Raw genomic sequence first — 144179 nt, 5'->3', positions numbered from 1 at the left:
TCTCACTTGCCTCCATCTTTTCCCTATTTTGGGAAATAGAGGAAAACTTTGGCGTGTTGATCAATTTACTGGCTTAGCAGAATTCACAGGATTTCAGTAAATTCTGTGAAATTTCCTGAATCTGATAGTTGCTGCACATCAGTTTTCCTTTCCTCCTTTTATTTAATTTCTGTTTGAGATTTTATAGTCAAGCTTAATTATTGTCTTGTATTTGTCGTCTGTCTCAGTTATTGGCCTATCATCTTACTGTACTGCGTGGATACAATGTTGATCAACCTCGCAATCTTGCCAAGAGTGTCACAACGCAATGAGCTAAACATTTTCAAAGTCTTCCGCATTCAACCTCTACCACTTGGTGACGACAATTTGATCTACTGGTACAGCTTTTGACTCCTACTACAGGTCGCATTGACCCACGATATAGCTATAATTCACTCTGTAACATCTAAATTCGTGTTTGTTTGGTAACATATTTAACGTAACAGTTCTGTTCTTATTAGTGGTTGGTATGTAGTCGAGCTAATCTTGTAGACTAAGAACTAGATTCATTTTTGATTGGTTACGATTGTTGTGACAATAGAGATGATAAATTGCAATTTTATGAGTGCATTTCAGGATGACTAATCTGTAATGTTGTTCAAAATCTGCAATGGACTACCAATGTGATGTTCAAAGTTCGCAATGTATTATAGTTAATGACCTTCCTTTCAAGTGCAGATCTTATACCTAAAGTCTAAATACAGTTAAGGCGTGGGCGGAATAGTGCATATGTTGGCTAATCGTGTGGCTTTGTCATTCAACTGAAGTTGCTTGCTCTCCAATTTGAGCTGAGGTAGTTACTTGACTTGAGGTCCCATTGTATGACCTAGTTAAATATAGCAATTTCCTTGCTTGTTTGGGTAACATATGATAAGAGGAATGAATTTTATCTGTTTGACACAAATTGACTCAGGAGTTCACTCACTAAACTAGTTTTATAGTTTGAAGTTGTTGAAGAGGGGAACTGGAGCAACGGTAAAAGTTATCCTCCTTCATGTGATCTATGTCACAGATTCGAACCATAGAATCAGCCACCGACTACAAGTAGAGTATCCTCCTTTCAGATGTGTCTAAACATTTGAAGGTTGAGTAGTTGCTGCATCACACACCTATCATTATATGATTGATCTCGAATCTTTCATAAAAATGATCTATGGTCCTAGCCCATCTTATCAAGATCCCAAATGGGGAGGGGGCGGGGCTGGTGGCAGGCCGATAGATCGAGGCTAAAGAAATAACAAGTATTAATAAAAATTTAAGAACAAGAAGATACAAGAAAAATACCAACTAGTATTCCAAAGATGGAAAAGAAATATGTCCGACTACCTACTAACCTTCAATCGTAATTCTCGACCTCTGCATCCTCTGTCAAGGGTCATATCCTCGGTGATATTGAAGTTATGTCATATTCTGCCTAATGAACTCATGCCAATACTTACTTGGCCTATCTCTACCCTCCTCAAGCCTACTACAACTAACCTTTCACACCTCATTGGAACATATGTTCATTTCCTATCAATATTGCTCGAATCATCTTAGTCTCACTTCCCGCGTCTTATCCTTTACGGGATCCACTCTTACCTTATTCCGAATATTGTCATTCCTAATCTTATCTCTCATGATATGCCCACACATCCATCTCGACATTCTCATGTCTTCCACGCTTCTTCTTGACATGAGAGCTCTCGAGTGACCAAGACTTTGTCCCATATAAATAGTCGATCTCACTAACACTTCGTAGAATTTGCCTTTTAAATATTGAAAGCAAATTCATGTTGCACAGAACACGAAATGTGAACCTCCATTTCATCTAACCCACCCCAATACGATGTAACATTCTCGTCAATCTCATTATCTTGGATTATTGACCTTAGGTACTCAATTATCCTTTGATTGATTCTCATCCCAACGCTTCACACCAATGAAGCATCACAAAAGAAAATTTATCTAGTGTACACAATACAATAACCACGTTGGAGCTAGCATATCACAAATGAATTTTTTTTAATCTTATTTTATCAAAAAATTATACCGTATATATAAGGTTAAAATTGTTATTTTTGTGTATATATATATATAATAAATATTGAATCTCTTTCATTTTCTACAATTACTTTTTTATATTTTAAATTTTATTAGTAAAAATTCTGATTGCATCACTTGTTACCACTATATACAGTCGATCCTAGTATTAACTCTAGGCATAACATAAGCAAGATAAGTTCAGATTTTTTAACTCCTCCTGTTACTACAGTTGGAAAACATCAAAAAAATAGTTAGCAGTCACATTTTCCTTACTTTGTCTCATTCGAAAAATGGGAAACTGAACTTTTCCATTTTCTTTGAATTTTTAAATTCTAGCATAAAAAAATCACATTGCCTCATAGAGTAAAAAGGAAATAGAATAAGAAGTAAGAACATTATTATAAAATGTGAGCAGAACGAAAAATATAAACAATACACAAAAAATGTAATATTGAGATATCTTATTCAAATATCTTCAAATCATATCTTTCAAAAGTAAAGAACATCCTAATTTATTGGACAAAAAATCACCTAAACATTAGTACAATGTTACAAAAGTTGAGCCGAATATTAATTAGGTACATGTTTGGCCAAATGCATTGAATTCATAACAAATATCTATATCTATGAACATGTATTTTTTTGCTTCAATTTATTTTATATCATGCTTAACACATAGTATATCGTTTTTACTATTATTATAATTGTTAATATCTATGCCATTTTAAAAAATTATATGAATCAACCTTAAATACAAGTGCAACAACCGAGTTCAAAAATCAATCTTATCACAATAAAAATAACAAAGAACCCAAAAGGGATAAAAACTTGACTAATAACTCACTTAACCATATAATAAATTGAGTGATTTGATATAAATATCTCGCGTTCTATTTGATTAAATTTCAGATATATTGGGAAAATTATTCCTTTCCTCCGACCAGACGTGAAAATACTGAAGATTACAAACTCCATAACTATTCTATTTTCGAGAACTCTGAGTAACTCAATCGATTAACTATCTGAACGGTTACTTTGTTGGCGAGATTTTAGAATCCCAATTATCAATGTTGACTTGTATGTACAAAAAACCAAAAGGAAAAGAGATAAACCAAAGACCTCTGACTTTCTTCTATCATTGCAGAAGAAGGCTTCTATTATCTGCAACTTCCACATCTTCATATTCTTCATCTCCACAATTGTACACAGATTCAATCACTAGAAGCAGTTGATCATCCAGATACCTCCGCAACAACATTGTCTCTTGACTTTCATCTATACTACCTTCCGCTCCCTCACACCGTCCCCGCCCATCGCCGCCTCCGCCGTCGAATCTCTCCTCCGATTTCCACGGCGATCGGCTGCGGCGGCGATAGCACAGACGGTAGCAGATTTCAGCAGCACAAATGATAGGGCAAGTAGCACAAAACAAAGGAAGAAGAAAAGGAGAGCAGAGAAAGAGACAGAAGTAGCGCCGGAAGCGGCGACGATTTAGCCAAGAGGTGAGAATCATCGTGGAACGGGAAATCGGAGATGGATTTTGAATTGTTGGGCGATTTTCATGTCGAATTGGGAGCAAATTGTGGGAATAAGGGCTGTTGTCTTTGTTGGAGTTGAAAGAGAAACAGTACCACCAGTCCCACATGACTTTTCGATTGTCGTATGCATAATCAACGTGTGAAGGAAGGGAAGATGATAGCGATGGAGAGAGAGAGAAAAAACAAGTGTGAAATGCTCGTTTTCTGACCTGCTTTGTCAAATTTCCAGTTTTTGTATGACATATTTTTGTGATTTTTTTTTTTTTTGGTTTTTCGTTCCATTCCTATCCGGTTTCCATCATAGGAGTCCTACTCTACTAACAATTTTTATATATTCAGAATTCGAACTCGAGATTTGATTAAAAAGAAAGTGTCTTATCTACTGCATCATATTTTTTATTTTTATTTTTCAAAAAAATATTTGAGTTTCAACTAATTAATTTAATTTTTTAATTAATATTAAAATAGTAATTTATGTTATCAATATCTTAAAAATGCTTAGAAAGTAATTTTTTTTTCCAATTCTCTAAAATAAAATAAATAATTTCTTTATTTTGATATTTAGGTGGAGACAGGGGAGCTGCACGATTGAGATTCAGTTTATTTTCCTCCAAATATTGAAATGCAGCTTAGCTTATTATGTGTTGGCAAATGAGTGTGAACATGTGATTGCTAGCTAGGCTACAAATATTTAACTAGTTGAATTAAATAAATTTAAGTGGGGGCCATAATTGTCATACTATACATGGCTTTTTTAGGAAATTTATATAGTAGCAAATATATTTAACTTTGTTTTATATCAATAAAATTATTTCATTAAGTTGAATGACTTTGCTGGTTATTAGTACTCAAGTTGAGCTTGGAAAGTGATGGAGCTGTATTTGCAACAATATTTTATGCATTGATAGTAAATGAAAAAGGTGTATCTTGTACTAGATGTAATAATAGGTGAAAACGTTAAAGAAAAAGGAGAAATGTGCACTAATAAATACTACCGACTAAAAATTTATTTATTAATTTGGTATAGGCACAGACAATTCATACAGTATACATGGTTTCCCATCTAGCTTTCCCTTTGTTCTTGTGTTTGGTACTTCCAATTCAAGAATCTGATGGCCCTATGCATCCCAATGCAATACATTCCATAACGTAGCAGAATTTATTACCAGACCTCAATAATGGGAGATGTTACTATCGGACTTCTAACAGAGTGGTTATCATTCTCTTCAACCCAAGTGATCGAACCAACGTTTCTACTCTGACCCTCATCACCTATATAGCGAATTGTCAAAGTATAGCTTTGCTTCTCATTTTTGTTCTTGAACACCAATGTTTGTGGTGACACTGAAATTGTAGAGTTCCTGGGAGCTTTTAGCTTGGCTTTATATGTAGCTGCACCTTTACCAACATTTGTAACTGTCCTCTTGAATTTCTGCTCCAACAAAGTGAAGTTTCCCTCAATGCTGTACAAGGCAATGAATGATGGGTAATTGAGATCAGCTGATGGATTTGAGCAGTTGTGGTTGGCTGATGATCTGGCAATTGTCTTGAATTGCTCTTCTGTGAAATTCAGAGAGCATAGGAGATTTACGTAGTCTGTTGGAGTAGCATCATATACTAGGCCGGGATCAAGAGCTCTGTTGGGATCAACATGCCCTGCTCCCATGTCTAGGGGTGTGGCGGCTTTATTATTGTCAGAGTCTTTAATAGGTTTTCGAGTGTTGTCTAAAGGATCAGCTGTTGTCATCATGGCAGAGCGAATAGCTGAAGGACTCCACTCAGGATGTGCGGCTTTTAGCATTGCTGCAATTCCAGCAGCATGTGGTGCAGCCATGGATGTGCCTGATTCAAGAATGTAATCAGTGGACAATTGTATGTTTGTCCCAATACTTGTAGCAAATATGTTTGGTGGATATGCTGCAAGAATCAGCACCCCTGGTGCCAATATGTCTGGCTTTGAAATTCCCAAGTAACTTCTGGAGGGGCCTCGTGCGGAGGATGCAGCAACAATTGGTGCTGGCTTTGCATCTAGATACGTCTCTTGGAATGTGATGCTGGCTGTGGGAGTGACGCTATTTTTCACATAATTGATGACTTGTTTCCCTTCCTTTTTGTTAATTACAACTCCAGGGTTGGGAAATGTAGCAGATCTGAACACTCCTGGATCCTCAGAAATAAAGATGGCTGCTCCAAGTCTTGCTCGAGTGACAATACGCATTTGATCAGAGAAATCCCCATTATCATCACATATAACGATGGTGCTTTCACGATTTTCAACTTGTGATAGCAATTCCTCCGAACTGCAATCAGATAGAGTCTTGTTGTATATCACCGGAGAATCCCTGACAAAGGCTCGTGCAGGAAACAAGCTCCACCCCCTAATTTTTAAGCCATTGCCCAAAGTCAAAGTTCCTGCAAATGTCCGGTCAGTGTGGCCTGATGCAACACACAAGATCCATGGAGATCCATTGTTTAAACTTCCAATCCCTGGACCTCGATTTCCAGCTGATGCTGAAACCAGAACTCCCTTCATCATAGCTCCAAAAGAAGCAATAGATATAGCATCTTCATACAAGGGAATGAAACGGTACCCATAAGAAATGGATATCATGTCAACACCATCCGCAACAGCTTGGTCCATAGCTGCAATTAAATCTGAAGTAAAGGTTCCTTCATTAAAGCTAAACTTGTATACAGCTAGCCTGGCTCGTGGAGCAACCCCTCTAGCTGTTCCTGGTGCATATCCAAAATGGGAAACACCTTTCGCAAAGTTCCCAGCAGCAATGGAAGCACAATGTGTGCCATGACCATCAGTATCCCTGGCAGAATTCATGGAAATGTTCACAGTGGGATCATTAGCCAAAATACCCTTATTGAAGTAATTAGCCCCAATGAGTTTTCTGTTGCACATTGAAGCGTTAAACTGCGTTCCTGGCTTGCAAATTCCTTTCCACCTTTTGGGGATTTCAGGCATACCATCATCTTGAAAACTCGCAGATTCTGGCCAGATGCCAGAATCAAGAACAGCAACAATCACATCTTGGCCTAAACCAGAAGCTGGCCATAGCCCAGATGAAGGATTGAGCTTGAGGAAATCAGATGTGTGAGTAGTATGAGGTTCCACAGTTCTATCCTTGTAAGCTGAAATGAAACCTGGTAACTTCTTCAAAGCTGCCAGTTCATCTTTGGACAAAACAGCACTAAATCCATGTAACACATTGTCATAAGAGTAAACAAGTTTTGGAGCAGAGTGGAATCTGTCTACTGATGAAGGAACAGAAGCTTTGATGGAATCAATAGTAGAAGAATGCCAATGATGGTGATCAGTAAAGACATTAGGCATTAAAGATTTGTCCAAATGGACAATGTAAGTGGATCTTTGTGCTATAGCTAAAAAGAGATGAGCAGAAAGGGCCCATGAAAAGAGTAGAAGATGAAGTAACTCCATTGTAGATCTTTCTGTTGAGTACACACTACAGATTCAAATAACTTTATAGGATAATGCAAGTAGCATTTGGTTGTTGCAATAATGAAGATAAGGTAAGTGAAGTGGGAAACAAAATGAGTTTAAAAGGATAGTAAAGATAGGCGGCTAGTATGTAAGTGAAATGAATCTGCTTGTATAAATAGCTGGTTCTTCTCACTATGTCTAATCTTGCAGGCTGCTAGGAAGGAATCTGATGATTTGCCTACCTAGTGTCTGCTATCCACATTAGAGCACGACTAAATTTGAATTTCATTCGAGAGGTTCCACCTTGGGTAAAGTGCTCCCTAATAAAGACGACTCCATACCTGGAGGGTTTGTACCCGAGACTGATTAAGAATCATGGAAGAGTACTTACTATTCCACCACAACCTTGGTCATTGGAGTCAATGTTATTAACTACACTATATTATTTCTTGTTTTCATAGGTATTAGTTTAATGATTTTTTGTGGCTAGAAATGAGAGAATTCTGATAAATTAATGAAATATAATCTCTTTGGAATGGAAGAAAAAGAGAATTCAATAATTGAAGGGTGTTGCTTTCACTCTTTCTCCATGTTACTGTATAAGAATTCCTTTAGCTTTTGGATAAAATAATCTAAACTTTCCCACTTGTTGATGAGTCAGCTACTGACATTTAAAGCATTTGTTTAGTAATTTGGAGAATTAATCAAAAGGGAGAAAAAGAAGATTAGAAAAGAGAAAATCAATTATAAAGACCTTTTTTTTGTGGTCCCTAGTTTGATGAATGACTCAAAATGAATGTTATTAAATTTTATATTGCCGACACTCAGCTTAATATATTGGGAAAATAATAACATGGATCTGGAATTTGTATTTAATTAGACCACTAATCACCAAATCAATGGCTGAACTTGTTTAAGGCTGATGGATCATCCTACTAAAGCTACAAGCCTAATTAAACCTTTCCATCTTTGGAATTGTAGTGTTGAACCTCATCTTCTCAATTCATCATTTCATCGTTCGTTATCTTTGTGCTTGTTCAGACTTTCATATCCTAGATTGATAGCTTTTAACTTTTTTTCATATCCTATATTAATAGCTTTTAATTTTTTTTAGAAATATCGAAAAAACTACCTTAATGAGTTGAAAGTTGTTTGCAAACTAATAAATGAAAAACGAAATTAAGGGCTTGAAATAAACTTTTCTTAAAAAAAGATATTGCTTATATACTGATAAGAAAATACATATTATTCATTTCATGATAGGACAAGTCAAATTGATATGTGCAGGACAGATACCCTATAGGCCATATTTGATATTTATTTATAAGAGAGTACTTATTATTTATAGTGAAAAGATGAAGACCTTTTGAAAGAGACAATAGGTACGAACATACTCAGTTTTATTGAAATTCAAGATAAAAGAAAGGGTCAAAAATATTTTTAAATTATGAGAAATTAAATAAAAACTTTCATTAATAATTTAACCTAAAACTGTCCCCTTTTTCATAGTTTGATTAGAAAATGTCCCTAACATTATCTCATGATTAGTAATTGTGAAAATAGCTTATATCTATGTTTAGTGGAAATAAATTTTGGTAATGGCCAATTAAATGAAAGGAAAAGGATAAAATATATCCCTCTAATTTAGTACTCCCTCCGTCTCATTTTATGTGGCAACATTTCCTTTTTGGTCAGTCCCAAAAAGAATGTCACATTTCCTTATATGGAAAGTATTTAAAGGTACAATTCCTTTTTTATCCTTGTTGGTCCCACTTAATCTTAAAATAATACTCCAATACATTTATGAGGAGAGAGAAATTGAGTCTACTTTTTAAAAGGGCAATTTGGTAAACATTTCAAAGTCTTCATTTATTTCTTAAACTCCGTGCCCGGTCAAATGTTGCCACATAAAATGGGACGGAGGGAGTAGTAATTTTGTTTATTAATTACTACTCCCTCCGTCCCATTTTATGTGGCAACATTTGACCGGGCACGGAGTTTAAGAAATAAATGAAGACTTTGAAATGTTTACCAAATTGCCCTTTAAAAAGTACACTCACTTTTCTCTCTCCTCATAAATGTATTGGAGTATTATTTTAAGATTAAGTGGGACCAACAAGGGTAAAAGAGAAATTGCACCTTTAAATACTTACCATATAAGGAGAGTGACATTCTTTTTGGGACTGACCAAAAAGAAAATGTTGCCACATAAAATGGGACGGAGGGAGTATCAAACTATTTATACTCTTATCGCTATTGAACTTAAAGATCCTTAATTTGGATGGATTTTCCCTAATCAACCAAAATTATTCGATTTCAATTTAAATTACCTATTTACACCAATTCCATTTTTAAATTTAAAACTAAATAACTCCTATCAAATTAAACCCAGAAAAAGTTGAAAAATCTGAAAATATGTTTGAGGAATCTACTGCTGGTTTCCAAACCATGTCGTTGATAGCCATTGAACTGGAGCTGAAAGTTTTATGTATCAGTTGTTGCCATTTTAGAAATATAAGAAAAAAACTTGCTCTGAGAAGTTGAAAGCCCGAATCAAGGATCTGTTCCGAATGAATACTGTTTCGATCGATTTTTGTTGCTGATTCCAGTCTGTGTCGTGGTTATCCATTGATTTTGGAGATGAACAATTTGAAGAAGAAGACAATTCGCCGTTAAAGCTTCATCAAAGCTCAAGTTCGAAAAAATGGCTTGACGCAAACAAGCTTCGTTTCGACTTAATATTATTGCAAAAGATTACAAATGTCTTGGAAGATCTCATATCTCAAATTTGGGATAGTTTGATGGAGGATTCGGTGTTTGTTTGGGAGAATTTCAGCTGCAAATTGGTTGAGTAAGAAGAACAATGCTGAATTTCAGAAACAGCCATAATTTTCAGATATAGTCCAAAAATCTGCCACATTATTCCAAAAGTAGCAACTTTTCCCGGTAATCCGTTTGAGTCTTACTTTAAATATTTCTCATTCTTTTAAGTGTTGGGGTAGATTCGATCAAACCCAATAATTTTAGTTTAAATCTTGTATTTTTAATAGAAGTTCATTGAATAGGTACACATTGTTTAGAATCCAACAACTTGGAAAAGATTAGAATTAAATACTCATAAGCTTCAAATTCTGGCTCCATCTTTGCTTGTAATGTAATACAAACATTACATCGGCCACAATTGCTCAAGTTTGGTCATATGGAGATTTCAATTTGGGGTTTACATCCTCAAAGTTAAGAGTCTTTAATGAACATTTAAGGCCATATTAAGATGTTTATCTACCTATTATGCCTAAATATTGTTTTTAGTCTAATGTCAATAATTTAATGTCCATTGATTACAGATTGACTTGTCAATTGTTAAAGCAAAAATGTATCAAATTGTAGAAAATGGGAACTCAACAAATGACCAAGGAAAGATTAACTCAAAATTACAAAACTAACAACTAGAAGTTTAAATTTAGGGAAGTTCCAACATTGATAAGCAAATACTTTCTTTGTTTGTCTAGTTTTGATTTGACACAGAGTTTAAGAAAGTAAGAAAGATTTTTGAATCTTGTGCTCTTAAACTAAAGATACATAGAAGGTACAAGAATGTCTTTTAATCTTATGGTTTTAAGCATACCATGTGAAAAGTTAAAATGAAAGAATTGCCTAGAAAAGGAAAGTGACATTCTTTTTTAAACAAACTAAACAACAAAACCAAACAAATTGAAATGGAGGGAGTATTTACTTTCCTAACTATGGTTGGAACATTGCTTTGGTTTATTAAATCTCAGTCATTATCTTTTTATCATGATACATGTCTCTCATCCAAGTTAGAATTTGAGAAAGGGAGAGATAGAAAATGGAGAGGAGCCTCATCCCAAAATTCATGCGCAATCCCAAACAGCATGTTGAGAGAAGTAGAAAGAACAAGTTACTTTTGCTCACTTTCCTTTCTTAAATGTTCTTCCATCCTCACACTGTGTCACACACAAACATATTTGACGACGTGTTTTCTGGAATTCTTTTGTGTGCATACATTATTTATTCCCATGTCGACAACATATGTACATAATTTACCTCTTGTCCTAGTCATCACTACCCCAAACATCAATAATCCTAGATATCACTATAGGACTCCTAACTGAGTGATTACCATTTTCTTCAACCCAAGTGATTGACCCGACGTTCCTACTCTGATCACTGCCTATATAGCGAATTGACAAAGTATAGCTTTGTTTATCATTCTTCTCCTTGAACACCAGAGTTCGCGGTGACACCGAAACTGTGGAATTTTTGGGAGTTTCTATCTTTACTTTATAAGTTGCTCCACCTTTACCAACATTTGTTAGAGTCCTCCTGAATTTCTGCTCCAACCAGGTGAAGTTCCCCTCGAGACTGAATGGGTACAAGGCAATGAATGATGGGTAATTGAGATCAGCTGATGGATTTGAGCAGTTATCGTAATTGGCTGATGATCTTGCAAATGTTTTGAACTGCTCTTCGGTGAAATTCATAGAGCATATAAGATTTATGTAATCTTGTGGAGTAGCATCATATACTAGGCCGGGATCAAGAGCTCTGTTCGGGTCAACATGCCCTGCTCCCATGTCTAGGGGCGTGGCTACAAAGTTATCATCCTCTCTAATAGGCTTTTGAGCACTATTCAAATGGTTTGCAGTAGTCATCATGGCAGAGCGAATAGCTGAAGGACTCCATTCAGGATGTGCGCCTTTTAGCATTGCTGCAATTCCAGCCGCATGAGGAGCAGCCATTGATGTGCCTGATTTAAGCTCGTAATCAGTGGCTAATGCTATGTTCTGAATACTTTGTGAAAAGAGATTGGGTGGAACCGCTGCAAGAATCAGTACCCCTGGTGCCATAATATCTGGCTTTGCAATTCCCAAGTAGCTTCTGGAGGGCCCTCGTGATGAGGATCCAGCAAGAATTGGGGCTGGCCTTTCTCCATCCACATACATTTCTTGGAATGTTATGGTGGCCGTGGGAGCAACACTGTTTTTAACGTAATTGATGACTTTTTTCCCTTCCTTTTTGTCAATCACAACTCCCGGGTGGGAAAACGAAGCATCTCTGAACACTCCTGGATCCTCAGAAATAAAGATGCCTGCTTTAAATCTTGCTTCTTCGACGTGAGAAATTTGACTACTGAAACCAAAACCATCTTCATCCGCATTATAATCACAGATGATAATGGTGCTTTCGGGATCAGGAACTTGCGATAGCAACTCATCTGACGTGCAAGTGGCTAGAGTCTTGTTGTAAATCACCAGAGAATCCCTGACAAAGGCTCTTGCAGGAAACAAGCTCCACCCCCTAATTTTTAATCCATTGCCCAAAGTCAAAGTTCCTGCAAATGTCCGGTCGGTGTAGCCTGATGCCACGCACAATATCCATGGAGATCCATTGCCTAAACTCCCCCAACTTGGACCTCGATTTCCAGCTGAAGCCGAAACCAATACCCCCTTCATCATAGCTCCAAAAGAAGCAATTGATATAGCATCTTCATACAAGGGAATGAACCGGAATCCAAATGAAATGGATATCATGTCAACACCGTCTGCAACAGCTTGGTCCATAGCAGCAATTAGATCCGATGTTAAGCTTCCTTCACGAAAGCTAAACTTGTATACAGCTATCCTAGCTCGCGGAGCAACCCCTCTTGCTGTTCCTTGTGCATAGCCAAAATGGGAAACACCTTTCGCAAAGTTCCCAGCAGCAATGGAAGCACAATGTGTGCCGTGACCATTAGTATCCCTAGCAGAATTCATGGAAATGTTCAGAGTGGGATCATCAGCCAAAAGTCCCTTGTTGAAGTAATTAGCCCCAATGAGTTTTCTGTTGCACATGGAAGTGTTAAACTGGGTACCTGGATTGCAAATTCCTTTCCATCTTTTGGGGATTTCAGGAATACCATCATCTCGAAAACTTGCAGATTCGGGCCAGATGCCACCGTCAAGAACACCAATGATCACATCTTGGCCTAAACCAGAAGCTGGCCATAGACCAGATGAAGGATTGAGCTTGAGGTAATCAGATGTGTAAGTAGTGTCAGGTTCCACAGTTCTATCTTTGTATGCTGAAATGAAACCTGGTGACTTCTTCAAAGCTTTCAGTTCATCTTTGGACAAAACAGCACTGAAGCCATGAAACACATGGTCATAAGAGTAAACAAGTTTTGGAGCAGAGTGGAATCTGTCGACTGATGAAGGAACAGAAGCTTTGATGGAATCAATAGTAGAAGAATGCCAATGATGGTGATTAGTAAAGACATTAGGCATGAAAGATTTGTCCAAATGGACAATATAAGTGGATCTTTGTGCTATAGCTAAGTAACAGAACAAATGAGCAGAAAGAAACCATGAAAGGAAGAGAAAATGAAGAGAATAAGGAAACCCCATTGTAGATCTCTGTGTTTACTGCACACTGCAGATTCAAGTGACTTTATAAGATAATAGAAGCATCATTTGGTTGTTGCAATAATAATAAAGATAAAGGTAAGTGAAGTGAAGAATGAAATGTGTTAAAAAGGGTAGTAAAGTAATAAAGATAGGCGGCTATTGTAAGTGAAATGAACCTATTAAGTACTGTTTCTAGTAAGGAATCTGTATGTCAATTTTCAAATACGACCCCACTTGTTATCCATTGAAATCAGTGATACTTTCAATACTATATTAATCATTTCTTGTTTTATTTAGTATTATTTGAATAAATTTGTGAGGCAAGATATGACAGAATCTTGTAAACTAAATCAAATATAATCTCTTTGGAAGAAAATGAGAAGTCAATAATGAAGGCAGTTGCTTTCACTCTTTCTCCATGTTACTGTATAAGATCTATTTTTGCTTCTGGATAATATAAAGAATCAAGTGATTGAGTTTTGCTCTTTTATTTTTTCTACATAATCTTTTTTGTTCTAAATTTCCTGATATTCTGTTCCCCATTTGGGAAAATATGGTGGGGGGGATACATTTATAATTGTTACACGGGGTAGAGCTAGAATACGGTTAAGTAACTTTGTTCTAAATTTTATATTTGTATTAAGAAATTTATTGAATATATACTAAATATTTATTTAGAACTTGATAATATATATGAATAGAAACTCCAACCTATAAACATCAAATTCATGCTCTGAATATTCACATTTAATTGAATGATTTTCCCTTCAAATGAGGTGATCTTTAATTTACCCTACGCATGGGTGATTTTCAATTTTTCCTCGTAGAAATTGAATTTATGTCTAGTGGGGCATATGTCCTTTAAAGGCACGAAGTATGACTTATGAAATATTATGATACGAAATTAAAGACTAGCACAAAATGAGGCAAAAGTGGGACGGAAGGAGTACTGTTATTTGTTTCTTTAAGATAGTACAGACAATTCATACAGCAAACACATTTACCATTTTGCTTTCCCTTAGTTCTTGTGTTTTGGTAGTTCCAGTTCAAGAATATGATGGTCATAAAGTGGCACGACTTATTACCAGAGATCAATTATGGGAGATATCACTATAGGGCTCCTAACAGTATGATTTCCGTTCTCTTCAACCCAAGTTATCGACCCATAGTTCCAATTGGGACCTATATAACGAATTGTTAAAGTATAACTTTGCTTCTCATTTTTATTCTTATACACCAAAGTTTGCGGTGACACTGAAACTTTTGAGTTCTTGGGAGCTTTTATCTTAGCTTTATAAGTAGCTGCACCTTGACCAACATTTGTGACTGTCCTCCTGAATTTCTGCTCCAACCAGGTGTAGTTTCCCTCATTGCTGTACAATGCAATGAATGATGGGTAATTGAGATCAGCTGATGGATCTGAGCAGTTGTGATTGGCTGATGATCTTGCAATTGTCTTGAATTGCTCTTCTGTGAAATTCATAGAGCATAAGAGATTTACGTAATCTTGTGGAGTAGCATCATATACTAGGCCGGGGTCAAGGGCTCTGTTGGGATTGACATGCCCTGATCCCATGGCTAGGGGTGTGGCTTCCCTGTTAATGTCAGAGTCTATGATTGGTTTTCCAGTGCTATCCAAAGGATCTGCCGTGGTCATCATGGCAGAGCGAATAGCTGAAGGACTCCACTCAGGATGCACGGCTTTTAGCATTGCTGCGATTCCAGCAGCATGTGGTGCAGCCATCGATGTGCCTGATTCAAGAATGTAATCAGAGGATAATTCTATGTTCGTCCCAATACTTGTAGCAAATACATTTGGTGGATATGCTGCAAGAATCAGCACCCCTGGTGCCAAAATATCTGGCTTTGCAATTCCCAAATAGCTTCTGGAGGGTCCTCGTGCGGAGGATGCAGCAACAACTGGTGCTGGCTTTGCATCTAGATAGGTCTCTTGGAATGTGATGCTGGCTGTGGGAGCGACGCTATTTTGTACATAACTGATCACTTGTTTCCCTTCAGTTTTGTTAATCACAACTCCAGGGTTGGGAAATGAAGCAGACCTGAACACTCCTGGATCCTCAGAAATAAAGATGGCTGCTTTAAGTCTTGCTCGACTGACAGTGAGCATTTGATCAGAAAATTCCCAGCTTTCATCACATATAATGATGGTGCGTTCGGGATCAGGAACTTGTGATAGCAGTTCCTCGGAATTGCAATTAGATAGAGTTTTGTTGTAAATCACTGTTGAATGCATAACAATGACTCTTGCAGGAAACAAGCTCCACCCCCTAATTTTTAAGCCACTTCCCAGTGTCAAAGTTCCTGCAAATGTCCGGTCAGTGTGGCCTGATGCCACACACAAGATCCATGGAGATCCGTTCTTTAAAGTTCCAGTATCCGGGCCTCGATTTCCAGCTGAAGCTGAAACAAGAACTCCCTTCATCATAGCTCCAAAAGAAGCAATTGATATAGCATCTTCATACATGGGAACAAAACGGGACCCAAATGAAATGGACATCATGTCAACACCATCCGCAACAGCTTGGTCCATAGCTGCAATTAAATCTGAAGTAAAGGTACCTTCTTTGAAACTAAACTTGTAAACAGCTAGCCTAGCTCGTGGTGCAACCCCTCTAGCTGTCCCTGGTGCATATCCAAAATGGGAAACACCTTTGGCAAAATTCCCAGCAGCTATTGAAGCTACATGTGTACCATGACCATCGGTATCCCTAGCAGAATTCATCGAAATGTTCACTGTGGGATCATTTGCCAAAATACCCTGATTGAAGTAATTAGCCCCAATGAGTTTCTTGTTGCACATTGAAGTGTTAAACTGAGTGCCTGGCTTGCAAATTCCCTTCCACCTTTTGGGGATTTCAGGCATACCATCATCTTGGAAACTTACAGATTCAGGCCAGATGCCAGAGTCAAAAACTCCAATAATCACATCTTGTCCTAATCCAGAAGCTTGCCATAGACCAGATGATGGATTGAGTTTGAGGAAATCAGATGTGTGGGTAGTATGAGGTTCCACAGTTCTATCTTTGTAAGCTGAAATGAAACCTGGTAAATTCTTCAAAGCTGCTAGTTCATCTTGGGACAAAACAGCACTGAAGCCATGAAGCACATTGTCATAGGAGTAAACAAGTTTTGGAGCAGAGTGGAATCTGTCTACTGATGAAGGAACAGAAGCTTTGATGGAATCAATAGTGGAAGAATGCCAATGATGGTGATCAGCAAAGACATTTGGCATTAAGGTTTTGTCCATATGGACAATGTAAGTGGACCTTTGTGCTATAGCCAACATATGAGCAGAAAGAAACCATGAAATGAAGAGAAGATGAATACAATAAGGTAACACCATTATAGATCTTTTTTGTGTTGACTACACACTACACCTGCTTAAGTCACCACAGATTCAAGTGACTTTATAGGATTATGCAGTTAGCATTTGGTTGTTGCAATAATCATATTGTATGTCAAGTGGAGAACAAACTGAGTTTAAAATGGTAGTAAAGTATAGTAAAATATAGGCGGCTATAGTGGTAGTGAATGAAGCAATTAGTATATCTGGTTCTTCTCACTATTTCTAATATTGCAATTTGCAAACATGACCCCACTTGTAATCTAATGAAGTCAAATATAATCTCTTTTAATTTAACAAAGAGAGAAGTCACTAATGATGGGTGTTGCTTCCACTCCATGTTACTTTTAGATTTAATAGTTGTAACAGGTGAGATGATCCTTTTGTCTTCTGGATAAAAATATAATGTGGATCACAAGAGCCAAACTTCCCCAACTTGCTGATGAGTCAGCTACTGACACTAAAAACATTTCTCTACTTTGGAAAATAAATCCAACGAGATTATAAAAGAGAACTTGACAGAACCACTTAGGTAGAGAATGATAAAATTTTCGCCTAATACATAAATATGTCCTTTAATTGGGCCTCAACTTACATTATTGCTCTCCATTTTTTATGTATACAAGTAAACACTTATACTTGTATAAAGTTGAACAAATATATACATGCATCCTACATGATAATTTGAGTCTTACATGGTATTCTATTATGCCCACGTAGGACTCATATGTCTATGTGTTTAACTTTATACAAATTTAAATGTCGGCATAAATGTGAATGAAGCAAAGTTAAAGGACACATTTATGTATTATGCCTAATTTTTTTTTTTAAAAAGGCATAATACATAAATGTGTCCTTTAACTTAACTTCATTTCACATTTGTGCCATTCAACTTTGAATTGCACGTACAAGTCTGCACTTTAATTTGTATAAAATTGAACAAGTAAACACATGAGTCTTATGTGACATAATACACGTAGGACACAAATTGTCATGTAGGATGACATACAAGATGTGTGTGTTTATTAATTTGTTCAACTTTATGTAAGTTTAAGTGTCTACTTGTGCACACTCAAAATTGGAAGGCATAAATATGTAATTTAAGACCAAATTAAAAGATATATTTATGGTTATGCTTTTCTTAAACTATGCAAGCAAAAGTGATGTCCACTATACTATTTTGGGATGTCCAACAATACTTGTCCACTTTATGAAATCAATGGATAATTTTGCACTTAGTTCCTAATTTATCCTTATCATTAATTATAGTATCCTATTATATTTTTCAAGACATTGTATTTATTATATTCAAGGGTGATATAGTAAAATTACCCTTCTATTGATAGTTTACTAAGAAGTGTGCAAAGTCAATATTGGACAACTATTGTTAGACAGAGGGAATATTAGTTGAGTGATCATCTACTCTGTTCGTCCCACAATAAGTGTCACTTTAGATTTTCAAGACAATTACTTGAGTATGTTTTTTTTAACAATACTCTTACATTCCATCTTCTTAATAATGTTCAATTTTCAAGAGACATTTATTAAATATGGATATACTCCTTCTGTCCAGCAATAGTTGTCCACTATTGACTTGACACAAGAATTAAGAAGTAATAAATGATAGGGGTAACCCATATTAAATATGGGAAGTGCTAAATGGCCAGAAAATAAAAAAAAAACTATAATATTTTTTTAATTTTAAAATAAACTAGTCTTTTTTTCATTTTTTAGTTAAAAGGTATTAAAGCTAAAAGGGTAAAAATGTTTAAAAGCGTAAAATAACATAGATAAAATATCATTCTGGCCAAAAAGATTTTTCCATTAAATATAGGTCATCTAAACATAGAAAAATGAATAATATTTAATAGTAAAGGTAAAATAAACATAAAATGATGGAGTACATTATTCACTGATTTCATAAACTGAACAAATATTGTTGGATATCTTAAAATAGTATAGTGGACAAGTAAATATGAAAAAAAGAGTAATAAACTATACATGATATTTATTAATTTCTTACTGAATCTAATTTTTATTAAGGTGATATTCATTTTCGGACGAATAATTGTTATTATGGTTGTATTCATTTTCGGATGAATGGAGTAGTAGTTTGATCAATAGAGGAAAATATATAAATTAAAAAGGCACTCTCCAACCCTTGTTCCAACAACAAATAATTATGAAAAACAAAAAGAACAATTGTGTAAAACTGTAAATTATACTAGTCAAGAGTAATTAGTTATAAATTCATTAAACCCAAAAATAAACTTGAAAAGTAAATAAAATCTAGCTAAAAGTAATTTCTACCGCCCTCTAGGAACAATGTAATATAAGAAACAAATATAAAAAATTAAAAGATTGTTCAAGTATTAAAAAAAATAACGAATTTCAATTTATTTGAGACTGAAGAGCGAATTGTTGTAGTCGAATTGTGCATGCATCTTCTTTCATTAGGCTTGGGAGTTGTTATCGAACTCATTTTTATTATTTGCTTCACAAATTTTGATTTTGCGTTTCTTGATGATACACTTGACGATAAAAAAAACCACAAAAACCAAGACAAAAGCAACACTTAGACCTTTAAGAAATGGAATGAGGAGACCATGCCATTTATTAGCACCCCAATCTTTCTGATTTTCACCTTCGTAAGTAATATTAGCACTATTATTTCCAGGATTCGACATATTGAATTAATTTGTACTAAGGGAAGAATTTTGTAAGAAGAGAAAAATTATGTTGGGAAGATGGGTGCGCGCATATGAGAGGGTTGAAGGTAAGTAGACCTTTATTTATACGTGTCATTTGTCTCTTATTTGAAGAAAAAATAAATAAAGGTAGGGGGAGTAGGGAGGATTTATTTAGTAAATTTACTTACTAATGAAACATTCTCCTTTTTTTGGTTATAAAAGAAAAAAAAAACGCAACTTTCCTTATTCATATGTTTGCCTTAAATTTATTGAAAATTTTAGGTTGAGAGAGCAAAAGGAAAGAGAGGAAAGGGAAATAAAAAGGAACCATATATAAAGTAGAAAGAAAAAACAATAATGCTACTAATTTGTAAATAGTGTAATTTTTTGGTAAGGTCAAACATTAGGGTACCAAATTCTTGGGCTAATTAACATAGCTATAGTTAAAAATATTTATAATTTGCACCTAAATTATCTATTTAATAGTTACTTTTTAATTTCAATGTGTATTTGCTTTCTGAAGAAATACGCTAGTTGGCAAATTTGTCAACTAGCATATTTCTTAGAAATTGTATCTATCAGTTTTTTCGGTTTTTTTTCTCTCTCTCCAAATTAGTATAACCCCAAATTCAACAATGTCGTGTTTTCTCTCTCTTGCTTCGACAAAGCTTCGTCATGAATGACTCATGATAGTTTATGAAATTTCATGGCAACTATGAGAGAAAGCTTTGGAGCTTAAGTATATTTGCCCAAATTATTCTTTTTGTATCAATGTCTTTTAGTGTATTTGCAACTAGCTATAAAATTGTATCAATGTACTCAAGTGTATTAATTTCTTGTTAAACATTTGTATCTTGCATTTGAGTATATATGTTCATTGTCGTACATTTGTATCAAATCATATGTTCATATTTGTATCAAAATTCCGTTGATTATGAAAGATTGCGATATCAGTTGACTGTGATTATGCAAATTTTTTTTTTAAAAAAAAAAACCTGTAGCGCAATTCACATATGTTATTAAGGGTTGTATTTGTATTCAGAGCCAATTTTTGCAAATAAATACATTTGATAGCAAGTTATAATATAGCTATAAATTGTAATTAACAAAAGAATAGTTAAGAAGGACTATAGTTAGTTATTTTTGAAAATTTTCTCAAACAAAAAATGTAGGCAAATTGCTATCAAGCAATGTTGAAATGACTCATTAACACAGACTTGAGAGAAGAGTCTTTCATCAGATTTACCTTTTCTTCTTCTTTTCAAATTATTTTACGTTTGTTTTTAGACGTTCAACCAAGTTTTTCCTTTATTGATAGCTTAACATCTCTTTCTATAAATTAAAAAATTGCACTAAATTGATATTTTTGATACCTAAGTTAGTGGTTTGATGGGAGGAAAATTGTTTAAAAATAATTAAGCAAATAAAATTATTTTCTTATTTCTAATTATTTATGATGATCACACACTTAAATATAATAATAAATGTGCACAACATGCACGTGAGGATCTTGTTAAAGAATAATTAAATCCATCACTAATATTTTTTTTTTAAAAAACAGAGAGAACATCCACATGTTTGACTCATAAAAAAAATCAATTCAACCCATACATGTGTGTTAAAGAATAATTAGGTAAGTAAATAAAGTGTTCTTCATCTTAAGAACTTAAATTTTTAATTAAGATGATCATACACTACCAATTTTAAAAAACATAAATAAATGAGTTAACTTGAAGTAAAAAAAATAAAACACCACTACCAATAATTTCTCTCACTCTTTTGACAAAATTTTGTCAATAACTACATACCAATGCTATATATCCGCGTAAAATTAACAAAACTATATAATTCGAAATACAGGTGCAACACACGTCGAGATACTAGTAATGTAATAAAAGAAACAAAAACATTGTCAAACTATTTTTTTTCTTCCCCCTTCTACACTTTAGACGTAGCCTCATCATCACTATCCTCTTTTGATTCATCATCACTATGATATGCCTCATTAATTTTGGAGGAATTTCTTCTTCTAAATCTGCAGATGATTTTACAAAGCAGGCATAACACAACGACCCATACAACACCCCAAAGGGCTTTGTTTGGAATTTGCCAACCATCATCATTGTTCAATTTTGTGTTATTTCCTGCAGGACTTATAGCACTTGTTTGAAAAGACATATTCGAAATTCAACTAGAAAAAAAAGACAAAATTTATTTTGTGTGAAGATGGTAGGGGTCTATTAATATTTTATAACCCAAAGTTTTCCGTATTCATAAAAAAACAACATATATACATGACTAGTTGTGATTCGAGGAAAAAAAATATAGAGAGAAAAGAGTAACTTTCCTTATTCATATGCATGCCTTGAGATTTATACATGGAAATTAGGTGCAAGGTGTCTTTAAAAGTGTAAAAGAACCATAAATAGAGTGGAAAAGATGAACAATATAATTTCTTTTTGGTTAAACGTTACTTTTCTATTTTTATTGGAGTGGTCAATGTTATTGTGCCGAGGTAAAAGAGGGAATCGGGTAATTTCAATTGAAATTGAGTAATTTTGGTTGATTTGGGGGAATCATTCAATTGAGGGGTATATTTGTTAAGTTTGGTGAAGACGGGTATATTTAGAGTCCTGTAATATAATGAAGGATAAACTTAACTGATAAATTTAAATAATAGAAGGGTAATTTTTACCTTTTCCCTTACAATAACTATGTTAACCTTGTGGAATTCAGTCACTCACTTGGTTGGCTACCTAAATTTACACCTTATTGGTGAGATTCGATTCTCTACGACATTGTAATTTCCTTCCCGTTTTCCCTTCCCCTACCCCGAATATTTTATTTAAAAAAAAAAACTATGTTAAGCTTAATCTTGAAACACAGACTGAGAACATGAAAATGGTGACGACATTTCTGGGATTTCACTGATCTCAAACATAATAGAGACATAGGGGAAAAATCCATCGGGATTATACTTACCGGTGTATGTGTGTGAAACTGTGAATGATACAATCAATATGAAATGTCAAACATAGAGACATACAGGGAAAAATCCATTAGAATAAAATAACTTGTTGAAGTGCGCGAATGATACAATCAATATGAAATGTCACTTGTAGAATCTGTTTTATATTTCTATTTAAAACAATTGTTTTTCTAAAAAAAATATTTTTCAAAAATTTTACTAATCAAAACATTTCAGAACACTCTTAATTAGTCTCATAGAACTACATTGGATAGAATAACATATTCAATTAGAGCACCAATAACACAGGGTAAAATATTATATTACTAATAGAGAAATACAAAATATATGTAAAAAAGAAAATCATAGGTGCATCGTCGTGTTTTTGTTTGCTTAGTACATCATTGTCCTTGCACTGCAATGTAAAAATAAGGAAAACTAACAATAATTCCACTTGGCTTTCACATCATTCAATTTTTTTAATCTAGCAATGCAAATATACTCTACTATATATACATGAAAAATAAATTACTCCATGTGAGTAGTAATACTATTCAACAGATTCGGAGGCACACGAAAGATAAATCCAAATGACGACCATTGCAAGAGGAAAAATGAGGAGGACGAAGAGAGAAGGTGGCTGAATCGAACCGATAAACAATGGCAGAAATAAAAGACAAATCACCACGACTAACATCATCAACATTGAGCCAACTCCCCATTGACATTGCTCCATTTCTTGTGCCATTTTTTTCTTATAATTCTTTTGTTACTTTCAGAAAATGTAAGATATATGAAGAATAATAGTATAATATATGAGTAATAGTCCCTTTATATAGGTAGTTTTCGATAGTCATGTTGTTTCACCAAAGGACGTGACAATTAGTTTTAAATTGTTACATGCGGCTTAATTTTTCAATTTCACACTTGGTGTTTGAATAAAGTGAAAAAAAGGAAAATTTTGTATAGCAAGTTTAGGAGAAATATTAACTTTTTTTCTTAAACAAGAGGACAATTTTAAAGCATATATTATTAATGTTTTATTATGTATACATATGGATAATTAATAAGGGCAATCATCTGATAAGGATAATGATTAAACAAAATACCATATATTAATAATAACTAACCTCTATTAAATAATATTTTAACTTTTTAATTTAGCAGTACTAGTGCCAAAGTGTATACAAATGAAATTCTGTTTATGTTTTACTCTTAAATATAGTTGATGTGATTATTAGCTTACCAATAGTTAAATAACATTTCACATTTAAATGAATTTTTGGCACTTTTTTCATTGTTCAAAATAATTGAATTGTTCAAAGTTTAAGATGGATATTTGATTATTTTTTTCCATATTTACCCTTTCCTTTAATGAATTTTAATATTTTCTAGGGGATAAATTGCAGTACTTACAAAATTATGTTTATGATTTCACAAAAGATAATAGTGGAAATTATGATTTGAATTCTATCGTTGAATGTTTTTCTTAATAAGTATACATTACCTCACAAATTCAGTTAATATGGAATAGATATATTCAAATAATTATTCAATCTTGGGCGTTTTAGGCGCCAAGTTGCTCCTATTTATTTCTAGCACAACTACTTTACATTTAGCATATATTAGTACTATATAATTGGGAAAATGCTCTGAAAAATACTCTAATTTTGGCCGAAATTGTTGTTACGTTATCAAACTTTATGGAGGATTTTTTGCCCCTGCACTATTTCATAGTGTATTTTAAAGGTATATATGTGTCAACATGGACACGTTACTATTTATAATGATGCAATATTTATGATGTCCACGTGGACACATATATACCTTTAAAATATAGTATTAAATAGTGCAGGGGTAAAATGTCCTTTACAAAGTTCGGTATTGTTACAACAATTTCTGTCAAAGTTCGAATATATTTCAGACATTTTTCCCTATATAATGTGTTTCTTAGTTCCCCCTTAGTCTTCGCTACCCCAGACCTCAATAATGGTAGATGTCACTATAGGACTCCGAACAGTGTGGTTGCCATTTTGTTCAATCCAAGTGATCGACCCAAAGTTTCTACTCTGATCACTATCACCTATATATCGAATTGTCAAATTATAACTTTGCTTATCATTTTTCTCCTTGAACACTAGAGTTCGTGGAGACACTGAAACTGTGGAATTCTTCGGAGTTTCTATCTTCACTTTATAAGTTGCTCCACCTTTACCAACATTTGTAAGGGTCCTCCTGAATTTCTGCTCCAACCAGGTGAAGTTCCCCTCCAGGCTGAATGGGTACAACGCGATGAATGATGGGTAATTGAGATCAGCCGATGGATTTGAGCAGTTGTTGTAATTGGCTGATGATCTTGCAAATGTTTTGAATTGCTCTTCTGTGAAATTCATAGAGCATATAAGATTTATGTAATCTTGTGGAGTGGCATCATATACTAGGCCGGGATCAAGAGCTCTGTTCGGGTCAACATGCCCTGCTCCCATGTCTAGTGGTGTGGCAATCATGTTATCATCCTCTCTAATAGGCTTTTGAGTACTATCCAAATGGTTTGCTGTAGTCATCATGGCGGAGCGAATAGCTGAAGGACTCCATTCAGGATGTGCACCTTTTAGCATTGCTGCAATTCCAGCTGCATGAGGAGCAGCCATGGATGTGCCTGATTTAAGTTCATAATCAGAGGATAATTCTATGTTCTGAATACTTTCTGAAAAGATATTAGGTGGAAATGCTGCAAGAATCAGTACCCCTGGTGCCATGATATCTGGCTTTGCGATTCCCAAGTAGCTGCTGGAGGGCCCTCGTGCTGAGAATCGAGCAAGAACTGGGGCTGGCCTTTCTCCATCCATGTACGTTTCTTGAAACGTTATGGTGGCCGTGGGAGCAGCACTGCTCTTAACATAATTGATGATTTGTTTCCCTTCCTTTTTGTTAATCACAACTCCGGGGTAGGAAAAAGAAGAAGAGGTAAACACTGCTGGATCCTCAGAAATAAAAATGCCTGCTTTAAGTCTTGCTCGATTGATGTTAAAAATTTGGCTAGGGAAACCAAAACCATCTTCATCTGCATTATAATCACAGATGACGATGGTGCGTTCAGGATCAGGAACTTGTGATAACAGTTCTTCTGATTTGCAATCGGCTAGAGTCTTGTTGTAAATCACCGGTGAATCCCTGACAAAGGCTCTTGCAGGAAACAAGCTCCACCCCCTAATTTTTAACCCATTGCCCAAAGTCAAAGTTCCTGCAAATCTCCTGTCAGTGTGGCCTGCTGCCACACACAAGATCCATGGAGATCCATTGTTTAAACTTCCAATCCCTGGACCTCGATTTCCCGCTGATGCTGAAACCAGAACTCCCTTCATCATAGCTCCAAAAGAAGCAATAGATATAGCATCTTCATACAAGGGAATGAAACGGTACCCATAAGAAATGGATATCATGTCAACACCATCTGCAACAGCTTGGTCCATAGCAGCAATTAAATCTGATGTAAAAGTTCCTTCGCTAAAGCTAAACTTGTACACAGCTATCCTAGCTCGTGGAGGAACCCCTTTTGCTGTCCCTGGTGCATATCCAAAATGGGAAGCACCTTTCGCAAAGTTCCCAGCAGCAATGGAAGCGCAATGTGAGCCGTGACCACTAGTATCCCTAGCAGAATTCATGGAAATTGTAACATCCGACAATTTAAAAATGAATATGAAGAAGCTTGAAATTTGGAAATAGTCATTTTTGGAAAAATTTAAAATCTGGAAAATTTGGCTAAGTGTGGAAATCAGTGAGTTTTTGGCCAACTTTGAGCAGTCATAACTCCTAGATCAGGATGATTTAGGAGTAGTTCCAGTTATGGTTTCGAATCTTGTGGAACGATCTTTCCAACGCCACTGAGTTTGCTCGATTCCGAGTTCGTATGAGCGAGTTATGATCTTTGAAAGTTGGGCAGTTGGCAGGGATTCCGTTCCGGAAATTTAAGGGCATTTTGGTCTTTTCACAAATAATTTCTTTTGAGCTTATATTGTTGTATTAGGCTGATATTTGGATCATTTTGTCCCATTTTTAAAGAGAAAGAGTTAGGGTTCAAGAGAAGAAGAAGAGAAGAAGGAGAAGAAGAAGAGAAGAAAGAGGAGATCAACAAGATTTGTCAAGATCATTGTGGATTTTCGTCGGGGGTGATCCCTATCAAGGTATGTGAGTCTTTAGTGTGGGTTTATCCTTTCCCCCCACATACCAAGCTCGTTTTTATGATTTGAGAAGAGATTGGATTTGTTGTTGAAGTTGTTGAAGTTGTTAGTTGTTGTTGATGTTGTTAGTTGTGTTGTTGAAGTTATTGTTGGTTGTGGGACAGGATTGGGCTGTGTATTTGAGTTGTGACCTATTGTATATTGAGGGATTTTATGATCCTTAGTGTTGGTTGGTTCATACCCCCACACACCAACTCGTTTTTAATTCCAAGAGAAGATTTATTGGTTGTTGAAGTTGTAGTGGTGTTGTGTTGAAGTTCTTGCTGATTTAGTACAGATTTCTGGCTGTGATTTTTGAGTTGAATCTATTGTATAATAAGGGTCTTTATGATTCTAAGTGTTGCTGCTGAAACCTTGAGGTTGAGAGGGTTTAGAATTGGAAAGAAACAAGGGGAAAAAGTCGGATTTTTGGGGAAAAAGGGGCTGGGCTGTTGCACCTCTCCTAGTGCCAAGGACACCAATCCTTCCCTTTCATTCACCATTTCTTTTTTTATACATGTTCCTAGGTATTATACCTATGTTTCCTAGTTGTTTCCAACACTCCAAGGTACTTCCAAAAGTCAAGTAAAACTACAAGTCAAGTGAAGTTAGTTTCCAAGTCAAGTGAAGTTAGTTTCCAAGTCAAGTGAAGTCAAGCTTAGAAGTAAGTAAGTCAAAGCAAGTCTTTAAGGTTTTCCAAGAGTCTTCATTGAGCGTTTTAACTTCATTCTAAGGCTCAAGTTCCAAGTTAAGTATTGAGTTTCAAGTCAAGTCAAAAGTTAAGAGTTTCATGTTAAGTTAAGAGTTTCACATCAAGCCAAGAGTTCAAGTAAAGTAAAGAGTTTAAAGTTGAGTTCTTTTCTCAAAGTTATTAGGGAACTATGTATTCCCAAAGAAGTTTTAAAGAAATGTTTTTACATTTAAACAAGGTTGGAAACTGAGATTTCCAAAAAGCCTTCGGGCTAGTTTTTGAGTAATTATCTCATATCAGCAGGAAGAAATATGTTTTAAAAACATAAGAGCCAGTACATTTTTGGGAGTAGTATCGAGCACCGAATTGGGGGAGCGTTCAAAGAACCCACAGCCCCCATAGAACCATGTTAGCCACCATGGGTAGAAAAGGATCATACTTTTTAGATGAATCCTTTTCAGATTAGACTAGTGGATCCATTAGGCAGTTCAGGTCTTATACCTTTGGCCGGGTATAAGATGCTCTGGCAGCGTGAGGTCGATCGCTGTATCATCACTATAGCTCTTATGTGATGGTTGTCGGTTAGAGAAACTCCCACAGCAGTTATTGTATTTTTCATACACAGAGATTATTGTATTTTTTTATATACATCAGTTCATTGTATTTTTATACACATTTCAGGCTTATTGTATCCTTGTATACACACAGAGTTCATAGCATGTTTTAAGCAATCTTTCTTTATATCGCACTTGTTTTAAATTGCCTTATATTGAAAGAAGTCAGTCAGGTTGAGTTAAGTTGAGCCAGGTAAGCTATTCAGTTTCTTCCAGTTTTCCTTCTAGCCTTTGTTGCTTAGTTTTCCAGCTTGCATACTCGTACATTCCATGTACTGATGCCAGTTGGCCTGCATCGTTTGATGATGCAGATTCAGGTACCCCGGATCAGCATCCTGCACGTCGTTGATCCAGCTGAGCACTCCAGAGTCAGTGGTGAGCCTCTTTGCATTCCGGAGGACTCAATTATTTTGTGTTCTTAGTTTTTGTTTTATTAGGATGTTGCGGGGTCTGTCCCAACATCCATCTCAGTATTTTAGAGGCTTCATAGACAGACAGTCAGTCAGTTAGTTTTGAGTCTCTCATCTATATATATATGTAAATATTCTATTTTGAGATTCGAGTTGCCTTTATGGCCATATTTTATAAGTTAAGTTGTTTTGTAATATTGCATTGCATTGAGTTATTCTGTTGAGGTTTCCGCTGAGTTAAGAAAGCCAGGCCAAGGGTTCGCTTGGGGCTAGAAATGGTCTCCGGGTGCCGGTCCCGCCCAGGGTGTAGGCTCGGGGCGTGACAGAAATGTTCACAGTGGGATCATCAGCCAAAATTCCCTTATTGAAGTAATTAACCCCAATGAGTTTTCTATTGCACATCGAAGTATTAAACTGAGTGCCGGGTCTGCAAATTCCCTTCCACCTTTTGGGGATTTCAGGCATACCATCATCTTGGAAACTCGCGGACTCAGGCCAGATTCCACCATCAAGAACTCCAACAATCACATCTTGGCCTAAACTAGAAGATGGCCATAGGCCAGATGAAGGATTGAGCTTGAGGAAATCAGATGTGTGGGTAGTATGAGGTTCCACAGTTCTATCTTTGTAAGCTGAAACAAAACCTGGTAACTTCTTCAACGCTGCCAGTTCATCTTTGGACAAAACAGCACTGAAGCCATGAAACACATGGTCATAAGAGTAAACAAGTTTTGGAGCAGAGTGGAATCTGTCTACTGATGAAGGAACAGAAGCTTTGATGGAATCAATAGTAGAAGAATGCCAATGATGGTGATCAGTAAAGACATTAGGCATCAAAGATTTGTCCAAATGGACAATATAAGTGGATCTTTGTGCTATAGCTATGAAACAGAACATATGAGTAGAAAGAAAGAGAAGTTGAAGAGAATAATGAAACCCCATTCTAGATTCCATAGCACTACACAAAACACTTCCTAAATCACTAAATTTTCAATCTATCTTATTAAGATTAGGCATAGAAAAGCATGAGGGTCCCTTGAGTTATCAGTAGAGTTAGGTGGAGATTAAAATAAGCTAAAGAGGTATTATTGTAGTAGTAAAGGTAGGCGGCTTGTATAAAAGTAAACTATACCAATTCTGTCAGCTTATGCTCCTTTTGCTTCTAAATAATATATTAGTATCTGTTAATGATTTTAATAAGCATTGTTGATTTGTAGAATCAGTCAAATGAGAATTGAAAGATTAGAAAAGACAAATGACTATTCAGCACAATTATCATTTTGGTCTTTATTAGAAGATAAAATCTTATATTTTTGAGTCCACAAACTTTGGATCCATTTTTTTGTGAGGTAAAAAACAATCTCATATGATCAGTATCGGTGGTTTGAATCACAAAAATGATTTTAACTTTGTCATAAGTCATCTCTTTTTTTCTAAGAACTTTTATCTTTTGCTTTCTTAATGACTCGAATGTGATAATGCCATATTACTTCTCCAATAATTGTGGGCTTTAATCAAAGGTTCCATGTGATAAGGCCATAGACCTTTCCTCGTGGTCCCAAATTTCATCAATCACTCAAAATCAATGATGTAATGGGATATAAGAAAGGAAGATAATATTTTTATCTTTAAAGAAAGAGAGAATTCAAAGTACTAGAGAGGAAAACTAAAGAAGCAATATTCCTAGCTTAGTATCACCAGAGGCACCATTGACCTTCGTCATTTTGCAAATGTTATCGAGTTATTGATTTACGAGGTTGATATTATGACTATGATCCTTTCAAACCTATAATCACCTTAGACCTATTTGTGTTCGTCTCACACCTATATTTCTATGATAATGATAATTGATAATCACATAAACGCTTTAATTTATAATTTCCATTATTAAACTAAGTCGGGCTTACTTAGTTATATCTCTATCTTAGATGCAAATCCTCTCCCCGATGGCCAAGGTTAAGATCCTACTCTACTTAATCCTCGTTCTATCTCAATTTCCCTCTCTTTCGAGTTCAATACAAGAATTTAGATGTATTATACTAAGTCTCGAATGAGTGAAATAGTAAATTCAAGATCAAATAAACAACGCATATGATAAATGCAGTTCAACTCAAGACGTAACATCCTGGATCATAATATATAGAATTAGCATGGTATTATTAACTCTGTAGACACACAAATTTTATTGAATTTAATTCATACAAAATTTGGATTAAATCCACATTTATTGGGTTGAATGATTAATTTGGCCTTTACAAATAAATAAGTCCATTTTTATTAAATTCAAGTCCAAAGTCTATTTCACCTTGAAGCCCAAACTCATGCCACGTGTCACAGTGACTAGGCATCGAAGACCAACAAGGTGATGCCACGTGTTCAAATGAGGTGGTAGTCCCAGTCAAATGCAAGAACCAATCACAACATGCCAAGTGTCAAAATGACATCCTTTGGCCAATCAAAAGTAACCTTGTCCACCCGCTACAACTATAAATAGGGGATGGACATGACATTCTAAAGGGGATCAAAGGAGACCATTCAAGAAGCATTCTACAATTGGAGAAAGCTACAACACCAACTGCATAGCTCTTCGAATGAGTGATCAACGGAGTTCTTCCCGGAGATCGACTTGCAACGACGAAGTGCTTTCCGATGTTCCTGAAGATTAAATACATCTCAAGGAGGTCTACATCATCCTACATTCGAGAAATATGCTACTGAAGGCCCTCGAATCACGGAGAAACTTAGGAGAAAAGAATCAAGAGAACAACAGAATTGTACTCACAAAGATTCATCAATAAAAATCACATTTTCTTTTATTTATTTCTTACGAAAATTTGTTGCGAACAAACTCAACATCATGTTTATTACAATGAAACTTCAACTACTGTAAACTTAGTATTCTCTGCACACATATTCATTAGCTTGCCCTCATTTGTTCAACTTTTCTGAAGCAAAAACTTTTAACTTGTACATTCACATAGAAAGAAATATACAAGTTTTTTTTTATTTTTGTACTACTTCATTTCCCTTTATACCTCTAAAACTCAAGAATCTGATGGCCCTAGTCATCACTCGCTACCCCAGACCTCAACAATGGGAGATGTCACAATAGGACTCCTAACAGAGTGGTTACCCTTCTCTTCAACCCAAGTGATCGACCCAAAGTTCGTACTCTGATCACTATCACCTATATATTGAATTGTCAAACTATAACTTTGCTTATCATTTTTCCCCTTGAACACCAGAGTTCGTGGAGACACTGAAATTGTGGAATTCGTAGGAGTTTCAATCTTCACATTATAAGTTGCTCCACCTTTACCAACATTTGTCAGGGTCCTCCTGAATTTCTGCTCCAACCAGGTGTAGTTGCGCTCGATGCTGAATGGGTACAAGGCAATGAATGATGGGTAATTGAGATCAGCTGAAGGATTTGAGCAGTTGTCGTAATTGGCTGATGATCTTGCAAATGTTTTGAACTGCTCTTCTGTGAAATTCAAAGAGCATATAAGATTTATGTAATCTTGTGGAGTGGCATCATATATGAGGCCGGGGTCAAGAGCTTTGTTCGGGTCAACATGTCCTGCTCCCATTTCTAGGGGTGTGGCTACCCTATTATTATCCCTTCTAATAGGCTTATGAGTATTATCCAAATGGTTTGCTGTGGTCATCATGGCCGAGCGAATAGCTGAAGGACTCCATTCGGGATGCACACTTTTTAGCATTCCTGCAATTCCAGCAGCATGAGGTGCAGCCATGGATGTGCCTGATTTAAGCTCGTAATCAGTGGTTAATTGTATGTTCTGAATACTGTCTGATACGAGATTAGGTGGAAATGCTGCAAGAATCAGTACCCCTGGCGCCATAATATCTGGCTTTGCAATTCCCAAATAGCTTTTGGAGGGCCCTCGTGCTGAGTTTCCTGCAACAACTGGGGCTGGGCTTCCATCCACATATGTTTCTTGGAATGTGATTGTAGCCGTTGGAGAAACACTGTTTTCAACGTAATTGATGATTTGTTTCCCTTCCTTTTTGTCAACCACAACTCCTGGGTAGGGAAATGAAGAAGACCTGAAAACTCCTGGATCCTCAGAAATAAAAATGCCTGCTTTAAGCCTTGCTCCGATGACGTGAGAAATTTGACTAGAGAAACCCCAACCCGCTTCATCTGCATTGTAATCACAGATAATGATGGTGCGTTCGGGATCAGGAACTTGTGATAACAATTCATCTGAATCGCAAGCGGCTAGAGTCTTGTTGTAAATCACTGGAGAATCCCTGACAAAGGCTCTTGCAGGAAATAAGCTCCACCCCTTAATTTTTAACCCATTGCCTAAGGTCAAAGTTCCTGCAAATCTCCTGTCAGTGTGGCCTGATGCGAGACACAAGATCCATGGAGATCCATTTTCTACAGATGAACCGCTACCTTCATTTCCAGCTGAAGCTGAGACCAATACTCCCTTCATCATAGCTCCGAAAGAAGCAATTGATATAGCATCTTCATACAAGGGAATGAAACGGTACCCAAAAGAAATGGATATCATGTCAACGCCGTCTGCAACAGCTTGGTCCATAGCAGCAATCAAATCTGATGATAGTGTTCCTTCATTACAGCTAAACTTGTACACCGCTATCCTAGCTCGTGGAGCAACCCCTCTTGCTGTCCCTGGTGCATATCCAAAATGGGAAGCACCTTTCGCAAAGTTCCCAGCGGCAATGGAAGCGCAATGTGTGCCGTGACCATCAATATCCCTGGCAGAATTCATGGAGATTTTCACAGTAGGATTATTCGCCAAAATTCCCTTATTGAAGTAATTAGCCCCAATGAGTTTTCTGTTGCACATTGAAGTATTAAACTGAGTGCCTGGCTTGCAAATACCTTTCCACCTTTTGGGTATTTCAGGCATACCATCATCTCTGAAACTCGCGGATTCTGGCCAGATTCCACCGTCAAGTACACCAATGATCACATCTTGTCCTAAACCAGAAGCTTGCCATAACCCCGACGAAGGAGTGAGCTTGAGGAAATCAGATGTGTGGGTAGTATGAGGTTCCACAGTTCTGTCTTTGTATGCTGAAATGAAACCTGGTGACTTCCTCAAAGCTGCCAGTTCATCTTTGGACAAAACAGCACTGAAGCCATGAAACACATTGTCATAGGAATAAACAAGTTTTGGAGCAGAGTGGAACCTGTCCACTGATGAAGGAACAACAGCTTTGATGGAATCAAGAGTGGAAGAATGCCAATGATGGTGATGAGCAAAGACATTAGGCATAAAAGACTTGTCAAGATGGACAATGTAAGTGGATCTTTGTGCTAAAGCTAAAAAGAGATGAGCAAAAAAAGCCCATGGAAGCAAGACTAGATGTAAAGAACAAGGAAACCAAATATTTCTTGATCCCATGTTCACTCACTACACTACACTTGTTAAGACACCAAATATTCATTTGACTTTATAGGATTAAACATAGAAGCATATGAGGTCCCTTTAGCAATCAATTCTGTTAGGTGGATACTGAAATGAACTAAGAGGTATTAATGCAGTAAATATAGGCGGCTTGTGTAAACCAATCAAAAACTTGAGAGGACCTTAGATGTCAATCTTGACTATTGTTATCCATTTAATTCAATGTTATTTCTTTATACTGTAATATAATTTTTTTATGAATTTCTTAAGGCAATAATCTTTCACCCTTTCTTCTTGATCATATACCCCTTTGTGGAAATAGTAGTGAACATTGGTGAAAAATTAAACAAGTAGATATGTGTCATTCTTTTAAAAATAAAATCGAACAAATAGACAGGTATTTCATTTTCCTTTTCAACTAGGGGAAAAACCGCCATAGAGTCCTTTACATTTTTTTGTGGTCCCATGTTTAATCAATGACTCAACATCAATAATGTAGTGGGACGTAATGGTGGGATGCGGCAAATCACTAAGCTTCTAATAAATGTTTTGATATAAACGTAAATAAGAACAGCCGCCTCAGTCTATCTTGGCAGAGTGTGGATAATTTTTATCACCATTTTATCCACAATCACATCATTACTAATCATCTTTGTCATAATCATCATTATCACTATGGTTAATTATATATAATTACGTCGCTAACCACCAACCGCCATCACTAACCACTTTTACCGCTACAGGCCATCACTACCGCAAGTCACCTCCACCTCCACCAAATTGTCCACCATAGGACCTTTCTTCTACCACTATTAATCACATTATCATCACTGCGGTCTATCTCTACTATCAACTATTTTCATCATCACAATTAGTACGGTTGCTAACTGACAACAACATATCATCAACTTAGTGGCAGACCTATATTGTGACTTATGGGTGCTTAAGCACCCACCGTCTTTTGTGACAACATTATTATTTATGTACAAAAGTTAGTAATTCATTGAAATATATTAACTGAGCACCCCTTATATGTAGCAATTTTCGAGCTAAAAATAGTTGAGAACCCATGATACAAAATTTCTGGATCCGCCAGTGCGTCAACTACCACACATTCTCTAGTTACCATCACGTTAGTCACTACAACATCAATCACCTTCTCCATCACAACTATCACCACTATTATTACTAACCACTAACATAAATCATTACTATTTACGTCTTAACTATTTAGTATCTAGATCTTAATGCAATATCTTAATATTCAGATGTGTATTTAGATTCAAACCTCTAAATCTTAATGCACATCTTAATATTCAGACGTGTAATTCGAATTCAAACATTTTAAGCTTTACGAAAACAAATAAGACCTAAATATTTTTGTATTTTCTTCTTAAAGACAACAATCAATTGTAAGTTGTAACAGAGCAGAGACAAAAAAGGGAAACCCTCCCCAAAATCCCAAATAGCATGCTGACAAGTTCTTTGCAGCGACTTCTCCTCACAATTGGGTAAAATCTTCTCACTTTTCTTTCTTAAACGTTCTTCATTATTCTTTCTTAACATGTTTTTTTTGTGTATCAACATTGTCGATTTGGATTGATCATACTTTAGGGATAAAAGAAATAGGCAATGCCCTTTTGATTGGAGAAAAACTTTTAATTCAGTATTTATCATATCATATCATATTATTATAAGTGGGAACATCACAAATAAAAAGTTGAAATACCAAAATGCCCTTGTAAAATTAAATGACTCTATTACCATTATTAAGGTAAAATAATAATAATCAGATTCTTCCACTTTTAGTTATCTTTTTTCACTATTTCTTTTCATTTTATTTAAATAAGAAGTCCAAAGTCTATGTAATGTGGGTAATTTAAGAACTTGTCTTCTTTTAATAAAAAACTTTTCATAAGACTTTTAGGTATTTACAAATATATATTCAGTTTTGATATGAAATTGCTGGAAAATATGGGTACAACAAACAGAGTTTAGAGGCTATTTGAAGGAATTGCTTTTCCGATTGTATGAAGGGATTGTTGTATACAAGTGCAAATAAGATTAGATTTGTTGTGCACATGAAATACTTTTTTTTATATCAAATTGAAGATTACATGAGGTAAAAAAATTTCATAGTCTGTAGTGAAATATTTATGAATATTTTATTTCTCCAAATAATTTTTTTTTGTGTAAAAAAATGTGATGAACATATCTTTTGATATATATATTTCTTGTTTAACAATGATGATTTAATTTTGACGTCGAGCAGGGTTGCTGTATACGGATACTGTGAAGTTCATGATTATTATGATCACATTCTTTCTTCTATTTTGAATCTCCAGGTAATTGTTATTTTAATTTTAAGATTGCCTTTCTCTCTCTCTCTTTTTTCATTTTTGTTTTTTTTTTGTTGGAAACTTTTTGAGTTCTTATACCACAAAACTTATTTTTTTTCATATTTGCCTTTTTCCATTTATCAGTTACGTTTCTTTTAAATTTCTCAACCCTTTAAATATAGGTAGTGTGAATACTCTTTGCAATAATAAATAAATATTATTTACAAAACAATAACATGCACTCTTTATTTATCGATATATAATTCATTCCCTTTTGAATCAAGTTACCATGAACTTTTAATTTTAATTTTAGGATTAGATTTTTCCCAATTCAAGAATCTCTTAATATATTTTCTAATTAGTAATTATATTTGGATAATTAATACTACAAAATAGTAATTATGTAGGAATAAAACGCTAGAGAATTTACATAATCTCAAAAGTATCCAATCTCTATATATATAAAGCTGGATATAAGATTGTTGATGTGGCACCTCTCAAAAGTTAGGATTCTTATTTATCTTTTCTCTTATTTTTTAAAGCTTTTTCATAGTTTTAATTCATGCAATATGTTTAAAATAATAAAACTTATCTCATTTATTAATAAGAAGATGAAACTGTCAATTTAAGTGAATTAAAACTAGCACGGTTAGTAATTATTAGCATTGCCCATTCCTATTCCCATCTCTAATGTTACTTTTTCTTCTCATGTCTTTTGATATTTCATATAAATTTGAACATAATTGGGTATGTTGTTATACACTTCCCATAATTGTTCATTTTTATTTTTTAAATACACTTTCTATAATTATCATCTATATTTATATATATTTTAAACCTAAACTTAGAAGACATGATGTGGTATGCTTCAAAAGCCAACAAATTTGTAATGCTATTTTATCTCTTTTTTGGTTATTTTTATTTCATTTTGTTTATTTATGGAAAAATTGTACATAATGGCAAACTATTAATTCAAATTAAATGATATAACCACACTTTAATTTAATTGTGCCCTATAGCAAATTGTTTGCCAGTCGCCTCTCTCCCTCAAACTCTCGCTCGCCACTCTCCCTCTCTCGCTCGCTCTCTTTGTCGCTTGCCTCTCTCGCTTTATACAATAGAAATGTATAAATGTGTTTCTGTTTGTATAAAGCGAGAGAAAATTGTATATACACATGCAAATACATATATATTCGTCTTATACACTTGTAATTATACAATAAAAATATTCCCCTGGCCAGTTCTCTTTTGCCTTTCTCTCTTTCTCGTTTTATACAAACACAAATTATACAAATATAATGTATAATTTATGTTTGTATAAAGCGAAATAGAGAGCGATTTTTTATATACAAATATTTTTGTCAACGATTTATACAAACGAGAGGCTAACAACAATTTATACAAATGGTCTGCCAACAAAATTATACAAATCTAAAGAGGAGCCAATGAATTATACAATTGCTTCTTTTTTTGTATATATGGATTTTGAAATAGACATAACTTTCAATTGTATATGTATAGCGAATTATACATATATATGTTTGCTATGTAGCGCAATTATGCAAACTTTGTTATAGCATACAAATATGATTTTTTTGTTTGCTATATCTGAAAGTTGCTCTTTATTTATTTATCCATTAAATTTCTGAGTATTAAAAACTTGACTCATTAAACTTAATTATCGCTTTATTATGCAACCTTTTGCATTCTCACTTTCAGTTTTAAGCTACACATTGAATGGGGCAATAACTAGAAAAGGATAAGCAAAACAAAATCGGCTATATAAGGCTTATGTGCAAAATGGTTGTGTATGAATGGTATGAGGCATACATGTTTAAAGAGAGATCAATTCTTTTGTTTTTCTTTTAATTTTTGGTCTTGCATAGTTCCAAAGAAAAAAATGTGTTTTAGTTTTAAGAAGCTTTAATTTGTTTCATTGTCTCCCCAAAATGTACAGATCAATTTTATGAACGTGGAAGAGATTGGTAAATAACTGCTAACTGATCTTGCAATATTTTTTTTCTTTTTATTGCTCTCTCTCCTTCTTGATTCTCCATATTTTTTTATAAATTTCTTACTTCGATTACTAAGCTTTCTGAACTTTTCGAATGAATCAGGTGTTCTTTTTTACAAAGGCACGCAACGACCAACATAAAAAGTAGCAAGATGATTTTGCATCATTGTAATTAAATTAGGTAGTTAGTGTCATGAATTAAGTTCCGCACTAATTTAAATATTCTTTTATCATATGGTGATAGAGAGACAGGTTGATAGAAGTTGCACAAACCGAGCATAGACTCTTAATTAAGTTTAGATTACTTTCCCGAAGATAAAATTTTGAATGTAAAAAATCGAACAAAAATTTTGAGAGGTTATTTAATTTAGGTTTCTTATATATTTATATAAATTTCGTTCTTTTGCACATGTATATTTTTCAAATGAAACAGGATATTACTTTATTAAGATTGTGATTAAGATGTCTTAGGATGTTTTAATAGATAACTCTAAGTTGCTTAATTTAATAAAATTTGGTAAGTGAGATGCGTATTTTAAACTTTTATTTGTTTGTGTTAAATTGTAATTTTCTATTATGAGAAAATTATAATCAGTAATTTCATTCAATTTTTTATGGCCGCGCGAAGTGCGGTTGAGTTCACTAGTTATGAAATATGTTGTAATTATAATATGATGCAGTTAGAGAACATTTTTACGATAATAAATACTACTACTAGATATCTTACATAAAAATGGCCTTACATATTCTCACGCTATATAAGTAAGATAAGTTACCATTATTGTCATCAAATTCTTTATGGTAGTAGTTTTTTCCCAAATTGACAATATTCATGAGTTATGCATTTTTTTTTTTTCACATGGGTGGTTTTAAAAGTGGGAAATTCTTACTTATAAAGTTGAACTGCATACTAAAAAATCACCAAAAAATTGAAAGATTTTTTAAATTTTAGTGAAACACTAATCTTACTACAATTGTTTATGCTAAAATATCAATATTAGTTCTAACAAAGATTTAAAAAGTTGAACTTAAAAGAAATACAAATATGAGAACCATTCATATTAACTTAATTAATTAAAGAAAGTTATAGTATATCTTTGGGATTAAATCTTACTATTATTTAAGAATTGACAATGAATTTGCATAGAGAAACCTTTACATTTGTAAAGTTAGCTCTCGAATGCTATATATGCATATACATTATAAGTAACAATTGTAATATGCGAAAAGAAATATAATTTATTTTATTTAAAATACTACTTTAAATGTATTTATTAGATCACTTTGTTGGATTACACTGAATATTTATTCAAACACTGTACCATAATAAAATCATCCACTTTATGGTACTATATAGATATATCGTTGTTGTTGTTGTGGTGGTTGTTGTTGTTGTATAAATTAAAACAATTTGAAATATCTATTCAAGGTCCTTCAATTTAATAAGCTTTATAATTTAACATTGTCGTTCTCTGTTGTCTTACAACTTTGCGACTGAACACCATGTTTGTGGATATAAAAAGTATAACAAACTTTTATTTTGTTTTACAACACTAATATGTTATCAATCGATGTAACTTTTTTTTTAAATCGTATGCTTATTGACATAGGGTTCACGCGCAAAGCGCGTGTTCAGGAACTAGTACATATATAATAGGGAAAAGGGTCAAAAATACCCCTCAACTTTGGTTTATTAGTTGACTATACCCCTACTGTTAAAATGAAGTTATTTTTACCCCTACCGTTAATAAACTTATCATATGTCCCCACTCTGTGGACGGAAATCCCCAAATCAACCAATATTGACCTGATTTCTTAAAAAATGACCCATTACCCATTTAAAACCCATGCCCGACCCACCCCTCTTAATTCAAGAATCTGGTCATCACTAGCTACCCCAGACCTCAACAGTGGTAGATGTAACTATAAGACTCCTAACTGCGTGGTTGCCACTTTCTTCAACCCATGGCTTGCCACGTCATTACAAATTTGAGTTGTTAACTCTTGAAGGTATTTGTGATCTCTTGAGATAACGGTGGAGCATTTTTTATCCCAAAATGTTACAGAGGGTATTACTTATAAGTGATTTATTTCGCATAGTTCAGGGGTAATTTTGACCCTTTTCCGTTTTTTTTTTTAGTTTCTTGTGCTGATTAACATAACATGGCTTTGCTTCCAACTCTATAAGTGAGTATATTTGAACTTTTCACCAGTCAAATCAATAACAGGGCTGAGTTTTGATGTGTTGAACAAGAAAAAAGACAATCCTAATAAAATTTCAGGTGCAAGTAACGTATGGATAATTAATGTTTTAGTAAGCTTATTTATATTTTAGATAGTATAACAGAGCAAATGATGATATAGCAACGAACATAGGAATGATACTAGGAAATATGGTCCAAACGAAAAATGCTAAATTCGAATGAACTAGTTGAAAAGCTGCTTCCGCCACTATCACCAAAGGCTGGTAGACCCTAATCTTCTTATTTTATCGTTGTTCGTTTATGCTAAACAAAAATATTTTAGTCTTTCCTGCTTCATACCCACTCAAACTTTCCTAACCTAGATTGTTAGCTTCTTGATTTCTTCGTGTGAATAATCAGATTGTCGATGAACCACCTTACTAAGTTGAAAATTGCTTGTCATTTTGTGGTAATTCATTAACCTAGGTTTAGTGCACTTGTAATGGCTTATCAGCTGTAAATCTCCCATGACCCCAATAGGTTGGCCTTCATTGAGATGACAAGGCAAATGCCTTTAAACGAGCAGCTATGCTCTTTTCGATAAGTCTTTTCTTTATTATACACCTACAAATTGAAGTGTTCATATTATAAAAGTTGCTTCAAAGATTTAGAAAGACAAGAAGTTTATATTTTAAAATACATCTCCTTTTAAATGCAAACTTGAGAAGCAGGAATACACATTTGACGATTTGGATTGATCACAGTTGTCAGGGGTAAAAAAAATCGGCAATGTTGGGAAGTTTTTTTGGCACAAAGTTGCTCCTACTACATACATTATTTATTCCCATGTCTTTTTGATAGGAAAAATACTTTTCATTCAGTATTTATACATAGTCCCCTCATAATTCCCCTTAGTCATGTATAGTGTACTTGCAGCTCAAGAATCTGATGGCCTTAGTCTTCGCTACCCCAGACCTCAATAATGGTAGATGTCACTATAGGACTCCGAACAGTGTGGTTGCCATTTTCTTCAATCCAAGTGATCGACCCAAAGTTTCTACTCTGATCACTATCACCTATATATCGAATTGTCAAATTATAACTTTGCTTATCATTTTTCTCCTTGAACACTAGAGTTCGTGGAGACACTGAAACTGTGGAATTTTTAGGAGTTTCTATCTTCACTTTATAAGTTGCTCCACCTTTACCAACATTTGTAAGGGTCCTCCTGAATTTCTGCTCCAACCAGGTGAAGTTCCCCTCCAGGCAGAACGGGTACAAGGCGATGAATGATGGGTAGTTGAGATCAGCTGATGGATTTGAGCAGTTGTCGTAATTGGCTGATGATCTTGCAAATGTTTTGAATTGCTCTTCTGTGAAATTCATAGAGCATATAAGATTTATGTAATCTTGTGGAGTAGCATCATATACTAGGCCGGGATCAAGAGCTCTGTTCGGGTCAATGTGCCCTGCTCCCATGTCTAGTGGAGTGGCAATCATGTTATCGTCCTCTCTAATAGGCTTTTGTGAACTATCCAAATGGTTTGCTGTGGTCATCATGGCGGAGCGAATTGCAGAAGGACTCCATTCAGGATGTGCACCTTTTAGCATTGCTGCAATTCCAGCTACATGAGGAGCAGCCATGGATGTGCCTGATTGAAGTTCGTAATCACTGGATAGTTCTAAGTTCGTCTGAATACTTTGTGAAAAGAGATTAGGTGGAAATGCTGCAAGAATCAGTACCCCTGGTGCCATAATATCTGGCTTTGCGATTCCCAAGTAGCTTCTGGAGGGACCTCGTGCTGAGAATCGAGCAAGAACTGGGGCTGGCCTTTCTCCATCCATGTACGTTTCTTGAAACGTTATGGTGGCCGTTGGAGAAACACTGTTTTTTACGTAATTGATGATTTGTTTCCCTTCCTTTTTGTCAACCACAACGCCTGGGTAGGGAAATGAAGAAGACCTGAAAACTCCTGGATCCTCAGAAATAAAGATGCCTGCTTTGAGTCTTGCTCCAATGACATGAGAAATTTGACTAGAGAAATCCCAACCCTCTTCATTTGCATTGTAATCACAGATGATGATGGTGCGTTCAGGATCAGAAACTTGTGATAACAATTCAACTGAATCACAAGCGGCCAGAGTCTTGTTGTAAATCACCAGAGAATCCCTGACAAAGGCTCTTGCAGGAAATAAGCTCCATCCCCTAATTCTTAACCCATTTCCCAAAGTCAAAGTTCCTGAAAATCTTCTGTCAGTGTGGCCTGATGCCACACACAAGATCCATGGAGATCCATTGCTTAAACTTCCCACACTTGGACCTCGATTTCCAGCTGATGTTGAAACTAGCACTCCCTTCATCATAGCTCCAAAAGAAGCAATTGATATAGCATCTTCATATAACGGAATGAAACGGTAACCAAAAGAAATGGATATCATGTCAACACCGTCTGCAACAGCTTGGTCCATAGCAGCAATTAAATCTGATGTAAAAGTTCCTTCATTGAAGCTAAACTTGTACACAGCTATCCTAGCTCGTGGAGCAACCCCTCTTGCTGTTCCTGGTGCATATCCAAAATGGGAAACACCTTTGGCAAAGTTCCCAGCAGCAATGGAAGCGCAATGTGTGCCGTGACCATCAGTATCCCTGGCAGAATTCATGGAAATGTTCACAGTGGGATCATTCGCCAAAATACCCTTATTGAAGTAATTAGCCCCAATGAGTTTTCTGTTGCACATGGAAGTGTTAAACTGGGTACCGGGCCTGCAAATTCCTTTCCACCTTTTGGGGATTTCTGGCAAACCATCATCTTGGAAACTCATGGATTCGGGCCATATTCCACCGTCAAGAACTGCCACGATCACATCTTGACCTAAACCAGAAGCTGGCCATAGCCCAGATGAAGGATTGAGCTTGAGGAAATCAGAAGTGTAAGTAGTGTGAGGTTCCACAGTTCTGTCTTTGTATGCTGAAATGAAACCTGGTGACTTTTTCAAAGCTTTCAGTTCATCTTTGGACAAAACAGCACTGAATCCATGAAACACATTGTCATAGGAATAAACAAGTTTTGGAGCAGAGTGGAATCTGTCTACTGATGAAGGAATTACAGAGGCTTTGATGGAATCAATAGTGGAAGAATGCCAATGATGGTGATCAGCAAATACATTAGGCATTAAGGACTTGTCAAGGTGGACAATGTAAGTGGATCTTTGTGCTATAGCTAAGAAGAGATGAGCAGAAAGGAACCATGAAAGCAAGATCAGATATGGAGAACATGGAAACCAAATATTTCTAGATCCCATGTTCATCACTTACTACACACTAGTGTTCTTAAGACACCAAATATTCATTCCACTTTATAGGATTAAGTATAGAAGCATATGAGGTCCCTTTAGCAATCAGTACAGCTAGATAATTTGACTCTTCTTATCCATTGAAATGAGCTGATTCAGTAAAGATAGGAGGCTTGTGTAAAAGCAAACTTTACCATCACGCCTGAAAGGGACCTATATGTCAGTCTCAAATATGACTACTCTTATCCACTTGATTCAATGCTATTTATCATATTTTTTTTCTCTGTAATATAAACTTTTACAAGGAAATAGTGTACATAATTCTGTGAGCTTTATGCTCTCTCTGCCTCTGAATAATTTATGATGACAATAATTTTGATTAGCATTGTTAATCTGGAGAATCATTAATGAGAACTCGAAGATTAGTAAAGAGAAATGACTATTCATAATATCATTAGTCCTTTTTCATGGTCTGTAGTATGATAAATGACTCCATCAATCATGTAAGAGTAGGTCGGGGCGTTGATGGGATGTGACAACTATTCAGCAACATTACACTCTCTTGTCTAAAGAGAAATGCAGGCTTCTAATTAGGAATGTCAAATGAACGGTTCCATTAAATTTGAGTTTGTTAAAAAGAGTTGGTTAATAAATGGATGAGTCATTAACCCGCTCATATGCAATGAGTTGTGTCAAAATGGGCTAAATACAACATTTACCATTAATGCATTTTGTCTACTACCTTTGAAGAGTATTTTCAGTTAGAAATTTTAACAATATAAGAAGGAATGAGCATCTGAGTTGGGAAAGGTTAACAGAAAACCTAGGAGAGCCATTTTTCACCTGCACATACATATATGAAAGACATTATTCATTTAATTTGATGGTAACTCAACTTTGTACTTTATTGCACTAGAGTAATTTAACTAATTTTTTAACCAAAACTTACTCAGAACTTTATTTTAGTATCACTAAAGTCACTCCACTACCTTTTTATTTCACAAATAATTCTAAGTGGACAGGTGGCTATAACCTTTTCCTGTGGTCCCGAATTTGATGAATCACTCAAAATCAATGATGTAAAGGGAAGATAATAATATCTTGTATTTAAAAAAGGAGGTTCAAAGTACTATAAACAGGGCAAGAACAACGATAACATACTCAGTGTAGTCCGAGATTTGTTGAGAATGGTATACACAGAACATCTAAAAGCTAGTATCACCAGAGGCACCACCTAGGGGACTGCTGATATGATAGTTATTGAGGTCAGAGGTTTTGATAAGGAGTGTAAAAATCCTCATCATGGAAAATTTTGTGACATGTATTCAGGATTTGTGAATATCGAACACGGAATGATTAAGCTAAAAGAACAGAAAGCTTATTGAACTCTCTCTTTGTATGTCGTCTTTAACTTTATCAGAGATATTTTTGAAGGGACAACTTTTTACTTGTAGCAAAGTCAAAATTCTTATCCCACATCTTGAATATTTAGTCCTTCCCCCAAAATATCTTTTGAGAAGTCTTTAGACTGTTTTAGGCTTTTGCTTGACAAATGAGAATTATCCTATCCACGTAAGGATCATAATATACAAACTCTAGAAAATGATTTATTTTACTATTGATCAATGAGTTCTTAGGGATAAAATGACTTAAAGTAGGTTATCGAATAAGACAACTTTTTCATTCAGCATACATAATCTGATGGTCCTAAATCCTAATCTTCTGAAGCCCAAACATCAACTGTGGAAGTTATCACCATTGGACTTCTTACTGAATGGTTTCCATTCTTTTCAACCCAAGTGATAGACCCATCTTGACCTCCTTTCTCGTCACCTCTATAGCGAATTGTCAAAGTATAGCTTTGCTTCTCATTTTTGTTCATGAATACCAATGTTTGTGGTGACACTGAAATTGTAGAGTTCCTAGGATTCTCTATTTTTACTCTGTAAGTTGCTCCAGATTTACCAACATTTGTAAGGGTCCTCTTGAATTTCTGCTCCAACCAGGGGTAGTTACCCTCCTGACTGAATGAATAAAAGACAATGAAGGATGGGTAATTGAGATCAGCTGATGCATTTGAGCAATTGTGGTAATTGGCTGATGATCTTGCAAATGTTTTGAACTGCTCTTCTGTGAAATTCAAAGAGCATATAAGATTTATGTAATCCTGTGGAGTGGCATCATATACAAGACCAGGATCAAGTGCTCTGTTTGGATCAACGTGCCCTGATCCGATGCCTAGAGGCGAGGCTACAAAGTTATGGTCCTCTCTAATAGGCTTTTGAGCACTATTCAAATGGTTTGCAGTAGTCATCATGGCAGAGCGAATAGCTGAAGGACTCCAATCAGGATGTGCGCCTTTTAGCATTGCTGCAATTCCAGCTGCATGTGGTGCAGCCATGGATGTGCCTGATTTAAGCTCGTAATCAGTGGTTAATTGTAGGTTCTCAATAGAAACCGAAGGGATATTAGGTGGAACTGCTGCAAGAATAAGTGCCCCTGGAGCCATAATATCTGGCTTTGCAATTCCTGCGTAGCTTCTGGAGGGCCCTCGTGATGAGTATCCAAGAAGAAATGGGCTTGGCCTTTCTCCATCCAAATATGTTTCTTGGAATGTTATGGTGGCAGTGGGAGCAACACTGTTTTTAGCGTAATTGATGACTTGTTTCCCTTCCTTTTGTCAATCACTACTCCCGGGTGGGTAAAAGAAGCATCCCTGAACACTGCTGGATCCTCAGAAATAAAGATACCTGCTTTAAATCTTGCTCGAGTGACAGAAAAAATTTGACTATCAAAACCAAAACCGTCTTCAAGTTTATTATAGTCACAAATGATGATGGTGTTTTGGGGATCAGGAACTTGTGATAACAAGTCATCTGACTTGCAATCAGATAGAGTCTTATTGTAAATCACCGGAGAATCCCTGACAAGGCTCTTGCAGGAAACAAGCTCCCCCCCCCCCCTAATTTTTAATCCATTGCCCAAAGTCAATGTTCCTGCAAACGTCCGGTCGGTGAAGCCTGCTGCCACGCACAAGATCCATGGAGATCCATTGCCTAAAGTTCCCCAACTTGGACCTCGATTTCCAGCTGAAGCTGAAACCAGCACTCCCTTCATCATAGCTCCAAAAGAAGCAATAGATATAGCATCTTCATATAAAGGAATGAAACGGTTACTAAAAGAAATGGATATCATATCAACACCGTCTGCAACAGCTTGGTCCATAGCAGCAATTAGATCCGATGTTAAGCTTCCTTCACGAAAGTTAAACTTGTATACAGCTATCCTAGCTCGCGGAGCAACCCCTCTTGCTGTTCCTTGTGCATATCCAAAATGGGAAACACCTTTCGCAAAGTAAGCGCAATGTGTGCCGTGACCATTAGTATCCCTAGCAGATTTCATGGAAATGTTCAGAGTGGGATCATTAGCCAAAAGTCCCTTGTTGAAGTAATTGGCCCCAATGAGTTTTCTGTTGCACATGGAAGTGTTAAACTGGGTGCCTGGATTGCAAATTCCTTTCCATCTTTTGGGGATTTCAGGAATACCATCATCTCAAAAACTTGCAGATTCGGGCCAGATGCCACCGTCAAGAACACCAATGATCACATCTTGGCCTAAACCAGAAGCTGGCCATAGACCAGATGAAGGATTGAGCTTGAGGTAATCAGATGTGTAAGTAGTGTCAGGTTCAACAGTTCTATCTTTGTATGCTGAAATGAAACCTGGTGACTTCTTCAAAGCTTTCAGCTCATCTTTGGACAAAACAGCACTGAAGCCATGAAACACATGGTCATAAGAGTAAACAAGTTTTGGAGCAGAGTGGAATCTGTCGACTGATGAAGGAACAGAAGCTTTGATGGAATCAATAGTAGAAGAATGCCAATGATGGTGATCAGTAAAGACATTAGGCATTAAAGATTTGTCCAAATGGACAATATAAGTGGATCTTTGTGCTATAGCTAAAAAGAGATGAGCAGAAAGTGCCCATGAAAACAAGACTAGATATGGAGAATAAAGCGACAACAGTATTCTAGTTTCCATATTTATTCACTACACACTACTCAAATATTCAATTGACTTTATATAAGAGCGCAAAGAAAGATGAGGTCCTTGTAACAATTAATACTGTTAGGTGGAGAAGAGTTGTATGAGCTTAAGTGATACTAATGTAGAAAAGACACAAGATTTGTGTAATAGTAAACTTACCCAATCAAGTTTTATGAATGACTCAAAATTACAGAGCAATTGCGCAGTGGAGCTGGGGAGGTGATAATCAACCATGGGGAAAAGGCCATAGATACATTTTCCGTGGTCCCGAGTTTGATGAATGACTCAAAATCAATCATGTAGTAGGAGGTAGTGGGCCGGGAGGGGGTTGGCACTTGGCAGATGGCGCTTTATCTCCCCAATTCTGGATTAATTGTGCCCATTGAATTTGGATAGTGATCTAATGTCTAAGCAAACTAGCCAGAATTTAAAAGGGAATTTCAGAAAGAAAAACAGATAATAATATCATTCTTTTTAAAAAGTGTTTGAATTTTTTGAAACTCTTGTGACCTTCATTTGAGTAGTTACTTTCATTTGTACTGTCCATCCCAACATACATGTTGAAAAGTCTTAGAATTTGCTTGAGTAAATGAGACTTAAAAGACTTCACCAGTCCACCTGCAGAGTAGGGACTGCTACAAGTGGCCAGCTAATTAAGCACATTCAGATAAGTAGATAGTGATGCCTCCCACCCTTCCCAACCCCAAGTGGATATATTCAGTTGGGTCCCCTTGAATTGTGTTATAAGGTATATATCATTATAGTGTAAGATATTTTGGTAAACATAGGGCGTCAAGAAAAAAAAAATTAAGATATTTTACTAGGAATTATAGCTCATGACCTTTTAAAAGCTACTAGTTGAGCGTAAATTTCTCAAATGGGCACTCAACTTATAACACGTTTCCTAAAAAATAACTCTGACCGAAAGTGAACTTTCTCCACCGACAAGATGACTTGGCCAGGCCCCGCAAGTTAAAAAAATATTGACCCAGTACCAAAACATTAAAAAATGGTTCAATTATTGTAAGGGTACATAGCTGATTCTGGAATAGGACAAGTCTTAGATTAGTTTGAAAATTGTTGTCCTATTGGTGTTCGAATAATCGACTCTGATACTAACGAACCAGCCACACCATTAAACATGGAGCAGGATTCATTCATCCAAATCAAGCTCTTGATCCAGGACAAATATATGATACTATTCCACATGACTACGTCAATCTTATATGCTCTATGAATTTCACAGAAGAGCAATTCAAAACATTTGCAAGATCATCAGCCAATTTCCACAACTGCTCAAATCCATCAGCTGATCTGAATTATCCATCATTCATTGCTCTATGGGAATCTGACCTTGAGCGGAAAAAATTCCCTCGGTTGGTCAAGAAATTCACAAGGATGGTTACAAATGTTGGTTCTAGTGCAGCTAAATATACAGCAAAAGTGGAAACTCCCAGAAATGCCAGAATATCAGTATCCCCACAAGTTTTAGCTTTTGGGAGAAAATATGAGAAAAGGAGCTATAGTTTGAGTATTCATTACAGAGGTGATCCGAAGTTTTGTGTTAATTATGGGTCGATCACATGGGTTGAAAAGAATGGAAATCACACTGTAAGAAGTACTATTAGTGTGTTTCCAATTATTCAAGTCTGGGGATCTTGAAGATCCTTTACAATTTACTTTAAACCAAATAAATTTACGTATTTACCTTCAGTGTTAGTATTTGGGTTTTCATCTTGGATTGGTCATTACGAACTCAATCCATTTTAACACGTTCTAAGTTTGATCCAACCCGCTAATCTAACACCCGTCATCACAAATAATTTGATATTCATGTTCATTTACACAATTTATCAAACATGTTCAAAGCTTAAGCATTCGTTAAAGACCCTCGCTAAGTAAGAGTGTTATAGTAACAAAGAACTTACCAATCCGATCGAGAATCATCTGCACATAGATTCTGATCATCATGGAACATTCAGAATTTGTAGTAGAACAGCAACAACATGAAGTGAAGTGAAGTTTGTTACTCGTGTCTCTATCTGCCTACGAAAATTCATCGATATTCTGGAAATTCATTCACAACTGATATGGATTTAATTATGCTCTAAGAATCACTGACTCTGCCGTTAGAGTTCCGGGGAATGAACCACTGGCTTTCATGTATTATGTATGGTATTATTTTGGGCACAAGGTAAACTCCACATCGTAATTACTAAGATTCTTCATACTTTCAAATATTACTTTCTGTATCATATTTCGTGCATATATAACATGCATGACTCTGAATTTGCGAGATACATGTATCTACCTAATTTTAAAATCAAGATACATATTTTATTTATTTAAATTAATTGATTGTAACGAATTTCCTTAATTAGATGAGTCATGGAGGATTTTCAAAATACTTAGAACCATTAATTCTGAAAATTAAAATTAATTAAGTCCTTTAATATAAGGTGAAAATCAAGGATTATATCTATTTTTAATTAATTTCATTTCATTATATTATTAATAAAAGACAAAAACATGTATATCTTGGTCATATAATTTGATTAGTTTCATTTGATTACTCTTAAAATAATAAATTCATTAATTTGATGTATCTATTATCAAATATATAATGTATCCAATCAACTAAACACTTAGATACATGAATATCATACAAGTATCTAGTATTAATTTGATGTATCTATTTATATGATCTAATATTAATTTTATTATCTATTTATATGATCTAATATTATTTCATGTATCATTTATATGTATAATTTGATGTATCAAGTATCAATTCGATACGTTATATCCAAAAGCATGTATCACAGATAAATATGAAAATAGTTAGATACATTGTAATAACACAACAAATATATATATATATATATGATAATATTAAGATACATGATAGAATACCATATACATATGACAAGACTCGAATACATGACAGAACAAATTGTGTCAAATACATGTCAATTTATTCATTAGATACATACACACTTAATAAGATACACTGATAAAAATGAGATACATATAATTGTATCTCAATAATGTATCAGATACATCAATAATGTGTCAAATACATACGTAAATCTCCGCTTATTGAAACTTTCTGATTACGTTTGTGGCTAGTTAGGGCATCTCACCGCGGCGGTGTTTGCTTCACCTTTTGATTCATCAGTGTTGCTCATTGTGCCTAGATCCGATGGGAGAAGTGACACAAAGTTTCTTGGTTGATCTATAGTATGCAACCAATACTATCGCCTATGTCGAATTTGATAAATTTACTGCGCTTGAAATCTCTGCTTACAACGATACTCATTGTCTCTGTGCCCGAGAGGTGTCTCCCTTTACGAAAAAAATGGTAGATTCGTGGGGAATTGGTTTGAGAGAGAAAATCAAAGGCTAAGAATTTGATGTGTGTGTTGACAAGTTGTAGAACATCTATGTTAATGGGGTGTTTCTTCTCAATAAATTTTGACTCTTCAACGGAAGAGGAAGAGAAAAAGTTAGAGTTTGAGTTTTACCCAAACTCATACTCTCTGAGAGAAAGATATTTGTTTTTAATTAAAACACTAATTTTAGAGTTTAAATGTAAAGATAATTAATCAATCCTAGTTTTAAGGGATATGGATATTGATTGTATCTTCAATAATATATGGTATAAAATAGTTTAAATGGTAATATATGTAATTACTTAAAGTAGAGGTAAAATTAGTATATATATGATAGTGATGTATGTCTAATAAAGTAATTTGCCCCTTACTTAGTACTATATTTGATAATAGGAATTTTGGGCCTATATAACTAATATATCCACCCTACATTGTATTAGATGATGTATAAATACATAGAATTTAATTTCATGAATTAATTTATGTAAAGATAAAAATATCCCTCAAATCATTTTAATTATTTTATTTATTTTTTTAATTTTATGTTTTATATTTATATTAGTAAATTTATTTAAATAATTTTGCTTAAAATTTTTACTATTTAGAGAAAATTGTTTGTTGCTAAATAAATCCAATACAAATCAATAAAACATTTGAAATGTGTGTTGCTTAACATTTACTAATTGAAAAGGTAAACATATCACACATGACATAGTTGATTTTAATTGAATGTATTATTTGTTAATATATATGGGGCTTCTAATTATTGTATTTTGAACAATTTATAAAATTGGATACATATTAAAACTACAACATGCAATTTTTATGTGTAAATGTAGATGGTTTATTCGATTTTACTATTGTTTACCGTCTTTTCGGTTTTTAAAATTAGATGGTCTATCTTTTTAAATTAAAAATTGACGTTTTGTAAGTGATTAATTTATTAAGATGACAATTATTTACCCTCAAATAATCCAAGTGAGAAAATAACAAATATGACAATAAAATTGTTCTTTTCCTAGCTAGTTAGAAGGTTATAAAAAATAATATTGTCCAACAATTATCTATCTTGATCCGATTACATGAAATAGAAAATCCATGATTATAATCGGAAAGAAAATTTTTATAGAGTTTTAATTCAAACACAAGATGAGGTGGAAAGTAATGAACCAAACACTTGATAAAAAAATAAATCATGCATTACTAATCCCTATGTTATTAATTTTTGTACCGAACTACCCCTAATGTATTCTTACCTTGTGAGCTAGTTAGCTTTTGTGTTGAGTTAGTGTACTATTCAAACAGAAGAAACTAAGCATGAAAATATAGAGTCTGGAACCTATCTAAGCCATTACAAGATAAAAATGACACAAATATGCCACAGTTTTAGAGTATAATTAAAATAGACTTAGTGTAATTTTTTCTTCCATTATATCAAAAAATAGAAATGGAGACGTTAGACTTACGTCTGTCATTTATATTTTTTTATATAATACAAGAAAAAACTATACTCATCCTAATTTAAGTATACTCTAAAATGGTGGCTATTTGTGTCACTTTTATCTTTTAATGGCTCAAATAGATTCCAAACTCGAAAATATATAATGTGAACAAGTAATTAACCATAATTTAAAAGTACATCAGGGATATGATGAAATAGTTGAGATTCCTCCCAACTTAATAAAAAAATTCAAGTTCAAACTTTAAAATAGAAAATGTGTTCTGCTTGACGTTTGATAACTAATTGAAAATGTCTTATACTTGACAAACAATAGATTTCGAATATTGTCCTGCCTCTCAGAAAGCCTCAACTCCAGTCGGTGCGTATGTAGAGGGGGTGCCGTGGTTCACGTGATTTTGTGAACCCATGCTCTCCTCTCTAGATCATATATAGTAATGTTATATTTTTTTTAAAAATATTTAAATATAGATGTGTGAATTCACATTCAAAATTTCATATAGTAATACAATGATGATTGTGTGCATCGCTCGTGAGGATAAAAATTTTAATATTTTATCTATCTTGTCTTTTGGAGTAACACCTCTGGTTATCGGTTACACTTTTGACGTTTCAACTAATTTTGCTTTAGTTTTTTTTTCTTTAATCTTTCAAAATTTTCAAGTGTGTCACATTGAAAATTCCTAAAATTTTAGCACTGTAAAATTTTTATATAATTAAATCAAATGTGTGTATTAAAATTTAAAACTAGTAGTATTATATATTTTGAACCTATAATTTTTAAAATTTAATGGTTCATATTAAAACCTAAAAATTAAATTGATCAAATTTATAAAATGCATTTTTTTCGTAATCATGCACCCATCTTGTCAAAATCTTGGATAAGCCTCTGACTCTACCGGCTCAAAATTGTCATCGACCCATCAACATCTTCAATTATAATGCCCATCCCCAAAATATCATTTGAAAAGTCTCTGGATTTTTCTGCTTGGATTTCCAACCACAAACGTTTATGTTTTAACTTTTTCAAGTTTCAACAATTGAAAAATATCTCCAATATGTTATTTTATATCTCAAGCTTCATTCTATGGTGTCTATATTCTTAAGCGAATTATCTATATGTAGTACATCGCAAGGAAAGCTTATTAAACTCTTTTTTTTTATATATAGAACAATGAGTTCTTAGCGATAAAAAGGCTTAAAGTTGCTTGTAACGCATACATAGTTTATCGAATAACAAAAACTTGTTCATTCAGCATACATAATGTCAGGATCATAAATCCTAATCTTCTGCCCCCCACAAATCAACTGTGGTAGTTAACACTATTGGACTTCTTACTGAATGGTTTCCATTCTTTTCAACCCAAGTGATAGACCCATCTTGACCTGAGTTGAAGTCGCCTCTATAGCGAATTGTCAAAGTATAGCTTTGCTTCTCATTTTTGTTCATGAATACCAATGTTTGTGGTGACACTGAAATTGTAGAGTTCGTAGGATTCTCTATTTTTACTCTATAAGTTGCTCCACCTTTACCAACATTTGTAAGGGTCCTCTTGAATTTCTGCTCCAACCATGGGTAGTTACCCTCCTGGCTGTATGAATAAAAGGCAATGAATGATGGATAATTGAGATCAGCTGATGGATTTGAGCAGTTATCGTAATTGGTTGATGATCTTGCAAATGTTTTGAATTGCTCTTCTGTGAAATTCAAAGAGCATATAAGATTTATGTAATCTTGTGGAGTAGCATCATATACTAGGCCGGGATCAAGTGCCCTGTTTGGATCAACATGCCCTGATCCGATGCCTAGAGGCGAGGCTACCATGTTATCGTCCTCTGTAATAGGCTTTTGTGCACTATTCAAATGGTTTGCGGTAGTCATCATGGCAGAGCGAATAGCTGAAGGACTCCAATCAGGATGTGCACCTTTTAGCATTGCTGCAATTCCAGCTGCATGAGGTGCAGCCATGGATGTGCCTGATTTAAGCTCGTAATCAGTGGTTAATTGTAGGTTCTCAATAGAAACCGAAGGGATATTAGGTGGAACTGCTGCAAGAATAAGTGCCCCTGGAGCCATAATATCTGGCTTTGCAATTCCTGCGTAGCTTCTGGAGGGCCCTCGTGATGAGTATCCAAGAAGAAATGGGCTTGGCCTTTCTCCATCCAAATATGTTTCTTGGAATGTTATGGTGGCAGTGGGAGCAACACTGTTTTTAGCGTAATTGATGACTTGTTTCCCTTCCTTTTTGTCAATCACTACTCCCGGGTGGGTAAAAGAAGCATCCCTGAACACTGCTGGATCCTCAGAAATAAAGATACCTGCTTTAAATCTTGCTCGAGTGACAGAAAAAATTTGACTATCAAAACCAAAACCGTCTTCAAGTTTATTATAGTCACAAATGATGATGGTGTTTTGGGGATCAGGAACTTGTGATAACAAGTCATCTGACTTGCAATCAGATAGAGTCTTATTGTAAATCACCGGAGAATCCCTGACAAAGGCTCTTGCAGGAAACAAGCTCCACCCCCTAATTTTTAATCCATTGCCCAAAGTCAATGTTCCTGCAAATGTCCGGTCGGTGAAGCCTGCTGCCACGCACAAGATCCATGGAGATCCATTGCCTAAAGTTCCCCAACTATGACCTCGATTTCCAGCTGAAGCTGAAACCAGCACTCCCTTCATCATAGCTCCAAAAGAAGCAATAGATATAGCATCTTCATATAAAGGAATGAAACGGTACCCAAAAGAAATAGATATCATGTCAACACCGTCTGCAACAGCTTGGTCCATAGCAGCAATTAGATCTGATGTTAAGCTTCCTTCACGAAAGCTAAACTTGTATACAGCTATCCTAGCTCGCGGGGCAACCCCTCTTGCTGTTCCTTGTGCATATCCAAAATGGGAAACACCTTTCGCAAAGTTCCCAGCAGCAATGGAAGCACAATGTGTGCCATGACCATTAGTATCCCTAGCAGAATTCATGGAAATGTTCAGAGTGGGATCATCAGCCAAAAGTCCCTTGTTGAAGTAATTAGCCCCAATGAGTTTTCTGTTGCACATGGAAGTGTTAAACTGGGTGCCTGGATTGCAAATTCCTTTCCATCTTTTAGGGATTTCAGGAATACCATCATCTCGAAAACTTGCAGATTCGGGCCAGATGCCACCATCAAGAACACCAATGATCACATCTTGGCCTAAACCAGAAGCTGACCATAGACCAGATGAAGGATTGAGCTTGAGGTAATCAGATGTGTAAGTAGTGTCAGGTTCCACAGTTCTATCTTTGTATGCTGAAATGAAACCCGGTGACTTCTTCAAAGCTTTCAGTTCATCTTTGGACAAAACAGCACTGAAGCCATGAAACACATGGTCATAAGAGTAAACAAGTTTTGGAGCAGAGTGGAATCTGTCTACTGATGAAGGAACAGAAGCTTTGATAGAATCAATAGTGGAAGAATGCCAATAATGGTGATCAGTAAAGACATTAGGCATTAAAGATTTGTCCAAATGGACAATATAAGTGGATCTTTGTGCGATAGCTAAAAAGAGATGAGCAGAAAGTGCCCATGAAAACAAGACTAGATATGGAGAATATGGAAACCAAATGTTTCTTGATCCCATTTTCACTCACTACACATTACTCAAATATTCATTGACTTTATAGGACACATAAAAAGATTAGGTCCTTGTAACAATTAATACTGTTAGGTGGAGAAGATTGGAATGAGCTTGAGTGACACTAATGTAGTAAAGACAGCATATTTGTGTAAAAGTGAACTCTTACCAATCAAGTTTTATGAATGACTCAAAACTACCGGCGCAATTGTGCTGTGGAGGTGAGAATCAATCCAGGGAGATGAGGGCATAGTGACATTTTTCATGGTCCCGAGTTTGATGAATGACTCAAAATCAATAATGTAGAAGGAGACAGTGGGCCTGGGGGGAGCTTAAAGTTATGTTTGGATAACTAGGAGTGAGATGACTAGATATCTCTTGTTCAAATCTTGAGAATGGACAATCTCTTGACAGATGGCGCTTTATCTCCCAAATCTGGACTAATTGTGCCCATTTGGATAGTGATGGAATGTCTAAGCAATCTAGCTAGAATTTAAAAGTGAAATTTTAGAAAGAAAATCAGATAATAATATCATTCTTTTTGAAAAGTCTTTGAAATTTTGGGAAGTTAACTTCATTTGCTAGTACTGTAATGACCATCCCAATATACATGTTGAAAAGTCTTAGAATTTAAGGACTTCACCAGTCCAGCTGCAGAGTAGGGACTGCTACAATTGGGCAGTTAATTAGATACTGATGGCTCCCGTCCTTCCCAACCCAAGTAGATATATTCAGTTGTCTGTCAACCATGGAATTGTCTTGTGAGTATATAGCATTATGATGTAATAAGATATTTTGGTAAATACTAGTGGTGGACATAAATATCGAAAATCAAACCAAACCAAAATAAATCAATTTTTCGGTTTGATTTTTGTTCTATTTTTTCTGAAACTTTGACATTCGGATCGCTGTGTAATTATAGGGCCCCAATTCTTCAGTTACTTCAAAGAAGTGTTTAAGCAAACTCCATTCACAATTTCATATTCCTTTTTGAGAGAGCTGAATCCATTTCTTCTCCAGTTGATAATATTCAACTATTGATGTGGATGAGAGAGCTGGATCATGGATGAAGCACGAGTTTAGATTGGGAGTCCTAAAGAGGACGTCCTTCATGCCCTTTATTTATAACAGTTTTTTCATGTCTTCTTTCAAACCTATTCAACCGGTTGGAGGGTAAGTCAATCCCGTAGTTCGACAACAAAGAACAGACCACCTCTGAGGGAAAAAAAACCACTAGACATGATATTTCAACTAGCAACAACAATGTAATGTGATCTACATTACTTCGAACCACAAATTATCTTTACATGCCATACTAAATGCCATCAAATCACTTATGGCATGGGAACCGCTTGATTAGTAGCCGCCTAGGGACCACGCTATGACATTTTATAATATCACATTTGTACTACCAAATCTATGACATGAAATAAATGGTGCTTATCTTCAAATTTGAAATATCTACAACTACATTGATCTATAAATTCTTATAGAAGTACTGTATACAATCATCACTCAAAATTCAAAATGGAGTGGCCTAATAACTACTCCTATCTTGTTTTCTTCTTTCTGTTTGCTCCTCTTCTCTGTTTAGCAGAGAGAAGCACATACATTGTCCATTTGGACAAGTCTTTAATGCCTAAGATATTTGCTACTCACCATCACTGGCATTCTTCTACAATTGAATCCATTAAGATTATAACTCCTGCTTCACTTAATAGCCACCATCCTGCTCCAAAGCTTCTATATTCTTATGACAACGTATTTCATGGCTTCAGCGCTGTTTTGTCCCAAAATGAACTAGAAGCCTTGAAAAAGTCTCCAGGATTTGTTTCGGCTCATAAAGATGTACCCATTGAACTCCACACTACACATACCCCTGAGTTCCTTAAGCTCAATCCTTCCTCTGGTCTTTGGCCAGCTTCTAATTTTGGCCAAGATGTCATTATTGGTCTCGTTGACACGGGGATATGGCCTGAATCGCCTAGCTTTAGGGATGATGGTATGCCTGAAATCCCGAAAAGATGGAAGGGAATTTGTCGAGCAGGCACTGATTTCAACTCTTCATTGTGCAATAGAAAAATTATTGGGGTTAATTACTTTTACAAGGGAGCTGTAGCTGAGAATACTCATGTGAATCTTACCACATTTTCTGCCCGGGATTCTTGGGGTCATGGTACACATATAGCCTCAATTGCTTCAGGAAATTATGTCCAAGGAGTTTCCTACTTCGGATATGGAAAGGGAACTGCAAAAGGTGTTGCTCCCCGTGCTAGGTTGGCTATTTACAAAGTATCATGGCGTGAACTTGGATCGACAACCAGTTCAGATATGATTGCTGGTATGGATCAGGCAGTTGCTGATGGAGTTGACATCATATCCATGTCTAGTGGATCAGCTCATGTTCCGCTATATAGAGACGATATAGCAATTGGGGCTTTTGGTGCTATGATGAAGGGCATTCTCGTGACTGGTTCAGCAGGTAATCGCGGTCCAGATTTTGGAACTCTAGTGAATGGAGCCCCGTGGATAATGACTGTTGGATCAGCTTCCACAGACCGAACCTTTGCAGGGACTCTGACTCTAGGCAATGGGCAAAAGATTAGGGGTTGGAGTTTGTTTCCCTTGAGAGCAATTATCAAGGATACAACCCTGGCGTATAACAAGACCGCCTCTTCTTGCAATTCAACTGAATTGTTATCCGATGCCTACTCACCCTTCATTCAAGTCATTGTTTGTGATGGTCCGGAGGATTTCTCCTCTGATCTTGCAATTGGATTTTCCTTTCAAATGAACAGCGTAACGGATACTAGATTTCTGGCAGCTATCTACATTTCTTCTGATCCAAGAGCACTCACCTCCAAATCATTTCACAGCCCTGGGGTTGTGATTGGCAGAAAGGAAGGTAAGCAAGTGAAAGATTACATCAGGAAAACCAAGCACCCTACTGTGACAATACATTTTCAAGAGACGTATGAAGATGTCATCACACCTACACCCAAACTCGCCTATTCATCCGGTAGAGGTCCTGCTCGAAGCTATGTTGGAATATCAAAACCGGATATAATAGCACCAGGGGTGTCAGTTGTAGGCGCCTGGCCACCGGAGGTAGATGCCATTCGTGTTGGTACTAGCATGTTTTTGGGAAGTGACTACAACATCGAATCAGGCTCATCCATGGCTAGTCCTCATGTATCTGGAATTGCTGCAATGCTAAAATCCGTACATCCTGATTGGAGTCCATCAGCTATTAAATCAGCAATAATGACCACTGCTAACCCTTTGGATAACACTCAAAAGCGAATCACTGTGGCTACTACCAACGAACCAACCACACCATACGGCATTGGACCAGGGCTCATTGATCCCAACAGAGCACTTGATCCCGGACTAATATACGATGCAACTCCACAAGACTATGTCAATCTTCTATGCTCCATGAATTTCACAGAAGACGAATTCAAAACTATCGCTAGATCAGCAACCAATCACCACAACTGCTCAAATGCATCAGATGATCTCAATTACCCATCATTCACTGCTCTATACGAGTTTGACCGTGATGGTAACAACTATCCGTTGTTAGTGAAGAAATTTACAAGGACGGTTACGAATGTTGGTTCAGGTGCAGCGATATATAAAGCATTAGTGGAAGTGCCAAAGAATACCAGCATTTCAGTATCACCACAAGTTCTAACATTTGGGAAAAAATATGAGAAGAAGAGCTACACTTTGACTATTCGCTATAGAGGTGAAGGTCATGAGAGCTATGTTTTTAATTATGGTTCAATCACTTGGGTTGAACAGAATGGAAAACACACTGTAAGAAGCCCTATTAGTGTCTCTCCCATTATACTTCCCTGGGGAGAGTTTTGAAAATCTTCTACCAATTCAAAGCCAATAAAAACTATTACGTGTATTCAGAGTTAATATCTCAAAAGATCACTCAACTTACTGAATTTATCTAGCAAAGTCATTAAACTTTATTTTGTTTCACTAAAATCACTCAACTTATGTTTTTGTATCAATAAAATCACTCAACTAAATTTATCATAGAATTATTTTTATTGATTTACATGCAATTAGACTCAAATTCATTCCCAATTCTATCCATTGACCCAATTAAAAAAACCCAACACTTCTTCATCTTCCTGCAATCTCCCTGTACATTTTGAGTCTAGTTTAAGCTATTACTGAAGAAGTCCCAATTCCAGAATTTTTTGCATAAATAAGCTGGCAATACAGACGAACCATTTCGAAGTGACACAGACAATAACGACAACATGTTGCATAACCCGTTACGAAAACAAATTGGCAGTTATCTATACTAATGAATCAAGAACCATTAATTTATATTTCAAGATTTTGAATTTTACTACTGAAAAGTTTACAATCTTTCATAAAATCAGAAGCTGAATAAAATGAGTGTGAATTTATTTGTAACAAAAGAGGGGAAATTTGTGTTGAAGTGAAAAAAAAAATCGTGTAAATAATATGGAAGAGGAAAAACGGGACACAAATTAGAATTTGGTTTTAGTTATTGCTGAAGAAGTGTGTGGTTTTTAATTAGGTTAATGGGTAGAATTATGAATGAATTTGAGTCTAATTGCATGTGGATAAAAATATATATTATATATTTATAAATGAACTAGTTTTACGGCACGTGCGTTGCACGTGTGTATTGTATTTATAGTATACGACGTTGTAAAGTAGAATTAATATTACAAAATTAAAGCTTTTTAGTAAATAATTATAATTGAAAGAACATAGGACAAGTGATTTTTAATGATTAATACAGATTGTGATATAGTTACTTGTATTTCAGAACAAAATGAAAAGATAGTATTGAAACATTTCTAAATAGATTGAAAGTTTAAATATGGGGAGAAAGTGGCATTTCTTCAGTAATAGTATTTTTTACTTCACTCAATTTTTTAAATAAATCTAACCAACGAAATAGAAAAAAAATGTCAATACAAAAAGTGCCTTTCCTCTTGAGTTTATGAACATAGATGATGAACACCATTTAAGTACATTTTTTCTCTTAAATATTCATATTTGAAATTTAGTATGTGGATGACACTAATAAGAATTAGAATAAATATTTTAATTTTTGTCTATATCTTTTACAAATTTTTATGTATCTAGCAAGGAGTGTATCTTGTGACATAACATTTTCTGAAATTAAAATGAACCAAAAATAACCGAAAATTCATACTTAAAAAGTTTCATACTCAATATAAATAGAAAAAAGAAAAAATATACCGAACAATACAACCAATGAAGAAGGAAGACAAAAATATATGTTCATGCTATATTCACCCTAATATTTCATTTGATTGAAATCTGCTCCAACCAACACTTTACTTTCTCCGTTCATTCTTACTTACATATCTACTAAAAAATAATTATTATCATGACTATATTATCATGTTATAAGTAATAGTGAAAATCTATTTTTGAAATAGTCAATTTAAAATCAAAAATAATAATTCAATGGACTACGTTGATGCCTGTTGTTTTAGGAAAATTAGGAAGAAACTCCTTCGTATGAGGGTAAAAGAATAAAAAATAAAAAAAACAAAGAAGAAATATCTTACTCAAATCATGTGCCTTTTTTCATATTTGTTTAATATTATTGTCTCTCCCACAACTATTTATCACTGTTAACTCATGAAAATCGAGTGTGAATTGATGCATGATCTGTTACAATTTGTTCACCAAATCTTTCTTATGTGGTACCTCAAATTTCATTGAATTTCAAACTTAATCAACTGTTGCAAATATCACATGGGATTTTTTAAGAAGAAGAGTAGAAAACTTTTAAAAATCATAGTTTTAAAGTAAGAGGAAACTCCTCTATTTATAGTTAACAAATAGTAGTAACAATAGGTGCTAATTGTGTCTTATCATAAAAGTCACAACCTTTTGAAAAAGTCACTGCTCAACGGAAAAGTCACAACCCTTTGTAAAAGTCTCAATTCAATGGAAAAAGGCACAACCCTTGAGAAAAGTCACAACCCTTTGAAAAAATCACAACCTTCAGAAAAGTTACAACCCTTTGAAAAGTCACAACTCATTGAAAAAGTCACAACCCTTTATGTGAAAAGGTATCTAATTTTAATATAATACAATTAACTAAGTTAATAAATAATATAAATTGAGTTTTTTTAATTGGGGTATAATAGTAATTCAACATTCAAGTTTGGAAGTTCATGCATTTAAGGTAGTACTAGTTCTGGAAACGTGCGTTGCACGTTTATCTTCTATTACGATCTAAAATTTATGTAAGTCTAATCTCATGTAGATATAAATATTTATCAAATTATATTTTTATAAATACGATAAAGCTTGTATTGATTAATATGTTTATGTATACGGAGTCGCCTTTGTTAGGGAGCGCTTTACCCCCCAATGTGGGACTTTCCGGCGCGAATCCAAATTTAGTCAGGCTCCAATGTGGGTACCGGACACCGGGTGGGAAACCAAAAAAAAAATATGTTTCTATATAAAGCTTACTTTTGCATCCAAAAATAAATGAAAAGAAGGATTTCAAATATAATCTTCTAGACTAAAATATCTAAATATATATATGTTTCTCTATACAAATACAAGGGTGACATCTAATTCTTTTCATTTAACTTTTAGTTATTTATTTGGAAAATAAAATATGTTGAATTATGTAAAACTAATTAAGACAATATAGCATCTGATGATATGTAACATATCAAGGAACTCTTGCTCTAAATTTAAGAAGTGCATGTAAACTTCACTAACGTGGATGCCTTTTTTGTACACTTTGAGACGGTACATAGTTGAATGCAATAAAAAATTAGGTAATCAACATAATACTTAGATGACCATCATTATTATCTACAATAATTTTCTTCCAAAGATTGTAGCTAGCTATGTATGATATGAAACAGGGAAAAACTAAGCTCTTATAAAATAAAGGGAATAAATTTAATGAAAGAAAGATAAATGTAGCACTTTTTCGATGATCAACTTAAATAACATAATTAAGTGAAATGACAAAGAAAGGAAGAAGGGAGTTTTCATCTCACTTACCCAAAATATGTAAATTAGTGAAAACGCGCGGAATTCCGTCAATAATTGCCTAAAAATTAAATATTAAAAGAGAAGATTTCAAAACATGAAAATGTATTAATTAGTTACTTACTATTCTTGTTAGAAGGCCAACTTTGTGAAAAGATGATTATCAACCTCCGCAAAGATTTTCAACATCCATTCCCATCACATTGTAAGCTCCGTATGAAGTTTTAGAATGTACATGTATATTTTTCTCCTGTAAAAAATAAAAGAATATAATAAAAGTGATTAGTGATCAACTAATGTATTTAGAGTGAAATGAAAAGTTTGTTTAACAATCATGCATTTTTGCTATATAACCATTGGGTGACCTCTTTGCTACACAAATATAATATTGACTCTTATAGTAAATTACCCCAACTCTTCATTCTCCTTATTCATAATTATTTTTGCTATAACTGAACATTTCTCTCATAATTAAATACCGTGCAACTCTTCATTCACCTTCTTTAATATAATTATTATAGCAATAAGTGAACATTTATAGGTTATGGGAGAGTAATTTAGATTAGGAAGAAAATCAAAAGCCAAAAACGGATAAAACAAACAAGCAAGTATATACTGATTAGCATTAATATAATAATATAATAATATGATACAATTATTATTTAAGATTTAATTTATTAATAGCTTATAACATTTTAATTTAATGTAGGGTTAAAACAATAATCTAACTTTTGTGTAACATTCTTCTAATTTATAGTAAGGGTAAAATCGTAATTCAACTTTTAACTTTTTTGTTCCCACTTATAATAATATATGATGATGATAGATAGATAATAAATTTAGTTGAGTGATTTTATTGATACAAAAGCATAAGTTGAGTGATTTTACTGATTTAAAACAAAGTTCAATGACTTTACTAAATAAATTCTCAAAGTTGAGTGACCTTTTGAGGTATTAACTCGTGTATTCAGTATTAATTGAGTTTCCAATGAAGATTTGATTTCTAGTTTAAATATCTTCACCAAATGTTGCTACACTCGTGTCGGATCGCTTAAAAATGCAAAGCTTTTGAAGGATACGACATACACCTAATGAAATTTTTGAAGAGTCCGAGCAACAAAGATATCACCTACTGCTCATCATCACAAATATCATGGGGTAAAACCACTTGGAGGAGCAGAAAGTTTTGCTTTTATGTATAGTCAGTGTCTTGTGGAAATAAAAAGATGGAAGTGGATCACACCTTTATTATGTTTGTTTTGGATCACAAATATGGATATCATATGACTCAATTTCCTGGCCATAATTTATACTCCTGCTTATCTTCTACAGTCAATATTTCGTCGTATATGTTTTAACTTCACATATACTACTTCAAATGAGAAAATTAAAAAGAAAAGAAACGTAGATGCCACTATGTGGCTCAATAAGCTAAGTATAAACATTGAAGTTAAAGGAAGTTTAAGAAAAAATTAACATTGGCTACTTGAAAAATGTTACTTGCATAAAGTTTTAGAAAAGTTGGATAAAAATGAACTCTTTAACTACATTTTATATAATATGATAAAAAGTTGCACTTTTGTGAGTAAAATATAGAGAAAATGGTACGGTATAATATATTGTATTGAATTGATAAAAGATAGCCACAAGTGAAAATTACACTTTATGGACCACTCCCTTAATCTGGTAACGTATGCCAAACATGTATAAGGGTTGTTATTAAATTTTGGATACGTCACACTACTAATCAGGACTAATTAATCATTAAAAAAAAAGTAATTAGATAAACATCCATATCATCTATTAAATTTCATTACATTTTAAAATAATTACATAATCACTCAGCATTTAATAACTTCTTATCAAACTTCTTTTTGTTTCTCTAGTTCGCATATCTCCTACCTATTTCTCTCTCTCCCCCTCTTTCTCTCTCTCCTCTTCCTGCTCATGGTGATGACACTTAGAGGTCATTGATAAATGTATTAGTGCATATTTGATATCAAATACATGTATCTTTGATACCAGATGCATGTATCTATACACATATACATTGTTTAAAATTGCTTTAGATACATCATATCCAATACAAAATACACCAAATATTTAATATTGAATACATTAGATGAAATTGATTTTGAATACACTAGTGAAATTGATATTGGATACATGCTTTCATATTCTACTAAATGCACTCGTGGAAATTAATACAAGACACACATGTATATACATGAAATTTTCTTTTTTTTTAAAAATATTGCTGCACAATTATTGCATTATATTAAATATGATCTTCATATTTAAAATCATTTTTGATGAAAAATATATTAAATATATCAAATCACAAATAATAATATAACTAGAGATTATAATTAGCTAAATATAACTAAAACACCCAATTTCAACCAAATATTAATTACTTTAAAAATATCCTCTTATTTAAAATTATGACTTCATAAGATTAAAAATGATAATAAATCAGATAAGAGAAAACATAGGGCCAAAATGATGCAAGATTTATTTAGGACTATTAAGTAGGGGTGTGCATTCGGTTTTTTGGTTTGGGTTTTCGGTTTTTGGTTTGAAGAAGTGTAATCCAATCCGAATCAAAATAAATTTGGTTTGGTTTGGTTTTTCTCATTTTGGTTTGGGTTTTTTCGGTTCGGTTAATCGGTTATGTCAATAATTAGTAACATAACAAAGTTATATTTGCAATTTGAAAAAAATAATATATATATATTGAATTTCTTAAATATACTTTTTAATATAAATCACAAGTAAAATGTAAAACACAATACTTCAAAGTATATCAATTATAGATGTCCAAACACAAAAAATAACTAAAAAGGGACAAAAGTGTTAACTCCAACTTAATTCCTATATATATATATATATATATATATATATATATATATATATATATATATATATATAATATAATTTGGTTTTTTCGATTTTTCGGATTTTATTTTTCTAAATTCGAAACCAAAAAATCAAACAAAGTAAATTATAAATCCAAAACCAAACCAAAAATCCAAAAAACCAATCCAAATTAGAATTTGGTTTGATTTGATGTGATTTTTCGGTTTAATCCAAATAGTGCACACCCCTCTATTAAGGAGTAATTTCCCTCGATAGTCACCCATGTTTGGGAAATTACCTAGGAATATCACTTATGTTTGTTTTAGGACTATAATATCACTCAATTTTGCCTATTTTCCTCAAAATGTACTTGACACAAAAAATATATTATCTCTCTCCTACTGGATGCCATGTCACATTTTTTAATTTATAAATAAAATTTTTTTAATTTATAAATAAAAAATTTTTAATTCTTTAAATGACAGCTTGTTTAATGTATCTATAAGAGAGCATTAATCCATTCTCTATGAAAATCTAGTTACTTCAATTTTATAGCGAAAATCTTTATCTTATGTTTCATTTACGAGTATTTGTCGTTATATCCATACAAAAATTTAGTCTTGCTATCGAAGAAAAAATTAAACTAGTTCCTTGAAGTTGATGAAGAAACAATAAATTTAGTTGGATATTTAGAGATAAACTAGATATTAGGAACATTGATTTTTACGCCAAACTAACATATGTTGCTTGTTCACGGTAAAAAATCAAAGGTTTCTTGTTCATGGTAAAAAAAAGATTTTTACACAAACTATAAACATTTGTTCAAAGCTTAGGCAGATTCAAACAATGTTAGAAATATCTAATTCAAAAACAAGCAAGCAAAAAAACCCTAAATTTTAAGAAAATTACTCCAATATCATGTTAAGTATTCAAATTATTTCACAATTTACACTTCAACAATAAAAGAATCAGAAGAAAACTTGAATTTTAACTTGTGGCGATTTCTTTGATCAACATCAAAGGTATACAACGGCTCAGGAGACAGTTCCTTATGCAAATTCGTTAATTTATTCCTTGAGAACCGGAGGAAGCCACATATTTTCTTGAAGAATCGGAGGAGCTCATATTACAGTTCCTTATGTATTTTTTTTTACTGGGTATAATATATGGGTTGTCTAAATTTTTTTTTAAAAATGTTAATAATACTCCCTCCGTCCCTATTTAGTTGTCCACTTTAGAAATGGTACACAGATTAAGACAACAATAATTAGCATAGTGAAGTTACAATTTTACCCTTATAGTACAATTTACAATTCCAAAATAAGTTAACTCAAGATAACTAATCAATGTTGGGAAGTTCACAAGTTTATTTCCTTTATTTATGACAACTTTATTTAAATAAGGGTATAATAGGAAAAAATTTATTGTCCTTTCTTGATTTGTCAAAATGGACAACTAAATAGGGACAACTAAAAGAGGAAATATGGACAACTAAATGTGGACGGAAGGAGTAATAAAAAGGAATAATGTGACATGACATCCTAGTAGGAGAGAGAATATATTCATTGTGTCAAGTATATTTTGAGAAAAATCGGAAAAACTGGGTGATTCTAGGGAAATTACTCACTATTAAGAGAAAGAATTATATTATATACTACTCATATAAAGTTTGCAGAGAGTTATTAATTATTTGTGTCAGAAAATTCTCCTAAGGTATTCTACTCCTTTTTTTAAAAAAAAAAAATCAGAATAGAGAAAGTGCAGAAAAAAGAAGCTAACTGTCAACTGTCATTACAGTCCACAACTTCCACCACCTCCAATGGCGGCCATCGCCACCGCCACGGCCACCTCCTACCTCTCTACCACCTCTCTCTGCCGCCACCAATCTTCAACTTTTTGTTTCTCATCCCTCACTTACCCAATCAATTTTTCAACTTTTTCACTTAATGCCCAATTTAACCCTCCTCGTACTTCCTTCCCCATATTCTCCACTCTCAGTAATCACCACGGAGGCGGAAACATCGACGGCGACGGAGGCGGAGGCGGAGGAGGAGGTGGAGGAGGGAAGGATGACGGGAATGCAGGGGAAAGGAACAAGAAAGAAGCAATAATGGCTTTGGCTGAAGCCGAAAGGACATTAGACAGCTTGCCTAAGGACTTGGCTTCCGCAATTGAAGCCGGGAAAATACCTCCGGCCGTCATTCACCGGTTTTTGGAGCTCGAAAAGTCACCGGTGCTCCGGTGGCTGCTCAGCTTTGGTGGATTTAGAGAACGGTTGCTGGCTGATGATCTTTTCTTAACTAAAGTTGCTATAGAGTGTGGCATTGGAATTTTTACTAAGGTTAATTTCTTTGTATTAACATTCTAGCTAGATTCTAGAAGTTAACTTATATGGGGGACTGCGTCTGGCTGCGGTATAAATTTATTCAACTTATCCCGCGTACCAAACGACATACATAGGAAGATTTACTCTTCAGCCTTGAAATGAATGGAATAATTAGGTTGTAACATTTCCATTCTCCAATGCTAATTAATTGACCTCTTCGAATTGGAGTTACTTGAAATGGAAAAGAAGTTCGAATTAGTAGATCATGTACTATGTCCTAAGGAGAGACTAATATTAGCTATTATCAGAAAAATATGAGATTAAGGGTGAATTTATCGAAAAAGGCAAAAAAGAACAGAGAGCTAGTAGTGTAAATGGTTTGCGTGAAAAGACGTAAAAGTAACTATTAAATCTACCATTTCTCATGCAGTTTGAGTTGTGCATTATATTTCAATTTAGCAGCTGTATATATTTATTTCTTGTATGTGTTTCTCCATTTCCATGAATGCTACTGACTTGAAGTGTAATGACTAGTCAGGTTGGGACATTTAACATTTGTAGCAAAACGACCTTTGTTTCGTTACATATAACAGTCATGTGGATAGCTGAATTACATGTTTATGTTTCAGAGTGCTGCAGAGCTGGAGAAGCGTAGAGAGAATTTCACAAAGGAGCTGGACTTTGTCTGTGCTGATGTGGTACAATTTCTTCCATAAATGGGGCTGAAACATATTTAATACAGTATTGAAGTTGCACCAGTTAAAGCTCTAATCAACATGGTAAAACAATAAAGGGGTGAACAAAATAAGCATTTTTATCTAGCTAGAGCTGCAGAACAAGTTTGTTTCACATTTACATATCAACGATGACTATTTTAACACGTCTTAAGCATATTATAAGGTAGTCTGTTGAAGAACAATCAGCTTGTGCTTGACTTCTAACTGAAAGCATTCTGATATGAAATCTAGTACAGTTGGTTGTGGGAACAATTTTGTCCTCAATTTTCTTGGCAATCATGGAAAGCCATAATTTCTTTTCCTGACACTGCTCTTTGGTGCTGGAGAAGTAAATATTTCCTTATAAATGCTAAACTTGACTTCGGCGTGACATGTATTTTACTCAGGTGATGGCCATTGTTGCTGATTTCATGCTAGTCTGGCTCCCAGCTCCTACTGTCGGTCTCCGTCCTTCTCTGGCAATTGGCTCTGGGCCTCTTACTAAACTTTTCTACAACTGTCCGGACAATGCATTTCAGGTTTATGATTAATGAAATTAAAACATCTTTATTTCATAATCTTTGCTCTTCCTTTGGCGGGGTAAGGGATGGCCTTTACTTACCCGATACAAGTAACTGACTGAACTTTGCATTTATCCTGTTCTCAGGTTGTGTTGTCTGGTACTTCCTATTCACTTTTACAGAGACTAGGCGCCATAGTGGTAATATATTTGATAAATTTATAATATGTTTATCATATTTTACTGCAAGTTATATGTATTTACGAAGCTTAATGTACTCATAACTTGTCCTGCAGAGAAATGGGGCCAAACTATTTGCAGTTGGTTCAGGTGCATCTCTGGTAAGTCTGTGAAGAGCTTTTCTTCTTTGTGGACAAGAAAATATTGTGGAACTCACAAGATGTACTCTAATTTTCACTCATTATGCTGTTATCATATTCGTTTTTTTTGGTTTGGTCAACTGTTAGGAATATTTATACCAAGAACTATTTGAGATCTGCTTCCTCTATACCCACTAGTTGAGAAAATGCCAACATTTAAGTGGACCGAAACAACAACAACAACAACATACCCAATGATATCCCACTAAGGTGAGTATGGGGAGGGTAGAGTGTACGCAGACCTTACCACTAACTCGTGGAGGTAGAGGGGCTGTTTCTGAAACTGGCTCTTTATTCATAAAGGCTGTCTTTCACCTGTAGTTAGGACCATAATTGAGATTTTTTTAAATCTTCTGTTCAAGTGTTTCATGTCATTTGACTAATTACACTGAGCCTATCTAGCATCTTAATCTTTGTTGAAGTGTTTATTTGATTTTAAGAGGCTTATTTCAGATTCCTGTTTCATAATTAGGAAAATGGCTACCACCAAGTCCTAATTCATGATATGGGAGAAGTGTAATTTCAAGTAACACTGTTACAGACTTACAGCAGATATTCTATATCTGTCTCTTTCAAGTAGTACATTAAACGATATCATGTGGAATGTCATTATCTATTCCTTTTTTATACTGTTTTTTAACATAAATGACAAGTCAATATTGTTTTTAGATATTTTATTTCCTCCGAAACTTGTATGTTTATAAATGCCTCTCTCTTTCTCTCCATCTATTTATCTGTATATATGTCTACAAACGTGCTCACCAGAGTTTGTCCGCGTAATCTTCTCTTTGGGATTATGTGCATGCATTCTTGCATTCTTCTGTTTGTGATCTACTGTACTTCTTCCCTCGTAAATAACTGAGTATTTAGCGCAGTGGTCATTTCTCAACTATTCTGTAGCTTGCTTAGTGTCAGCTAGAGTGCTGTACCTTTGATGTATTTTGTTAATTCATTTTTCCTCATTTCCAGGTTGGTACAGGTGTAACAAACACTTTAATCAACGCACGGAAGGCTATTGATAAAACCTTTGCTGGTGAAGCTGAGAATCTACCTGTTCTGTCTAGCAGTGCTGCCTATGGTGTTTACATGGCATTCTCAAGCAACCTTAGGTATTTCACATTTTCAAGAACTACTGTCATCCAAAATAATGATCAGCTTCTTCCATCTCTTAGTATGGAGAAGTACTAGGAGAATTTCACTGTTTTTACCCCATCAATACAGCTCAAGATTATTCATCTATAGTACGAAACAACAATTTCTTCTGTTGCTGCCAGTTCTCTTGCCCTAAAACAGCTACTTTTTCTAATTGAACATCTTTATCATCTTCTTTCATACATCTACTCTTCCGTTTCACTATCTTCTTATGAGATATCCCTGTTTGGTCATTTTACAGATGACCTTTCTTTGGATGGAGCTCCTAGATTCACCAGTACACTATATAAGGCTCATAAGCTTGCTGTGTAGTGTTTGCTATAAAGTTTATGTGGCTAAACCTAGTTTAAAAAACTTCTTGAGAAGAATTTGAGTCTGTTTACAATGTCAAGCATATACAAAGTGTTTTTAGATTTTACAATAATGAGGTTTTGTCATCTTACTGTGTTTTTAATAGCATTACAGCATATAAAAGTCTGGAATCTCGTATCCTTTTTATTATGGAGGACAGATTGTGAATGATCTATGCAAATTTTCTCCGTAATTCATTGAAATTCATCCATGACGTTTTAGTTTGATAACAACGTATAACCTATATGTACCTAGACTTTCCCCTTTCGAATTGTGATGTATTCATAAGTAGTTAGGTCATAGAAAACCACAGAAGGAAATGAATGCAATATAGAGTAATCTCTTGAAGCCAAGGAAGAAGCTAGTAACTGCAAAAACATAACCCCCCACCCCCTCGTGAGCTCTATATGTCAAAAAAAAAAAAATTGGAAGGCCCATGCCATTTCATTTATATATTTTATTCCTTTATCAGGTATCAAATCCTTGCTGGAGTTATTGAACAACGAATATTGGAGCCCTTGCTACACAAGAACAAGATCATGCTTGGTGCACTGTGCTTCGTTTTTCGAACTGGCAATACCTTTTTGGGATCATTGATGTACAAGTTCTTTCCGCTCTAAGGTTTTTCTTTGGAAGTTTATTCTATCTTCTAATTTTCTAAATTTGTATCCCTCTCTTACCAGGTGGGTGGATTTTGCACGTTGGATTGGAATCCAAAGATCACGAGAATAAGAAGAAACATAGATAATGGTTCCCAGTTTTATGGTACCAAGTATCGTTTGTACAATTATTTTTAAAATTCAACTATAACAGTGGTTAGATTTTTTGGCACACTCTTTATCGGTGCTTTATTTTGTTTAATTCAAAAGAAGTATGGCTTCAAAATCTCTTGATTGTGCAAAATTTATACTTGTTGAAAACTTGTTCTTTGTATGTACCTATATCTGATAGGAGCTACAATATGATTTATGCTGAAGGTTGATATTGAGGAAAATTTCCAAATGCACATAATACAGGAAGCAAATATAAATAGCAAAGCCCTTTGATATTGTTTAAGCATTTTAACTTTGTATATACATGTATCGTACCAAAAGGATTTCAAAGGTAGTCGGGAAAGGGTAGCAAGCTGATCCAGCTATAGTTTTGATTAATTTATATTGGTTTAGTTGAGTTATGATGAGAATTAGAAAACTATATGTTGTTCTGAGTTAAATGGTAGGCAACCTTTCCTTTGATAAGTTATGCTGTTCAAAACTACGATGATTCCCCGGTAGCTATTTAAAGCATCAGTCAGTTCTATTATATAAGCTGAAATGGAACCGGGACATATTTAGAGCTTGAGCTAATCTTTGGACAAAACAACACTGATCCCATCAAAGACATTTTCAAAAGAACAGTGGAGCTTTGGAGCTGGATTTCCAATTAGTGAAGTTGGGCTAAAATCTCGATGGGATAAATGGTGGAGGAATACTGATGATGGTGACTACCAAATATTTTAGACAAAGGGATCATCAAACTGGTAAGCAGTAGTCAGATGCTTTTGACTGCCTCTATAATTTTTTCTTGTTCAAAGAAGGAAGCTTTCAGATATTTATGTTCTTTATGCTTATCTATTGTTGATAGGGAAAATTAGTCATCTAATCTTTTTCTATTAGGCAGATTATTGATCACAAAATCTAAAATTTAGTCTATTTATCTAAATTGCTCTTTCCTTTTCTCCCCTAGAAATAGTTGATATATGGTGATTCCTGCTGAAAGTGTAGCTATTTCCAAAAGCTGAATGACTCCAGGTAACTTCTCAAATTACTCGTCTAAAGATTTCTTTGCACATAGATCAAAAGGTTTGCTTATGCGCTTATGCCTATACTACCAAGGACCAACTTCTTTGGTGAAGACTTCCATATGCATAACTTATATTCTTTGGTTAGGCTGAGGAAAAACTCTGATCAATATGTGCTAACGTTCATATTAGTCCATCTACCTAAGCCTTGGTGCGGACAGTTACCCAGTAACTATGCTATAGTGGGAGGTAGCCAGTGGAAGGACACCACCGTCATCATAAAAAGAAAAAACGCCCACATTACTCAGAGCCAAATTCCTGGTGAAAGACTTCCCCAGGCTGCATATATCCTATTTTTAGGAGGATTTGAGAACCACATTTGATACCTTGTTTCGGGTTCGAGACAATCCGTTCTTCCATAGCCACTGTCTAGGTTTTTTTTTACAACTAGTCAATTTAGAAGTTTCAGTTGTACTACTTATGAATACTTTAATACAGTCATCACTAAATGGTTCTCCCTAGTCCCGATGTCAACTAGTGGATGTACTAGTCTTTTTTATGATATCTGCATAACAATATCATAGAGTTAGGACACATTAGTGTGAACATCTCTATTCGAGTCCGGACTTCATTTCAATATGGAAACCTGATGTACAGTACTACAATTGAAATGGATGTGGCAGTTCTATTTTTTTTCCTTCAGCTGTTCCAATACACTCCATGCCTATAAGAAGCTTGATTATCATAAAGAATTCATCTTATTCATCAGCAGTCAAGTATTGAATTCCAGCAAACCAGTTTGTGAAGGAATTGCCCTATCTGTATTCTTGAAGCTGCTCTATTTAAAAAGACCTCTTTGGTGGTGGCACTTTTCTTTGGCTTAAAAAGAAACAACTAGTAACGAGTACTTACCAGCCCACAATACATTATCGGCACAAGTCATGCTTTAAAGTTTTAGCGAAATATTATATTTCAACAATAACTTCAAAGTACGCATGCTTTACCGGCAGGTATCCGGCTATTTCAGACAGAAACCTTTTCATGGAAATATTCACATCAGGATTACTAGCCAATAGCCCTTTATTGAAGTAATTATTGGCCCCAATGAGTTTCTTGTTACACAATGAAGTATTAAACTCCATGCCTGACCAACATATTCCCTTCCATTTTTTGGGTATCTCAGGCATCCCATCATCTCTGAAACTGGCGATTCGGGCCAGACGCCAGAGTCAAGAACACCAATGACCACATCTTGGCCAAAACCGGAAGCTGGACACAGACCAGAGGAAGGATTGAGCTTAAGAAACTCGGAGGTGTGTGTTGTGTGAGCTTCAACAGACCTATCTTGAGAGCTTCTAGCTCATCTTTAGACAAAACAGCACTGAAGCCATGAAATACATTGTATAAGAATAGAGAAGCTTTGGAACAGGATGGCAGCTATTAAGTAAAGCAGGAGTTGGAATCTTTATGGATTCAATTGTAGAAGAATGCCAGTGATGGTGAGTAGCGAACACCTTAGGCATTTAAGACTTGTCCAAATGGACAATATAAGTAGATCTCTCTGCTATGACTACTAAACAAAAGAAATGAGCAAAAAGAAGCCAAGATAACCACAGAAGAGGTAGGAAACTAGCCATTTCCATTGTTATCTATGTAATTTGTGTCTACCAAGTATAGATGAGGCTCCTTTTATAACACAGAAGCTCAAAGAAACCATTGGCCCATGGCCATTTTCTTCATGTAGATAATATACTTTGAGCACATGGTGCACTGGTCCTTTTCAATATAAATTCTGTCAAAAGAATAAAAATACCTTTGAAGTCTGAGCTATTGGCCAATGGGGTTTTATAGTATAAATTAGTGCAAATTGCATATATATAACAAGCACATTGGCCAACAACTTGGTACCTTTTGTTTTATTAAGCAGATTTTTTTTTTCTGATGACCGTGATGTCCGTGCCAACTTTCGCGAACGTTGACTATTAACACGTGATATCTGCCATCCCCCACCAACAACGGGTACCAAGTAACTCTATCCACCATGGCTAAGACATATGGGAAGAATCACCTAGTGTTTTTTGTCTCTGTTGGGAATAGGACCTGAGACCTCATGAATCTCAACTACTTTATTGACCACTAACCCACACCCTTGGGTGAAAAATATAATTTATTTATTAAGCAGAGATATTACATACTTTTATCCATCCTCCTTTAAATTTTAATTGTTGTTCTCTTACTGGCTTTACTTTATTCTAATTTTTCCCTATATTTGAATATGCATGGTTGTAATGAGTACTTTTCTAGTAATGAGTACTTTTACCACAAGTCATCTTATGTTTTAGCAAATTATTATATTTCAACAATAACTTCAAAGTACGCATGCTTTACCGGCAGGTATCCAGCTATTTCAGATGGAATCCTTTTCACAGTTACAAACTTAGAAATTGCAAAAGAGCTTCACTACCAGGTCTCTATCTCTGGAGATATTACAATAGGACTCCGTACTGTATGATTTCCATTCTCTTCCACCCATGTGATTGAACCAGATTGGACTTCTTGTTTTGCATCGTCTTTGTAGCGAATGGTCAAACTGTAGCTCAGCTTCTGATTTTTCTTCTTAAAAACCAATGTTTGCGGTGACACAGAAATCTTTGAATTCCTTGGTGCTTTCACCTTCACCCTATACTTAGCTGCAGCACTCCCAACATTTGTCACAGTCCTCCTGAATTTCTGCTCCAAAAAAGTGAAGTTTCCTTCTGGGCTAAAAAAAGTAATAAATGATGGGTAATTGATATCCGAGGATGGATTTGAGCAGTTGTGGTTAGCTGATGATCTTGCAATTGTTTTGAACTGCTCCTCTGTGAAATTCAAAGAACAAAGAAGATTAACATAATCTTGTGGAGTAGTATCATATATAAGGCCTGGATCAAGAGCCCGGTTAGGATCAACATGTCCAGCTCCCATATCTAGTGATGTAGCAGGTTTGTTATCCTCAGATTTTCTTATTGGTTTTTGAGTATTATCCAATGGGTTAGCGGTGGTCATCATGGCGGAACGAATAGCTGAAGGACTCCATTCAGGATGTGCACCTTTAACCAATGCAGCTATTCCAGCAATGTGAGGAGCAGCCATGGATGTGCCTGATTCAAGAAGGTAATCAGTTGCCAATTCTATATTGGTACCAATCGTCGCTGCCATAATATTAGATGGCCAGGCGGCTAGAATTAACACTCCTGGTGCTAATATGTCTGGCTTTGACACTCTCAAGTAGCTTCGAGAAGGGCCTCTAGCTGAGGATGCAGAAACAACTGGAGCAGGCTTTAAGTCCAAATGCGTTTCCAGGAAACTAATGCTGGCCTTGGGTTCAGGAGTAGTTGAAATATAACTGAGAACCTGTTTCCCTTCCTTGGGGGTTATAACAACTCCAGGATTTGGAAATTCAATGGACCTTAATACTGCTGGATCATTGGAAATAAAGATGGCTGCTCCAAGTCTAGCCTCTGCAACAGATCTCATTTGGCTAGAGACTTCTTCTGCATCTGCGCTCTTCCGACAAATGATGATGCTACGTCCAGCATCCGGTAGTTGAGCTAATACTTCAGCTGAATCACAAGCAGACACTGTCTTGTTGTAAATTACAGGCCAATCATCAATAATAGCTCTCGCTGGAAACAAGCTCCATCCCCTTATCTTTAGACCATTTCCCAGGGTCAGAGTCCCTGAAAACCAACGGTCAGTATGACCTGACGCCACTGTGAAGATCCACGGTACTCCGTTGTTTAAACTTCCCATACCAGGACCAAGGTTTCCTGCTGATGCAGAAACCAACACGCCCTTGGCCATGGCACCAAAAGCAGCTATTGCAATAGTATCTTCATATAAAGGAATAAAGCGCCAACCATAAGAAATGCATATCATGTCAACACCATCTGCAACCGCTTGGTCCATAGCTGCAATCAAATCAGAAGCAACATTCCCTTCATCAAAGCTGAATTTATACACAGCAAGCCTAGCTCGCGGTGCAACCCCTTTTGCTGTTCCCGGAGCATATCCGAAATATGATGCTCCTTTGACAAAATTACCAGCAGCAATGGAGGCAACATGGGTGCCATGACCTCCAGTGTCCCTTGCAGAATTCATGGAAATGTTCACATCAGGATTACTAGCCAATAGCCCTTTATTGAAGTAATTGGCCCCAATGAGTTTCTTGTTACACAATGAAGTATTAAACTCCATGCCTGGCCTACAAATTCCCTTCCATTTTTTGGGTATCTCAGTCATCCCATCATCTCTGAAACTGGCAGATTCCGGCCAGACACCAGAGTCAAGAACACCAATGACCACATCTTGGCCAAAACCAGAAGCTGGCCACAGACCAGAGGAAGGATTGAGCTTAAGATACTCGGAGGTGTGTGTTGTGTGCGCTTCAACAGATCTATCTTTATAAGCTGAAATGAAGCCTGTGGACTCCTTGAGAACTTCTAGCTCATCTTTAGACAAAACAGCACTGAAGCCATGAAATACATTGTCATAAGAATATAGAAGCTTTGGAACAGGATGGTGGCTATTAAGTAAAGCAGGATTCTCAATCTTGATTGATTCAATTGTAGCAGAATGCCAGTGATGGTGACTAGCAAACATGTTAGGCATTAAAGACTTGTCCAAATGGACAATATAAGTAGATCTCTCTGCTATGACTACTAACCAAAAGAAATGAGCAAAAAGAAACCATGATAACAAGAGAAGAGGTGGGAAACTAGACATTACCATTGCTATCTATGTAATTTGTGTCTACCAAGTATAGATGAGCCTCCTTTTTATAATACAGAATATCAAAGACAACATTGGCCTATGGCCATTTTCTTCAAGTAGATAATATAATTTGAGCACATGGTGCATTTGTCCTTTTCATTATAAAATTCTGTCAAAGGATAAAAATACCTTTGAAATTTGAGCTGTTGGCCTATGGCAGGTCTTTTTTAAGTATCAATTGTTGCAAATTGCAAATATATAACTAGCACATTGGCCAACAACTTGTACCTTTTGTTTTAGGGAAAACTTTCAGAAAAGGCTCATTTATGCCATCCGTTAAAAGTTTGGCTCATCTATGCCATTACCGTTTAAAAAAAGGCTCATTCATGCCATTATTTTTTAATGGTGGTTTTGCAAAATCATTTTTTACACGTGGCCAATTATAATTCGGCCACGTCATTATTATTTTTATAATAAAAAATCAAAATTCTGAACAAACATTTTTTGCAAAACCATTTTTTACACGTGGCCAATTATAATTCGGCCACGTCATTATTTTTTTATAATAAAAAATCAAAATTCTGAAAAAAATAATGACGTGGCCGAATTATAATTGGCCACGTGTAAAAAATGGTTTTGCAAAACCACCGTTAAAAAATAATGGCATGAATGAGCCTTTTCTTAAACGGTAATGTCATAGATGAGCCAAACTTTTAACGGATGGCATAAATGAGCCTTTTCTAAAAATTCGATGGCATATTTGAGCCTTTTCCCTTTGTTTTATTAAGCAGACATATTGCATACTTTTATCCATCCTTCTTTTTAAAAATGTTATATTATTGTTCTCTCTTTTTGCCAGGCTTTACTTTATTCTTATTTTTCCCTTTCTTTGAATATGCATGGTTGTAAAGGTTTTTGGTGCTACTATGAGGATGATTTAACAAATACTTTTCGTAAGGCCTCCTCATTATAAAAGTAATACTCCCTCCGTTTTACTTAATTTGATTTGTATATATGTTTCATTTTACTTGTTCATTTTAGCAAATTAATAGTTATCAAATTTAGAGTTCCAAAACATGATTAACAAGGTTAGTTTAGTAAAAAAATTTCTTAACGAATGTGTCAGATCAGGATCGAGTAATATAAAAGGAAGGGAGTAATAATAAGACCTTAGTGAATTTTGTAAGAAAAATAAGACCTTTGTGAAGACTCATGAGGTGGCTTATCTTGTAGTATATATTTGTCTATGAAGTATATAACTAAAGGAAAGTATTATTATTTTTTTACTCCTCAAAAATAGAACTAGACTATAGCAAGACCCTCAAATTGTTAATTTTATATTTAGAGACAAAGACCCTAGATTCGCGTCTGTTAAATCAATTCCCTTTTAACAATTATGGAAAAGCAACCACATTCTCAATAATACTTTTAATTGCATTATGCAAACACATTATCGGTGACAAATGGGCGGGTTGAGTCAAATTTGGATGGGTTGAAAATGGGTCAACATAAAATGGGTAATAATTCAACCCGCTCATATTTGGTATGGATAAAAATGGATTGGCTAACAAATGGATTGGGTAAAATACTAGTTTACCCATATAAAATGTTGAAAATGCTTTATTTAGTTTTATTGTGTCATAAAAGTCAAAAGAAAAAAATCCTAACTTTTCAATATAAAATAAATATATGTAATAACAAGGGGAAAATATTTTTAATTTAATTTCAAAGTAAATGAATAGTTGCATTTTAGGACTAAAACATGCTTAATGCACTTTAAGGCTTAAGCAATGTCAATACTAATACATGATTTGTTTATTTTACACTATTATTTATCATTCAATATAAAATTAAACAAATACAAAAATATAATTATAATTAACAAAAGAAATGTACATTTAAAATATATATTTTTGGAGGGCCAAAGACTTCACCTTTTCAATTATAGAGAAAAATAATTAGTTTTATAGAAGAACATAAAAAGGAAGAGAAGTTAGAAATTTTTTTAGTGATATCATGAATTTTGAGTGAATAAAGGTTAGAAGCTTAACCCATTTGGCTAATCCATATTTTACCCATAGTTTACCCATATTTTTATGGATTGAATATGGATATCAACCCATATTTTACGCATGTAAAAAGTCACTCACCCAACCCATTAAAATATGGACGGGTTGGGAGAGTTACCAAAATATGAGCTCATTTTGCCGGCACTAAAACACTATCAGTCATTTTTCTTTAAATTACATATAAAATATTCCTCAAATCATAGTTTTCTGCCTTTAAATTCTTTTGTTGAAGATAATTTAATCACAAGTGCATCGGATCCTTTTTTATTTTGGTACTTCTGTTTTTTTTGTTTTTATATTTTCAAGCGATTAATAACTTTCCAATTATCGGAGTAAGGTAAGGTAAGGGCAAATGAAAAGAGGGGTTGTGAAGGAGAAGTAGGAAAAAAGTCGAGTGTCCATGCTTATATTTCTCCAATAGATAACTATTTTTGATCGTACGAAAGAAAATATATAATGAAATTTGAATAATAACACCTATAATGTGGAAAGGGAGAGTACTCATCAATTGAGGTTGACCCTTAAATCTCTTCTTTAAAAGTTGGAAAGGGAAAGAGGATGATAGGCCTCCAATTACAAACTGGAAGGGAGAGAGCTCACCAACTGTGTGGCTCCAAATTGGGTTGATTATGTGATTGGGATATATTGTCTCATATGGACCAGAAAATAGTCTTGACTTTTTCTTTCTAAGTTTTGTTGCGGATTGATGATCTTTAATTTTTATCCTTAAATTAGTGATCTTTTAACTTTTGTCCATATCGCTTATTTAATGAAATATATGGATCAAAGTATCTTTAATTATGACCTAATTTTGGAGATTTTTTGTCTTATTCGACATATCTAATTCGTAAGGTATAAGCTTAGAAAACTTTTGTCTTGTAGGAATAAAGTATGTCTCTTAAGGCATAACTTTGTGGGTTTTAAGACTGAACTTATTCCTCTATTAACATAAATTCCATAGAAACTAAGTTATGTCTTGTAAGTCATAACTCATAAGTTATGAACTTCTTAAGATTTAAGATATAACATTTTGAAACTAAACTTATGTCTTTATGCGTAAAATTTTATAAGAACTAAGTTTATGTTTTATAAGGCCTTACTTATGAATTATGAATTGAACTTATGCTTCGTTCTTTAGGAATAAGAGACATAAATTGTTTTACGATACAAATATTTTATTTTATTTTATTTTTTCGATGTTTAGAGTATTTTCGACCACTTTTTGTTATTGTAAGTGAGGAAGGACAGAAATTATCCAAAAAAATTAAAGACCACCCCATTGGGACATGCGTATGACCCTTTTCTACAGTAGTAGTAAAGTAAAGAAAAATACTAGAACTGACAGGTTTATTCAGCCGCATCAGTTGTTGGCACAATCTCAAGATATGAACACAAATTAGAGAATCTTGCAGCATAGAAAACTTCTGAAATTTGAATTAGCTCCCTTTTTTAGCAAATCGAAGCATAATGTACATTAGCACCTAGTAAGAATTAAACTGAACATAAACATTGACAATATCAAACAAAATTATTCTTTTACCAACTGTGCCTACGAATGCTTCCACACTGATATTGACAATATGAAGTTTGGATCTCCTTTCAAACTCCACCTACTTTGTATCCTAACCCTCACAAAATGGAAGCTCAGATAAGGCGCCGAAGAAACTTAGGTAGATGATAGAAGATACAATATACATGTCTTGCTCAATTAAGCATTCGGAAGCTTGTACTCCAGCATCTCCCTTACATTTAACCGAATGGATGGCCCCATCGACGAGCATACATGTGCACTCTTCCAATACACTCCTTTGGCACCTGATGGCTTGTTTGCTTCCACTGATTTCTGTCATTCAAAGAAATGCAGTTGAATTAATTTTGAACGGCTTCTACCAGCCTCTCTACCTCCATGAGGTAGTTGTAAGGACTGTATACATTCTACCCTCCCCAGACCTCACTTTGGAATTTTACTGGGTATGTTGTTGTTGGTATATTCAAACTATTCTGGAACAAAGTGTAAGAAATAGAAGCTAACAATAAAACTTACCACTGCTGCAATGAAGTTTATGATAAGATCTTCTTCCGAGAAATTTGCTTTTCCAAATGGCAAGTGAACAATTCCAGTTTTATCTGCTCGGTATTCTACTTTACCCTTTTTGAATTCCTCAATAGCCTGGAAGAAGTACAAAAAGTTTACATACTTCAATACATTTTCGAGGAGCAGGAAATAGTCCTGTAAATAAATCATCACTGCCTACTTGTTAATTACATTGTTTCACATTTGCTAAACTCTGAATAACTTCCAAACTAGGATATGTATGGAGTGGTTTCCCATTCAATATAAAGATCTAGGGATTCCACCATTACACATAAGAGCATAAGAAAGAGAGTATTTTGATTAAACTTTTTCACAAGAAGAAAATATTTGACACTTTACCTGAGGTATATTTGTAGTGACAGTACCAGCTTTTGGGTTTGGCATGAGTCCTCTAGGACCAAGGACCCTACCTAAGCTAGCAACCTGCAGCAAATAGTAGAGAATGTATCAATATGAATTCACAAAAGAATGACGTAAAACCAGCCACAGATACTTGTTCAGGTGCTAATAAAACTAATTTCTAGACAAAAGTCACTTAAAGAGGTCCAATTTTTTAAAATCAGCTGTCAGTGAGCCTTAAAATGGAAAGAGGGGGAGGGGAGCCTCTGCGATTAATCACTCAGCTTAAGCTAGGCTTAATATTGCCATCAGTCCTGCAGCATTAGATTTATGATAAAGCAAGATGGACCAAATCCACAAATATACAATGCGGAAGATGTTCCAAGAAATGGCACATGAAGAATGGAAAACTCATGCACAATGTGACAACGGAATTTTATGATTTAACTTTTTCAGAAAGAAGGCTTGATTAGAAAATATGCAGATGCTGACTAGCCAGATTTTGAGGTCGAGGAAGTTTAAGAGCACCAACCTAGTAAAATGTATGAACATGTGTACATTGAATGACAGAGAAAGACTCTGATGTGAGTGATAGAATTTAACAAAATATGTTTCATTCAACCAAATCATTATTTTAGCTGTGAAGTATTTTCAGAAGAAAAGGAGAGGACAGCTAGAGCTTTTCCATGTGAGTTGGTTCAGAGCAAGCTACGCATTGTTAAGTTACATACTCAGGTTGACAAGGCCAAATGCATGCACAAAAACTTTAGGAGTGAGATATGCTGAATTATTTAAGACAGACAGTCACTCTTTGCCTATTGCAAACTTCAATATGAGATTCTTAAAACCAAGAGACAGAAGTTCATAGACTGGTTGTCGAAGAGAATATAAAAATGAAAAAGGAGATCAAATTGAACATCAAAGGCAAGTCAGACATTTTTATTAGCAAAGAACATAGAAACACCTTAGGCATCATATCTGGTGTTGCAATCAATTTGTCAAACTCCATAAATCCTCCCTTTATCTGTTCTATCAAATCCTCCCCACCCACTATATCAGCTCCTGCATTTTTCGCTTCATCGAACTTTTCACCTGTAGAATTTTAGCTGCAACACAATTAGCATACCAAAATAGTGACTAAAGTTCCAAAAAAAAAAAATTCAAGACCAAAACATTAAAAAATTTACCATTGTGACCACATCCCAAATACAAAAAGATCCTAGAATAGTGCATTCAATAGATAGTGTTACAAAAACTAGATAAACAATCACCCTAAAAAGGAAGATCCATATGAGGATCGTTTGTTTATAGAAAAAAGAGTAACTCCAAAAGTTACTCCTTTTTCTTTGGGGTGTGTTAAAAGAAGTAGGATGCAAGCTATAAGTTCACTAGACAATCTGATTAACCAAGCCTAATTTGGGATGACAACCATATATGATATTCTAATTTGCAGACCATTTCCACATTATACGCCCAGTTACTTGTATCACATGTACAATTTTGTTAAATGACATTTTATTAATACAAAATAAAAATGACTATTTTCTACAAGCAATGAAAGGAGTTTAACAGACCAATTATTAAGGAATCTACTTCCCTTGGTTATTTGGCATACAATCATGATCGATTCACACAAAATATATCTTAAGGAATACCTTGGGTAAGGACAGCCACTTTAACAGTTTGACCTGTTCCCTTGGGCAAGTTAACCTGAAATAGAGAAGTCACCACAATTAGAGATACTATCCAGTAAACACTCGATATAAACTTCGAAGTACATAATGAAGATTAATGAAATCTTTGAAAACTTACAGTTGCCCTAAGCTGCTGATCGTTGTATTTTGGGTCAATATTGAGCCGGAAATGAGCTTCAGCGGTTTCAACAAACTTTGAGCTAGCTGTTTGTTTGAGCAGTTCTATAGCCGTTTTCAAGTCATACTCTTTCTTGATTTCTCTTAATTTCTGAATCTCCAAGAACCTCTTAGACCGCGTCTAATTATCATGGAAAAAGAAGTAACCAACTTATGAGAAAATAGATGGAGCAACGGGTAAATGAGATAGAGAAAGAAACAGAGAAGTTTGATGATTGACGTAACAGCTACAGGAAAAGCATCTCAGAAATGTAGTTTGAAAATCAATAGAGATGATCTTCCAGAACTAGCATCTCCAAAGTGCAAAATTCTTCACCTTTACAGTGACATCCATTACTGGTCAAAGGAACAAGCACACGCAGAATTATGTGAAATGTTTAATCTCCGGACAGCATATTTCCTCAGATGTCTTATTATGAGGACAAGGATCACATGAGAGAGTTCAAATGGTCTAATTCAATCCCACTACACAAGGTCTAACATTTGCTGCATCAAAATTGATTGTTCACCGTTCCTGATTGATCTTTGCCACCGTGATTCCACTTTTAAAAAGACTCCACATTTTATTAGTATTACACCAAGTAACTTAAGATTCTGAATCCTCACATGTTTGGGTAGGAGGAAGGTAGTTTACATTAAACAGGAAGAAAAAAAACGTGTCCCCCCAATACAAACAGGAAAGTACAGGCAATGGAAATGCTTGCTTCATAACTTGCCAATAACTGCAAGCATATAAAAACTAGCTTCCTTTGAAATGACAGTGTAAGACTAGGTAATTGTGACGTGACTCGCCAACCACAATACAGATACAATCTTAGCTTAATATTATTTCTTTTCCCTTGCTTAGAAATTGTAATTAACGTATTATTAAATTCCATTTCATAATTCCCGGTATAATTATAATCTTTTTTATAAGGATGGTGTCCCAGCAAGCTCATGCAACAGGATTAATCCACCAACGACCTGCTACTTCCCACTCAGTCCAACAAGGCTTAGAGCTGCTAGAAATCACCTACTATTATAATGAACTACTGAATTATCTCATCATCATACAAAACAGACCTTCGGTGGTTAATCAGTAGTGACCAAATTTTACACAAGCAAACAAATTCAGACAAGTTCACCCATAAAAATGAACCAAGAAATTCCAAAACAGATCATACTGATAGTAATCTCACCACAAAGATTAATGAACTACTGAATTATCTCATCATCATACAAAACAGACCTTCGGTGGTTAATCAGTAGTGACCAAATTTTACACAAGCAAACAAATTCAGACAAGTTCACCCATAAAAATGAACCAAGAAATTCCAAAACAGATCATACTGATAGTAATCTCACCACAAAGATTAATAAATTAAGAACTTAAGCAAAACCCACATATCATACAAACCAACAAAGACCTATCTTTCATCTAACATTCACAAAATTAATAAGAAATGAAGAGTTTCTACATAACTATCCTCTTTAGGGGCAAAAAAGTTATGTACATGGTAATATCACCACAATATTAATCATCAACACCAACATACCCAGTGTAGTCCTTCAAAGTGGGCTCTGCCAAGTGTAGAGAGAGGTAGAGAGGCTGTTTCCGGGAGCTCAAGAAAAAAAAACACATAGTTGTTTCTACATATCATACAAACCAACAAAAACTCATCTTTCATCTAACATCCATAAAATTTAAAAAAAAAAATGGAGATTTTCCACATACTATATCCACTTTAGGGGCAAGAAAGCTATTTTCATGCTAATATCATCTCAAAACACAAAAATTAAGCAAACCCCACATATCACACAACGAAAAAAACCCCATCTTTCATATCTAAAAATCCACCAAATCAACAATAAAAAGATGGGTTCTTCAACATACTCTATCCCTCTTCAAGGGCAATGCAGCCTTGCCTTTCTTAGGCTTAGACGGTGGAATTAAAACAGCAACAGCCCCTTCTCCACCTTCTTCACCTTCCTGTTCTACATCCTCTTCAACCTCAGCTTCAGCAGCCATAGCAGCAACAACAAGAGGTCCATTCTTCCTCTCTTTGTACTGGAGGCTTAATGTGTGCAGAGAAAAAGATTTGTGGGTTGTGAAAAGAAGAGGCTTTGATTTGAAAATTAGAGAATTGGGGTTGAGTTCTTGTGAGAAAATAGAGGAAAGAGTGAGAGTAGAAGGCGTAGCTGTGGAAGCCATTGTTGAATGAGACTGAAGGGATTGTTGTGGTGAATAAACAAAATCATATATAATGCCTATCCATTTTGGTGTATGTTGATAACGAGATAAGAGAGTGTGTATTAAAAGTATGTTATTAGATTTATCATTTTGATCCAACAAGTTTGACAATATGTGGTTTTACCTGCTACATTTTGATTTATTGACATATATGCCCTCCCTTTATTGATGCAAGTTTCCTCGGGAGAGGATGAAAACACATCAATATCGTATCAATTTTATCGGATGTCTATGAAGGGACTGAAAACGTATAAGTAGCATGTGTTTATATATAATTAATTTTAAAAGTTAATAATTATAGTAAATATGTGTATCACTTCATAACGATTAAGTGTTAAAAAATGTATATATATTTATCGTTTCAATTTTATCGGATGTTTATGAAGAGATTGAAAACATATAAGTAACATGTTATTATATATAATTAATTTTAAAAGCTAATAATTAAAGTAAATATGTGTATCAAGTGTTAAAAAATGTATATACAAAATATATAAATTCATATTTATATATTAACTTGATAGAAACATCTTATAACTTTTTACATACATTCGAATTCACATAAGAAATAATTGAATAAAATATGTGTCTATTTGGTTTATGGAACAACAAATGTTCAAAAATAAGCTACAAAAACGAAATGATTTTAAAGATTATGTAATTTGATATGCTAGGTATTTAGTTTAGGGGAAATTACGCGGATAAGTAAACATATACTAGCTAATTAGCTAACATAGCTATAGTTTGAATTAATTACAACATTAGCTAATATAGATATAGTTTGAATTAATTATGGCATTAGCTAACATAGATAATTTGAATTAATTACGGCTCGTAGCTTAATTTTAGTTGTAATTACGTCGCCTCTCTCATCTCTTCCTCTCTCTCTCCTCTCTCCTCTTTTATACATATACAAATACAAACTATGCATGTACATATACAATTATATGACATATATACAAATACAATTAGCCTCTCTCCACTCTCTGCCCTCTCTGACTCGCCTCTCTCCTCTCTCTTCCAATCTCGCTCGCCGGATATACAAATACATATGTATACCAGTTACATATATACAATTATCTAACAGATATACATATACATTTTGCCTCTCTCCTCCCTCTCCCAATCTCGTTGGCCAGATGTACAAATACATATGTATACCAATTACATATATACAATTATTTGACAGATATACATATACATTTATCTCTCTTCACTCTATGTCCTCTCTCGCTCGCCTCTCTCCTCCCTCTAACATGTAGCTACAAATCGTAATTAGCAAACTATAGCTATGAAACATAATTAAGTTATTTTTGAGTGGCTATATGCGAGAATTCCTCGATTTATCTATCAAGCCTTTTATTGATACAAATTTTTAATAGATTCGTAAACATACATATTTAGGTAAGTTATTTATATTTGTACATATTATTTCACCAGTTTAACAAAAGATATAACCATCATTACTTATTATTTACATAACTCTCAAATTCTTCCGCTCCCCATTTTGAGAGTTGCATTGGTTTGGTAATCAATCTATTGTTGATTCAAGACTTGAATTTAAATTTTTAACTTGAACATTTGTTGTTTGTTACGAAATGAATATTCGAAATATTGTCTGTAGTACCTTTGGAAATTCATACTTAAATTTGATTGCATTTGGAGTTGATTTGATATATGCATTTGATCGAACTTTTAAGCTAAAAATTCAAGAACAAGCACTTGTGTCTGAACAACAATATATTATCATAGTACACAAGTCTGCATTAGTATACTTTTACCGAAATTTCAGTAAAATTATATTCACCAAAGGTGGAATAATCAAAACTGGGATGATCTCTTCTTTAAATTAATCACTTTCTAAAAAAAATTGCTACACATTTTTTGAACTACTCATAAATCAATAACCTTAACTTCAAGCCTCGAAGCTGGTCTTCAATAGTTGACTAATCAAAAATAAAATAAAATGAAGAATACTAAGTAATCTTTCAAAGGGCATAATAGGAAGAGAATTTCACTTTCACAAATAGCCACTTTTACAGACTAATTGAAATTTAGCAGTTCTATCATATATGAAAATATTTGAACAAAAATATTAGAAAAACGGCTTCTTCATCCAGTTCCGTTGCTGATTATCTTGATAGGGACACTAGAAAGAAAGCATATGTATTGATACACGAAGAGTAATATATAGAGTGAACAATTTCTGAATATGTATATATATAAACAAAGAGAATGGAGGACAAATTATTGAAGTTCGAACAGAGGGAATACCTCTATGGCTCTATGTTACTACTATAAACAAGGGCAGCACTACGAATTTATGCGTACAAAAAAATTATGCACTATTTAAGATTTTTCAAAAACAATAGCTGAGCGACCATGGTTCAGCTTTTAACAGTGCAAAATGATGATCAACTAGAAAATTGTATTTTTTTCTTATGGACAGTTCCTGGTACCACAAATATTACTGATTCTAGTCAGCAGCAACAGAGGTTAAGCCCATAATAGATCTCCAGCATTCTCCACCACTCCAAACTGCAATTTAGAACCAAAGGAAAGACATTTAGTGTGTGACTAATGTTATGACTACAAGCATATGGTATTGGTTAAAGTGGTAGAAAACCTTTGGATGGCTGCTCAATCCAGGGCCCATTCATTACTGTAAGAATGCTGCATGCTTCGCTGTATTCAAGATTTGGCAGCAACTTTGGGGTAAGCAAGAAGCACCTGTAAAGGATTTGGCAGAATCAGAAATAGGGCTGGATGTTTATGTAGACAAGGTCTAGTTTCACGATTTCATTAATTTCTCCAAAATATGCAGGGGAATCGGCATAACAGGCATGATCCCTAAACAAAATAAACCTACATGGATTCATGCTCCCTCTAGTAGAGAGCTGAGAGTTCGAGACTTCAAATATGTCTTCCACAAAAAGAACTATTTGACATTTCTCGCCATAGAAGGTTGAAAATAAATGGATCCCTTGTACTTATATCTGCGTGCTTTCTGCAGAAGCTTCGTTGTCAGTGGCGTTTATGCACTCTGATAACACTTGTAAGGGAATCTCTCACAAGGGACTAACCATATATATTACATTTACTAACTGCTTATTACTTTATCAGTTTCTGCCTAACTTTGTTAGATGCACATTGGATGACCGCTGTTACAAATCAGACACTAGAATCAAACTGAAAACAATGGAATTTAATGTCTAGTCATAACACAAAATAAAGAAGAAAATCTGATAGTGGATAATTCCAAGTTAACACGGCATCTGCATGGTGGGTAGCAGTGTACAACTATCAAAATACTGATTTCTCAAAGTATAAATGGAACATGTTTGATTACTTAGAGCAGAATTTCAAAGTAGATAGCAGGAATTGGAATGCAATATGCAAAACAAAATATTAATGAAAATTTTCCTTTACAAAATTAGTACCCTTTGTCCAGATATAAGCTACAATAATATCTAAGAGCCTCAACTTTGCAGATGATGTTAATACGTTGCCTTGCATGATTTCTTTGTGTGTTCTCAACGTTTAGGGATAATACCGCTTTTATTATTTGATAAATATCTCTTTCCGAACAGATTTCCCATAGCTTTTCTTAAGGCAAAAGATTGTTCTGTTCGGGACTAAAGTGAAAAAAAAGGGTTAGCCCTTGTTAACCAGGTACAACAAAATAATAGAAGAGAGTACTCATCTAATTGACCTCATTTCCAAGGTCATGGCTTTTGTCATCTGAACCAAGCAGTTCAAAAACAAACAATCTGGAGACCTTCAAAGAAACTTCTTCCCCTCTTGATCCTAACGAAGCAGATATATTGGCCATGCAAAATTATTGCAGATTAATATGTATACGAACTCCGTAATCGTCTTACATCAATGGTCATTCTTAAAACAGAATTCCATGTAGAGGCAGACATCTTCCCAGAATTCTCTAAGATGTTGGTTTTTCAACGATTTGAAAAAAGCATACACACCAAATTCTTTAATTACAAGGACATAAGCAAAGAATTTCAGCACATAAATTGCTGGTGTTTAGACATGATAATGGTAAAAAAAAATCATGAGAATAGAAGAGAGAAAAGAGTGATCTTACTGCGGTGTATTGGGTTGGCTGGCAGCTCTCACTAGTTGCTGAAACATTTTCCTCTCATTGATAGGATCCATTCCTTGAAGCACAAATGTACACAATGATTTCTTGCATCCAGTTAATTAAGAATAACAATATACGGTAAGTGTATAACTGACCTTGATTTATTTCATCCACCACTCTAAAGGGGCAATTTGTTAGGTCTTGGAGAGAAACTAGGTAAAGAATAGTTGAAACAGATCGTTCCTGAAAGGATATTGTATTAATAAGTTAAAAATCAATTGAACTCACAGATAGAAAAAGTGGTTTAAGCAACATACTCCTCCAGATTGGTGGTGGGCACTTAGAACTTGGAGTAGTCCCGTCTCCCTGGTAATAAAGATGCAAGAACAGCAAACTGTAAACAAGCCATGGAGAACCAAAAATAAATAAACAAATAAATAACCCATATTTGTTGGTGCCATGAAGCACTACCTAGGGGATAGATGCTAGGGAATCTTTTCTTTGTTTTGTTCATAAGTGAAGCCAATGATTTTTCTTCCCAAAAGATGATTTGAAAATAAGATAGGTACAATACAAAATAACTTTAGGTTCAGTACTATAATACTGAACTAATTTAAATGGCATCAAAAGAAACATCATAGTCCATTAATGAAGAACTATGAGATTTCTAGGCCAAAAGAAAAACAATATAAAATTCTAGAGCACTTTGTAAAATAAGTACTTCCCACCGGTAGAAATATAACACTCATCTTCTCAAAGGGCAAAAGAATAATATATAAAATATCTGTGTCTCCTCCAATAAAGGACAGTCACAAGAGCCAAAAATCTCAATCCACATACCTACTTCAAAATAAGGAAGAATCAGAACCGTAATTACCTGAACTTGACTTTAATTAGTATCCCATATTTGTCAAAGTCCATGTCATGCTCATCTGAAGAGAGACTTGATTAATACAGGTTGATAAAACTTCTCAAGGAGTAAGTTCTGCAAGGTTTGAGGTAAACATACCTAATGAAACTTCTCCTGCAACAGCCATTTCTTGGAAATTACGGCTAAAAGTCTGGTTGATTTGAGAAACAAGACTTCTTAATGTTGGCAGCCACCTTTCCTGCAAAGTCCTAAATTCAGAACAGGTTTTTTTGGAGACTACCATAATGTGTCCGCAGTAAAGATGAACACCTTGTTATTTTACAACCACAGCCAAGATAACGAAATAAAGGAGGAAAAAGACTTTCCTAAATCATCATACAATATCTGATACTTTCTTCCTATTTATCCCAATTACTAGAACCTACTGTCTTTTTCTTTCTCTAAGACAACGTATTTTTATCATTCTTTTTGTGTTTAAATAATTTGTCATAAGATATACTGGTACTAGGTAGCATAAAAGCAAACATTAAACTGTTACCATTCTGAATCATTTTTGTTTAAACAAGTACATAAATTGTTGCAAGCTTCAAAAAAAGAATAAAAGAAATCTTCTTAATTAAGCTTTTCAATGAGGCAATTCACACATAATAACTAGGTCAACCTTTTGAATGAAGTAACACAAGGGTGGGATATGAAGGAGAAAATCTTAACTGGCTGCTCTTTAACTGATATTGATGCAGGGCAGGAAGATATATGTGTGTCGAGTCTAACCTTCACCCATCAACAAATTATCTCCAAGTGCTTGGCCAAAATGAAAAAAATTAAGCTGCACATGAGGGGACATGTTGCAGACCAAACAAGCCTCTAACAGCTTCAGCTTTTAGATAAGGCAGTTCACCCATTCAGTAATATTAATGGATATGTAGCTTTTAGATGAGGCAATTCACTCATTTAGCAGTATCAATGGATACGTCTGAGACCTTGAAATAATAGATACCATTTGAAAGGAGAATCAACTGTGTATTACTATATGTGAAGTGAGCCACTGTGGGGTTCAATAAGCTACTGCTTTATATACAACAAGCTGGCTAGGAACATTACATTCACCAGGTAACTACCAAAAATGCTAGAGTACAATAAAATCTAACCTTTAAAGCATTGATTTCGTTAGTGAGGTTGCTTAATTTCTCTTCTTCCATCTCTTGACTCTTAGAAAGAGATTCTATCTGCAAAAGTACAAGACAAAATTAGATGCAATCATCATATAGTTTAAATGGTTAAAATGGAAATGCAAATAAAGGAAACAGAGAGTTACTTTTTTCTGACGTGCTTCATACTCTTCTAGAACATTATGGTTCAGGAAAAGAATGGAATTGGCTTGAGAAATGGTATCTTGAATAGCCGCATCCAACTCCTCAATTGTAGATGGCATCTGCAGGTAAAATTGACTAGGAATGAATTAATATGCAGGCAGCCTTGAGAATTGCGAACATTAAATATGCAATATGAAACGATCAGAACATATGAACCATACTGAATTGATTGATTAGAACACCAAAGAAACAAGTCTTACCCATTTGGTGTACAGGCAAAGAAAACAGACATCACATTAAAACCTATGTTGTTTGGACTCTTTAAAAATGGGGACGGGTGTGTGTTGGATCCTCCAAAAGTAGTGCATTTTGGAGGATCCGACACAGGTGCGGCATCAGTTTTGGAGAGTCTGTGCAGCATAGATTAAAGCTGCTACAGAAAGCTTAGTTACAAAGCCATATTAAATTATCTCAACCTACAACTTAAAACACACAGAAAACCTGGGAGACAAAAGCTCTTCTAACAATAACAAATAAAGGCGCAGACAGCTCCACAAAAGAGGGAAGTATGCATGTTCTTGGAAGATAAAAGAAAATTTCATTGACGACTACATTTATCAACAGTTTCAAGAGTAGGCCTGGTTCTTTGAAACTGAGGTGATACTATTTGCAAACAGCAATTGAAATCTTGCTACATCGCGGAAGTCTACATATGTATATTGAGTTTTAAATAAAATGGTTCCTCCTATTACGTAGGTAACCTAAATGGTCCAAAAAACCGTCAGAGATAATGGTGGTGGAGGGGAGAGCAGTTGTGGAGATCATTTTGGTCCAACCATGACTAGGATTAGTACATAATAAAGAAACGGTTACTATTCATGAGCTTGATATGAGGCAATCATACCATCCAAATATCCAAAAGAGAAACCAATGTGTCACACATTCAATAAAGAGCTTTATGTTTATATCCCTTGAGCAATCTTAGAAGACTTTTTTTTTGACAAAAGTACTGTTGTATTCCTCAGCATTAAGGGACACTGGTCACCTTCAAAAACTTTTTACAAGAAGAGAAAACAGAGTCTAGATTTACAAAGCTTTTAAGAAATCGACAAATTCATCCATTTCCTCTATACAGTTCTCCTTACACCAAAACATCTGTAAGACAATCCCCTTAGGTTCTTTTTTTTTTTTTATGACAAGGGAAACCCGCAGCCGCTACCCTTTGGGTTCACACAGGGTAAAACCCCCGCTCCTATGCAATAGCTCGCAAACCACATAGGAGAGGTAACCCGCACTAGGCAAGCCCAGTGCGACGAGCTTGACCCAAAAGGCAAACCCCTTGCTTTCGCTGGCAAGGGGTTTCAAACTTGAGACCTCCAACATGGAAGTCCCAAGCCCAAACCACTGGGCCACCCCGAAGGGTTCCCCTTAGGTTCTTCTATCATCACAAAGTAGAGCAGAAACACTATAAATATTGTTGAAGTATCTGGCCTCCTCATCAGGAAACTTGACTTAAGCTGTCAGACAGGAAATAATTTTATTTCTTTTAATTATATCTTTAACACGCCCTCTAACGCGCAAACTTGATTCTTATTAACGGCCAAGCGCATGAATATTCTTTTTAATAATAGGTGGGAATGAGACTTGAGCCAAGACATTTGCCACCTCTGCTATGTTAAAGAAATTGGACCTTGGATCTAAATCATCCCAAATGTTAGCTTGATATAGGTAGTATTCTATGCTCTTGAACAATCCTCTCCTCGGGGAGCTATTGAAGTTGAGTTAGGTCAAATATCCATTTTCTTAACATGATACCAAGCACATCCCAAAGGTAGGTTTACCCAATGCTGGCCCCCTTTGTATATATCATGCACACTCCAAATATCCAGCCTTCAGCGTGCAGACGGAATGTTTAGAGTCTCACATTGGTTGAAAATATTAGTATTAGTTGTAATTTCTATATGATTTTGGGCAATCCTCCCTACTTGAGCTAATTTTTGAGGTTAAATTAGATCCAAGGTCCATTTTCTAACAAAACCCTACGATGTAATATGTGGAAAGGTCAGAAACGGCAGCATCCAAGGAACTTCAGGATTGACAGCACACCAAAATATCCAGAACCAGCAAGGTTTGTGTATTTTATGATGCACTGTGTTTTTTGGCCGATCATATGAACGTTAAATTTAAAAACTTGAGTGAATAGGGAGAACAGCACAAAGAAAATAGATATTGCTCTATAGCAATATGCAAGAAGATTACTATGTCAAGTTAATGTCAAGGAGGTGCCTGCAAGGGAGGCTGTGCTGCCCTGAGAAGATGGTTGGACCTTATTCCACTCCATTGAAATTATGAAAGAGAAGAATTTTAGTCCGCACTCATTTAAAATCTTCAGATATGGTGATAATTGTAGAGCTATCAACTGAATAAACATGGTTGATTCAGGAGCATTTTGGTAAGATGACCATATACTTCTCTCCTTTTTTCACATGACATGAGCATATAGCCTAAATTCTTTGTGATGGAACCTAACTACACATAATGCATGGTTAAAATCGCCACTAACCCATTTACTTAAAGTACCACTCAATTTATCTATACAATAAAGGAACATATGAATTCATGTGAGAGTTTGTGTAAGGTTCAGTTTGTTAGAAAATACTGTGTTTTCTTTTACAAGATAAACATATAAAACACAAGGTAGCAAGCACGCTATGACATTGCAAGATTATCACAAGCACTATATTATCAGACAATTGGCAGCGCTCCAGTGGATTTTAGAATTTTCTTATATATCATTTCCGATTATATTTCACACCTATTCCTGCTCTCCAGCTTTCTAGTTAGGCTAGTGAACAAATTCTGATTGAAGAGAAGACAATGCACAACTTAAAAACTAACACACACACACCACACCACCGCACGCCTAGGCATGAAAATCAGAGAGTGGACAAGGTAATATGGGGACCCAACATCTGGTGAAATAAGAATTGGGTGAGCCTAACTCTGATACCATGATAAGAAAATGGATCTTGACCAAACCCAATCCCAAAAGCTAGCTTAAGAGGTGAGGTTTAACTAAGACCATATTAGGAGATAAATTGTCATCCCTCCCACCGATATGGGACTACTAACAAGACCAATGGAGCAGAATTAACCTTCATTGGATAATCAAGGGATCAAACACCTTACTATATTACCCTGACTGGAGCAGATTATGAGGACCATCTCTGGGGGGTTTAGTCCATTAATCAGTTGGATACCAAAGATGCCTTTCATCATGCGAACTCGCTGAGGAGGTCGACATAAAGCAACCTTCAAGGTTAGTTGCACAGGGAGAGACATTGTAAATTCATCAATTGGAGCCAATTTGTATGGTCTTCAAGCAATCACCAAGAGCATAAGTTTGGCTTTTTTAGCACTGTTGTCCAATAATTTGGCATATTTAAGAGTGAAGCTCATCACTGATCACTCTACATTTTATAAGCACTCCCACAATGTCAAGTGTATATTCTTTGTAGTTATGTTGATGACATTGTTATAGTTGGTGGTGATCTTAGAGGCATTACTCAACTTAAGCAGCATTTTATCAGTCATTTTAGATCAAAGATCTCGGCAAACTAAATACTTCCTAGGCATTAAGGTAGCACAATCTTTGGGATACTCATTTCACAAAGAAAGTTTGCTTCGGACATATCGGAAGAAACCAGTACTCTAAATTGCAATATATTGACCCAACTATTAAGCTTTCTTCCTGGATAGAGGAAGCATTTGAATCACCCGGTTGTTATAGAAGATTGATTAGCGAACTCAATTATCTTACACACAACCGGACATCTCATTTGATGTCAGTGTTGGTCTCCAAACTCCTAGAGATGGTCACTAAAATGCAATAATTCGCATCTCTAAGGTACATCATTAAAGGTTAACCTCAACATGCTAGATGCTACTCTATGCGGATAGGGGACATGATGCAGACTATGCAGAATCTCCTTCAAACAGATGATCCACTTCGGGTAATGTGTTCTACTATGAGAAATTTAATATCTTGGAAAAGAAAGAAATCAAGACACAGTAGTTAAAATCAAGTGTAAAGGTAAAATACCTAGCAATGGTTTTGGCTACGTGTGAGTTTACACGGTTAAAGCCTAAGTTGCTCAGACTCGGGTGCGGATGTGGATCAAGAGGTAGGATCCTTCATGATCTAAATTATAAGATGTGGGAGTATGGATCCAAGTATGAATACGGGTGCAGGGATTCAGCTAAAATAAATAAAATATCTTTAAAAAGAGTTGTAACTTGTAAGAATATGCATAAATTCTGGTTAGACTATTTGAAAGAAAATGAAAGCACGAATTATTGAGAGCAAGTTTGATTTGTAATTACTGTAAAGTACAAATGCATCTCCTTATTTTTACTTTTTGTGTGCGCAACATGACTATTGCAAACGATATAGAGGACATGATAGACTTCTTGAGTTCACTGCATATTCAACACTGTTGTTAAATGTCCACCTATAATATCTTTAAAGCATCTTCTGGTTGGGGACTTTTTAATACAAATGTCTTATAACAATAAAAAGCATCTGCATGAATTATGAGTGTACCCTAGCTTTTGATTTAATTACAGAAATTATTGTATCTGCCTGGAACTTCTCTAGCAATTTTGGACAAAGTACCCAAAATTGGTTGATCATATCTGGTATGCATCCCACACCCACATCCATGTTGTGTCAATATGGCTGCAGCATCGAAAAGTGAGGAGTCTACGCAATTTAGATTATTCTCGAAGAACTAAGGAGTGAAAAGATGCACCAACACAATTGAACAGTGACGACTAGACCGTAATACATATTGCTTCAAAGCACTGTTTCATGAAAGCATATCGAAGTAGATCATAAATTCATTCAACAAAAAATTGAGCCGCAGTGCATGATGACATGTTTCATTGACGCCAATGATTCGTTTGCAGATAATCTTACAAAATTCATTCATAGATCTAGAATTAAGTATACATGTGGCAAATTAGGAGCCTACCATATGTAGACTCCAATCTATGGGGATGTTAAGAAGAAGAAAGAAAATTATGGGAATAATAGGCAAGTATCCATTCCTTGGAAACATGGCAAAGATTTAAATCATTGTAATGGGTAATTATGAATAGGCATTAATTCAGGTTATAAATGTATGAAGCATGCCTTACCCAAGACAATCTTAGCAAAAGCAAAATTCAGGTTATAAATGAATGCTATATGTGCCATCAGACGATGTTTGAGAGTGCTAGGCATCTATTTTTGCACTGTAAAGTAGCAACTGGCATATGAAGTTATCAGTCTTTGGAATTGCCTGGGTCATGCCAAATACTATTAAAGAAGCCTATGAGAGCTGGTGTTCATGGAGAGTTGGGAAACCCATCAAAAAAACATGGTGTATGGTGCCTGCTGCAATCTTTTGGTGCATCTGGAATGAAAGGAATCATAGATGTTTTGATGGGACTTCAACTCCTAACTACATTCTTAAATCTAACTGTTTGGTCTTCTTATATAGCTGGTTCAACCAGGCCCCCTGTAACCACTGTTGAACTTTTTTTGGACTATGTCTGCTCTTTAGTTATTTAGTAAATTCTTGTACATGAGCAGACCCCCTCTTTTGCTGTCATTTTTTGCCTTGCATCTTGTTGATGCCTTCTAATGAAATCTCCTTACTTCATCAAAAGAAAAAAAAAGGAATAGGCATTAATTACCTACGAGAATAGAAATTACTTTACTTCCCTTTTTTGGATTACATCCAATACTATTTAAATCCCAACACGCATGAGAGAACAATCCAGGAATTCATTCCCAAATCTCCTCTTTCTTCTCTCATTACAAAATACAAATTGAGTCCCCGATTCAGGAAGCAGTTTTGATATATTTCTATTGTTTATATAAACGTAAAATTAGTCTCTCCAGCTAGAGAATATTCTTAAGGCTACTATTTATCTATGTTTAGTTTATTCAACTACTGCATTCCTTTCCTAACTATACATATCAACAAGCAGATACAATATAATGAATGTAATAACACATAAAGGACTTGATCAAATAACACATAAAGGACATGAAAGTTCTCAACAATCTGTCTGTTTAATTTATTCAATTAATGCATTCCTTCCCCAAAATGTTGGTTGGTTTTTGAAGCAATTTACAAACTGGTCGAAACCTCAAAGCTCAAAACATTAATCTCTCCATCCCAATTTATGCAACACTCTTTAATTTTTAGTCAATCCCAAAAGAATGACATCTTTCAATATTTAGTAACAATTTAACTTCAAACTTCTCATTTTATTCTTAATGAAATGATTTATAATCACATAAATCTATAGGGTTTATTATAGACCACGAGTGAGAAAAGTCTTCTTTTTTCTTTAAACTCAGTGTCCAATCAAACACCTTCACATAAATTGGGACAGAGGGAATACTATTTTTAGATAGAGGAATAACAAGCTTTTGTTAAATAGAAAGACCATGGATTCCTATCCATACAAAAAAAAAAACAAGAAGAGATGGTGATAACAAATAGCAACTCAAAACTTAGGGCATGTTTGGCCATGCGATATGAAATCATGATATGAAATTATAAGATGAAGTTGTAGTTTTGTTTGGACATGCAATTTGGACTTTTTTATATTGTATGTTTTCTATGTACATAAAAATCCATAAGTTGTAAAACTATTAAAATTGTCCCAATTCTTTATACAATCTTACCAAATAAACAAAAGTTTATAAAACACATAATATAATATCACAAATCTATTCTAAAAAAAGTACAACATTTATTGATCAAACTTTAATTCAATAAAAAATAAAATTGAACATAAGTTGTAGAGTCTTTAATATAATCCTCCCACATAGTACGGTCAATCTTCTCACGTTGAACTTGTAACTATTTCTTGATCATATGACCGAGAAGATGAACCAACATTATTACTTTAAGTCATTTGTTGGTCAATTTAGTTGGTAAATAAATTTGATCAAAAACAAAGAATTTGGTGAATATAAATGGTAAAGTAGGAAATGATTTAAAGTAATAATAAATTTTATGTTGGTGAGAATAATTGTTATATGAGTATAAATGGTTTAAAAAGTCAGGATATGAGTTATAATTTGTATTTACATATGAAATATATGGTTAGTAGATATAAATGTGGGGTTTTTTTATAAAATATATATTTGTGGGTCAATTTTTGTATTTAGAAAATCTCAAATCATCATTTTTGGAGAATTTGGGATTTCATCTAATGATATGAAATCATTAGATAAATCAACGTGAAATCGCATGTCCAAACGCTGATTTTATCTCATAATTTCATATCGCGATGTGAAATCGCATGTCCAAACACCTACTTAGTCTATCCACATATACACAAAAATATTTATTTCTTTTGAGATTGGAAAACAAACCTCACAAAAAGCTTGCTCAAGTTCTGGAGTTATAATAGCTACTGATTCTGCATTCCTCTTGGCAGCTTCCAATTGTTGCCGGTATTCCTCTGTCTCCTTTTTACCTAATTAAGAAAATAAAAAATTGTAAAGCTATATGGTGTAATAATTTCCCTCAAGGCCATAAGTTGTGGCACATGCAGAGTTCTGCACAAGGTAGACCTATTGTCACAGTTCAACTTGTATAAAGTCTAGGGGCTATGGGGTTTTAAGACTTAAGCTCCCTATCTCAAGTTGATGTTTACTTTGCATTATTTTTTAAGTGGTGTCTCCCTATTGTATATACATGCTAATTTTATCAGAATCTTATATATAATAAAAAAGATAATCGGTGAGGTGTCGCCCTATTGTATATACATGCTAATAATCAGAATCTTATATATAATAATAAAAAGAAATCAGTGAAGCATGTTGAATGACACACTTGGTCAAGTGGCAGAGGCCACTGGTGATAAGCCCCAAAAAAGAATCACGGAGACGAGATCCTGTCACATCATTCACCAAAGTATATGCACCCAGTGTTATCAAAGGCGAAAAGCGCAAAAAAGCTCTAAGGTCTGTGGGGGCTTTAAGCGCAAAGCGCAAATAAAGCGTGGGCTTTAATGAAAAAAGGCGCAACGGAGAAAAAATACAAATGTATATGTTTAGTCCAAGACTAAAAATTATAAACATAAATGACAAATATATGACCAAAGAAGATGAAAACAGATTATGATAAAATGAAATATCAATTGTTTAGTGTCACTTCTTCATAAGAGGCTCATTGGCCAGGAAAAGTTTGTCTTAAAACCTTGATGACGACACTGAAGCGCACATAAAGCGAGGCGAAGCACTCAACACGTTTTGAGCCTCGCTTCAGGGCTTAAAAGCACCTAAAGCGCGCGTTTGATAACACTGTATGCACCACCCTCTGATATCAATTAGGAAATAGCAATGTCCTTTAATTCTCCCACTCATACACATCAATAAACTATCAAATCGTGGAATTCATTTCTTTTTCCACAATGGTTTATTAAGCTCTATCATATTGATTTATATCTCAAGCCTACATCTACGAATCAAAAAGGATTTGCTTAAAAATTGATGAAAATTTTAAGGTTGTACACAATCTTTAGCCCCCACTGAATTACTACGTCAGTTAGAGAAAAGGAAAAATTGTTTGGGTGAATACTTTTTAATAAATAATTACTGATTTTAGCAATTCTTTTTTATTACCATTTATAGCAATACATAGCTACTATGATAAATATGCACTATGTATTAAAAGTGAATTATGCATACAATATAGATGTATTATAAGTGTTTTAAAATATAGAAAAAATTACGCAAATTCGCAAACATTACTAGTGCATTTATTTAATACAGTTTCATATAATTATGAATCGTGGCTACAATTTAATGAAATTTACTATGAAGAATCGCATGTATTTGTATAAACCCTATTTGTATATATTAATTTATTTGCATACATAATAATAATTTTGGTATGATACTATACATATATATATACGTATTTGGGTGTATATACAAACTTCTATTTCTGGTGTTATAGTTCTATATATTTTTTTATTTTTGGTTGTATATTTTTTTCCGGTATACCCACAATACTTTATACGAATCAATTGTATAATCTCAACAATTATATACAATTATTTAATTATCTATATGAATAGTTTCTATACAATACAAATAATTATATATAATATGTTACTTGTATAAACTCAATTTGTATAATTTATTAAAAGTTAAAACAAACGAAAATTAGCATAGCAAATGGAGCAATGATATGGAGCATAATTAGGCAAACTATAGCCAAGGAGGATTATTAAGTTTCATATGAAGATTTTTCTAAATTATATTATGCTTGTTTAGTAAGAAACTGACACAAAGAATTATAAGTGTATTTTAGTGTGTGATAAATGTATTATCTATCAATAAAACTTGTATTATATATGTTTTACAAATTTGTTCTCTATAATATATATTAAAATTGTATTATAAGTGATCAATGAAGAAAAAATGTTGTTGTTATAGATAGTAAATATTTTCCTTAATATAGCATATCTATGTAGGTTTCCCTAGAGAGAATTGCTCCAAAAAACCAACTACTCCCTCCGTCCCAATTTTATGTGATGTAGTTTGACTTGGACCGTAGTTTAAGAAAGAAAGACTTTTGAAACTTGTGGTCTTAAATATGTCTTTGTATGGCTACAAATCATTTCATCAAGGGTAAAAGAGGTATTTTAAAGTTAGATTGTTACTTGATATAGAAATGTGTCGTTCTAAAAAAGAAAGTAAGTCATATAAATTGGGATAGAGGACATAACATTTTAGGTTTTGGTAACTATTCTTTAAACTTTCTTTGGAGACAACATTTGCAATAACCTTATGAACATGCAGATGTTTCACCCTTATCCAAGAAAAGTTAGATGGAAATAATATATTTTTTTGATATGGAAGTTAGAAGGAAATAATCAATTGGACAATATATATATATATATATTGCCAAATTGATTGGAGGTGATGCATCTGCCTATGGACTAGAAGACCATTTAACTTTTCACCCCTTTTTGACTTTTTATCTTTGTTTTCAAATTTACTCCCTCCATTTCAAAATAAGTGAATTGTTCAAAGCTCAAGAGAGTTGTTGGGATTTTTTTTCCATTTTTGCCCCTCATTTATATCTTCTAGGTGATAATTTCAAGAGAGTTAATTGCTCATATTTATAATTTTACTTTGAATTATTTATATTTTCAAGAATAAATTGAGAATATCTAAAAAAGGCACAAGTGGAAAGTGGTGTTTATTTTATGTCCTAATTATAAACTTTTTTTCTTAATGGGTGTGCATTGCCTCAACATTAACATTTTTTGAAATGGAGGGGGTACCTAATCATTAAAAAACTAAAAGTCTCTAAATGCATTACCCATTTAGTGAGGAAACATGTACCTTTGGGAAATCAGCTAGAATTAAAACACATTCAAGTAAATGGAAGATGAAAAGACTAACCTTTCACTTTCCAAAACGCTTAATTTTTACTAGCATATAAAACTAAAAGATTGGAGTATTTGTAACCAACAGCAATGGATCATCTCCTTCTGAAATGCAATTTATTTTAAGAGAAGGGAAAGAGAGATTGCCTCATGTTCCTCCGGGAGGTTTTGTGTATAACGAGAAAGATTGCATAACAAATATTTCTATTCAAAGTAAAAGGCTTTTTGAGAAGGCATCGCACTATAATTCCTCATATGGGAGAAAACGAGAAAAACAACCCATTTGATTAAGAAATTTATAGAAAGAGTCATGAGAGTGGTCAAAAGCAAGAAGCATTATTTGGAGAAAGAACCATCAATATTAGAGATGATCATATCAAGATAGAAAGCATATGTATTTGGTCATGTCTTGTACGGACCTCCATATGAACTGGCCACTGGTGATTCATTATGTTCAGCAAAAGTGCTAAAAGGGGTCTCAACTCTTAAGTAACTCTTGGAAGTTGTCTTTTATATCACATCAAGAGAAATGATAGATAAAGAAAATAACATAAAAAAGATCGGAGTCTCAAAATTAGATCCTAATAGTAGTTGCTGCCTAAAGGTGCTTTAAGAAAGTCGGTCCACAGCAGTGGAAGTATGATTGATTCTGTTGATCGAACAAAATCAAATAGACCTAAATCACACTATTCTCCTGCAATCGATTCAAAAACTTGCAAGAACAACCACTACGAAGCAAATGATCCATATAGGCAATATTAACTAGTTGAGATAAAGTCCAGTTATTTTCAATAAATAAATCGTCTTTTACAAGTAGAGTTGGCGAATTATAAAGTATCATTTTCTGGATACTCGGAACTTTTGAAATAGGTCTTTTGGGACCCCTGTATTTGCTTATTTTCTGTTGTCAACCAAGGCGAGATGGTTCTTAAAAGGTACTATTTCAATGTGCAAGTGTAAAATAGTCAATAGTGAAAATGTTAACTACTGAAGAACTTACAGTACTCATAATGCAGAGATGCTTGTACTGCAAATTTTTCTTGGTGCTTCACATTAGCTTCCATCTCTTTAACCTGAAAATATGATAAGGAAGCACGATTCACACTCAGACTACGATTTTAGGTCTAGTGAAGTCAGTCTTAGCTTGTTAGACTACTTTCAACTGCGAATAATGCAAAAAGGTGTATACTCTTAGCTTGTTAGACTACTTTTAACAACTAAGTCCATATGTGTGGTATCAATCTATTTATTAAGAAGAAAAAGAAGACGAGATTTTATGTCCAATGAAGTCGGTCTTGGCGTGTGAGACTACGTTCAACTGCTAATAATGCTAAAAAGCCCAAATTCCTGCAATAAATCTGTTTATTTTAGAAAAAAAGAGACCAGATGCAACACTTCAGACCAACAAGATTACATTTGATTTGCATTGAGAGACAATATGCGATAAACAAAATGAAAAATAATTCACATAGTTTTTTAGAAGTGCATTGCATATACTTGCATTAACATTAGCCTAGTAAGGTAGTACCTTCTAATCAACAACATTAGATAACATAGTAGTAATTAAAAAGAGCTGTTTGTTCATAGTCATGTTTGGTTATGCAAGTACAATTACATAATTAAATACTTTTTAAAATGAAAGTTCACTATCAAAAATTAAATAAACTTTTGGATCAACATGCAATTATGTTTAATTGTGTGACAAACATATATATATATGTAAGAAATATTAAATATATTTGATTCTTAAGTATTTAAAAAACAAATAACTACTTTGAGACAATTAGAATAAACAAGCATTTGAGAAATTCTTTTGGAGCACAACTTAAGTGGATATATTTAGTTCCATATCTCTAGCTCCCACCTGATCAAAAATTTACATCGCCAGTTTATCTTTAAAAATTTATACTATCATACTATACGAGATATAAAAACATTATTTTATCGATCTATCTGCAACATAATTTACATAAAAATTATCATTATAAAGTTTATAACATCGTATATTATTATTTTCAAACTATCAATCATTAACAAATATTTGTTAGATAGAATATTCATTCCAACAAAAATAGAAAGGGAAAGAAATTAGTATTGAAATATAGAAACTCATACAAAAGGTAATAGTACAAACAAGAAAAATGTAAGTTGCAAATCAAATATACAAGTAAAATGAAATATAATTGAAATAACAAATAAATTTTTTTGAAAAGTTACCATGTAATTACCTGCAATTCTCACCTCCCCTCGAGAACTGAAGAGTGTCCCCCTTCAGTTACACCCAATTCCATGCTAACCAAATAATTACTTGGTCAACAAACATGTTAAATTGTGTAATTACACCCCGTTAAACCCAAATCCAATTAGAGTAGCTTTCCATACAGGCCCTAATAGTCCTTCCACTCGCACCAACTTAGCCTAACACAAATCACTGATTTTCTTGCAATGCTCTGACTATTGTAGCTATTTTACTTCAATTTTTTTATTGTTTATTTTATTTCAAATTCTGTAGTTCATCTTTACTTTGATTTACACAAAATAGCACAATAAACAAGTACCTTCAGCGCAAGTTCAAGGGATGCCATGTTTTGTTCAGCATAACTTCTTCTGTGAGCCACAGCATCAATAAGTAAATTCTGGCAGAAAAGAGAAACTCAGCAAAGGTACATACATTTGAGATACAAAACTTACTCACTTAGGATCTAATCATAGCTTAAGGGGCACCAGCAAACAGAAACATTAAAAAGAATAATTGACCTTAATTTCCATTGCAAGTTGGAATCGCTGAATCTTCATAGCTTTGATCTGGTCAATAAGCTTTGCAGCTACACTATCCAGATCATCCTCTCTTTCCAAAGATTTCAAGTTTATCATGCGTTGCTCTGAAGTTGGAGAAAATTACATGTTGAAGGAACACTACGTAATCAATACTGTACCTGTACCTTGTATTACACATACTTCAAGTAAAAGATTAGAAGAGATACTTACTGACACGGTTTTCCATCTCACGCCTTCTTTTCTTCTCATGTAGTGACTCATTTATAATCTCTTCCTAAAATAGATCAACAAAAATATGCTAATTATGCTTGAAGTAATAAAATATTAATTTTAGGTCAAAAGAACAGATAGCATTTGATTGTTATCAACAACTAGAGTATGCACAAAGCCATTGATATTACATTCACAAGAAAACATAGGGAAAGAATCCATAAGAGTAGAATTTTTTCTGATTGATTAATTCAGACAATGGAGGAAAAGGAAATGCACTACAAAGCAAATTCTTATAAGCTAGGGATAAATATTCAACATAAAATACAGTTCCACAAGTAATATCATTTTACAGAATCATCGATCCCTATTCTTCACTGTTGATACACAGTTCCACAGCTATATATGTTTTCCAGCCCACACACTTTGACAATAGAGTTTCAGGAAGCCTACTATCCAAGCTATTTCAGGTTCTAGTCTCTTGTGTAACCTTTCGCTTAATACTAGAATCGAGAATCGAAACATAGCATCTGAGGTTGCATTAATCGAGGATACACACAAAAGGAATTGTTCTATTACCAAACTTGTACAGCACTGGTATATAAAACCTTCAACTTAATTTAAAGAAGCAGCTTCGGCCATATACTAAACCCCTTTTCTTCAAAAAAAAAAAAAAAAAGAAATCCCTCTTGTTCTCACCCACTCCCTGCTTACAGTCAAAATTACCCTAACATACCATCCAATCCAAACCAACTTTGCAATTTATTCCTGCCACCGAATGGTTTATGAGAGCCAGCAACTAGCGATAGTGAGTTATATAGGTTGATGGCGAGGTCACAAGGGGTTTGGAAAGGGTCACAGATCTTTGTCAAAGGGAATTGGGTTGCAGAGACGAAGGGAGGCTCTTGTGGAGACTCGGAAGGGTAACCAAGGGGCAGGAGTTCCACGACAGTCAGTCTGCAAAATTTCTTCTCAATTTTGTTGGCCAAAAGATGCACAATGACTAAATTTTGTTTATGCAGAGGGAAGGTTAATTGCACCAAGCTCCATACTTATCAGAACCAAGCAGAGAAGCTATAACTCAGGAAGAACAGGCACCTTTTCTCCAGGATCAAAAAAGAAAAGGAAAAAGCATACCATAAAGATACTCAAGTGTGAATTTGCACATCCTTGCATGTAAAACAACTTCCAGAAACCAAAAGAAATACACACACACATATATATGCATGGAATGCATGTATATATCACCTACACGTTGTTTTTCAAGTTTGGCACCTTCATCTTCTATGTTCCTCAACTCACTCTTAACTGCCCTGAGATTATCTTCTAATGTAGAGATTGCTTCATCCAGCTGAAGTTTCTGGGACTTGAGCCTCTCAACTTCCCCAGCATCCACATCTGAAGAAAATACTTGGGAGTAAACTAAGATATTTATGGACAAGGCATCAATATATTAAAAACAAAGGGCTAGTGAGATACTGCATAGCAAAAAGCGAGAGCGGTCCACTGATTCAACACTGCCAGAAACATGACCACCATATCTGGATTTAGTCCATCTGTAATGATTTTCAGGGGTCCATAAATCAAAGATACCCAATTGCAACACCTCATCTGCTCTCTTGTCAGTTTCACGTGAGCCTATGTACTGCACAAAAACATTGGATTACATTAATGTTGATTTACTAGAATAAGTTCCAGAAGAAAAGTATCACGAGGTTTTGAAAAGGTAAGCCTACAGAATGGTCCAGCCGAAATTGACCGATTAGAGCTTCTTTGACTGCATCGGGAGCATCAAAAACTTGGTCAAGCCTTGAATCGATACCTAGCATACGCATCTGTGGAAGATAGTTGTAAGAAACCAAGTGATCATATAGATCAGCATCAAAATAAGAGTTCTCAAAGAAGCTTATACATGCCTCCTCAGTAATTTGAAAGGGAACACGGCTCTGACTTTTATCTGCTACATTTATAATAGGAACATCAAATGATCGCATATTTCTAAATAACAAGTCACGGTCAGCAGCATCTTGTGTTATAAAGGCCTGCATATGTTAATAAATAAGATAACTGATGAGATGAGAAACAAATTTCAACAACACCAAATCAGATTAGCAGTCTTGATTCTAAAATGCTTTGGTGTCCCTTTTGTATAATCTACAGAAATTTCATTTCTATAAACATACAATATGCCCATGCAAACAACAAAACCATCTTAAGTGAAGTCACAACTTAAATGAGTAAGCAATTGGGGAATATCACTTAACAGTTAAAATAAGATTTTGGTAAAAATACAACGCCAATCAATGTTCTGCAACCACAAATCTCATAGCAAAGCACAAATTAAAAAAAGAGTACTTCAATTCATACCCAAAGTATAAACTTTAAAGAAGTGCTTACAAGAATATCTCTGTGAGTACCATGTTCAGATATAGATTAAGTCCAAGAAGGTATCATAAGATATGTGTGAGTGTGTGTGTGTGTGTGTGTTGGGGGGGGAGGGGAAGAGGAGGGTTGCAAGAGAGAAATATCTGCGTCGGCCACATATACTAGAATTAAAGACAGAGATGAAGAAAAATTCTTGTTAATTACCTTCCATATGTATCCTGGTACATCACCCTCTAGGTAATCTGCATGAATCCGATTGGAAACATTGACCTGAGCTTCCATGTCACCAAAGTAGTTAATAACCTTTTAGGTCTATAAGTAGTAGCATAAGCATATTTGTATACCTCAAGAAGAACTGGACCATAGACAGGTTTATTAAATTCATGTTGATGCTCCTGAACCCAATTGTAAGCTTCAAATATCTTTTCAGCACCAGAACTCTGTAAAGCACGTAACCTTTTGTTGTTTGTGTTCTCCATCTCCTTCAATCTGCAGAGGAACGAAAGGATGTGCAAGAATTTACAGTAATTATCTAATGCACAAAACACAGCAACATAATCCTGATATTTACTTATCAGAGCACTGTCTGAATGTTGTCCTATTCCGATCAAGGGTTCTTTCTATTTCTGATTTCTGAGACCTTAGCTCCCGTGCACCATCTTGCAGCTCCAAAATTTTAGAACCCAAACTATCCTGTAGATTTCAACCAGTTCAGCAACAAAAATTTGCATTAGCCAGAGATCAGTTTGCGGTATCTTACATAAAATAAAGCTACAAGACAATAGCTAAAGTAAGGTTTCCTTGAAATTCTATAATTAATGGTCAAATTAGGCATCCTTCGGTACGTAACCTCATGCCTATGGTTGTACTTTAAGCAAGTATGGTACAAGAAGCTACAGTAAAGAAAAAAAGAAGCCTACAATTTTATCTCTGGGAGGTTCATAAGGAGGAAGATTTGCAAGTTCCAATTCGGCAGCACTAAGATCTTCTTGAGCTTTTGAAATTCGACGTTGACGAGATTCTTCTTGCTTCCTCAAGTCTTCCATTTCTTTATATTTTCCATTCACTTGAACATCCTTTTATCATAGAAAAAAGTAAAAGTTGGATAGTGTAGAGGAAAAAGAAATAATCAAAATGATTATCTTATTGAGGCTCTGATAGAATACCAAACGGCTATCCTGATCCAGAAGTTTCATACGCTTGTTGGCATTTTCACCCAACAGGCCATTTACTTTTTTGCATTTAGCATCTCGTTCGGCTTTCTCTTGCTTTTTTTCCCTGAGACCAAATTGTTAAATTTAAGGAAAGTCAAAACAAGACATTTAAAAGAAAGAAAAGACGAAAACTCAACTTGAAATGTACTTTTTGATTAGTATCCATTTGAAATATATTGAAAAAGCAGGGCCCTTAAAAAACAGAATTTTTTAATGTCAAGCAATTGCAAAAATTCACGCAATAAAAAAATGACCTGGATATTGAAATAAAGATACAAAATCTCTAACTCAATCAACAATTTACACGATAAGCTAGCATACTCTATAGGTTCCATGAGTTCATTCAAATTCTCAGCAGCTTCATCCAGCTTCTTTTTGGCATCTTGCTCTTGCCTTTTAGCTTCCAGAAACTCGGCCTTCTTAGCATCGTACTTCAGCCATGGCAATTTCTTTTTCATCGTTTCAGCCTATAAACATATTAATAACAGAAATTTTTATTTTTATTTTACTTTTTTGGGGAGATCAGTAGCATATCCTACAAACCATATTAATAGTTGATTAAAGCTCCCACCAAAGTTTAGGAAGAAGCTCCAAACTCACCTGTCCCAGGAGTTGCTCTCTCTGACGAAGACGCTCCACATCTCGTTCAAGTTGAGAATTGACTTCCTTCAGCTGATCCAATGTCTCTCTGCCGCTCTTCACAGTCTAAAATCGATAATGAAATATTTTCATACAGTTTGAATTGTCAAAAAATAAGGCAAGACGTCTTCCTTGTTCACTAATAAATGCTTTGCAGTAAATTTATGAAAGCTCCCACAGATTGGCAAGTAGGAACTAACTCGTTCAGACTTCTTCAGCTCCTCACTTTTGCTTATAAGATCAACATGCTGGACTGGTAGCCGAGGATCACCCACAGCCTTTTCAGTCTCTTCAAGTAGTTGAACAGGAGTTAACTTTGCAAACTCACAAACCCTGTCTTGAGGTAGAAACTGAGGTCCTCCCCATAGAATAAGCATAAATCAGCAACTAGATTATAAAGACAAGGAAGGAAATCTTACAAGAGGGAAGTAAACTCTTTATTTAGTTTAAGGTCTCAAACTTTTTAAGGAAAATATATATGACTAGTTGAAAAGGAAGAGTACCCCACGGTCCCATTTTAAGTTGACATTGTTTCCTTTGGTTTTTCTAAACAGAATGGCATATTTCTTTATTTGTAAACAACTTAACTATAAAATTCCATTTACCCTTAATGACACACTTTCAGGCCACATAAATTCATGGCATGTTTTCAGAAATTTCAAAAATATTTCTTAAACTTAGAGGGTGTTTGGATTGGCTTAAAAGTTGGTCACAGTTTTTGCCTTTTGGAAGTGTTTGACAAATATAAAAATAACTTAAAATAAGTTAGGAAATGTTTGGCAAGGTTAAAAATAACTTAAAATAAGTTTTAAAAAAAAGTAGGCAGGCCCCTACTTTTTATTTTTTGACTTAAAAGTCATTTAAGTTTGACTTATTATTTTTTATTCAAAAGCTACTTTTTTTAAGTCGATCCAAATGGGTTCTTAGTGCTCATGAAACAATGTCACATAAAATGAAATGGAGGGAGTAATTAAAACAATTAAAAAGATGTCAGGCAGAATAGATCATAACCTTGTCAAATATATTCGGAGCACACCTAAACTTCGCATTGACCTAATTACCCTCCTCAACTTGGTAATTTGATGTTATAACCCCTTGGACACTAACAACCCATGGATGTGTGACACACGCATTACCACATGGATTTTTTTGTCCATGTGCTTTTTTTAGAATAAAATATATATTTGTACCTTTCTAAGTTCACTAATTATTTAGATCATCTTTACAGGGCCAATTCTACAAAAAAAAAATGGAACAATGATATTTTGACTATAATATTTTTTATTTGGCTAAAGATAATGATATTCTAATCAAGGCCAGGAAAAGAAGAAGCACACAACTAGAACGAATAATCATTGCATCTAAAGAAGAAATAAAATAAAATTTCAACCAAATATATTACATATTTGACCTGAGAAAAGAACGAGTGCACAATTGAAATAAATAGTCTTTGCATGAAAAAAAATACACATTTCTTTCCTTTATGTAGAAAATACTTGTTTGAACTTCATTAATTTGACTATTATAAATAAAGTTCCAACTAAATTTTGTAAATTTGGATCCAGAAAAAGAAAAGAAATATATAGTTGAAACAAATAATCAGTGCATAAGAAAAAGAATAAAAAACATATTAAGACTTAAATATGCAATATATTAAGAAAATATATAGAGAAATAAAAAAAAATTGAATAGTAACTTTGTATATTCCTCGAAAGTCAAAAGTTAGATTCCAATCCATGATCAATGAAGAGGATAATATTGCATTGCAAGGCCAATTTGAAGAACAGGAAATCAAAAACAGTGTGTTCTCATGTGCAGGGGATAAAGCACCAGGCCCTGATGGTTTCTCAATGGCCTTTTACATACAGTGCTGGGAAGTGATTAAGGAGGAAGTGGTAGCTGCCATCCAGAATTTCCATGATCAGGGCTATTTTGAGAAAAGTTTTAATGCCACTTTTATAGCCCTGATTCCTAAGAAAGTGGGAGCATCTGAATTGAAAGATTTTAGGCCAATTAGCCTAATTGGGAGCTTCTACAAAATCATCTCAAAGATCCTAACAGAAAGACTCAAGAGGGTTATGCCAAAGTTAGTAGATGAACAACAAATGGCCTTCATAAAGGGTAGGCAAATTATGGATGCCATTCTGGTGGCCAATGAATGTGTAGATGTGAGAACCATATCCAAAGTCCCAGGAATTCTGTGCAAGCTAGACATAGAGAAAGCTTATGATCACTTGAACTGGGAATTTTTGTGGAGCACACTCAGGAGGATGGGGTTTGGCAACACCTGGATAAAATGGATGAGATTTTGTATGACCACAGTGAAGTTCTCTGTTTTGATCAATGGCTCACCATCTGGCTTCTTTTCCTCTGAGAGAGGATTGAGACAAGGAGACCCCCTTTCTCCTTTTCTTTTCATCCTAGCTATGGGAGGTCTAAGTGATATGCTGAAGTTTGCTCAGGTTAATAACAAAATTAGGGGCTTCAAAGTGAGTCAGGGGGATTCACTGGGAGTGTCTATCTCCCATCTACAATATGCTGATGACACATTAGTATTTTGTGATGCAGAAAGTGAACAACTGAAACACTTAAGGGCTATTTTCATTATGTTTGAAGCAATATCTGGACTCCATATCAATTGGGGAAAGAGCTTTATTTATCCTGTGAATGAAGTACCACAGATCAGCCTCCTGGCAAACATTTTAGGTGGCAAGATAGGGGAACTTCCCACCACCTATCTTGGCATGCCTTTGGGAGCAAAGAGTAAATCTTTGAGCATCTGGAACTCTGTGGTAGAAAAATGTGAAAGGAAGTTGGTTAACTGGAAAAGTCAATACTTATCCTCGGGTGGTAGAGTCACACTTATCAACAGTGTTCTTGATGCCATGTTAACCTATATGATGTCCCTTTTTCCTATGCCTGGGAAGATCATTCAGAGGCTGGACACAATCAGAAGAAATTTTCTTTGGCAAGGTAATGGGGAAGGGGTCAAGAAATTTCACTTGGTCAAGTGGGATGCTATTATTTCCAACAAAAAAGAGGGAGGTCTGGGAATTAAGAATTTGAAAGCCCACAATAAGAGCCTTCTGCTAAAATGGCTCTGGAGACTAGCAACAGATGATCAGAGCTTATGGAAGGACACTATCTTTGCCAGATATGGAAAGGAAGGATCATGGACTACTAAGGAGGTCAATACTCCTTATGGTGTGGGTCTATGGAGAACTATTAGAAATCAGTGGCCAAGAATTTGGAACAACTCTGTGATTAATGTGGGAAATGGGAGGAAAACTTTGTTCTGGAATGATACATGGATGGGACAAACACCTTTGAGACAGCAGTTCCCAGACATTTATATCCTCAATCAGCAGAAAATGGCTACAATTGTAGAAGTCAGAAATGAACAGGGATGGAACCTGATTTTTAGAAGGTTCCTCAATGACTGGGAAGTGGAGAGAATGACTCAGTTCTATAATACCTTGGAACAAGCCAAGAACCTCACTTGTGAGGAAGACAAATTGACATGGAAGCTGGAGAAAGACGGCAAGTTCAAGGTGAAATCAGCCTACAAATTACTACACTTCAACTGAAACAAAGGAGTTGTGGCCTTGGAAGATGATCTGGAAAGGGAAAATACCACATAAGGTGGCTTACTTCACATGGCTTGTTGCAAGACAATCTGTTCTGACTCAGGATAACTTAATGAAAAGAGGAAAGGACTTATGCTCCAGATGTTTTTTGTGTGAATCTGAGACAGAGACAATAAACCATCTCTTTTTGCATTGTAAAGTGACTGAGAAGCTATGGAAGTATTTCATTAACCGAAGAGGTATCACATGGACCATGCCTAGAAATACTGCAGAAGTCCTAGCATGCTGGAATAGAGATGGAAGTCAGTCAGGACACAAAGAGAGATGGAAGATTGTCCCTGCCTACATCTGGTGGACAATATGGAGTGAGAGAAATCAGAGATGTTTTGAGAACAAGAGCATCCCTTTCCAAAGCATTAAAATGAATTGTTTAGTGACCTTTTACTTTTGGTGTATCCATTCTATTCCCAAGGATCCGGGGGACATCACCCTATTCTTAGATAGTTTATGAGGGAGATAGGTGCTTAGTTTCTTTTTGGTAAACCCTCTATACTTTTGATGTAATTACTACAGGAGTTCACTATTGGTGTACTTCTATGTTTATAATACCAGTTAACTTTTTCAAAAAAAAAAAACTAAAACTGTACTGGTCAATATTTACAACATGTACTTCAAATCCTACTATATTTTACTAAATTGAGTCTAGTACATCAATTATGGAGAAATACAATTGAAAATAACCACTTGGAAGCTGATTATTTCGATTTTTCTTCCCTCCCATGTGCCTAATAGAGAGTGCATTCGCGCTTTGTGCCACATCAGGTCTAGGGAGGTCAAGGCTAAATCAAATTACCAAGTTCACGGGGCTAATTAGGCCAAAACAAAGTTTAGGTGCGCACAAAATAGAACTCGACAAGTTTAGGGGGTCCTGATCTATTCTGCCAGATGTTATAAAAATTGTTTGAAGAGCTAGAGATAAACAAGAAAAAGAGGCAAGCAGATAAAAAGTAAATCTTCTACAACAAAGTCAACATAGATCAGTAGGTGAAAAATGTAAAAATAGAAGGATAGTGAAGAATTTTATGAATATATCGATGGTCTTCCATCATACATACTTCTGATCATGGCACAAAATGGTGACCAAATAAGTCATCAAAATAAGAGACTTTGTGTAGAGCAAATTGGAAGAACTCTAAGCACTCAGTACAACATCCACTTAAGGCCCAAGAGCAAAGTGCATGATGTGGTTGGATAAAGAAGGTGCTTCCTAGACCTAAACCTTGAGATTCCCCCAAGTCATGAGAGCAAAAACAGTGCAACTGGACCACATTTGCATGTAGCATAAGTATATAATTCACATAAAAATTGTCACGTGCATGAAACTTCCAGAGCTAACTCTGGTTCAGAACAACCGTGATCTGCCAACCCAAAATGGTTTGAGAATATAATAGAAGCCAGTAGCAAAACCAAGTGTGTTTTTGTTAACTTTCTTTTTCGTGTAAAGCCAAACATATAGATGATGAGGTTAAGCTCGTAAATCCAATTACTACCATACAAGACTATAAGAATTCCAGGTCCACAAAATGTAAATAGTCCACACTAGGACTTGAGGGAGCCTAGTTGTTTTAGTCCTCTACTTTATACATGCACAGGCTCCATCTTATTGCTGGATATCAGTAAACCATTTACTGTTTACTTAATAAAAAATAAAGCAACTATGATATGCCATACCATTCTATTTAAATATTCTTACATGTGCATTTGCATGGAGCGTGTTTAAGATTTCATTTCCCAGAATTGTGATTTCACATTTGCATAGCATGTGTTATTAAGAAAGTCAGAATACTTTAGAAAAAGAATTCACTAAGTAGATTATAGCATATTAAGTAAAAATCCAGCAGACCTCAGTATCAAGTGCTGGATTCTTACTGGATATGGAGCGAAAGGACATGGGGGTCTTACAGAAGTTAAGCAATCCATCAGCATCAGTCATGAGACATACAATTCAGGAGGTGCACTGTAGGGGAGCTGTGAACTAGTTTATCCAGGAAATTAATTGATTTTAATCTCTATCCTTAGTATGCTTAGTTGAATGTTATTGATATGTTGAGATAAGAGAGTTGAAGACTAAGGTTTGGGGACTGTCCAGTCTTGAGTATCTTGTGATGTACATATTCTCTTAGGTAATAAAATGTTTATTATACCAAAAGAAAATATATATAGTAAAAGTCATTCTACGAGAAAAAGAATTTCTGAAGAGTTAATACTGAACTAATAATCCAACTGGATTACTATAGAACTTCACATTTTGTAAAAATAAATAAATTGACAAATTGAAACATTATCCAATTATTTGGAAAACATCTAGTTTTGCTATACTTATCAACAAAAGTGTTGGTGACATACAACCAAAGGAACTAGCTAAGTGGTCACTATATATCAAGAATGTAACATTAAGACAATAAAAGATCATCAGAAAGATAATATCCACATGCTACATCATCAAAATCTTTTCTTCTAAATAAGTAGCAAAATTATCTTTCAATGGGAATTCTCAAAAAATAACTGGAGATCAGTATTTAAATTAGGGGAAATTCCTTAAAACTCCCATTTCACAAACATTCCCATCATGCAAGAAGGGAAGAATTTTCAAAAATGGGAGTTGAGCAAACATGGTTTTGTTAATGTGTCCAGAATTCAGATTTTAGAGGTCCTACTGGTGTGTTTTACTTTTTTTCATTTTTGGGGAGAAAGGGATAGATTAGGGTGCGGATACATAGGTTCCACTGATGTTTTAGCAACATGGCATATTCATCATCTATGCAGACATAGAACTCACTTGAGTCAAATTGTTGACTTGGATATTGAACCTTTGAATTATATCAGTTACGTTCTTCTTTGGCACAGCTTTTCCTGAAACAGAAAAACAAAACATGTAATGACTGCTAAAAGTATCCTACATTAATTTACATTTTCTTTCAACTATTTTAACAATGTCCTGCTGACTCCAAAAAGGTTGAGCTGCCCGAGCCCCGAAGAGAGCCATGATTTTACAAAAAAAAAAAAGCAAGAACCTACTTATATTCAAAGAACTTCAACCAAACATATGTAGGAAGTTCCAGTTGAGGAACAGAAAATGCTTTAAGATGATGAGAAAAAAAATTCAACAGGGAACAGAAACAGATTAATTGGAGTGGAAGGTGCAGAAGCTGGTCATCAAACATCCTCCGGTATATATAACAGGTAATAGGAAAAAAAATAAGTGTGTCCCATAGCCGGCTTCTGAGGACTAGATTACACCAAATAGAGTTAAAAATAGAAAATAATCAATTAAATCTGCTTCCCTGTTGAGCTCAAAAAGCACTATTGGAAAATTTGATTAAAGCAATATAGACAAATGCAAGCCAACAACATCAAAGTGACAACTTGTGGTCTTCCTCCTAAAGTACCACTAGGACCAAAGTAACAACCTTCCAGTCTCCTTCCTGAAAAAATACTGCCAAAGCTTTGAACTAATTACAAATCATTCATACCATTACCAGAAGCAAGAAAAATTCCAATTTCATAAACATGAAACATAACATTTCAATGAAAGAGGGCCAAAATCGCAAACAAGATTCACCATGTGTTCCATACAAGATGCAACAATTTGAACCTAATTACAGAAGAATATCCATATTTAACATAACTTAAACTGAGAAGAATTCTGGTGTGAATCTTAGCCTTCTAAGCAAATATCACAATGGAAAGAGGAGATCGGGATAGAATAATAAGAGTTGAAAAAGGATAGCAAAGTGAACATGCACAAGCTCCTAAATTTGAAATTTGACAATCAAAAGATGAAGAATTTTCAGACCTGGAAGATGGATAATTCATCTTGGAAAAATTGAGAAAATTCCAAGTAATAGAAGTCTTGATTCACTCGTATTGATAACGCAAGAAGTCATCCACTTGAAACATTAATCTATAACATATTATGTCGTGAAAAGAGTAAAACAGTTCTGAAGGACTTGTATCATTCAAGTCCTCACAAAAAAAGAGTTAAACAGTTAATAAATTGAAGCATTTGTTATAGATAACGATTTTTTACCATTAAAAATCCACTCAGACTTGTTCCGCGTATCTATTTTTCGCACAATAGTTAACTGGTCCTCTTTGGTTTCCCCTCTCAAGGAAATCTTGATGTAACCTGATTCTTCCCCGCGTTTCACAAATGCTCCAATACTAGAAGCCCTCCCCAAAAGCTGCAGTTTTACACAATTTGCATCTCAATTAGTATAAGTTCATCCCTGAAATTCACAGGTAATAATTTTTTGATTCCTTCAACTTCTTCTGACCTGAGGCTCACCACCAAGACCGAGTGCTATTGCACAAACTAGAGAACTCTTTCCAGAGCCATTTGGTCCAATTACAAGATTTAATCGGGAGCCTGGTTTGCATGTCAACTTGCTGAATGTCATGAAGTTATGAAGCTCAATCTCAGTTATGTTTCCTGGCATATAATCATCTTCGCCCCTACACATTATAACACAAATATGCAAAATAAGCATCCTAAACAATGAAACCAGTATTCCAATTGAACTCACTAAAAAAATCAAAGCCACAAAGAGTTAGGATCCTTTTGAAACTTAGCAAAACGAACCTCCTCGGTCTATGGCCTACCAGTTTCATCTTGTTGGTGGAAATCATCAGTTCAACAAGTAAACAAGAACTATAACCAGATATATCAGTAAAACGCTTTTTGGAATTGGTTTTACAGATATTCAAGTGAAATTATACAACAAAAGGACGAATAAACCCTAATATTATAACACGCCTGATTTTTTTGCAGAAAAATACCTTAAAAAAGGAAAAGAAGTTATCGATCACAAGAAAAGAGAGAAAGGTCAAAACTTGTATGCAGTGTAAGTGAAACGTTTGTAGTACCTGGTGATTTTGGGGCGTTTGGCCCGACGTTCCGACATTGAAGTAAACGGTAAGGAATGAAGGAAGGAAATCAGAGAAATTACTCGGCGCGAATTCCACGATAGAAAGCTCTCCTAGGGTTTTCTTTGCCGGAGAAAAACTCGCCGGCGACTAACGAAAGATGATTTTGGCGCCAAAAGAGACTTGGGGAAACGTGTGACCAATGCTTCTAGATGCGGCTCTGTCTACTCTTCTGGGGCCCAAATATTCCTGCGTGTCAAAGGATTATTGGTGGTTTTTTTATAAAGAAAATGTTTTGTAAAGATGTTGTAAAAAAGTAGGAGTAAAAAAAAAGTTTTTTTTAAGTTAATAAATATTTGAAAATAAATTTTTAATTGGTGTTTTTTATAAAGAAACTTTTTTGCAAAGATGTTGAAAAAAGGTAGTACCAGAAAAAGTTTTTTAAGTTAATCAATATTTGAAAATAAATTTTTAAATTTAAAAAAAAAATTGTTAAATTTTATAGGTTAATAAATATTTGAAATATAATATATTCCAAAATTTATCATCAAATGTTAGCGAAATTTAAATTTTACTTTTTCGAAATTAAAAAATTATTTGTCAAAATGTATAAACCTAATAAAAATGTTATAGAAAACTTAAACAGCTTTATAATTCAAACTTTATTTTTCCAAAATTGTTAGTAGTAGTACATTTAAAATGATTATAATTTACTAATTTATTTTGATAGATATTTAAAACGTCCATAACAAAAAAAAAATTACTTTAAAATTGTGTTAAAGGCGGTGAGCTCTTTAGGTGAGTTAACACAACATGATCTTTTTACTTATTTTAGAAGAAGCTTTGAGAAAAATTTAAATGATACATTAGGCCTGTTATGATAAGTATTAGGTAGGACATTTTCATGCATAAATTACAATATAACCTTGACTGAATTAAGTCATAGTAAACGTTTCGTTTTTATTTTTGTTATAGTTTTTTTTTTTAAATAACAAAGATTAATAACAATAAAAAAAAACATCTTGTGTGGAAAGTAAATTTCTCTAATATTCTAATTTCTTATTATCTCACGCATTATGTTTTATATGTTTTTAAAGAATCATCTTACACTCCCATAAGCTCAACTTTATACCTTTTATTTTGCAAGCTAACCTATTTAAAGCTCACATGATAATCACAACTTTGTGAAGTTTTTAAGTACCAACTCTTCTTAATGCCCGAAATTGATTTCACTATCAATAATGAATCACACAATTTAGTTATACCATACGAGATAATACACATCACATTTATTTCATCATAACATTTATAAATTTTGTTAATCTTTTAATATCAAAAGTCTAACGTAAAATGATTATTATGAAAGGAATCAATTCATAAATCTATTCCTAAGATTACTACTAATTTGTTTCCTTTTCCGCTTTAATAATTAACCATAAGTTTCTTCACATTGCGTCGAGCCTGTGGACAACTTTCTGTGGCACGTGTTTTTTAGTTAAATGAAAAACGACATGATTTTATAACAAGAAGCGTTTGTAGTCCAACGGTTAGGATAATTGCCTTCCAAGCAATAGACCCGGGTTCGACTCCCGGCAGACGCAACGCTCTTTTTATCTTTCGATTATTATGTTCTTTTATTCAATCTATGGAAAATGTTAGTTGCTGGTATATTCACTTTTAGTGAACACTGTTGAGCTATATGAGACAGAAGCATTCGGTTCTCCGAAAATCTGGAGCAATAATCCAAGGTTTTCAGAATATTTTTTTTTAATGCTAGCTTCAAAAGTTTGATAACTTGGCTATACATGTATCACAAGTATGGTACATGACAACATTCATTCTGACTTGTGCAGAGCATGAAGAATATACAAGGAAGCAGAGGACAGGAAAATACACACGGAGTAGCTCAATAGATCAGCACCAGTGGCTATAGGGACCATCTTGCTCCTCTCGAACATCTTGACTAGAAGGATCATAACAATTACATGTCCAACTTTGGTTTTAAGTTCATCAAGCGAACTGATCTTCATCCATTTTGGCCTCTCCTGCATAGCACCATCAACTGAATATTCAAACCAGAGAACTAAACAGATAACTCTATACCTACAGGCTACAATTGCACATACGTTTCGTGTTTGATGCATGCTAGATGCACTCACAACTCATAACAGTAATTACAAAAGAAGTAACGTTGCTTCCTGAAACTTATACTTCTTATGATTACAACAATCTTCAGCCAAACATAATGCATTGTAGTTCTGAGAGTACCACAATCTTTAGCAGACTACTAGCAAGTTTAAACAATTCTTAAGTAACCAGCATCATTTATGTCATCTCTAATTTTCCTTCTCAAGTAATCAAACAGGAATGAACACACTGAAGTTTATGAGGAAGGCAACAATATGTAGTGGAAGTATAAGAACCATTAAGATTTGCGCAAAAACAGTTTTGGGAAAGCAATAGTGTACATAAGAAGATCCAGAGTGCACTATACCTTCAGAGCAAACATCCCAAACAAGGAAGAATGCTTGAGGGCACGGTCGGCAGTTGGACTCCCATCAGCAGAGAAATCAGTGATAAACAATCCATACAAGCCCATCCCGAATATGAACATCACGGTCCCAGCAAGATAAACATCTGCATTAAGAGGAAAATAAACTCAGGATCACTAAAGGAATACTAAAAGTTCAGATGAAAACAATGAAGTACTCTATCACCCTGCTTGACATTCTAATACAGTTCTAAAGTGCTGATAAGCTTTTATCTCAAAATCAAAATATCAGTGCAATCATTGAATGTCTCCCCTCACTGAGGTACCTCTTCTACGATTTTTCTGATTACAAACATGATGATCTTTATGTTAGGACCGAAATAAGCAGGTGTAATGTGGAAGCTAGCAAAGCAAACCTCGAAAGACCACGAGTAAGAAGACAAACGAGAAACACACCAAAAGAGACAGATTTAACGTGGTTCGGTCAATCGACTTACGTCCACAAAGGAGATGAGCAATCCACTATAAATATGAAAGTACAAAATATAGAGAGAAACAACTTCAACCAATTCACTCAGAATACATGGGAGGTTCACACAAGTGATAATGTATCAAGCTTGTGACCCATAAATTTTCCCCCTAACCAAAACTCTCAAAGCCCTTGAAACTACATTGTGAATGCTAATTATGTTAGAAGGAACAAACTTATGTTTATAGAGTTCTAAAACCTTTCCTACAAGAAAAGGACTACTCAAAATATTAAAACTTTTTCCTAAAAGGAAAACTTATTTATGGTAAGAAATCAGGGCAAATAAACCCCAACAAATCTCCCCCTTGGCCTGAATTTCTGACAAAATAAATTTGTCCACCTTCTTCACATAATTTTTAGGATCTTGCATCTCTTCTCCATAATCTCCTCCATCAAACCTACGTCTCGACACAGAGAATCTCTCTGAAACAATTTCTCCAACAAAGATCTTAATTACTGTCAAAAAGGTTGCGGCTAAAACTACACCCACCAAGATGAACACTCATCTGTAACCTGGTTCCATCATTGAACCATGGCTCTAATACCACTTGTTAGGACCGAACTAAGCAGGTGTAATGCGGAAGCTAGCAAAGCAAACCTCGAAAGACCACGTAAGAAGACAAGCGAGAAACACATCAAAAGAGACAGATTTAACGTGGTTCGGTCAATCGACCTACGTCCACAAAGGAGACGAGCAATCTACTATAAATATGAAAGTACAAAATATAGAGAGAAACAACCTCAACCAATTCACTCGGAATACATGGGAGGTTCACACAAGTCATAACGTATCAAGCTTGTGACCCATAAATTTTCCCACTAACCAAAACTCTCAAAGCCCTTGAAACTACATTGTGAATGCTAATTAAGTTAGAAGGAATAAGCATATATTTATAGAGTCCTAAAACCTTTCCTACAAGAAAAGGACTAGTCAAAATATTAAAACCTTTTCTTAAAAGGAAAACTTATTTATGGTAAGAAATCAGGGCAAATAACCCCAACACTTTAAGAAATCAAAGATCATTTCAGAAACTCACCTATAGCTTCAACCAACCGCAGAACCATCTGTCCTGTGTGAATTCCTTTGACACAGCTCGTCCAATAAACCTTGTAAGCGTCAAAAATGTAGATACAACCCTACAAAAGGGAATTTAACTGTAAAAACAATGGATAGAACCCGTAAAGTTACATTACCTCTTATTTGATAATGATCTGTATTAATTATAAGGAAGAATAATGCACAGATTAGTCAATGATTAAGCGTATGAAGCAAAACCAATGCATGTTCAATGCCTTAAAATACTAGAGAAAGGCTTACAAAAACATAAATGTACCTAAATAAATAATTAGCTTAGGATAACTGTATTTAGTAAACTATAGACAGAAAATCAATGTTTTACACCTAAGTTACAAATGGATTACTGTTAGTCTGATTTTCAACATGCAATTTTCATCGTATAAAAAAGAGCTCGTAAAGTTTCACTCAAAAGCATCTAAAAATCATATAAGATCAATGAACCAACATCTTATCGATCTAAATCTTTAGATTATATTTGGTCAAACAACAACAAGTAAGAGGCAGAGTCGGAATTTGAAACTTATGAGTTTGAGATTTTTATTCTTTTAATTTACTCTGTTCTAAAATAATACTTAATTTCTAAAAATTCAATGAACTTCTTAAGACAAATACACAAGGGTTTAGATTAAAGCTACTCGTTAAAAACAAACTAAGCAATGAGGAATTACATTGAGGAAGCAGAGCAGTGAACCAGCCAATGAACCTCCAATAGCAAAGAACGCCAGAAAGCGGAAGTCAAATATGGCCTGTTCAAATTCAGATATCAATTTATGTTCATATTAACAACGAGTAGTAATAAATACATCAAATTTTTGTACCATTTCGACAGTTGACTCAGTGTTCTGAACAAATCTAACAAGTCTATTTTGAGGGGTCTTAGAGGGCTCAACAAAGGGCACTACTGGTGATGTTAGTACAGTACTTTCACTTGATGATTCATGAGAAGGAATAGCTGATGCTGATGCGGATGATGCGCGTATAATAGGCAATTGTCTGTAATTTGTTCGAGTTTGAAGGTTAGATATACGAAATGATAGTGAAACGGAGGTTAATGCAGCCATTGAAGCTTATCAGAAAGAGAATAAAATTTGAAATAGTTTTGTGAAGAAGATTGCTACTAGCAAATACTAGTCATATAAGAGCAAGAGGTACCACATGGTTTGTTTGGGCCCAGCTGTCTTTCTCAATAAGGCTCTATTTTGGCGCCTTTATCTGTCAAACAAACAAAAAAATAATAGGACAATTCTTCTAACATTTTTTTCACATTTCTTTGGTATGTACTCCCACTATACTCTTTACCAATCGAATAAATTATAGGGTTGAATATGATGTATTACGAATATTATCATTAATAATATTGATATTAGTTATATTGGTATCAGAGGCGTATCTAAGGGGGTCACCGAGTTCACGTGAATTCATGGTTCCCTCTCGAGATTATATATACTAGTGTTATATTTTTTAAAAATATTGAAATATAGATGTGGGAATCCACACTTGAAGTATCACATAATGCGATTATAACTGGGTGCACCTCCCTCCTCGAGGTTAAAAATTTGAATTTTATATTTATCTTGTTTTAATTTTCTTTCTAAAATTAGATAACACTTCTCTAAGTGGTAATTGCTATATATATATATTAAGAATTAATTTTAGACCTATAATTTTAAAATTTTAACGATTTTTAATAGTAAAAACCTAAACGTCGAATCGATCAAATTTATATTATAGATCAACCTTTTTATAACAGTGCACCCATCATCTCAAAATACTGGATACGCCTCTGGATTGGTATATGTTCTGCTGAAATTGAACAAAATAATTTTTTCTTGAAATTGATAAGGTTTATTTATTGCATATTTAAACCTTACGATAGCCTAATTGTTATTTTGAATTTGACAATTTGATAGTTTCGACTAACTTAGGTGTTGATGTGGGAAAGAACGTAAATGTACTATTCCCTCCGTTTCATTTAAGAGTTTAAGTTTTGTGCACCGTCGGTGTATGAAATTTCTACACCATCAGGTACTTTTAATGAAATTTAACCATAGTAACTTATTTTAATAAAATAACAATAATTATAAAAAAGAAAAAAAAATAGAATATCAACAGTTGAGTCCTACTTGGATTCTAATCATATTTATTTCCATAACTAAATTATTTTCTTTCCAAACTTAAATACAATATTGAGTTTTACCGTAGGTTTTCCCAGGATCATGCTTATGTAGTTCTTCAAAGCATCAAAATTTGTGAATTTGCTAAGAAATAATTTTTAGAGCATCAGGCGATTTTGAAACTTGACAAGCTTCTTCTACTTAGTGGTTCGTTCTTATACAATAAGAACAAATTTCACATTTTTTTTCTCGTTTGCCAGCATAAAAAAGCCTCTTTTGAACAATATCTTCATGAGCAAATGAATTTCAATGTACTAAAAATAAGTGAATATAGTCTCATGAGAGGTGAATATTGTATCTTAAAGTGTTTTTATATTGTCCCCAATACGTTTGCTCTGCTCTTTAGAATGTTGGGAAGGAGTTTATTGATTGAACTTTCATTAATATTGAATATGTTTTATAATTGAAGTGTTGAAAAATATATGAGCAGATTCATTATTGTAAGCTATCTAACTTTCTTAATTGTATTTTGCAGGATTAATGGAAAAATCAAATGTAGATGTGCAAAATATAGGAGTTGAAGTTCTATTAGAAGAAAGTGACATGGAGGGAACTGGACAAACTGCTTCCGATATAGGTGTGGAAAATTCAAAAGCTCCCTACATTAGTAAGGAGTTTCAGTCTCTTGATGATTCATTTAAGTTTTACCTTGATTATGCTCATCGTAATGGTTTTAGTGTGCGCCGTGGTCGTATGACTAAATCAAGGAAAGATAAATCAATAATTGGTCAAGAATTTGTTTGTTCGAAGCAAGGATTTCGTTCAAAGAAAAATTTAGAAAGCAATAAACCACAAGATGAAACTAGATAAGGATGCAAAGCATTGTTATATATGTCGAAGAAAGGAGAAGATAAATGGGTTGTTTGTAGGGTTGTTGCTGAGCACAATCATGAACTTGCATCTCCAAATAGTCAAAAGTTTTTGCGGTCAAAATGGAAAAATGGATACCAGCATATGTGCGTAGCACTTTTTGTGCAGGCATGTCGACAAGTCAAAGAAGTGAGAGTATGAACAAATTTTTTAAAGATTATTTGAATTCTAGTACTCCAATGAGTGTATTTGTGGTGCAATATGATAAGGCTATTGACGCTAGATATGATAAAGTAAGGGAGAAGGATTACAAGACAAAACATTCAAGACCTATCTTGAAAACTTTGTATCCTATGGAAGATGAAGCAGCGAAGGAATATACAAGAAAAATGTTTCAGATTTTTCAAGAAGAACTAATTCAGTCTCAAAAATTTATCGCCGAAAAGATTGAGGTCAAGGATGGAGCAAACATCTATAAAGTACATCAGCTTCAAAGACAAAGGCCAGCATATATCGTTAGTCTAGATCTTGCATTGAAAAGAGCTGTTTGTTCATGTCACAAGTTCGAGTTCATGGGAATTCTATGTAGACATGTACTAATGGTATTTATAAAAAAACAGATTCACTCACTTCCAATGGATTATTTATTAGATCGATGGACAAGAAACGCAACCAAAGAAAAAGCTAATGACCCCTCAAACGTAACACAAACTTTGAAACCTTCTACTTTGTGGTTTAATAACATTATGATGCATTCTATTGGGTTATCTGAACGAGCTACAAAGTCTGAAAAACATTATCAATTTGCGCATCAAAGATTATTGCAATTGTGTGGAGAACTTGATGAGCTTTCTTATGAATCTGAGGAAGATTGTGTATCAGGTGGTCAAGTTAGTGAGAAAGATCAGGAAATAAACTCATGTGAACAAAGTCAAGATGTTACTTTGCATGACCCTCCGGTAGCAACAACTAAAGGGCGCCCGAGATCTTTGAGGATGAGAGGTTTTCTAGAAGTTACTCAGAAGACCAAAAAAGTTTCGTCTCCAAAAATTAAAAGAAGATCTTCTCAAAAGCAAAAAAGGCAAACAAAAAGTGTGAAACTTAAGAGAAAGGAAACAAGGTAATTTCACTTAGCATGATGCATATTATTTCTATTGGGATTACTTTTGTAATAACTTCTAAAATTACATTTGTAGTTCAAACATTAATGCTTATTCAGAATTTTATCAAGAATATGTTGAGAACGCTGGTTGTGCTTATGCCACCTCATTTACAGTAAGAATTGCTCTTTCTTTAATCATGTCGTGTATATATTGTTTACATGATAAGATGCGTGTTGATGAATTATTATTCTCTTATCAGGATTTGATGAAAGCGGCTTCAACTCCATTCCAACAATATCGTCCTAGTTAGTGAGTAAAAAGATAGAAGATTTGGAGCTTTGAGAATAAGAAGGAAAGAGGAATAAATAGTTCTTTAGATTTAGATTTATTAGTTTTTCTCTGTTTTTTAATTCTAAATAGTCCTTTCATAGTTTATTTTGATGTGTTTATTGTGTAAAGACAGTATTAGTATTTGGACATAATCAACAGATAAGCATGTTGATCAATGAACTGAGTTTGCTAGTGTATATGATTTTATTACATGGTTGATTTTTTTCTAGTTACTGGATCATCTCTTGTTTGGACAAAATAGATTCCTTGTCTAGCAGGTTCTCTTGAATATGAGATCGTCTCTTATCTTTTGTTTATTTTTACTGTGTGGTTGCTCCTCATCAAACAAAAAATATTTTTACTACATACTTTAGGTTTCTGATTACATCTGGTACTGATATGCCGCAAGTGTTATGCTCGGTTGCATCCTCGTGCTGTCAACTGCCACAAGAAGAAGTGTGGACACAACAACCAGTTGAGGCCTAATAAGAAGATTAAGTACATACTGAATTCTAATTGCTGCTAACTTGTAGTCGCTTGGATTTTCTTATTAAAAAATAGAGTACTTGAATTTATTTTTTGCTTTCCTGTTCATTTTACCCTTTAGAGATTGATAGACTTGTATTTGGGAGGTATATGAAGATTTTTTTCTACTTAAAATAAGACTCATTAATTTCGAGGCGTGTTTTGATAAATAGTTAGGAAACACATGATAGTTAATGTAGGATACTCGCAAGAAAATGATACTACTTCGGTGTGCAGGCCCCTGTGATACACCAGATGTTGTTGAGCTTTTTCTCTCTTCCTCCTCTCTCACCAGCTGCTAATAGTATCATCAGTCTATGAATTTTCTCTTCATTTCCAAAATGGCACCAGAACAAGTACAAAGATCTGGACGTAATACATTACATAAATTTTAATTTCAGTCTTTCATATTTTGTATAAAATTTCATTTCATTTCATACAATTGTACAAATTCTGAATACATTTATATTTGAAATCATAAAACGTCTCTTTTTTGCTCTTCAAATCATCTTCCATTTCTTTTACACCATGTAATATACATGTTGTTTGAATGGATAAGAGGAGCTTTATATGCATCGTTGTTGACTACTGTGAAGATAGAAATATGACATAAATCATAAGGTAGTCTAGAAATTTTTTCCAAAGAAACAAGATGGCTACAACTTTATCGTCCTTCACATTCCAATGGGTCGTGTCCAAGCAAACAACATTGATGACCTAGCTCGTTTGGCTGATGAGTATGGTTCAAGAGAGCTCCGATTGACTGTGGAACAGAACATTATTAGTACTACTAGTATCCAGTTTTATGGACAAGACAAAAGTAGTTCGTTGAATATAACTGAAGAAGTTCAAAAGCAAGCATCTCTTATGAGGCTAGCACGGAAGCACTAGATAGGTTGCCAAATTGGTGTGCACAAGTTTTGAAAAAACTAGCAGAATGACATTATTTAATGGAAGATCCAAGATACCACTATATACTTTAAAATGTGAAATTTGTTCTAATTGTATAGCGACATACCACTAGGTAGAAGAAGCTTGTCAAGTTTCAAAATCGCCTGATGCCTTTAAAAATTATTACTTAGCAAATTCACAAGTTTTGAAGCTTTGAAGAACTACATAAGCATGATTCTGGGAAAACATACGGTAAAACTCAATATTGTATTTAAGTATGGAAAGAAAATAATTTAGCTATAGAAATAAATATGATTAGAATCCAAGTAGGACTCAACTGTTGATATTCTTTTTTTTTTCCTTTTTATAATTATTTATTAAATAAATTACTATGGTTAAATTTCATTAAAAGTACCTGATGGTGTAGAAATTTCATACACCGACGATGCACAAAACTTAAACTCTTCATTTAATATGTCACAGTTTTACTTTGCACTTGCATTAAGAAATAATGTAATTTTACCCTTCTACCCTTATTTAATCTTTTTGGAACTCAAGTTTTCAATTAATGAATATGAATTAATTTATTTTGATTAATTAATTTAATCAATGAATATGAATCATTTACTTAGCTTTTCTAAGTTGGTCAAATGTATATTTTCAAGGCTAATAACTCACAAGGGTAAAAAGAGAACAATATAGTAATTTATGCATTGATTTTATAAAATGACTAGTATTATGGACCAAATATTTATAAAAAATGATGACATATAAAAAGGGACGGGGAGTATTTTTTAGGTGCATGGGATGAAAGAGAAATTCAAAACTTAATTTTCAAGTATGGTATTTTTTTCAACTATTAGTTGTCCACACAATTAATATAATAATTTATTTCTTTTAATTGTGTTACTCTTTTGTTTTTAATATATATTATATATTTTATTCCTATTTTTTTATTAGAGAAAATGATTATTTATTTCAATTATATATATATATTTTTTGGATTTGAAATTACATAAATTACTTAACGCCCTTTTTGTTTTATCCAAATAAAAACGAAGATTTAAGCAAAGTAATGAAGTTCAAATAGTACAACTTAGGGTGTGTTTGGTATGAAGGAAAATGTTTTCCTGAAAAATAAGTAGTTTTTTTTTACTTATTTTCTCATGTTTGATTGGTGAATAGAAAATATTTTCTAGAATTTTTTTTTTAGTGTTTGATTTATGAATGAAAAATGTTTTTGAGAAAATATATTTTATTTTTACTAGAAATTAGAAAATATTTTTTAAAAATAAACTTAAATTTTTTTTTGGGGGGTGGGGGGGCTGGTAAGGGGCTAGCGGGGGGGGGGGGTGTTCTAGGGTAGGGGTGAAAAAATAAAAATTTGAAGTTGAATTTTTTTTTTTTTTTAAATTAAACTTATTTTTTGGGGGTGGCGTGGGGGGGTGGGGGGGTCGAGGGTAGGGGTGAAAAAATAGCATTTTGAAGTTGAAAATATTTTTTAAAAACAAACTTAAATTTTTTTAGGGGGGGGGGGGGGTCGAGGGTTGAAATAGAAAATATTTTTTAAAAACAAATTAAATTTTTTTTTTGGAGGCGGATGGGGGCTGATGGGGGAGGGGGGTTGAGGGTAGGGGGTGGGGTAAAAAAATAAAAAATTGAAATTGAAAATATCTTTTTTAAAAAAATTAATATTTTTTTGGGGTGGGGGTGGTAGGGGGCTGGGGGGTAAGGGTGAGGATGGGTAAAGGTAAAAAAAAAAATTAAAAACAATTTTTTTATTTTAGGGGGAGTGGTTTGAGGGTAGGGACAAAATAAATTGATTTTTTCAATTAAAAAAAATTGTAATATGAAGTTGGAAGAGAGTTTTGGAAAATCTTTTCCTTAATTTTTTAAGGGAAGTCATTTTCCTTAAATTTGAGGAAAATGAGTTAATTTGGAAAACATTTTCCAAAACATTTTATCCAACCAAACATGAGAAAATTGGAAAACATTTTCCTTTCTATCAAACACACCCTAAATGAAAAGAAAAAAAATGTATATTTTTGTAATGAGTATTTATTTTAACTATGTATTGTTCTTTTTCGAATTAAATTCATAAAACATTTGTTTGAAAAAAAAAATTCTTCATACTTTTTCTTTAGATTTAATGATTATTTGTTTTATAACATGCATTCCATTTTTTCTTGGCCAAAAATGTTTTAAAAAAAGATTGATTAGAATATCACTATCTTTTGCCCTAATAAAAAAAATTATAATCAAAATACTTTTCCGAGTTTTTTCTACAAATTTGGCTTGAAGAAGACTATTCAAATTACAGAAATCACATACTTTTAAGGCAAAAATACAATTTATCCCTTAAAAGTTTATAATTACATAAATCTCTCAAACGAATATAATAATATAAGCGTTGATACATTAATATGATGCGCGAGATACATTAATCGTTAAGTAAGATACATTACATTTTATACATGATACATTAATCTGATGTACATTTTATACATGATACACTAATCTGATGCGCGAGATATACTAATCTGATGCGCTGATACATTAATCTGATGCGCGAGATACACTAATCTGATGCGTGAAAATGAGGAATTTTGAAGATTTGTAAAACTTATAGGGGATGATGGTAATAAGTAAACTAAAAGGTGAGATTTGTGTAATTAATCCTTCAAATAATTGGTAAACTTAAAAAAGGTCAAAATATATATTTTATCCTAAAAGAAAGTCATATGAATAAGAAAATTCACGTGACAGCGCGTATATCACACTTTTATGGATTGCCAATATTCAAGGAGTCGTGTTTTTAAATTGTCATGTTGAGGAGGCTAATTAAGTCAACATAAAGTTAAGATGTGCATTGAAAAACTCGTCAAGTTCAAGTTTATGATGACGATTTGAGTGGTATTTTGGTATGATACAAGTATACCTCTTATAAGTGATACATTGATTTAATGTGAATTGAGCAAACAGATGCATCGAAATTGATGAACAAATATAGTAAAATTGAGTGAACAAATACAACGATAGCGAAATTGAGCGATCAAATGCAATGAATTTGAGCGGCATATACATCGAATCCGAGCAAACAAATATAACAAATCTAAGTGACCGATATAACTCCAAAACAATAGCTATAAATCCTAAATCATAATTAGGTAAACTATACCTACTAATGAATCTCATTTTTTGTTACTGTTTCTCTATATTCCTGGTTTGATTTTTTTTTTCTTTGGATATTTATTAGTACTACTATAGGCACTCACTTTACAAACAACTAAATAAAAACATGGATGTATACCTACTAATGAATCTCATTTTTTGTTACTGTTTCTCTATATTCCTGGTTTGATTTTTTTTTTCTTTGGATATTTATTAGTACTACTATAGGCACTCACTTTACAAACAACTAAATAAAAACATGGATGTATACCTAGTTATATGGAAAGTGAAGAGGTATGGAATTCGATTTTTTTTAATTTTTTTTTTTTATATTTCGATTTTAAGGTTATGTAAGCTTAATAACATTAGTTCAAAATTGAAAATTACTTGTTCTGGACTCAGCTATTGTACTTTAATTATTCTGAAGAATCGAATTAAAAACAAAGAATCAAAGTGAATTGAATTAGTTTGGTATGGTATTTCACTATTAAAAAATCGAAAATCGAAGTGAATCAAAATTTGAAATAAGTAAAATCCCTGCCTTGCTATAAGGTAAGTTCCGATTGCTTCAATGAATTTGTCATAGAAATCCCTGTTGTTGTAGTCACTATTACCGGTACGTTTCTCTTGCGGCGGCAACGTGATAATGTGATTTTTGAGCCATTGATGTTGAGCAAAGAAGTCAGGATCATGAGGCCGTGTTACAAGCATCGTGTTGTTGTAATTGTTAAAATGATTAATTGAGATTGAATTCTGAAATTGCTGGTACAGAGACTTAAATGGACATTCTTTCAAAGCTTGAGCAGAGAAAACACGAAACAGAGAGAGAATCGCGAAGAAGACAACTAATTTTGTTGTGACAGTCATATATGCTTTCGTTGTGCATATGTTTTACGATAATATATACGAGTGGTGTAATAAGGTGATTAATGTAGGAGTACAAAATATATATAAGGGCAGAACTGGACCTCTTCCTAATTCTAATTGGTTTCTTACTTGGAACTTAATTAACCTTTTCAAATTCAGTTTAAGTTTTTTTTTTACTTGGCTACAATGTAGTAATTGGAAATCAAAAGTTAAATCTATCCATATAAAATTTAGAATTTTCAATTTTAAAAGTTAACCTATCAAAAAGAGTACCTCTGAAAGAAAAGATAAAAAATTAAACCGTAAACAAGAATATGACATTAGATAGTAAAGAAGACGTTAAACTCTTAACAAAAAAAAAAAAAGAAGTAATAAATCACATTCACATAAATGCTAAAATATATAGTAGAATAAATAAAATTGATTGAACTAATTAAACTTTTATATTATATAAGATTGGTTGTGTATGAAATTAAATTATCATTTGAAATAATCTAAAAAAAAGCCTCTAATTTTTACTATTAAGATTTAAGAGCACTTATACTTTTGAACTACTTTGCTTGTGGGAGAGTATATATTGGAGCTACTTAACTAACGACAAAGATATTTTTGTTCCAAAAATAATATGGAAAGAAAAATTGTTCTATTTCGAATAATTTACTATAAAAAAAATAATATAGAACTCCAATAATATTTTTTAAAAGAAAAGGTCGAAAAAAGTAAAAACAGAAAATTTGAAAATATCTACTAGCCTCAAAATATATCTACATCAATGGAAGAGAAGAAAAACAAAACTAGTATTTCTCTCTTAAGTTGAGATTTGTATGGCCATGGCTGCATGGTCCTGTTCAAACCATTCTCCAGCTTCACTCTTCCCTTATCCTTCTAAATTATCCACTAAACCTTTCTTCCATTATTCAATTCTGTATTGCCCTAAAAGTTGCTCTTTTTTGGACCCAATTCATGCATTGACAATTGAAGCAGCTAATGAAGCTTTTACAATTGAAGGAAGTTCTTTGGTTTTCGATACCGATTTTGAGGAGAGTATCAATAAAGTTGAGATGTTTGATGAGAATATTGGGTTAGCATTGAGAAGAAAAAAGAGAAGAAAAAGAAGGAGGTGTTGTTATTCAGAATGTTTGGAAATGGAGAAAGGGGATAGGATTTTGAATTCTAAACCCTTAAAAACAGGTTTCTACTTGACCCATAAGGAAGAGGCAAAGTATTCTTGGTACCTTAAGGTACAACTCCAGGATTCATCAATTGAGATTGTAAAGATACTTTTGTTTGTAGGTTAACAATGTTTATTATAGAGAATTAGATGCAGGGGCGGAGTCAGGTAGGGTCAAAAGGGTTCATTTGAATCTTTCGGTGGAAAATTACACGTTTATTTATGATGGAAGTGATTTTGTACGTATATATAGTAGATGTTGGATTATCTTTGGCTTCTTTGTGTGTTTGCTTCTTCATATTTTGAGTTTTCGTAGTGAAAATTCTAACTCTGCCACTGTTTAGATGTAATTAACTTATTAGTGACATGATTGTGTAAATACTATTTACTACATTGTATGTGGATAGAACTTAAAAACTCTCATTTATATAGAAAGTATGTCTTCTTTGCATTGTTTTAAGAGAGTATAGTGATGATAATCGAGATAGTAATTCATACAATTTGAAATAAAATGAGTAGACGTTTTAATTTGTAGCTTCTTTGAATAAACTGATGGTTTAAGTAAAGATTGTGGAAAAGAACTTGACCAAAAGATTCCTTAGATTGAACAGGTTTATAACTGGTTTTATGGTGTTATTATTTTCTTGCTTGTTTATTTTGTTGTCTTCACTTTATTTGTTCAACTCTTGTCCTAGGAAGAAGCAAGAATTGAGATACTGAGAAAGATGGTTGAAGAAACAAGTGAGATTGACCTGAGTTCAAAGCAACTGGCTAAGGCTGCAGGAATGAGCACACGAAGACTGGATAAGCTCTTGATTAATGCAAAAGAATCACAAAAGAAGATAATTCAATGCTATAGAGGGCTTGTTGTATCTGTTGCAGCTTCATATCAAGGCAAAGGATTAAGCTTACAAGATCTAATTCAGGTCCTCACTTCTTCTCTGTAATTTGGTTTTATTGCCATCGCGATTCTGTTTCCCTTTGGACCGTAATCAGTTATCACCCCCTTTTTCACTGCTAATTACAGGAAGGAAGCATAGGTCTACTTCATGGTGCTAAAAAGTTCAATCCTAAGAAGGGGTATAAGCTTTCTACTTATGCTTATTGGTGGATTAGGCAAGCTATTTCAAGAGCTGTAGCAAACAAGTCTAGAGTTATTAGATTACCGGTAAGCTAATGCATTATAAGGACTTCATTACTCTAAATATTCACCATGGTGCAAGTTTTGCATTTTGTGATATAGTGATGACTGTCAAATTTTGTGATGGTTCTAGTGCAATGGCCATGAAATTTTGCAGTAGTCTAGAGCTGAACACCAAATCTGCATGGTTTTTTTCTTCATGGACATTTCAGCATAATCATGCAATGAAAATCATAATGATTGCTAAATTAGTTTACTGACAATAATCCCATGAGGCCAACTTTCTTCATGAACTTTTCTGGTTAAGTAGATACATGTATAGCTAGTTATGATTGTAATAAGTGAAATGCATTGGTTAGTCTGTTATATGCAGGGGAGCATTTCTGAGCTTGTTCCAAAGATTTGCAATGCCAACACTGAATTAAGTAGAAAGCTTCGACGAATGCCTTCCTACGATGAGATTGCAGAAGCTCTTGGTATGGATGTTTCAACTGTTAGACTAGTTATCGAGAGGAACCGAGCACCAATTTCCATTGATCAAATAGAAACTAGCCAAGGCTACATGTCATTGCAGGTTTGTCCCAAGTCTTTGTTGTTTCAACAATTGTTTTCTTATATTAGCATCGCTAATGAAAATTTGTCGCTTATAAGCTGCTGGAAATTGAATTAGTCTTGCCTACAAAGAATAACTTGATAGAACTTCTTATTGAGCTAATGCTGATCAAGCTTGACTTAAACTTACACACGAAAAGGCGCTTGATTAATGAAGAGTAAAAGCTCACGCCTTCCGGTCAAATTTTGATTGTTGCAGAATATCATATCAGGACCAGAAGACACAACACCAGAAGAAAATGTGAAAAGACAAATGATGAAGCAAGACCTGGAGAAGATTCTCCACAATGTGTTATGTGATAGAGAAGCAAAGATTCTGAAACTGCACTTTGGCCTCAATGGAGATAATCCTCAATCTTTTGAGGAGATTGGACGAGTGCTTAAGCTTTCAAGAGAAAGGATTAGACAGATTAATTGCAGTGCCTTGTCAAAGTTAAGAGAAAGTAGTATGTTAGACAACTTTAAAATGTACATAACATGAAAATATTCTGTAAAGACAAGATTTTTTTGTACATTGTTCACAAGAAATATTGAATTGATACAGTAACTATGTAAGATCAACATACAGTTGATCAATCATGTGAGAATCTTTTCCTTTTTTGGAGCTAACTAAATAAAGAAGAAGAAGAGAACAAGGAATATATATTACTCCTACTTTCTACTCCCACTAAAACTATGAAAAATCTACTTAGCTGAATGTAAAATGTTTGGTGCGTGACATTGTGTAACAATGAAAAACTATATGATCTATTCATTAAAATAATACAGTACTAAACAAAATGGTACCTTATGAAAACATATGTAACAACCTTGAGTGTAACTCCTAATTATGAGTGGAAACACCTAACATACATGGCATATATACATGATTCCATCATATGATATTTCTGAAGTTCTAAGGCACTGAGTACCTAAATGTTGTGTCTCTGACTTCCTTCCCCTATTTTTTTTTATGCATTTCATTATATATTTGGTTTGCTTCAAACAAAATGAGAAAAAAGGGTCCGGTCAATAGCATAGCTCTTTCTTTCCCGGTCTCCTTTCGAAGGAGAGGCCTTCACATTCCTAATCAGGTAAGGTTGGTTGGCTTTCTTTTCCCCAGCTTGGCGAATCCCATCCCCACACAACAACATTCTTTGTTTGTGCGGCCTTACCGTTCTCGACCACCAGCGCAACCTCTTCTGAACCGGAACAAGAAAGAGCTCATAACCACTGCTTGTGAACAGCTCTCCTCAACTTAAGGCACACCTACTCTTACTAGAAGTCTAGTCTCTCTCAGGTCCAGTTTATTAGAGATAATATAAAACAATAAACTTTCAACAAGAGGCGTTTGTAGTCCAACGGTTAGGATAATTGCCTTCCAAGCAATAGACCCGGGTTCGACTCCCGGCAGACGCATTTTTTTTCATTTAAAAAATGGCCCCTTTTTTTCCATTTAAAAAATGTCCCTATGAATGAGATCGTTGTCAACACTTGTCATTTTTTGTCTTGTGATGATATGATAGGTTTGTTTGTCAATTTTTGTCTTGATAGGTTTGTCATTTTTCTCATTTTAGTGTAATGTCATAGTTGCGTACCATTTTGTTGTTGTGAATTGTGTGGCCAGACGAAGAAAAGGATATCTAATTGGAAATCCACAAAAAAAATGTGTTATTACAAATTGTATGCATATATTGATTTTCCATATCTTGAAGGGTGGATATTTGTATTAAAATTTCAAGGCCGAACCCATTGACATCCCCAGAAAGTGAAAGTTGGCACTGACGATGGGTTCCGCCAAATTTCAATAGCATATTTATGGGTGTGTTTGGTATGAAGGAAAATGTTTTCCTAGAAAATGTTTTCCTGGAAAACAAGTTGATTTTTGACTTATTTTCTCATGTTTGGTTGGTGAGTAGAAAATATTTTCCGAAAAAGATTTTTAGTGTTTGATTTATGAATGATTTTTTTTTTTTGAGAAATATCTTTTATTTTTACTAGGGTAGAAAATAATTTTTGAAATTGAAAATATTTTTTAAAAACATAACTTAAATTTTTTTGGGGGTGGGGTCGGGGGGGTGGTAGGGGGTGGGTTGAGGGTAGGGGTGAAAAATTGAATTTTTGAAGTTAAAAATATTTTTTAAAAACAAACTTAAATTTTTTTTTGGGGGGATGGGGCTGGTAGGGGTGGGTGGGGGGTTCGAGGGTTTGGGTGAAAAAATAAAATTTTAAAGTTGAAAATATTTTTTAAAAACAAACTTAAAATTTTTTATTTTTTTGGGGGTGGGGGATGGGTAGGAGGTGGGTGGGGGGGTCAAGGGTAGGGTGAAAAAATGAAATTTTGAAGTTGAAAATATTTTTTAAAAACAAACTTAAATTTTTTTTTGGGGGTGGGGTGGGTGGGGGGCTGGGTAGGAGGTGCGTGAGGGTGGGTAAAAAAATTGAATTTAAAAACAAGCTTTAAATTATTTTTTTTTGGGGGGGGTTGGTTGGGGGCTGGTGTGAGGGTAGGGACAAAATAAATTGATTTTTTCAACAATTTTTTTTTAATTGAAAGTTGGAAGAGAGTTTTGGAAAATGTTTTCCTTAAGTTTTGAAGGGAAGTCATTTTCCTTAAATTTGAGAAAAATGAGTTGATTTGGAAAACATTTTCCAAAACATTTAACCCAACCAAACATGAGAAAATTGGAAACTTCATACCAAACACACCCATATGTTCATTCTTTAGTCTATGGTGAAAGGTAGATACTGCATTGATGGAACATTCACTTTTAGTAAACACTAATGAGCTACTTAAGAGAGAGAGCTATTAATACTAAATAACACAAGGTTTTCAGAAGAAAAAAAAATTGATGCTAGCTTCAAAAGTTTGTTAACTTGGCTACATATACATATCACTATGGTACATGTCAACAATTAGTCTGACTTATGCAGATTATGAAGAATATACAAGGAAGCAGAAGACAAGAAAATACACACTGAGTAGCTCAATAGATCAGTACCAGTAGCTATAGTCACCATCTTGCTCCTCTCGAACATCTTGACAAGAAGGATCATGACAATGACATGTCCCACTTTGGTTTTTAGTTCATCGAGCGAACTGATCTTCATCCATTTTGGCCTCTCCTGTATGGCACCATCAACCGATTTAAGCAAAAGAACTAAACAGACAACACTATACCTACAATTGCACATGTTTCGTGGTTGATGAATGCAAGATGCATTCATATTCATAAGCTTACATGTCACAACACCAATTTCTGGGATTGGCAAACTAGATTAGACTGTCAAATCTTTAACGGTCACATAGAGCATCATAACAGTAATAACAAATAAGTATCAAGAAAGAATGTAACTAGCTCATTGAAATTTATGCGTCTTATGATTACAACAACTTTCAGCAGTTCGATTAAGTCCTTAATACCAGTTATTATAGCTCTGTGAATACCATAATCTTCAGCAGACTGCTAGAAGGGGTAGATGATACAATGAACCTTTATAGAGTTTCATTTGGCTCTACCATAAATGCCTATTAAAGTTACGAAAATGATCTGAGTGGTTCATTAGCATCTATTCCAATCAGAACTCCGAGATCCATTGATATCTAAAGCCAAGTATAGAAAAATATTTTGTTGTAGAATCAAGGCTTAAAAGTCATGTTTCTTAATACATAAAGGTTAAAAAGCGAACCACATTAGATCATGTGACATGAGTGTGATTCCAGCTTAAAAAACCCTCCTCTAAATAAGTAGTTTTCATTTTGAAAGAGAATCATCAAATTTTCCATCTCCAAATCCCTTTCTCCAGTAATTAAACAGGAAAGATTAAACTGAAGTTTATGAAGAAGGGAACAATATATACTGGAAGTATAAGAACCGCTGAAATTGGTAAACGGAATTGAGAAAGAAATAGAGTACATAAATCAAGAATATCCAGAGTGTGACTACCTTCAGAGCAAACATCCCAAACAAGGAAGACTGCTTGAGGGCACGGTCGGCGGTTGGATGTACATCAGGAGAGACATTAGTTATGAACAATCCATACAATCCCATCCCAAATATTAGCATCACGGTCCCAGCAAGATAAACATCTGCATTACAAGGATAATAAACTCAAGAACAGAAAACGAAGATATTACATGTTTAGAGGTAAGCAATGAGGTACTATAACACCCTGTAAATTGACATTTTAGTTGGAAATTCTGCAACTTCTATATGAGCTACAACTGAATACTCTTTCACGATCACAACCTCTATACAACTAGGCCATGGCTCCCACAGCAGTATTGCAACCAAGGTAAAAGTACTTCCCGGATAATTTACAAGACAACCGGAGGAAGTTGCAATAAAACAAAGTTAAAGTCACTGTAGGAAGATTAGAAAAGGATTTTTTATCCATCGACTGAGTGACATTTTGGATAAATACCAAAATAAAGTGTTAAGCTTCTTCTCGACTGATAAATTTTGCTTATAATCTTCCACTAGAAAGTGATAGTAAGGTAGATGACTCAGAAAATCTAGATAATTTAGCAGCAAACGACTCAACATTAGGGAAAACTACTAAGGCAGGTTAGAATAGGATACTGTGGTGCACAAATAATTTCAAAGTGGCCATCAAAAGATAGATGCATGAAGTTACATTTAAATGCAACCGTCAGATGTCTCCCCTATACTGAGATGCTAGTCTATTTCAAATTTCCGACGACAAGCATGATGATCTTAAATAGAATCAAAATTATTCAAAAACTCACCTATAGCTTCAACCAATCGTAGAACCATTTGTCCTGTGTGAATTCCATTGACACAGCTCGTCCAATAAACCTTGTAAGCATCAACAATGTAGACACAACCCTACCAAACAGAATTTAACTGTATAAACAACTGATAGTACCGGTAAAAGTGGAATTATTTCCTGTCTTGATGATGTCATGTAGTAGAAGGGATAGTAAGAAGAACACATTAGTTGAGGACTAACTGTATGAAGCAAAATCAATGTTTTTACACCTCAAAACACTAGAGAGAGAGGCCTTTAGAAGCAATAATGTACCTAAATAAACAATCGATTGAGGATAACAGTAATGCACATAATAAACTATAGACTGATAATCAACTGATATTTTAGAAGTTAAGATAGAGTTTCCAAACAGATTGAGGACGAACGGTATATTGCATCTGTAATTTCATCATTTAATTATTGGTGCTTTTAGCTAGTGATAGTCTGATAGATAACGATATCTTGAAATGCAGGAGAACGAGCTCCAATAAGACTTTGGTAATGGATTAGGAATAACTGACTCCCAAAATACTGTGTTTTCTATTAATGCATGATGTATGATAACAGAATTACAATAGACTAATATTAGTCTGGTTCTCATCAAGCCATTTTTATCATATATTGAATCAAAAGATAACTCCTGAAGTTGTTTGAAGAAAGAAGTTTTTCTATTGCCAATCACCCTAACATCAACATCAACATCAACATCAACATACCAGTGAAATCCCACTAGGTGGGGTCTGGGGAGGGTAGAGTGTACGCAGACCTTGCCACTACCTCGTGGAGGTAGAGAGGCTGTTTCCGAAAGACCCTTAGCTCAAGTACATCAAATCCAAGTTAAAGGCGAGGAAAACAGTGTATAAAACATACCATCCAATAAGAAAGATAGTAAATAATCAACAGAGGAGACGGTAGCCTCAATAGAACAATGAGAGAAGTGAAACGCCGTAAACAACATAAGGCTATAGGTATCACAGACAAGAACTGCAAGTGCAAGGCTTAAGACCACTACACACGCTAGCAACCCATACCCTCGCAAGAAAGGGCAACACGCTAGCCCTACTAACCTTCAACCTTAATACGCGACCTCCACTCCTTCCTATCTAGAGTCATGTCTTCGGCTCACCCTAAAGCATCTATAAATCATTTTGAAATTATCAACATTTGCAGTCTATAGGTTATTTGTGGTCTATAAAACAACAAGTGCACTAATGTATCCAAGTTTGTGCCTTAATTGCATCCTCAAACAGATGTCCTGCATCATAAATTTCACCAGGAAACACAAAGATATAAAATTTAACCACACATAATAGATGATATTCATATATTTTCATACTACAAATTTAAAAAATAACGGATACTTGAATAAAGGAATTACATTGAGGAAGCAGAGCAAAGAGCCAGCCAACGAACCTCCAACAGCAAGGAGTGCCAGAAAACGAAAGTCAAATATTGCCTGTTCAAATATAGATAAGCAGTGATCAACAGATATGTGAAACATACATCAGCATTCCAGTCATATTGAACAGATACTGAAATTATAACCTTAAATGTCAATTCTTGATACCATCTTGTAGTGATTCTATATTTTGAGAATATGGACTTGAAACCTCACCTTTCATGAAACCATTGTTAGAACTTCTGCCACTGCACTAAATAGTTTTCGCTTTGCTTATATCACTTCCATGGGCATATCATATTCTTAATGTTATGAATCCAATTGTTTAGCTGGATACAACTCTTTAATCTTGTTTTAAGCTATTATGTTGTGATGTTCAAATACGCTATACCAAAGTTGCTACAATTTGAAGCTTGTAGATACAGTATTTTAGCCCCCTTTAAGTTAATGGATTCAAAATTAAATAGCTTATAGTACATATTAAATAGATTTCTTAACACAAAGTGTTTGAACCAAAGTTACTAATTTGATGTAATCCATACCTACACACTAACTTTGCCCTTGATTAAATAAACAAACAAATAGTAGAAATAATAAGTAGCAAGCTTGATTAAATAAACAAACAAATAGCAGAAATAATAAGTAGCAAGAAAGGCATCAAGGGTGTGGCCTAATGGTTGAGAGTCATGACGTCTCACGTTCGGTGCATTCAAAAAAAAATACTAGGTGATCCCATTGTTCCAACGTTATGGACAGAGTTATCTGGTACCTATTGCCGATGAAAGATTGTCGGATATTCCGTAAAATTAGTTTGAGGTGCGTAAGAGCTCATAAAAAAATAAGTAGCAAGAAAGAAGAACAAAATCAAATTTGTACCCTTTCAATGGTTGATTCCGTGTGCTGAACAAATTTAACAAGTGGGTTTCCATTGGGATTTGCCATGTATCCATTTTGAGGGGGTTTAGAGGAATCAACAAAGGGCGCTTTTGGTGAAGATAATATACTCCCAATTTCTGTGGACGATGATGATGGTTCGTGAGAAGGCATAGCTGATGAAGATGATGCAAGTATAATAGGTAATCGTCTGTAATTTCTTCGAATTTGAAGGTTAGATATGGAAAAAGGCACATGGGTCAATGAAACTGAAGTCAGTGCAGCCATTGAAGATGATCCAAGAGAGAAACTGAGATATTTTTTTTTTGTGAATAAGAAAGAGTTTAGAGTTGGAAGTACTATATCTCTGAACTGAGGAAATGCCACTTGGTTTGTAGTCCTCTGGGGGACCAGCTTGGACTAATTTAGATTACGAGTACTAATCACTCCACCGTAATCAAATTTTTTTTTCTGATTGTTTAATTTGTTTATCTTTTTGGTTTTTATTACTACGGCATGGGCCAAGGTTCAAATTTGTGAAATGGTCCAAACTTGCATCTAAATTATGTGAACCATTAATCTACGATTGGGGAAATTTAAATTATTTCGCATTTGTAAATATAATATTGGATTTATTCTATATAATTTAAAGGGTAAATTTAAACATTCTTTCCAACTCCAAAATCTTAAACTGAAGTTTGAACTATTTCAAACTTTTGAAATGCAGTTGTGTGCGATGGATCAGTATTTCAGCATTTGCAAATACTAGATTGTATCATTAGTATTTGAAATTTCAGTATTTGAACACATTAATCACTAGGTCTAGACGTGACGAAAAAAATTGTGTAATGGAATGAACTTCAATTATTATTTTTTAAATCGTAAAATTGGAAATATATATATTTTCAAACCAATTTTCATAAGTAAATTTGATAATTATGAGGTTTTTAATTCAAATTCTGACATAAGCAAAAACACTATAGAACTTCTTACTCGACTCGATATACCTATTCCATGATATTATAAGAGGGGAAAAAAACAGAGTTCCATGTGGAAATTTTTGGAGTTCTTATAGTTTACATTCAAATTGAAGCCCATGAAAATTTGGGAA

At 34.4% G+C, this 144179-nt stretch overlaps 16 protein-coding genes, 2 non-coding genes and 1 pseudogene across 21 annotated transcripts in view; 7 read left to right on the top strand and 12 right to left on the bottom strand.

Moving 5' to 3' along the window:
• The window catches only part of LOC125814837 (glutamine--fructose-6-phosphate aminotransferase [isomerizing] 1), a 15533-nt gene extending 14856 nt beyond the window's left edge, over positions 1-677 (top strand). For both annotated transcript variants that reach the window (XM_049494280.1, XM_049494281.1), the window contains one exon: positions 228-677. In XM_049494280.1, the coding sequence (XP_049350237.1) occupies positions 228-311 (84 nt within the window). In that variant the 3' untranslated portion in view covers positions 312-677. The remainder of the gene's footprint in view (positions 1-227) is intronic.
• Positions 678-3184: 2507 nt separating this feature from the next.
• On the bottom strand, positions 3185-3772 carry LOC125814847 (uncharacterized). Its single transcript, XM_049494295.1, has one exon. The coding sequence runs from the start codon at positions 3707-3709 to the stop codon at positions 3200-3202; it is 510 nt and encodes a 169-aa protein (XP_049350252.1). The 5' UTR covers positions 3710-3772; the 3' UTR covers positions 3185-3199.
• An 828-nt stretch (positions 3773-4600) lies between these two features.
• On the bottom strand, positions 4601-29412 carry LOC125814833 (subtilisin-like protease SBT3). 3 transcript variants are annotated; one of them, XM_049494275.1, is made up of 3 exons: positions 28997-29412; positions 12755-13085; positions 4725-6362 (listed from the first exon to the last, which is right to left on the bottom strand). In XM_049494275.1, exons 1-3 carry the CDS (start codon positions 29366-29368, stop codon positions 4765-4767), a joined length of 2301 nt encoding a protein of 766 aa, XP_049350232.1. In that variant the 5' UTR covers positions 29369-29412; the 3' UTR covers positions 4725-4764. The 3 variants fall into 3 exon arrangements, with proteins under 3 accessions (XP_049350234.1, XP_049350232.1, XP_049350231.1); XM_049494274.1 differs by having other exon boundaries at positions 12755-13147; positions 29059-29412; XM_049494277.1 differs by lacking the exons at positions 12755-13085; positions 28997-29412 and having other exon boundaries at positions 4601-7642.
• LOC125814836 (subtilisin-like protease SBT3) lies at positions 14539-16821 on the bottom strand. The gene has a single exon (XM_049494279.1). It carries the CDS (start codon positions 16819-16821, stop codon positions 14539-14541), a length of 2283 nt encoding a protein of 760 aa, XP_049350236.1.
• Positions 24440-33967, bottom strand: LOC125814832 (subtilisin-like protease SBT3). Its single transcript, XM_049494273.1, has 2 exons — positions 31775-33967; positions 24440-24735 (listed from the first exon to the last, which is right to left on the bottom strand). The coding sequence occupies exons 1-2, from the start codon at positions 33814-33816 to the stop codon at positions 24441-24443; spliced, it is 2337 nt and encodes a 778-aa protein (XP_049350230.1). The 5' UTR covers positions 33817-33967; the 3' UTR covers position 24440.
• A 7321-nt stretch (positions 33968-41288) lies between these two features.
• On the bottom strand, positions 41289-43733 carry LOC125814828 (subtilisin-like protease SBT3). Its single transcript, XM_049494270.1, has one exon. It carries the CDS (start codon positions 43662-43664, stop codon positions 41310-41312), a length of 2355 nt encoding a protein of 784 aa, XP_049350227.1. The 5' UTR covers positions 43665-43733; the 3' UTR covers positions 41289-41309.
• Positions 43734-45236: 1503 nt separating this feature from the next.
• Positions 45237-47929, bottom strand: LOC125814834 (subtilisin-like protease SBT3; annotated as a pseudogene).
• A 5844-nt stretch (positions 47930-53773) lies between these two features.
• On the bottom strand, positions 53774-56194 carry LOC125814831 (subtilisin-like protease SBT3). Its single transcript, XM_049494272.1, has one exon. It carries the CDS (start codon positions 56167-56169, stop codon positions 53830-53832), a length of 2340 nt encoding a protein of 779 aa, XP_049350229.1. The 5' UTR covers positions 56170-56194; the 3' UTR covers positions 53774-53829.
• Positions 56195-57672: 1478 nt separating this feature from the next.
• Positions 57673-60094, top strand: LOC125814829 (subtilisin-like protease SBT3). The gene has a single exon (XM_049494271.1). It carries the CDS (start codon positions 57691-57693, stop codon positions 60037-60039), a length of 2349 nt encoding a protein of 782 aa, XP_049350228.1. The 5' UTR covers positions 57673-57690; the 3' UTR covers positions 60040-60094.
• A 7676-nt stretch (positions 60095-67770) lies between these two features.
• LOC125814841 (protein RETICULATA-RELATED 4, chloroplastic-like) lies at positions 67771-72410 on the top strand. The gene is made up of 8 exons (XM_049494286.1): positions 67771-68419; positions 69034-69102; positions 69528-69659; positions 69788-69841; positions 69937-69981; positions 70990-71129; positions 71996-72121; positions 72207-72410. Exons 1-8 carry the CDS (start codon positions 67898-67900, stop codon positions 72253-72255), a joined length of 1137 nt encoding a protein of 378 aa, XP_049350243.1. The 5' UTR covers positions 67771-67897; the 3' UTR covers positions 72256-72410.
• Positions 72411-75634: 3224 nt separating this feature from the next.
• On the bottom strand, positions 75635-78333 carry LOC125814835 (subtilisin-like protease SBT3). The gene has a single exon (XM_049494278.1). It carries the CDS (start codon positions 78071-78073, stop codon positions 75764-75766), a length of 2310 nt encoding a protein of 769 aa, XP_049350235.1. The 5' UTR covers positions 78074-78333; the 3' UTR covers positions 75635-75763.
• Positions 78334-81538: 3205 nt separating this feature from the next.
• On the bottom strand, positions 81539-86681 carry LOC125814824 (50S ribosomal protein L1, chloroplastic). The gene is made up of 7 exons (XM_049494264.1): positions 86303-86681; positions 84371-84550; positions 84214-84268; positions 83523-83650; positions 82559-82642; positions 82169-82294; positions 81539-81967 (listed from the first exon to the last, which is right to left on the bottom strand). Exons 1-7 carry the CDS (start codon positions 86618-86620, stop codon positions 81833-81835), a joined length of 1026 nt encoding a protein of 341 aa, XP_049350221.1. The 5' UTR covers positions 86621-86681; the 3' UTR covers positions 81539-81832.
• Positions 86682-88754: 2073 nt separating this feature from the next.
• On the bottom strand, positions 88755-119312 carry LOC125814852 (structural maintenance of chromosomes protein 5). The gene is made up of 30 exons (XM_049494300.1): positions 119152-119312; positions 118563-118740; positions 118316-118469; positions 117065-117138; positions 110839-110988; positions 110600-110704; positions 110321-110466; positions 109952-110063; positions 109706-109861; positions 109357-109478; positions 109130-109274; positions 108990-109055; positions 108317-108442; positions 108137-108235; positions 107880-108045; positions 107653-107798; positions 106401-106464; positions 106170-106294; positions 105971-106048; positions 104413-104485; positions 100381-100484; positions 92945-93061; positions 92778-92855; positions 91768-91867; positions 91636-91690; positions 91076-91124; positions 90914-91001; positions 90762-90834; positions 89286-89389; positions 88755-89197 (listed from the first exon to the last, which is right to left on the bottom strand). Exons 1-30 carry the CDS (start codon positions 119187-119189, stop codon positions 89136-89138), a joined length of 3153 nt encoding a protein of 1050 aa, XP_049350257.1. The 5' UTR covers positions 119190-119312; the 3' UTR covers positions 88755-89135.
• Positions 119313-120680: 1368 nt separating this feature from the next.
• On the top strand, positions 120681-120752 carry TRNAG-UCC (transfer RNA glycine (anticodon UCC)). The gene has a single exon. It is a non-coding gene; the product is annotated as a tRNA-Gly (tRNA).
• A 138-nt stretch (positions 120753-120890) lies between these two features.
• On the bottom strand, positions 120891-124356 carry LOC125814863 (uncharacterized). Its single transcript, XM_049494313.1, has 5 exons — positions 124068-124356; positions 123918-123995; positions 123209-123308; positions 121646-121788; positions 120891-121196 (listed from the first exon to the last, which is right to left on the bottom strand). Exons 1-5 carry the CDS (start codon positions 124308-124310, stop codon positions 120987-120989), a joined length of 774 nt encoding a protein of 257 aa, XP_049350270.1. The 5' UTR covers positions 124311-124356; the 3' UTR covers positions 120891-120986.
• Positions 124357-126403: 2047 nt separating this feature from the next.
• On the top strand, positions 126404-129082 carry LOC125814876 (protein FAR1-RELATED SEQUENCE 1-like). The gene is made up of 3 exons (XM_049494325.1): positions 126404-127353; positions 127430-127508; positions 128837-129082. Exons 1-3 carry the CDS (start codon positions 126404-126406, stop codon positions 129080-129082), a joined length of 1275 nt encoding a protein of 424 aa, XP_049350282.1.
• A 4842-nt stretch (positions 129083-133924) lies between these two features.
• On the top strand, positions 133925-136591 carry LOC125814859 (RNA polymerase sigma factor sigD, chloroplastic). The gene is made up of 5 exons (XM_049494307.1): positions 133925-134361; positions 134987-135217; positions 135319-135459; positions 135806-136006; positions 136244-136591. The coding sequence occupies exons 1-5, from the start codon at positions 133945-133947 to the stop codon at positions 136523-136525; spliced, it is 1272 nt and encodes a 423-aa protein (XP_049350264.1). The 5' UTR covers positions 133925-133944; the 3' UTR covers positions 136526-136591.
• A 779-nt stretch (positions 136592-137370) lies between these two features.
• Positions 137371-137442, top strand: TRNAG-UCC (transfer RNA glycine (anticodon UCC)). The gene has a single exon. It is a non-coding gene; the product is annotated as a tRNA-Gly (tRNA).
• A 1481-nt stretch (positions 137443-138923) lies between these two features.
• Positions 138924-143390, bottom strand: LOC125814862 (uncharacterized). The gene is made up of 5 exons (XM_049494312.1): positions 143072-143390; positions 142175-142252; positions 140774-140873; positions 139971-140113; positions 138924-139149 (listed from the first exon to the last, which is right to left on the bottom strand). The coding sequence occupies exons 1-5, from the start codon at positions 143354-143356 to the stop codon at positions 138940-138942; spliced, it is 816 nt and encodes a 271-aa protein (XP_049350269.1). The 5' UTR covers positions 143357-143390; the 3' UTR covers positions 138924-138939.
• Between the last annotated feature and the right edge of the window lie 789 nt (positions 143391-144179).

The sequence above is a fragment of the Solanum verrucosum genome, unplaced genomic scaffold, assembly GCF_900185275.1.
Source record: "Solanum verrucosum unplaced genomic scaffold, falcon-dt-bn FXZP01000034.1, whole genome shotgun sequence".
In the NCBI taxonomy this organism is placed as follows: domain Eukaryota; kingdom Viridiplantae; phylum Streptophyta; class Magnoliopsida; order Solanales; family Solanaceae; genus Solanum; species Solanum verrucosum.
Note: the sequence above shows the minus strand (reverse complement) of the source record. Positions and strands in the feature narration are given on the sequence as shown.

Coding starts and splice junctions, on each gene's coding strand:
- LOC125814876 (XM_049494325.1), top strand. CDS start 126,404: ATGTCGACAAGTCAAAGAAGTGAGAGTATGAACAAATTTTTTAAAGAT. Junction 127,354..127,429: donor CTTAAGAGAAAGGAAACAAG/GTAATTTCACTT, acceptor TTACATTTGTAG/TTCAAACATTAATGCTTATT. Junction 127,509..128,836: donor CTTATGCCACCTCATTTACA/GTAAGAATTGCT, acceptor TTTTTTCCAAAG/AAACAAGATGGCTACAACTT.
- LOC125814831 (XM_049494272.1), bottom strand. CDS start 56,169: ATGGGATCAAGAAACATTTGGTTTCCATATTCTCCATATCTAGTCTTG.
- LOC125814852 (XM_049494300.1), bottom strand. CDS start 119,189: ATGTCGGAACGTCGGGCCAAACGCCCCAAAATCACCAG. Junction 109,862..109,951: donor TGGATCAGGATAGCCGTTTG/GTATTCTATCAG, acceptor CTATGATAAAAG/GATGTTCAAGTGAATGGAAA. Junction 91,002..91,075: donor CCCACCACCAATCTGGAGGA/GTATGTTGCTTA, acceptor ATATCCTTTCAG/GAACGATCTGTTTCAACTAT.
- LOC125814832 (XM_049494273.1), bottom strand. CDS start 33,816: ATGGGATCAAGAAATATTTGGTTTCCTTGTTCTTTACATCTAGTCTTG. Junction 24,736..31,774: donor AGCATCGAGCGCAACTACAC/CTGGTTGGAGCA, acceptor GGGGAACTTCAC/CTGGTTGGAGCAGAAATTCA.
- LOC125814828 (XM_049494270.1), bottom strand. CDS start 43,664: ATGAACATGGGATCTAGAAATATTTGGTTTCCATGTTCTCCATATCTG.
- LOC125814841 (XM_049494286.1), top strand. CDS start 67,898: ATGGCGGCCATCGCCACCGCCACGGCCACCTCCTACCTCTCTACCACC. Junction 71,130..71,995: donor GCATTCTCAAGCAACCTTAG/GTATTTCACATT, acceptor TTCCTTTATCAG/GTATCAAATCCTTGCTGGAG. Junction 72,122..72,206: donor ACCTTTTTGGGATCATTGAT/GTACAAGTTCTT, acceptor CTCTCTTACCAG/GTGGGTGGATTTTGCACGTT.
- LOC125814863 (XM_049494313.1), bottom strand. CDS start 124,310: ATGGCTGCATTAACCTCCGTTTCACTATCATTTCGTATATCTAACCTT. Junction 123,996..124,067: donor CTGAGTCAACTGTCGAAATG/GTACAAAAATTT, acceptor GAATTTGAACAG/GCCATATTTGACTTCCGCTT. Junction 121,789..123,208: donor GCGGTTGGTTGAAGCTATAG/GTGAGTTTCTGA, acceptor CTCTTAATGCAG/ATGTTTATCTTGCTGGGACC.
- LOC125814824 (XM_049494264.1), bottom strand. CDS start 86,620: ATGGCTTCCACAGCTACGCCTTCTACTCTCACTCTTTCCTCTATTTTC. Junction 84,269..84,370: donor ATCAGCAGCTTAGGGCAACT/GTAAGTTTTCAA, acceptor TCTCTATTTCAG/GTTAACTTGCCCAAGGGAAC. Junction 82,643..83,522: donor CACCAGATATGATGCCTAAG/GTGTTTCTATGT, acceptor TATTTGCTGCAG/GTTGCTAGCTTAGGTAGGGT.
- LOC125814847 (XM_049494295.1), bottom strand. CDS start 3,709: ATGTGGGACTGGTGGTACTGTTTCTCTTTCAACTCCAACAAAGACAAC.
- LOC125814835 (XM_049494278.1), bottom strand. CDS start 78,073: ATGGTAATGTCTAGTTTCCCACCTCTTCTCTTGTTATCATGGTTTCTT.
- LOC125814833 (XM_049494275.1), bottom strand. CDS start 29,368: ATGGAATCTAGAATGGGGTTTCATTATTCTCTTCAACTTCTCTTTCTT. Junction 13,086..28,996: donor CTACCCACACATCTGATTTC/CTCAAGCTCAAT, acceptor ACATCTGATTAC/CTCAAGCTCAATCCTTCATC. Junction 6,363..12,754: donor TGCTGGGAACTTTGCGAAAG/GTGTTTCCCATT, acceptor ACTTTGCGAAAG/GTGTTTCCCATTTTGGATAT.
- LOC125814859 (XM_049494307.1), top strand. CDS start 133,945: ATGGCCATGGCTGCATGGTCCTGTTCAAACCATTCTCCAGCTTCACTC. Junction 135,218..135,318: donor GCTTACAAGATCTAATTCAG/GTCCTCACTTCT, acceptor TGCTAATTACAG/GAAGGAAGCATAGGTCTACT. Junction 136,007..136,243: donor AAGGCTACATGTCATTGCAG/GTTTGTCCCAAG, acceptor TGATTGTTGCAG/AATATCATATCAGGACCAGA.
- LOC125814829 (XM_049494271.1), top strand. CDS start 57,691: ATGGAGTGGCCTAATAACTACTCCTATCTTGTTTTCTTCTTTCTGTTT.
- LOC125814862 (XM_049494312.1), bottom strand. CDS start 143,356: ATGGCTGCACTGACTTCAGTTTCATTGACCCATGTGCCTTTTTCCATA. Junction 142,253..143,071: donor CGGAATCAACCATTGAAAGG/GTACAAATTTGA, acceptor ATATTTGAACAG/GCAATATTTGACTTTCGTTT. Junction 140,874..142,174: donor CTTTGCTCTGCTTCCTCAAT/GTAATTCCTTTA, acceptor TCTGTTTGGTAG/GGTTGTGTCTACATTGTTGA.
- LOC125814836 (XM_049494279.1), bottom strand. CDS start 16,821: ATGGTGTTACCTTATTGTATTCATCTTCTCTTCATTTCATGGTTTCTT.